Genomic DNA, 121,896 nt, shown 5'->3' on the forward strand with positions numbered 1-121,896 from the left:
TTGACCATCAGTACTGTATATCACCTCACCGTCAAAAGTGCTGACGGATAGAATGAAATGGTATCTTGCTTCTTTAATGTAAGCCTATGTATAACCTTGCTCACGTCAATGGTCTTATGGCATCTGTTAAATGAATATGAACACAGCAAAGATCACGTTCAGGTACAGGAATATCTTACTTCCAAGTTGTCATTCACATGACATGAATAAATGTGACCACATTTCGTAATGGGAGACATGAGCTGTTAAGAGTGTTTTCTAGAGCTCCTGCAGTCCTCCAGCAGGCTTAACTCACCACTGTCCTTATCAGATTCCACTCAGGGATCTTAAAATAATATATTCTGTCTAAATTAAAAAATGCCTCGTATTTACACTGAACAAAAATATAAAACGCAACATGCTACAATTTCAAAGATTTTACATAAGGAATTCAGTCAATTGAAATAAATGCATTTGGCCCTAATCTATGTATTTCACATGACTGGGAATACAGATATGCATTCAACCGGGATTCATCCGTGAAGAGCACACTTCTCCAGCGTGCCAGTGGCCATCAAAGGTGAGCATTTGCCAACTGATGTCGGTTACAACGCCGAACTGCAGTCAGGTCAAGACCCTGATGAGGATAATGAGCACACAGATGAGCTTCCCTGAGACGGTATCTGACAGTTTGTGCAGAAATTCTTCGGTTGTGCAAACCAACAGTTTCATCAGCTGTCCAGGTGGCTGGTCTCAGACGATCCCGCAGCTGAAGAAGCCGGATGTGGAGGTCCTGGGCTGGCGTGGTTACACGTGGTCTGCGGTTGTGAGGCCGGTTGGACATACTGCCAAATTCTCTAAAACGACGTTGGAGGCAGTTTATGGTAGAGATATGTCCCCAGCACAAGGTGCACCTGTGTAATAATAATAATGCTGTTTAATCAACTTCTTGATATGCCACACCTGTCAGGTGGATGGATTATCTTGGCAAAGGAGAAATGCTTACTAACAGGGATATAAACACATTTGTGCACAAAATTTGAGAGAAATCAGCTTTTTGTGTGAATGAAAAATGTCAGGGATTATTTTATTTCCGTGCATGAAACATGGGGCCAACGCTTTACATGTTTCGATTATATTTTTGTTGGGTGTATTATACACAGATCTAGTCAGCCCTACAGTCAGAGTTAGAATTCTCAATTACCTATCTGGAGGTAAAGAGATATTATTGTAGGCCTACAATACACATTTTTAAATCAGATATCATGCAGATGCTGTTTTTATAATACTGATGTATATGCCAAGGCAGATTATTTGATGTACCCTTCATAGTTCAGTTTCTCAAATGTGTAAATTGTGTAATCTGTTTACAAAAGCAACAGACAGCGTTGAGTTTGATGTTTTTGGGGTGGATTAAATCAAGCAGCCATTATGAGCCATGTAGCTCGAGTTGCATCGCAAAGTGTCTGCATGCTGCTAATAGTTGACACTGACAGTATCTTTCACAGTTTGCCCTTGTGTTGCCGTGGGAATATCCCATAAACACCAGAGCACCTGATGTGTTAAATTGTAGGCCGAGAGAGTTGACATCCAACACAGCGAATTGTGCGAATCTGTTAAATCGAATCACTCCAATGAGGACCATGACTGATGTTACCCAATCATAGGTGCTAGTGCTGGCCAGCCAATCTCCTCTGACACTTCACAGGTTTATTCTCATTCAAGATGCAACAAAAACCTCTCCATGTTCTTCAATTTTGTCAAGCAAATGACTGATGCAATAGTGATATCATTGGCCCTCCTGTAGCTCAGTTGGTAGAGCATGGCGCTTGCAAGGGTTGTGGGTTCGATTACCACGGGGGGCCAGTATGAAAATGTCAATTGGATCACTAAAAATATGAAAATGCCACAAAGGGCGAACGGTTTGCTGATATCCGGCTTCTTCACCTGCGCTGCGGGATCGTCTGAAACCAGCCACCCGGACAGCTGATGAAACTGTGGGTTTGCACAACTGAAGAATTTCTGCACAAACTGTCAGAAACCGTCTCAGGAAAGCTCATCTGTGTGCTCATCATCCTTACCAGGGTCTTGATCTGACTTCAGTTTGGCGTCGTAACCGACTTCAATGGGCAAATGCTCACCTTCTATGGCCACTGGCACGCTGGAGAAATGTGCTCTTCACGGATTAATCCCGGTTTCAACTGTATGGGACAGATGGCAGACAGTGTGTATGGCGTCGTGTGGGCGAATAGTTTACGGATGTCAACGTTGTGAACAGAGTGCCCCATGGTGGGGTTATGGTATGGGCAGGCATAAGCTACGGAAAATGTACACAATTGCAAAATGTGAATGCACAGAGATAACGTGACGAGATCCTGAGGCCCATTGTCATGCCATTCATCCGTCGTCATCACCTCATGCTTCAGCATGATAATGCACAGCCCCATGTCGCAAGGATCTCTACACAATTCCTGGAAGCTGAAAATGTCCCAGTTCTTCCATGGCCTGCATACTCACCAGACATGTCACCCATTGAGCATGTTTGGGATGCTCTGGATCGACGTGTACGACAGCATGTTCCAGTTCCCGCTAATATCCAGCAACTTCGCACAGCCATTGAAGAGGAGTGGGACAACATTCCACAGGCCGCAATCAACAGCCTGATCAACTCTATGCGAAGCGAAGGAGATGTGTCACACTGCATGAGGCATATGCTGGTGACTCATTTTCTGATCCACGCCCCTACCTTTTTTACGGTATCTGTGACCAACAGATGCATATATGCATTCCCAGTCATGTGAAATACATAGATTAGGGCCTAATTTATTTATTTAAATTGACTGAATTAATTATATGAACTGTAACTCAGTAAAATCTTTGAAATTGTTGCATGTTGAGTTAATATTTTTGTTCAGTGTATATAACCACATTTAATACCTAAAATGATCCACCTCTTACCAGACCTGCGTTCAAATACATGTGTATTTGAGTATCTGGTATTTAAAAAATATTTGTTAATGTGTATTTTAGTATTTTCTAATATATAGCCCAAAACAAGTACTTTTATTTGAGCATTTTAATGTTTTTTTTGTGTTTTTTTTATTGTCTACCAAATTGCATTTGAGAGTATTTTCACATAGGTATTTGAAAATAGTATTTTAAATAACTAAGTTAAATGCATGATTTTATGAAAACTTACTTGATAGGTCGATGTCCTCATTGTGGTTTTACAGTCTTGTTTGATATGTTTCATGTACACACTTTATTAGAATACTTATGAAATTCACATTGTTATATTTGGTAACACTTGCTTATTTTCCCTCGACTCCAACCCCATGCGATGCATTGAACGGATGTGGGTGGAGCAGTGTCTACATAGGGGTGCAGGTTGTGAACGCTCACAAAAGCTCTGACGAAGGCCTTGAGGCCGATACGTAAAGCTTAATAAAGAGCAGTGATACTAGCAAGAGCAGTGTGCGGGATCTTTATTTTTTCTCATCTAATTCAACTGTTACCATGCACCTGTAACAAAGATAGCTCAGATGTGCGAGTGGCTTTTGAATTTAGTATCTGGTATTTTCAAATACACAGCCCAAAACAAGTACTTTTATTTCAGTATTTGAATGGTTATTTGTATATATTTTAAAAAAGTATACCAAATTGCATTTGAGAGTATTTTCACATACTGATTTAAAATACTATTTTCAAATACCTAAGTTAAATGCATGGGAATGTATTTGATTCAGTGTTTTTGAGTATTTTCAAATACTTTCCAATTGTATTTCCAAATACATGTACATTAAAATACAAAACTACTTGTCTTTTCAAATCAAATATATCTGAATACTTACTTCGGAAATTAATGTGAAAGTAATTGAGATTTATTTTATAGTATTTGAACGTGTCTGCCTCTTGCAATTGGAAGACCCACACTGCCCCCACATGGCTGCCTGGTGTCCTGCATAACAGCAGTTGCGTTGCATTGTGAGCAGATTGTCCAATGGGGGCACTGTGAGCTCACGACTGGGGCTGATCCACAATTATGGGACACATTTTCAGGTTGACCGTTCAGAACCATAAATATATGTTCAGAACAGAATTTCAAGAACTCATCTGAGCCCATCATTCACGCTAGGCAAATTGGTCAGACTTGGTCAGAAGGTAACAAATCACTAGGTTTGTTGGAATACACACCAGCAGTCTACATGAGTTTATTATAATGAGGCTTAGAGAGTGTAGTTTATACAGGCTCAACTCTGTTGTTAGGAAACCTACACTGAAACATTTATACAATTCTCTACTAACAATATCTTGATTAAGATTATGCAAATGTAAGTGATTACTGTGGATGCATTCATCATATACATTTCTCTAGACGCTCTTATCCAGAGCTGACGTAAATGTAAATGTATATAGAATAATGTGCTCCATAATCTTCTAGTTTGGCTTTTATTGCACTTGGGTACAAAACATATTTTCTGTCATTGTGTAGTGGGTTGTGAGAATGCCTCTATTGAGATCTCCCTCCCACTCTGGACATTCTTCCCCATTCACTACCCACACACCCACCCTGGGTCACACAACTTGGCTTATGGACACGTGAGACTCGTTGACTGTTCCAATAGTGGTTTCACTCTGAGGTCCAGAATCTACTGACGTCATTATTTTGGTAGTTGGTTATTGGACAAAATATGAAATTCCACAATTCAGCTAAATAAGGACAATTCCATTTAGGATTGGCCTGAATTGTTAAAAACCAAGAGCCATAAAGGAATAGATACAGTTTTATATTTTCCAATGAGGCCCAAATAACTGATCAACTCATCAATGGTAATGGTAAAAGACAACCAAAGCCCTATCCATAGATTCAACATATTTCCCCCTTTCAGAAGCATTGATCTCTGAGCTCAGCCTTCTGCATAGGAAGGAATGACTCATCACAAAGTCCATCCTGAGAGGGCAATCAGCACAGGTAGCACAATCTATAAAAGTTTTTCATGTGGACTACACCGTCATATATCTCTAGGCACTGGCTGCATAGTTTTCACCCATAACTGATGAGGCCGCCGTGGCTGGCTGCTGCTGCCTGCCTTGTCTCAGTAGAGGTGTGGGCTGGGGTGGGGAGTGTACACTGGACCTTTTCCCATGGACCCACAGGAAAAGAGACAGGAAGTGTTACGAGAGGCCCAAACACACGGCAGACCGAGCCAGGAAAGGAAAGGGGAGGCAATGGAACACCTCCAGCACCCCTTCAACTCTCTGTCAGGCCCTAGCTGCAGTGGGCCAGTGGCATGCTTTTCTTTTGATTTCTCTCCAACGCTGGGGCTTGGACAAAAGCCAACACTCTGACTCACACATGTTGGATTTTGACTCTTTCTTTTGCTAGCTCCTTTTCTTTTCTTTTTTTCTTAGATGAAATCCCTCTTATAGCTGTTCCAGATACAGATCGTAGATGAAATCCCTCTTGTAGCTGTTCCAGATACAGATCATGGATGAAATCCCTCTTGTAGCTGTTCCAGATACAGATCGTAGATGAAATCCCTCTTGTAGCTGTTCCAGATACAGATAATGGATGAAATCCCTCTTGTAGCTGTTCCAGATACAGATCGTAGATTAAATCCCTCTTGTAGCTGTTCCAGATACAGATCGTAGATTAAATCCCTCTTGTAGCTGTTCCAGATACAGATCATGGATGAAATCCCTCTTGTAGCTGTTCCAGATACAGCTCGTAGATGAAATCCCTCTTGTAGCTGTTCCAGATACAGATCATGGATGAAATCCCTCTTGTAGCTGTTCCAGATACAGATTGTAGATGAAATCCCTCTTGTAGCTGTTCCAGATACAGATCATAGATTAAATCCCTCTTGTAGCTGTTCCAGATACAGATCGTAGATGAAATCCCTCTTGTAGCTGTTCCAGATACAGCTCGTAGATGAAATCTCTCTTGTAGCTGTTCCAGATACAGCTCGTAGATGAAATCTCTCTTGTAGCTGTTCCAGATACAGATCATGGATGAAATCCCTCTTGTAGCTGTTCCAGATACAAGATGGATGAAATAGCGCTGTTATTGTCTCAAAGTTTCCTGGACCTGCTCAAGGTCATTGTCTCATAAATGTTTAAATAAAAAAGGGACTTTACAGAGTGTTCTTCTTAGTTTAATATCTTCTCTGAGGCCATTGTGGATTTGAGCAACAGTGACGCAGGTAAAATCCCCAAAATAACACAAGGCTGCACTTGTTCTTATTTTTTCATCAAGCTTTTAAAAAAGTGGAATTGAAGCGAGCTAGGCCTGTGCCATCCCTACCCAGCCATGCAGGTTATAATGTTGCATGCGGAAAAGCTTGCACAACCCTGTTGTGTATATGTTTAGTCTCTGTTAAAAACAAATATTTTGCATTCCAACTAACGTCATGTGAGTACAGTACTGTTACCATCCGTTTTGCTGTTATGTCCATAGTCCTGAAAACTGTTGCTTCATACTCTGTAGAGGGAAAGATATGGAGGCCAGATGAAGGAAAAACACTGCCTAGGCTATTGCCTATATACAAGGCTTTGTAGAAATATGACCCAAATACAATTGATTACAATACCACTGCTTCAGCGAGAGTGATATGTGATTTACTACATCAGTGGCATGAACATAGAGATTCAATATAATAGTGTTGTACTTAATTCTGTGGGCATGAATATGTCACCACAAATTATCATGCGATCTGAAACTCAAACGGAAAAACTGACAGCGTACAGAAACCACACACCAGCCACCCTAACTTCCCCTATTTCCCTGTGACAACCTTTTCAAACAATGCTGAAATTATGTCACTAATTTTGTCAGTTTGCATTGTTGGGAATCTTCCACTTTCACTGTCGTCATCATCCCCCCTCTTGGGATCATTGATTCTCCTCTTGAAATATGACATCACAGAAGACTCAGTGATCTCCTCTGTCTGGCATTATGTTTTGGCCTCTCTTTCTCTGGTGGAGGGTGAGTGGGACTGCTTAGGCCAATTAATCAGTTTAAAATCAACCATAATCTATCTACGTATGAGCTTTTTGAATATGCATAATTGGATTTTGATGTGTGCTTGGGGTTATTGTCTTGCTGGAAGTTTCAGTCTCCTGGCAGAGGCCGGTTTTTGGCTAAAATGTCCTGGTACTGTCACGGCCGTCTACGGAAGGAGTGGACCAAAGCGCAGCGTTTGTAGCGAACATGACTTTATTAAAGTTAAAGTGCACGAACGAGAAAACAATAAACAATGACGGATAGTGAAGTCCTCAGTACACAGACTGAAACATGGAACAAAAACCCACAACCCTAAGGTGAACACTGACAGTATAAATATGGCTCCCAATCAGAGATAACGAGCCGACAGCTGACACTCGTTACCTCCGATTGGGAGTCACATGACGAGACAAGACACTACAACCAAAACCAAAACCAAACACAACCAAATGAACACACCCTATACCCAACACAACCAAATGAATACACCCTGGCTCAAACTACACAGTCCCGGAGCCAGAGCGTGACAGGTACTGGGTAAAGTTCATGATGATGTTTACCTTATCAAGGGCCCCAGGACCAGTAGAAGCAGAATAGCCCCATAATATCAAAGATTCACCACCATATTTTACAGTAGTTATGGGGTTCTTTTCTCCTTATGCATCCTTATTTCGATGACAACCCCACTGGTGTGCTTGGCCAAAGGGTTCTATACTGAACAAAAATATAAACACAACATGCAACAATTTCAAAGATTTTACTGAGTTACAGTTCATAGAAGGAAATCAGTCAGTTGAAATAAATACGTTAGGCCCTAATCTATGAGTTGCACATGACTGGGTGGATGGGCCTGGGAGGGCATAGGCCCACCACTTCGGAGCCAGGTCCACCCACTGGGGAGCCAGGCCAAGCCAATCAGAATGAGTTTTTCCCATTTACATTACATTTTAGTCATTTAGCAGACGCTCTTATCCAGAGCGACTTTCAGTTAGTGAATACATATTTTTTTATACTGGCCCCCCGTGGGAAATCGAACCCACAACCCTGGCGTTGCAAACACCATGCTCTATCAACTGAGCTACATCCCTGCCGGCCATTCCCTCCCCTACCCTGGACGACGCTGGGCCAATTGTGCGCCGCCCATGAGTCTCCTGGTCGCGGCCGGCTGCGACAGAGCCTGGATTCGAACCAGGATCTATAGTGGCACAGTTTGCACTGCGATGCAGTGCCTTAGACCACTGCGCCACTCAGGAGACTCTTTCCCCACAGAAGGGCTTTATTACAGACAGAAATACTCCTGAGCACCCTCCCTCTCCCTCCTCAGATGATCCCGCAGGTGAAGATGCCGGATGTGGAGGTCCTGGGCTGCCGTGGTTACACGTGGTCTGGGGTTGTGAGACCGGTTGGATGTACTGCTAAATTTTCTAAAACAGAGAAATTAACATAACATTATCTGGCAACAGCTCTGGTGGACATTCCTGCATTCAGCATGCCAATTGCACGCTCCCTGAAAAAACATCTGTGGCATTGTGTTGTCCCCAGCACAAGGTGCACCTGTGTAATAATCATGCTGTTTAATCAGCTTCTTGATATGCCACACCTGTCAGGTGGATGGATTATCTTGGCAAAGGAGAAATGCTCACTAACAGGGATGTAAACAAATTTGTGCACAAAATATGACAGAAATAAGCTTTTTGTGTGTATGGAAATGTCTGGGATCTTTTATTTCAGCTCATGAAACATGGGACCAACACTTTACATGTTGCGTTTATATTTTTGTTCAGTATATTTTCATGTCATCCAACAAATGTAACCACCTGGAGTTTGCTAAACTGCATGACACGAAAATATACAAAAATGTTGGACCTGACCGTATGTATGTGCTGTACTGTTCATTGGACACTGTGTTAACAAACCTCCAAACGAGCTTCAATGCCATACAACACTCCTTCAGTAGCCTCCAACTGCTCTTAAACACTAGTAAAACTAAATGCATGCTCTTCAACCGAACGCTGCTTGCACCCGCCCACCCGACTAGAATCACTACTCTCGACGGGTCTGACCTAGAGTATGTGGACAACTACAAATATCTAGGTGTCTGGTTAGACTGTAAACTCTCCTTCCAGACTCACATTAAGAATCTCCAATCCAAAGTTAAATCTAGAATCGGTTTCCTATTTCGCAACAAAGCCTCCTTCACTCATGCTGCCAAACATGCCCTCGTAAAACTGACTATCCTACCGATCCTTGACTTCGGCGATGTAATTTACAAAATAGCCTCCAACACTCTACTCAGCAAATTGGATGTAGTCTATCACAGTGCCATCTGTTTTGTCTCCAAAGCCCCATATAATACCCACCACTGTGACCTGTACGCTCTTGTTGGCTGGTCCTCACTACATATTCGTCGCCAAACCCACTGGCTCTAGGCCATCTATAAATCACTGCTAGGCAAATCCCCGCCTTATCTTAGCTCATTGGTCACCATAGCAACACCCACCCGTAGTCTGCGCTCCAGCAGGTATATCTCACTGGTCATCCCCAAAGCCAACACCTCCTTTGGCCGCAATTCCTTCCAGTTCTCTGCTGCCAATGACTGGAACAAATTGCAAAAATCTCTGAAGCTGGAGACACTTATCTCCCTCACTAACTTTAAGCATCAGTTATCAGAGCACCTTACCGATCACTGCACCTGTACACAGCCCATCTGAAATTAGCCCGCCCAACTACCTCATCCCTATATTGTTATTTATTTTGCTCATTTGTACCCCAGTATCTCTATTTGCACATCATCTCTTGCACATCTATCATTCCAGTGTTAATACTAATTGTAATTATTTTGCACTATAGCCTATTTATTGCCTTACCTCCATAACTTGCTACATTTGCACACACTGTATATATATATGTATTTCTGTTGTATTTTTGACTTTGTTTTGTTTTACCCCATATGTAACTCTGTGTTGTTGTTTTTATCACACTGCTTTGCTTTATCTTGGCCAGGTCGCAGTTGTAAATGAGAACTTGTTCTCAACTGGTTTACCTGGTTAAATAAAGGTGAAAAAAAAAAAAAAAAAATAAGACTGTGTTTTCCCCTCCATTTTTTTACTCCTTCAACATCCAAGAACACTGAGTTCCAGAACGGTCTGAACCCAACCACTTCCCCTCTCTCTGGAGACAGGAAATGGTTACTGTTACCACTTCCCTTCTTCTGCTTCTAACCCAGCAGAGACGTCCTCTTTGAGAAGGACTTAAGTACAGCCAGGCAGCTGTCCCCCAGATCTCCATAGGGGTCGGAGCCCCCCCTTTGTCGCTGGGTTGAGACAAGCTAGGACAAAGCATAGTGAAACTCTTAGTAACAATGCCGCAATAACTGCAATAACAATGTGTCCTTATATTGTTGAATCGCCATTGTCTTTGGATTACCATATTGGACTAATGACAAACAATACTGGCTATCTTGGATCTTAACATAATCCCCTCTGTACATTTAGGAATTTCCCAAACTTGCAGAGTGAGTCCAGCTCTGGCAAAGATCCTTGAGTAATTTCCTGCTATTGTGTGTGAGGAGAACATTCTTGCAGTGGGAGAGAGGGAAATTTGTTTGAAATGTGTCCTTTTTACATCATCACTGTCCTCACAACTGTTGGAAAAGCATTATGTAATACATCTCCCTGATTACTAATGGCCATAGAGAGCAATAGTAATGGCGTCTTTTTGTAGGCACTAATGTCGCCATGACTCGTTGGTCAAAGCCTATGGGGAAATTAATTGGTTTTGGAATGCAAGCCAAAAATAAGGTCTGCGGTAAACACAGGCTTAAGAGATCTTATACGTTTTGTTCTATGATAGAATCTTCATCAGCTATTGTGAGTGAATTGAATTGAAGTATTTATGTAATCAAAACAAGCCCATAAAGCACATAAAGGCTTCATAATTCATAAAGGTCAGGTTAACTGTGTTAACCTCAGACCTTATTTTCTGCGTTTATCCCCAAAAACCCATTATTTCCCCCTTCATTTCCCCCATTCCTGAAGGAACCAGAGGTAACTCATTTCCGGTTTTTAGGACTACAAGCTGGCGAGCTCTACAGTGCCTTGCAAAAGTATTCATCCCCTTGGCGTTTTTCCTATTTTGTTGCATTACAACCTGTAATTTAAATGGATTTTTATATGGATTTAATGTAATGGACATACACAAAATAGTCCAAATTGGTGAAGTGAAATGAAAAAAATAACTTGTTTCAAAAAATTCAAAAAATATAAATAACGGAGAAGTGGTGCGTGCATATGTATTCACCCCCTTTGCTATGAAGCCCCTAAATAAGATCTGCTGCAACCAATTACCTTCAGAAGTCACATAATTAGTTAAATAAAGTCCATCTGTGTGCAATCTAAGTGTCACATGATCTCAGTATATATACACCTGTTCTGAAAGGCCCCAGAGTCTGCAACACCACTAAGCAAGGGGCACCACCAAGCAAGCGGCACCATGAAGACCAAGGTGCTCTCCAAACAGGTCAGGGACAAAGTTGTGAAGTACAGATCAGGGTTGGGTTATAAAAAAAGATCAGACACTTTGAACATCTCACGGAGCACCATTAAAATCCATTATAAAAAAATGGAAAGAATATGGCACCACAACAAACCTGCCAAGAGAGGGCCTCCCACCAAAACTCATGGACCAGGCAAGGAGGGCATTAATCAGAGAAGCAACAAAGAGACCAAAGATAACCCTGAAGGAGCTGCAAAGCTCCACAGCGGAGATTGGAGTATCTGTCCATAGGACCACTTTAAGCCGTACACTCTATAGAGCTGGGCTTTACTGAAGAGTGGCCAGAAAAAAGCCATTGGTTAAATAAAAAAAGAAGCAAACAGGTTTGGTGTTCGCCAAAAGCCATGTGGGAGACTCCCCAAACATATGGAAGAAGGTACTCTGGTCAGATGAGACTAAAATTGAGCTTTTTGGCCATCAAGGAAAACGCTATGTCTGGCGCAAAGCCAACACCTCTCATCATCCCGAGAACACCATGTTTTTCATCGGCGGGACTGGGAAACTGGTCAGAAACTGGTCAGAATTGAAGGAATGATGGATGGCGCTAAATACAGGGAATTCTTGAGGGAAACCTGTTTCAGTCTTCCAGAGATTTGAGACTAGGACGGAGGTTCACCTTCCAGCAGGACAATGACCCTAAGAATACTGCTAAAGCAACACTTGAGTGGTTTAAGGGGAAACATTTAAATGTAGTGGAATGGCTTAGTCAAAGCCCAGACCTCAATCCAATTGAGAATCTGGTATGACTTAAAGATTACTGTACACCAGCGGAACCCATCCAACTTGAAGGAGCTGGAGCAGTTTTGCCTTGTTTGTTTCACAAAAAAAAAAAAAATTTGCATCTTCAAAGTGGTAGGCATGTTCTGTAAATCAAATGATACAAACCCCCCAAAAATCAATTTTAATTCCAGGTTGTAAGGCAACAAAATAGGAAAAATGCCAAGGGGGGTGAATACTTTCACAAGCCACTATAACGTTATGACTGCTAAATACCAACTATCAATCACTTAGATAATGTATTTTCAGGTAGAGATACAGTTGAAGTCAGAAGTTTACATACACCTTAGCCAAATACATTTCAACTCAGTTTTCACAATTCCTGACATTTAATCCTTGTAAAAATGCCCTGTCTTAGGTCAGTTAGGATCACCACTTTATTTTAAGAATGTGAAATGTCAGTATAATACTAGAGAGAATGATTTATTTCAGCTTTTATTTCTTTCATCACATTCCCAGTGGGTCAGAAGTTTACATACACTCAATTAGTATTTGGTAGCATTGCCTTTAAATTGTTTAACTTGGATCAAATGTTTCAGGTAGCCTTCCACAAGCTTCCCACAATAAGTTGGGTGAATTTTGGCCCATTCCTACTGACAGAGCTGGTGTAACTGAATCAGGTTTGTAGGCCTCCTTGCTCGCACACGCTTTTTCAGTTCTGCCCACAAATCTTCTATAGGATTGAGGTCAGGGCTTTGTAATGGCCACTCCAATACCTTGACTTTGTTGTCCTTAAGCCATTTTGCCACAACTTTGGAAGTATGCTTCGGGTCATTGTCCATTTCGAAGACCCATTTGCAACCAAGCTTTAACTTCCTGACTGATGTCTTGAGATGTTGCTTCAAAATATCCACATAATTTTCCTTCCTCATGTTACCATCTATTTTGTGAAGTACACCAGTCCCTCCTGCAGCAAAGCACCCCCACAACATGATGCTGCCACCCCCGTGCTTCACGGTTGGGATGGTGTTCTTCGGCTTGCAAGCTTTCCCCTTTTTCCTCCAAACATAACGATGGTAATCATGGCCAAACAGTTCTATTTTTGTTTCATCAGACCAGAGGACATTTCTCCAAAAAGTACGATCTTTGTCCCTATGTGCAGTTGCAAACCGTAGTCTGGCTTTTTTATGGCGGTTTTGGAGCAGTGGCTTCTTCCTTGCTGAGCGGCCTTTCAGGTTATGTCGATATCGGACTCGTTTTACTGTAGATATAGATACTTTTGTACCTGTTTCCTCCAGCATCTTCACAAGGTCCATTGCTGTTGTTCTGGGATTGATTTGCACTTTTCGCACCAAAGTACTACAGAATTTTCCAAGCTGTTTAAAGGCACAGTCAACTTAGTGTATGTAAACTTCTGACCCACTGGAATTGTGATACAGTGAATTCTAAGTCAAATAATCTGTCTGTAAACAATTGTTGGAAAAATTACTTGTGTCATGCACAAAGTAGATGTCCTAACCGACTTGCCAAAACTATAGTTTGTTAACAAGAAATTTGTGGAGTGGTTGAAAAACTAGTTTTAATGACTCCAACCTAAGTGTATGTAAACTTCCGACTTCAACTGTACCTCGCGAAGCAACAGCTGCTCTCTATATCACCTCACGATTGCACATTCTTCTGTCTCTTCCATAGCAGGCGAAAAAGAAACACAAGTAGATGCGCGATGGATTATGGTCATTGTAGTTAATTACCATGTTTTATGCACTAAACTATATAGAATATTGGCCTGTTGGAAACTACAACTCCTTACTACATCGCACAGTTCAGGCTGGATCTGATTTATCTCTAGAGAAACTATGCAATGTGTGCATTTAGCTTACATAAAAAAACGAATATAATGGAATTCAAATAATTGAACCGACTTCGACTTCGGTCAATTAGTTGTTTAAAAAACAAAAAATAGGGGTCTCCCGAGTGGCGTAGCGGTCTAAGGCACTGCATAGGGAGGCGTCACTACAGACCCGGGTTCGATCCCGGGCTGTATCACAACTGGCTGTGATCGGGAGTCCCATAGGGCGGTGCACAACTGGCCCAGCGTTGTCCGGGTTACGGGAGTATAATGGTATTATAGATGTAAACCCCAATACATGTTCATGTCGTCATCAATCAACTGCATTTCAGTTAAAAACGACTTTGACTACTACCACCGATTTTCTGTATACTAACTATGCTACCAGCTTATATGAACGGGAGTTAGCATTTAGCAGTCCATTTTCAGGTTTAGAAGAAGTGATTCTAAATGTTATGCATCGAAAACAGCCAAATATATCAACATCTGCCTTTAGTAACCACATTGTGGGCCTGTTACAATACATAAATTGTGATGGATTTGATGAATATCCACTTAGTTAGATCAGATTTGTTTAATGTGCACCAATCCAGCATCCTTTTATCTATTTTCACCTAGGTCTGATAGGGAAGGTGTTGTTAGATCCTTTTTTTTGGCTCTCTGAACACACCCAGCCCAGGCAGAACTCTAGATTTGGCTATGGAAAATATATGCACTCACTAACTGTAAGTCGCTCTGGATAAGAGCGTCTGTTAAATGACTAAAATGTAATGTAAATGTTTTATCCCCCACGCCACGTTCTGCGTTCCATTGACCTCTTTACCGCATCTATGGCTGACCTGGTATTGTGATGCAGTCATTACCATGGTGCTGTAGAATGTTAATTCAAATGATGCTAACTGATGTGGCTCATGGAATGTAGTGTCTTTTTTGAAATGTCAGTTGAGTTGACTCAACAAATCACAGCACAGATTGAAGGGTGCACTTCCTGCTTTTACTCTAGGGCCAAAATATACAGGTTAGGAAAACGCAATAATTCCATGCGGCAGCATAAAAAAAAAAAAAAAAAATCATTGGACCAGCGGCGTTGCTGATTCTACAGGATTAGCATTGAAAACGTCAATGCTGAAATTCACTACGATTGTGTTTATTTCCCAAGTGTTATGCTAACATTCACTTCCAGTTATTTTCGCTTGCATTGCTAGTCTCATTGTTTAGAATTGTTCCACATTTATGAAATGACTTATATTAGAATATTTTCAACTTAGCTTTTACTTCCTGCTCTGCTCCTATGGGTATGGCTGCCAGTCCACCCATTATGCCATCATTGACTTGAATGGGGAGGCCCATTCTATGGATTATATTTCTATGATCTTAGATGTAATGGTAAATCAAAGTAAAACATTTACTCTGACCCCATCATACAGTTTTGTCACGCCCTGGCTCTGGGGACTCTTATATGTTGAGCCAGGGTGTTAGTTTCCAAGTTTAGTGTTCTATGTTCAGGTTCTAGATCATGTATTTCTATGTTGGCCGGGGTGGTTCCCAATCAGAGGCAGCTGTGGCTTGTTGTCTCTGATTGGGAACCATACTTAGGCAGCCTGTTTTGCACTTGTCATTTGTGGGATCTTGTTCCGGAGAGGTTTGTGTTTTGTTAACCTTAGGACTTCACGTATCGTTTTGTGATTGTTATAAAGTACTCATTAAAAGATGTACGCATATCGCGCTGTGCCTTGGTCCGTTGCTTACGACGATCGTGACAAGTATGGTGTTAAAACGTGTCACATAGAACATATTAATTCAACACTAGCAGTTACCAGACACGGTCTAGTAGGTGGTTGCTACTTAAAGTCCCCAGGGCCGTTACAGAGTTAGGCAAGACTGCCTTTTCCCATTGTGCACCAGAGGCATGGAATAGTCTGCAAAGTGTGCTTCAACTAGTGCCCATTAGTGAGTTTAAAACTTTCCCAAAACTCTGTTCAGGAGGAGTGTAAATGCTTCCTGTAGGCTGGATCAACATGACATGATGTGCTGTTTGTATTGTATGTTTTAAATGTTGTGATGTTTTATTGACAGCTGCTGCTTTTTTGGCCAGGTCGAACTTGCAAAAGAGACCCTATGTCTCAATGTTTTTTTTCTCCAGGTTTAATAAAGATAAATAAAAATACAATAAAAAAAATTATCCCTCAAATCAAATGTTATTGGTCGAATACACATATTTAGCAGATGTTATTGCGGGTGTAGCGAAATGCTTGCGAAATCTCTCTATAAAGAGTGGATTCAGAGGGTTCTGCTTGCAGCTGTTGTAGTTGTTCTAGAAGTTAATCTCAGAGATCAGCAGAACACTACAGCCTGGTGAACCGTTCAGCAGTAGTATAGGGAAATAGAGGCATATTCAACTAGAGACACATTCACACCTGTCACTCCCTTGGGTGGGAAAACTATGTGTGCGTCTGTGTGTGCATGTGCATCTGCATGTGTGTGTGTATGAACTCTGTGAACTTGCATCATGTTTGAGCTCACCACTTGAGTAACAGCTACCAACCAGTTACTTACATAAATATCTTTCTGTGGGATTTGCTGAGAATTTCAGGCTTCCCTGCATGTTGTAACAAACCTAAATCCTGATATAGATTATCCACTCTTTATCACTGCACTCAAAAAGTGTTAATATCCACCATTAGTGTTATTTTTCCACTGAATATGAAACAAATATTTTACCACTTGCTTAGTACAACGAATGCCATCTCTCCGCAAAGTGCACTTTGTTTTAGGGAGCAGTCTCAAAAACTGTGAACACCAATGCCAGCCTGTGTGTGGTAAATATGACCAGCAGAGTAAGGATAGGGGTCTGTAGCAGCAGCCACAGTGAGCCTCTGTAGGGTGACAATACAATAAGCTCTCCAGTATCAGTACCTCTGGAAAACAAGATCACATGCGGTCAAAACATAATTTACCACATTAGACCTCAGCATGACATGGCACTACATCAGATCCTAAAGACTGACTGAGAAGATATTCATAATGGTGGAGAAGAATACAGTGGGGGAAAAAAGTATTTAGTCAGCCACCAATTGTGCAAGTTCTCCCACTTAAAAAGATGAGAGAGGCCTGTAATTTTCATCATAAGTACACGTCAACTATGACAGACAAAATGAGATTTTTTTTTCCTGAAAATCACATTGTAGGATTTTTAATGAATTTATTAGCAAATTATGGTGGAAAATAAGTATTTGGTCAATAACAAAAGTTTCTCAATACTTTGTTATATACCCTTTGTTGGCAATGACACAGGTCAAACGTTTTCTGTAAGTCTTCACAAGGTTTTCACACACTGTTGCTGGTATTTTGGCCCATTCCTCCATGCAGATCTCCTCTAGAGCAGTGATGTTTTGGGGCTGTCGCTGGGCAACACAGACTTTCAACTCCCTCCAAAGATTTTCTATGGGGTTGAGATCTGGAAACTGGCTAGGCCACTCCAGGACCTTGAAATGCTTCTTACGAAGCCACTCCTTCGTTGCCCGGGCGGTGTGTTTGGGATCATTGTCATGCTGAAAGACCCAGCCACGTTTCATCTTCAATGCCCTTGCTGATGGAAGGAGGTTTTCACTCAAAATATCACGATACATGGCCCCATTCATTCTTTCCTTTACACGGATCAGTCATCCTGGTCCCTTTGCAGAAAAACAGCCCCAAAGCATGATGTTTCCACCCCCATGCTCCACAGTAGGTATGGTGTTCTTTGGATGCAACTCAGCATTCTTTGTCCTCCAAACACGACGAGTTGAGTTTTAACCAAAAAGTTCTATTTTGGTTTCATCTGACCATATGACATTCTCCCAATCCTCTTCTGGATCATCCAAATGCACTCTAGCAAACTTCAGATGGGCCTGGACATGTACTGGCTTAAGCAGGGGGACACGTCTGGCACTGCAGGATTTGAGTCCCTGGCGGCGTAGTGTGTTACTGATGGTAGGCTTTGTTACTTTGGTCCCAGCTCTCTGCAGGTCATTCACTAGGTCCCCCAGTGTGGTTCTGGGATTTTTGCTCACCGTTCTTGTGATCATTTTGACCCCACGGGGTGAGATCTTGCGTGGAGCCCCAGATCGAGGGAGATTATCAGTGGTCTTGTATGTCTTCCATTTCCTAATAATTGCTCCCACAGTTGATTTCTTCAAACCAAGCTGCTTACCTATTGCAGATTCAGTCTTCCCAGCCTGGTGCAGGTCTACAATTTTGTTTCTGGTGTCCTTTGACAGCTCTTTGGTCTTGGCCATAGTGGAGTTTGGAGTGTGACTGTTTGAGGTTGTGGACAGTTGTCTTTTATACTGATAACAAGTTCAAACAGGTGCCATTAATACAGGTAACGAGTGGAGGACAGAGGAGCCTCTTAAAGAAGAAGTTACAGGTCTGTGAGAGCCAGAAATCTTGCTTGTTTGTAGGCGACCAAATAATTATTTTCCACCATAATTTGCAAATAAATTCATTAAAAATCCTATAATGTGATTTTCTGGAATTGTTTTTCTCAATTTGTCTGTCATAGTTGACGTGTACCTATGATGAAACTTACAGGCCTCTCTCATCTTTTTAAGTTGGAGAACTTGCACAATTGGTGGCTGACTAAATACTTTTTTCCCCCACTGTATACCTCAACATTGCTACACAAGAGAAGAATACTGGGTGGGTCTACTCTATAGTCACTGGGCCTCTTTGGATGTCGTTTGGCTTATCCCAAACATTCACAGTACAAACTATATTGGCAGTATAGACAATGGACTACATAAAGGTCATTACTGTATTATGACAACAACTGAAGCTTGAGGCTGGCAATTTGAGTAAAGTAGGGCAGTATTTTTGTTCCTCTGTTTGTATCCCCCAACTGTCTAGTCGTTAGGAAGAAGCACAAGTGTCCCATCTAGCCATGCACTTGTCCTCTTGCATCTGTTTGGCATTCCTGTCCTACCCCCCCCATTCCAGCCATCCCTGATACAAACACAAACACCAACCAAAACACCCATTAAATCCAGTCATGTTTTAGACCAAAATAGTGTTTATACACTATAGATCTATTTTTGCTATTGTATCAAGCAGTGATAATCTACAGTACTTGCATTTCCCTCAATTTTCTCAGATCAGTTGTTTAAAAAAAGACACCAGCAGCACAGAGAGAAAGTGAGAAAAACACTTTTTTCTTTTCTTTTTTCACAATCGTCACCCACATCCCGTCTGCGTAGACAGCCTGTACAACAGATCTCTTATCTCTTTCATCCAGAGACAACCAAAACCATAGAGCTCCAACATGCCAGAGACACCTACACTTAACCCTCTGAAACTTTCACGTTTCATGTATCAAATTTTCCTTTGAGAGTTCCAGGGACTTTTTGTCATGGCAGGAATTTCATTTGACAAATTGCAACAACAACAAAAAGCTGTCTTGTTGGCTAAACACTGCTTTTTTGGCTTGTGTCAGTGTATTTTTGTCATTCCTCAAGCCATGACATTGCAATAGTAAAGTAGACCACCCTGGGCTTTTCCTCATAGTAAACTAACCAATGGGAAGCATCTGTCAATTTGAAGTTAACAGCTCATCTCAGGATGTGATACTCTGTCACACCACACACAGGAAGGGCCTGAGAAAGAACACTTTGGTCTAAAAGTAGCACCACCACCACCACATTGGCGTTACTGTGTCACAGACTAGCTATCACTTCCTCTTCTGAGCATTACATTTTTATCAGGGCATGACAGAATCAAGTAACGACCCCACCTCCGTCTACCCTGATGGGCCCCCAAAGCGCAAATATATGTTTAAACAGTAACAGTTGGCACAGCACAACCCCAGCACACCATGTGGGTTTTGATGCTTGTAACTATTGCACTCTCTATTCAAAGCTTGGTCAGTGGATCCAGTACAGACACTAAACAGCTTTACAGTAATAATCTAAATTGGACTAGATACGAACTCATACACCAGTTGACAAAATGACCGTTGTTGTTCCACTGAAACTTGAGTTGCCAGGACAACAGAACAACAGTGAGTCAGGTAGATATGGGTAATAAGAGATCTCTGCTGCTGGTAAACAGGTTTAAAGCCTTCATATGAGAAAACAGAGGGTTACGTAAAATAAAATATGCTTGATTGCTCTCTCTCACATAGGCCTATGTACTTTTTTTTCAATGTAACTACATAGTAAGACCAATTCTTTCAGCAACTCATCCATGGAACAGATAGTTTTGTGGGTAGAATTTGATTGAAGACATTATTGTGATACAGGGACAATGGTATTGCCACTTCTCATGGTTCATGTCCTGACAGTACACCCTGGACAACCATCCATCCCCCTTCGTGCACACAACTACAGCATTCTGGCTTTAAATAAGCAGCGTGTTAACAGTGGGGCGATGTGCAAACGTTAACAGGTCACCTTCTCAGCAGCCCCCCATTCTAACCTCCCACTGTGTTAATTGCCCAGCGCCAACTGCATGCTCTTTGTTTTGGCTGCTTTTGCTTAAATGCCCTATTCATACATTCATTCCGTTTGGGTCGTCACCATCCGGTCTAATTCCCTGCTCGTTATGCATTGACTGTAGTGAAAGAAAGGTCCCATTCGCTCTCTCTAACGTGTTAGGGCCACAAACTTGCGTAATAATCCCTCACATCAGTTTTCCATTCATTCACCCCTTCCTTCGCTTCCAACAACAGAGGGCCAGGGGCTGAAGTGGTCCTGGCTCTGAATGTCTGAAATGTGTTTAAATGCCATCATCGCTCAGCATCCAGAGCCCCTCCTTGACGCAATTGTAAATGGCTGGACAGAGGACAAAGGGATTAGGATGCAAAAGGAGAGAGGACAGAAGAACCACCATGACCTCATGGGTCAGCTGCGACACTGGGATGGAAGACCCTCAACCCCCCTCGGCCTGGCCATCTGAGCACTCAGCACACCATGGGAATGTAGTGAGCGTGGAATCAAGAGCACTCAGAAGTTGCCTGCAAGAATTGAAAAGGAGGGCGGCCGGGTTTTGGAATGTCGGGTCATTCCTTTCTCCGCACATTCCGCTGCGTTCTCCCGACAACTAACTGTGTCAGACCAAATACAACTGCCTCCTTTCTGGATTCTGCCTCTCTGACAATCACAGCTTTAGAATTGGAGGAATGTTCAACCACCACAACCCCCTCCTCCACCCATCCCTCATCCCCATCCTTGAGGACATAACTATTTGGTCCTTCAAATTATTTTATGAAAGCACATGAAGGGGATAGATATTACAAGTATCACAGAATAAAGATACTATTACTGTATGACTGTGAATCATACTACGGTATATATATATACACAGTTGAAGTCGGAAGTTTACATACACCTTAGCCAAATACATTTAAACTCAGTTTTTCACAATTCCTGACATTTAATCCTAGTAAAAATGCCCTGTCTCAGGTCAGTTAGGATCAACACTTTATTTTAAGAATGTGAAATGTCAGAATAATAGTAGAGAGAATGATTTATTTCAGCTTTTATTTATTTCATCACATTCCCAGTGGGTCAGAAGTTTACATACACTCAATTAGTATTTGTTAGCAATGCCTTTAAATTGTTTAACTTGGGTCAAATGTTTCGGGTAGCCTTCCACAAGCTTCCCACAATAAGTTGGGTGAATTTTGGCCCATTCCTCCTGACAGAGCTGGTGTAACTGAGTCAGGTTTGTAGGCCTCCTTGCTCGCACACACTTTTTCAGTTCTGCCCACAAATGTTCTATAGGATTGAGGTCAGGGCTTTGTGATGGCCACTCAGATACCTTGACTTTGTTGTCCTTAAGCCATTTTGCCACAACTTTGGAAGTATGCTTCGGGTCATTGTCCATTTCGAAGACCCATTTGAGACCAAGCTTTAACTTCCTGACTGATGTCTTGAGATGTTACTTCAATATATCCACATAATTTTCCTTCCTCATGATGCCATTTATTTTGTGAAGTGCACCAGTCCCTCCTGCAGCAAAGCACCCCCACAGCATGATGCTGCCACCCCCGTGCTTCACGGATGGGATGGTGTTCTTCGACTTGCAAGCAACCCCCCTTTTCCTCCAAACATAACAATGGTCATTATGGCCAAACAGTTATATTTTTGTTTCATCAGACCAGAGGACATTTCTCCAAAAAGTATGATCTTTGTCCCCATGTGCAGTTGCAAACCGTAGTCTGGCTTTTTAATGGCGGTTTTGGAGCAGTGGCTTCTTCCTTGCTGAGCGGCCTTTCAGGTTATGTCGATATAGGACTTGTTTTACTGTGGATATAGATACTTTTGTACCTGTTTCCTTCAGCATCTTCACAAGGTCCTTTGCTGTTGTTCTGGGATTGATTTGCACTTTTCGCACCAAAGTACGTTCATCTCTAGGAGACAGAACGCATCTCCTTCCTGAGCGGTATGCCGGCTGCGTGGTCCCATGGTGTTTATACTTGCGTACTATTGTTTGTACAGATGAACGTGGTACCTTCAGGCATTTGGAAATTGCTCCCTTGGCTGATTTCTTTTGATGTTCCCATGATGTCAGGAAAAGAGGCACTGAGTTTGAAGGTAGGCCTTGAAATACATCCACAGGTACACCTCCAATTGACTCAAATGATGTCAATTAGCCTATCAGAAGCTTCTTAAGCCATGACATCATTTTCTGGAATTTTCCAAGCTGTTTACAGGCACAGTCAACTTAGTGTATGTAAACTTCTGACCAACTGGAATTGTGATACAGTGAATTATAAGTGACATAATCTATCTGTAAACAATTGTTGGAAAAATTACTTGTGTCATGCACAAAGTATATGTCCTAACCGGCTTGCCAAAACTATAGTTTGTTAACAAGAAATTTGTGGAGTGGTTGAAAAATGAGTTTTAATGACTCCAACCTAAGTGTATGTAAACTTCCGACTTCAACTGTATATTATATACTTATTTCCCTCATTAAAATGCTAATCAATTTATAACATTTTTGACATGCGTTTTTCTGGATTTTGTTGTTGTTATTCTGTCTCTCACTGTTCAAATAAACCTACCATTAAAATTATAGACTGATCATTTCTTTGTCAGTGGGCAAACGTACAAAATCAGCAGGGATCAAATACTTTTTTCCCCTCACTGTGTGTGTGTATATATATATATATATATATATATATATATATATATATATATATATATATATATATATATATATATATATAATGCCTTCACGGTTGAGAGTGATAGATCAACTGCAACTTCTTAGAACAGCTGTGGAGTAGACAGTCACAATGTACTCCAAAGAACAAAGTCTTCATTATTAAATGCCCAAAATAAAACAACAAGGAAGGCTAATCAAAATGCCACACATTTATTTTTAGATATTTTCAGCAAGAGAACACCAGATCAAACTGGTAGAAAAACAGTAACAAATGTATCTTACAAAAAGTTGTATGTGAAGATATGGGGCTATTTTCAACTGTCATGATGACAAAACTAAATTAAAACACAAAAACAAAATCCTTCATTCTGTACATAGGTCAAACTAATCAAAAATAAATAAATAACTTATGAACTATAGAAACAGTAACCAAGGTACAGTATGTACAGGTGTCTCCTCAAATTGGAGTGTGCTTCAGAACACAAAGGACCATTGGTTCCGCTGGGTCAAATGTGTAGTCATCTGAACAAGTACAAAGGTATGACTGGACAGATTGAGACCAAATGTGTCTCTCTTTTTACTCTCTGTGGCACTAGTTGAAATCTTTGGTTGTTAGGTTGAGTCAGAGGCAATGTTAAGTCTTTGGGTCAGAAAGACTCTCCAGTTCTTCGGGTGTTTAGTCCGTTTAGTTCTCAGAGCTTGCTCTCCTCCTCCTCCATTGCTCTGTTCAGTCCAGGGATGAACTTGAGGAGGTGTCGGCGGAAGCTCTTCTGTTTGGGTTTCCTCTGTAGCGAGCTGAACCCTCCCGATTGTGCTTTCTCCCCTGGTGTTGATGAAGAGTTGTTGTTGGAGGCCCTCAGGTAGCTGCGTGTGCTGGAGCTGCGGGTCAGGTGGGTCTTGGCTGAGGTGAAGAGCTCACTGGCAGGGCGGATCAGTCTCTGCTTACCCTGTGGAGGCTTCTCCTGTTCCGGTTTCTGTTTGTCTTTCTCTGTGCTGCTAGTGAGGTCACCGTTGGCATCGTTGAGGTGGTCACCCTGCCTCTGGAACAGACAGGTCTGGTAGAGTGGGTCCTCCTCCGTGGTGGCACTCAGGTGGCTGGCGCTGCTGCTGGTGCTGCCGGTGCAGCGGAGGGCACGCAGGGCGGCCGGACTCGGGGCACCCAGACTACCGTACACCCCCGCAGACTCCAGGGACTCACAGATCGCAGCATCACTCATCACTATGCCTAGAAGACACCGGGAAAGAGTGTTACAATGGACATCACTGGTTTAGCACACATCTTAAATTTACTTCAAATGAATTTACCTGAGATCATATACATCAACATAAATGAATGACTTACCATGAACCAGCCTCTGCTCTTGCATCATCAAAGATCTGTATTCATCCCATTTCTCATGTAGGGTTTGCTGATGAAAGAAAATACATCAAATTTAGAAAAGGTGACAATTTGTGTGATTTCAGTCTGTAGCACTGATGGAGGAACTTCGGGACAGCAGCCTTGAGGAAAGCCACTTATCTTCACACATTAAAAGTGTCTTTTTTACCAGCCAAGTGTAATGTAAGAATATAACTGTCTACTCTACACGGGCCCCGTGTAGCTCAGTTGGTAGAGCATGGCGCTTGCAACGCCAGGGTTGTGGGTTCGATTCCCACTGGGGGCCAGTATGAAAAAATGTATGCACTCACTAACTGTAAGTCGCTCTGGATAAGAGCATCTGCTAAATGACTAAAATGTAAATGTACTCTCATTCACTGTGCTCACACAGCATTATGTAAGTGCACTGCAGGCGCTAGTCATGAAACAGGAGGGAGATGTGGGAAAGGGATTGGTCTGGTGAGAGCACTGCACTTGCTGGCTATAGGCTTTTCACTACACTGTCAGACTGATCCCAGTGAAACACTTGCCTGGTCCCAGATCTGTTTGTGCTGTATAGTCAACTCTTATGGTCGTTGTCTCACCCCCCCCCCCGGATACCCATTTATGTTGAACTGTAGAAGCAAGCAGAACCACAGGTTTGCTACAGAGGGGAAGAGGAAGAGATATTCACCTTTAGATACTGAAGCCTGGCCTCCAGTTCTGCTTTTCGAATGGAGTCGCTGTATACCGTCTCCAGCCTAAGGAAAGACAGAGCAATGTTGTTACTTCAGACACAGGAAGGCTAGAGAGCCACAAAAAAAGGAGAGTAAGGATTCACAGCATACTCTGGACCCAATTAAGAACAGAGAGGAACTTCAGAAGTAGCTGTGAAAAAGGCTCTTATATAGGAGACCCTAACATGCAAGTCTAGGCTCAACAGTTTGCAGGTAGGGGGGAAAGCTTCAGAAGGTATCACGTTTCAAGACACCCACTCGACTGTGGCAACTGGTGCACCTCTTGTTTTTATTGGGCTGATACAAGCTCTCTGTTAATAGTTCACTAGGCCTATATGTTTTCTAGAGGCGAGAATAATTAGATGAAGTCTATAGTAAGATGAGGCCTGCACTGGGCCTTTTGTGTGGTTAACTTCACTGCTTATAGAGCTGCCTTCTGAGATTATAAATGGGGCCCGATTCTAATAGGCCTTTCATCTTTTACAAGCAGACAAAGAGAGCAAGAGTATGGTTCCAATTTAACACTGTGCAAGTTAATTCTGCATATTAAAAAAAGGGTAATGACTTGCTTCTAGGCAACTTTGGTGTGCAAACAATAATTGTTTAGAGTACATCCATGACACATTGATTGCATGGAAGCTATTTAAAAGATATTACATTTCTCCAGTATATCTCTCAGGAGTCACCACACAATATTTACAGAGTGAGTCATTAATTGGTGGTCCTCTGTAGCTCAGCTGGTAGAGCACGGCGCTTGTAACGCCAAGGTAGTGGGTTCGATCCCCGGGACCACCCATACACAAAAATGTATGCACGCATGACTGTAAGTCGCTTTGGATAAAAGCGTCTGCTAAATGGCATATTATTATTATTATTATTATTTAATTAGTATTCCCATTCTCAGTCGCAGGTTGACGTTTATTGTCATGAGTCTTGTCCTGGAGGCAGAACTGAGCAATTTCCTCTTAGATAGGCCAGCTGCAAAGTCAAAATTGGCTATATTGTAAACATTCATGGTCTTGATTTAGGGTTAGGCATTAAGGTTAGCAGTGTGTTTAAGCTTAGATTTAAAATCAGATTGTATGACTTTGTGGCTGTGCCAGCTAGTGACCACTGCAGAGCTGGCTCCACAACAAGATTCATGACAAAAAATACTAACCTGTTTCTCAGTCAATAGATAATGACTCCATTATCAATTCTGTGTGATTTTGTACTTTGGACTGCAACATTGCTCAAGCAAGAAGATCAAAGATGTATCAGTATCAAAACGACACTAAAAAGTATCAAAAAATGGTCATAGAACACAAGGAACTCTTTATAGACCGATCTGACTAAGGTCAATACAAAAAGTGGAGCAATTAAGTTCTGTTACCATCGACAACCAGTCCAGTTCTCTTTGCCATTGAACTCTGATCTGCTTACCCAATGGAGTTCCCAGAGGCCCTGATTAGCTGAACAATCTCCTTGTGTAGAAATCCGTCCACGGAGGTCTCGTTCACACTAGCGATGGTGTCCCCTGTGCACACAAACAACATGCATGTTAACAAAACAGACCCAGTTAATTCCAGTGTGGTTTTATCATAGCTGTGGTCTGCTGAGACTGGTTTGATCCCGCTAGTGTCTGTGGTTTATGGAGCAATCAAAAGCACTTTGTTGGTGGATTCTCCAGCAGCCCATGTGTGATACAGACACTGGTTCTAGTCTAAACCCTGGCTGTGTGGTCACAGCAGGCCACTTGGCACACGTGCTGTTGTTACCCACTTTTCCTAATTTCAAGACGGCCTGAAAAATATTGTTCAAGCATTTTGGTGTTACTCTATCTGTTATTGTTAAAGTATTGCAAGTTTATTAGATTGTTTGTTATTAGTTTCAGATGGGTAGAGAAGTCTGTCTAGGCCTGGTTTAATTTGGCCCTGCCTCTAGTGCTCCTTCGCTCTCTGAGACTAATAAATACTGTGGTATCAGGTTTAGAGAAATTAAATGTGAGAATATACCATTTCTTCTTTCACTTCCCCTATTGTTTCTGATATAATGGGCAGTATTATTATTTTTTTTAACAAGATTGGCAAAGGCTTCTGTCTGAGGTATTTTAGAGAAATAATGTTACAGACTAAAGAGGAAATAGAGCAATTTATGAAATACAAAAAAATATATGAAAATAGAATTGGCCAAGTCATTGTATGCATTTGAGTTATTGTATCCGGCAAGGCGGCAACAGAGACAAGGGAGTTGACCTGCATGATGTTTGCTGAAATAATCTCTTCCTATAGTGTTTGTTGACTGGAAAATGACTAGGCACATTTTCTGTTTGTATTTGTACATCCCTAAACAGCCGACTGAAACTCATTTGTGCACGTGTTTACTTAGGGACAGCTACCCACACCTGGCTGGCAAACAAGAAAGGGACTGTATCAAAACCACCTGTTCTTCATTCTTCCCCCGAGGTCTTTTTTCAGCAAAGGCAGGTCATGTATGTGTCAAATGCCCTTAAATACTGTTCAAAAGTCCCTAATGAACCGGGGTTTTCAGTTCCACTTACCAACTTTGAGTCCGGCTTGTTGGGCAGGGCTGTCGTCGTGAACCTTGCACACAAATGTGCACATCTCCACAGAGTTCTGGTCCTGGTGGTGCAGCCCATATGTCTGGAAGAAGGAAATTAGGATAATGGATAACAATTATTATTTTGGCTAGACAGCTTTTCATTCAAATAAATATATTCTTAGGAACAATTAGGTGCAAGACATGGATAAATTCTGTTAACAATTATCAGAAACATTGCATCGTGTTCAAAATCATTGGTAATTTCCCTTCAGAAACGCTGAGTAATTTCTCTTTACACACAGTATACCTGAGGTCTATACCTGAAGTGCCAGGCCTTGCTACATAACAGACAAAGGCATTTGAAACTTTGAAGACAGTCCATGGTACAGGGGAGCCTAGGGCATCTCTTCCAAAGTATTTATGAATATTTGTGATATTAAACTATGTGCTTCTGAGATTGTAGTCTGCATCTGAAGGCCTGACTGGTGAGGACTGTCAGACAAACCCAGTTCTACACAGCAGATTAGATAACATTGGCTGACAATGAAGCAGCAAGACAGACAATAACCTCGAACAGAGATGCAGACGGAAGAGGGATCAAATCAGTTAATATGCAAAAAAGAAGCCCCATTTCCCTTGCGTGGTTAATCAAAAACGAATACAGCCCTCTATCAATGTCCGTCATAAAAAGGATGTTAAAAGCAGTCTCTTCATGAGCTAGGACCTTTATCAACAAATTTGGTTAGAACAATCAGACAAATTCTCGTACAGTTTACCAGTGACATTAACCACCATTCTCTTTCCTCATACTGCAGAGAGATAAAGGTAAACCAACACTGTTAGGACCGAAACTGACACGCAAACATTTTTCACACTATCACCATTTTGTTGACGATCTTCCTTAGATTGATTGTCTTGGAGGCAAATATGACAAAACAACCACAGCCAGACTTCCCCTTAAGTTGTCTTGTCAAGTGAATCACATCATTCAACATTCCACTGCTGTCTGACTGAGTGTTATCCCGAGGTGGCGTTTAAACTCAGAGCTTTCCCTGACATGCTTGTCTGTTGAGACATTAGGTGACAGTGACAAAATGGCAATTGCACAGTCAGTAAATCAAGTCAAATGCCATCTACTCGGGTGTACAACCAGCCATCTAGAAACACGTTTCTGTATGATGCTCATCTACGTGAAATAACGTGAGCATTCTCCCTTCCTTACCAGACCCATGGGCCTTCCACAGAAACCGAACATGCAAATGACCCTAGAGATGCAAATCCCAATCCAACTATGCATTTACATAGTTGATACTGACATTATCCTCTCAGCACCCCAAGCTAAAGGAATAGGAGAACTGGTGACTGCCTGGTGAAGTCCAGCGACATGATGGAAAAAGCACAGGATCCGAAAGCCATCCATCTCTTCAGTCTCTGGGCTCTGGCCTCACTTCCTAAAGAACAAGGCCAGGCAGGAAAGGAGGGACCTCCATCCCAACACTAAATATAAGCAGTACTGATAATTTTCATGGCCCTTACATTGGCCGGTGTCCTCTCTTTAGAGATAAGGCTGTCTGACAACAAGTGGTGCATTGTGAAGAAGCGCTGCGGGGACAGAGAGGGAGCTCTGACAGATAAAGAGGGCAGAAGTCTGACTGTTAACAGTGTCCTCGAGGGATCGGAATATAGTAGCCGGTCTGACACGACACGCAGCAGCGTGAGAACATTTTACAAAACCACGCCACTTTGAAAATGGACCCGAAAGAAAACAGCTAGAAAACCGCCTTCTCTCATCTCAAGTCATGGGACACATCAAAGCCTTATATTGCGAGTATGAGGCTCACGGATACATTTCTCTCTGTGACCTTTGACGCTTTCAACACATGCACACACTCCACTCTAAATCTTATTTGATGGGGTGAAATCATCCACATGGTTGGAGGGTGCAATCTCATCAGCGTTAATGTGAACATAAGAGAGCAGGAAAATCCTGTTAAATGACGCTCAAAAATCCCCCGTACCATACCACCTCCCACGTCAATAAACCTCTTACCTGAATCTCAAAGCCAAACGTCTCCTCATTCTTCTTCTCCAGGACAACTTTCCTAAAACACAAGATAAAAATGGGGATATGATTAAATTAGTTTGATATTGGTTTTCATTTACTTACAGTTTTCAGCCACAAGTGAATTGTGACTGGCGACATCACCACCTGGTGCACATACAGTGCCTTCAGAAAGTATTCATACCCCTTGACTTATTCATTTACATTTACATTTTAGTCATTTAGCAGACGCTCTTATCCAGAGCGACTTACAGTTAGTGAGTGCATACATTTTTCATAAGGTTGTTGATGTTGTTGTTGTTGTTGTTACAACCTGAATTCAAAATGGATTACATAAAAAAGAATGGGCATCTACACACAACGATAAAGTGAAAACATTTTTGTATACATTTATGCTAATTTATTGAAACTGTAATACAGAAATACCTAATTTACATAAGTATTCACACCCCTGAGTCAATACTTTGTAGAAGTACCTTTGGCAGCGATTACAGCGGAGTCTTTCTGGGTAAGTCTCTAAGAGCTTTCCACACCTGGATTGTGCAACATTTGCCCATTATTCTTTTCAAAATTCTTCAAAATCTGTCAAATTGGTTGTTGATCATTGCTAGACTACCATTTTCAGGTCTTGCCATAGATTAAGTCAAAACTGTAACTTGGCCACTCAGGAACCTTCACTGTCTTCTTGGTAAGCAACTCCAGCGTATATTTGGCCTTGTGTTTTAGGTCATTGTCCTGCTGAAAGGTGAATTAATCTCCCAGTGTCTGGTAGAAAGCAGACTGAACCAGGTTTTCCCTGTAGGATTTTGCCTGTACTTAGCTCCATTCCGTTAATTTTTTTATCCTGAAAAGCTTCCCAGTCCTTAACGATTACAAGCATACCCATAACATGATGCAGCCACCATTATGCTTGAAAATATGGAGAGTGGTACATCACTTTGTATTCAGGACAAAAAGTTAATTGCTTTGCCACATTCTTTGCAGTATTACTTTACTGCCTTGCTGCAAACAGGATCTACGTTTTGGAATATTTTTATTCTGTAAAAGCTTTTTCTTTCTTTGCACTCTGTCAATTAAGTTAGTACTGTGGAGTAACTACAATGTTGTTGGTCCATCCTCAGTTCTATCATAGCCATTAAACTCTGTTTTAAAGTCACCATTGGCCTCATGGTGAAATCCCTAAGCGGTTTCCTTCCTCTCCGGAAACTGAGTTAGGAAGGACGCCTGTGTATCTTTGTAGTGACTGGTTGTATTGATACACCATCCAAAGTGTAATTAATAACTTCACCATGCTCAAAGGGATATTCAATGTCCATTTTTACCCATCTACCAATATGTGCCCTTCTTTGCAAGGCATTGAAAAACCTCCTTGGTCTTTGTGGGTGAATCTGTGCTTGTAATTCACTGCTCGACTAAGGGACCTTACAGATAATTGTATGTGTGGGGTACAGAGATGAGGTAGTCATTCAAAAATCAAGGTAAACACTATTATTGTACACAGAGTGAGTCCACGCAACTTATTATGTGACTCGGTAAGCACATTTACTTATTTAGGCTTGCCATAACAAAGGGGTTGAATACTTACTGACAATACATTTCAGCTTGTCATTTGAATGAATGTGTTAATTTCGAAAGATATAATTCCACTTTGACATTATGGGGTATTGTGTGTAGGCCAGTGACAAAAAAGCTAATTTGAATCCATTTTAAATTCAAGCTGTAACACAACAAAATGTGGAAAAAGTCAAGGGATGTGAATACTTTCTGAAGGCACTGTAGCTCATTCTCACAGAAAATTCTATACAATGAAATAGCAAGAGTGTAATGGAGTCCTCTCCATAGATACTATCTCCAGATAATACCTTTCTGGGTTATCTGCACTATACATTTTTTCTCTGCAAAAATCCCATGGATGATGATGGACATCATGATACCTAGCTGTGTAATACACTCACAGTTAAACTGAACTCTAAAATGTTTTGAGCAAAAACAAACCAGTATTGAAATAGTGAAAAGGTTGTTTTCATTTAGGCAGGGATGATAAAATCCCCCCCAACATAATAAAACATCTGTGTTTCAGGCTGTGCTTCTTCAGAAATCTGAAGGATTACAGGATCTTGGTTTGCGGAGGGGACGGCACTGTGGGCTGGATACTTGATGCCATAGGTGGGGTCCAGTACACAATATTGGTAGACCATGTACTATACACTCAGTGGCCAGTTTTATTAGGTACACCACCCCGTTCACGAAAATGGTTTGCTCCTACAGACAGTGGCCGTGGCTTGCTATATAAAGCAGGCAGACAGACATCGAGGCATTCAGTTACATCAAAACAGCATCTATAAATTACATACAAATGCATAATACATTAGAATGTCAAATAGTAGGATCCGTAGGTAACCGCCCCGTCCCTCTGGAAAAAAATGTAGTAGAAAAAAAACAAGTAGAGCAGAAACTGCGCGTAAAGTACAGAAGCATCGGACCTTTAGCTGTCGGGAAGAGGGGTCCAGCGAAGTCACTCCGTAAATAGTAATAACCACAAATACAAAAGGCTACTGTACTGCTGAATTTCTATAACTCACTACATTCAATTTTCCCAAAAGCTGAACGCAGAGGCCTACTCAAATTACTCTGAAAGCAGCCCACTGTAATTTTGTTAACACGTATCACTTGGGTCTGTTGTGAATGAAAGGGTTTAGTAATGCTGTTCTGGCATTCTGTGTACAACATATGCGTCCCTCCACCACAGTCAAGAGTGAGAAGTGACAGAAAGGCAGATGTGTCCTGTAACTGATGCCAGGGGGAGAGATGACTGTTTGGCTTACCTCCGTGGCTCTGGGGTCTGAGTCAGGGGCTTCCACTTCTGCAGCCCACCATTCTGTGATGACAAAACATGACAGACATGAAATAACAAACAACCAAAATTAGGCATTTAAATGTTCAAACGGAAATCACACTGCACGCAACGGGGATTTTCTTCCTACGTACGTAAGCCAGGTTTGCAGGACACACCTCAAACTCTCGCTCATGTGTCTTGTCCACCAAGTCCTCCTGAGGCATGTTGTGTGTGTATATAGTGTCTATGTTTGCGTTTAAGCTACTGAGCCTAAACATTGGTAAGAAACCATTACAGATAAAAACCAGTATGTCTGTGTCTGACTGTCTGCTCTCGGTTTACCCTATTTAGACACAGGAGACGTTTTGGACATCTACAGTGGGGGAAAAAAGTATTTAGTCAGCCACCAATTGTACATATTCTCCCACTTAAAAAGATGAGAGAGGCCTGTAATTTTCATCATAGGTACACGTCAACTATGACAGACAAAATGAGATTTTTTTTTCTCCAGAAAATCACATTGTAGGATTTTTAATGAATTTATTTGCAAATTATGGTGGAAAATAAGTATTTGGTCAATAACAAAAGTTTCTCAATACTTTGTTATATACCCTTTGTTGGCAATGACACAGGTCAAACGTTTTCTGTAAGTCTTCACAAGGTTTTCACACACTGTTGCTGGTATTTTGGCCCATTCCTCCATGCAGATCTCCTCTAGAGCAGTGATGTTTTGGGGCTGTCGCTGGGCAACACGGACTTTCAACTCCCTCCAAAGATTTTCTATGGGGTTGAGATCTGGAGACTGGCTAGGCCACTCCAGGACCTTGAAATGCTTCTTACGAAGCCACTCCTTCGTTGCCCGGGCGGTGTGTTTGGGATCATTGTCATGCTGAAAGACCCAGCCACGTTTCATCTTCAATGCCCTTGCTGATGGAAGGAGGTTTTCACTTAAAATCTCACGATACATGGCCCCATTCATTCTTTCCTTTACACGGATCAGTCGTCCTGGTCCCTTTGCAGAAAAACAGCCCCAAAGCATGATGTTTCCACCCCCATGCTTCACAGTAGGTATGGTGTTCTTTGGATGCAACTCAGCATTCTCTGTCCTCCAAACATGACGAGTTGAGTTTTTACCAAAAAGTTCTATTTTGGTTTCATCTGACCATATGACATTCTCCCAATCCTCTTCTGGATCATCCAAATGCACTCTAGCAAACTTCAGACGGGCCTGGACATGTACTGGCTTAAGCAGGGGGACACGTCTGGCACTGCAGGATTTGAGTCCCTGGCGGCATAGTGTGTTACTGATGGTAGGCTTTGTTACTTTGGTCCCAGCTCTCTGCAGGTCATTCACTAGGTCCCCCCGTGTGGTTCTGGGATTTTTGCTCACCGTTCTTGTGATCATTTTGACCCCACGGGGTGAGATCTTGCGTGGAGCCCCAGATCGAGGGAGATTATCAGTGGTCTTGTATGTCTTCCATTTCCTAATAATTGCTCCCACAGTTGATTTCTTCAAACCAAGCTGCTTACCTATTGCAGATTCAGTCTTCCCAGCCTGGTGCAGGTCTACAATTTTGTTTCTGGTGTCCTTTGACAGCTCTTTGGTCTTGGCCATAGTGGAGTTTGGAGTGTGACTGTTTGAGGTTGTGGACAGGTGTCTTTTATACTGATAACAAGTTCAAACAGGTGCCATTAATACAGGTAACGAGTGGAGGACAGAGGAGCCTCTTAAAGAAGAAGTTACAGGTCTGTGAGAGCCAGAAATCTTGCTTGTTTGTAGGTGACCAAATACTTATTTTCCACCATAATTTGCAAATAAATTCATTAAAAATCCTACAATGTGATTTTCTGGATTTTTCCCCCGCAATTTGTCTGTCATAGTTGACATGTACCTATGATGAAAATTACAGGCCTCTCTCATCTTTTTAAGTGGGAGAACATGCACAATTGGTGGCTGACTAAATACTTTTTTTCCCCACTGTATATTTAATTCTCTACATCGGAGTCCACTGACTTGTGATGCCCAGACTGCTGATCAAACCAAACTGTGTGTGTCTGTTATTTCTGATAACAGTCAAAAATATCTCCCTATTTCTACAGGTTATATTCAGACTGTAGACAAACAAGACGTGTGTATGGACTGGAGCCTTCGGCCTCTTGCCACAATCCCTGCATTGAGGGAAACCCCAAACCAAATTCGGACTTTGGGAGACCCACCCAACCTCCACTTTACTTAGTGTAAACTACAAGTATCTCTTACACTACATCCCTTACCGTATTTAGCCTACACTACAATCAATTCACCTCTGTTCTACCTCAATGATTTTAAATGTTGCCCCTATGAAAGGGCACTTTGTGTCACTGCCTCATTGGGTAGTAAAATGTTACTTTTTTTTTTTAACACTCCCAGAATTGTCCCGGGCCCCTCTCAATGACTTCATTTATTCCCAAGTACCAAGAGAGAGAGAGACCCATGGGGTTGGTAGGAGCAGAGCAGGGTCCCCTGCACAATGCCCTGTTGTGGTCCTAGGCTCCAGATGATGATGTGAGATGTACGAAGGAGACCTCCACATAACTCTGGCTGGCCTCCTATTACAGTACAGTAACACTACAGAACTGGGACAACTGATGCTGTTGTCACACACACACAAACTGCTACAGCTTCCCATGATAACCGTTTTACCAGTCTACATCACAGTACATTCTCAGATTATGATGATGCTTGGCCATGTTAATTCACTAGTAAAGACAGCACTGTTCCTTGTGAGGCCATGTTCTGCCTCAGTACATTATGTTTGCATACCTAGAAATACTAATTGAATGCCAAACTAATTTGGTCCCAAAGCATCCTCTTTGGGACCAATGCAGAGATATTATGAAATGGTTGGATTGCACTGAATCAAGAGCGAGTCTGGAGTGTGGCACTCATAAAGCATAATGTTTGTGTGGTCGGAAGGGGCAAGCATTAGTACGTGACAAGTGGACACCATTTGAGATTTTGCTTCAGTGTGTGTGTCAACTTTTATACAAAGCTTATATCAAAATGGGGAACAGACGGTTGGTGAGCACAACATGGCAACAGGCCATCCATGTGGGGCTCTGACAAAATGTCACAAATATTCACATTGCTGTTTCTAATTAAATACAATTTCGTCACCGATAGGCTAATGTCTCCACTCATAATGAACAACAGACATCAATTGATGTGTTCAATGTGTGAGAAGCCACGAGGAAACAAGAAACATCCATATTCAAATATTGAGCGTATCCCGCTGGTCTCTGTACCTTACGGGCAAGTGACACTGTATTTGCCTAACTGAAATTATGTGCTTTCATTGATGTGTCTATTATGCTAGACTACTTGATTGAAGGAGCAAGTGCAAGTTACAATGTGACAAAGTTAAACAGTATACACACCTTTCTGAAGTTCCTTGGCAACGTTCCACCAGAGTAAGCCAAAGTCTTGTAATTATACACTTCCGAGTTAGTTGGTAAATCCATAGTTTTACAACTGTCTGACTTTGAGGACGGAAAGTAAATGCCGTCCTGGCTCGAACGTCCACTAGATGGATCGCTAGAGTTGACTTTTTTAAGCCTTCGCAGCGTCATATTCTTCATATTATGAGCGCTCCGATCAAGAAAGTACAAAGATAAACAAAAAGAATCCGAGTGAAACGTCTATCGCAGCAAACTACACTGATGCCTCTGTCCGGGCAGCATGCACAATTTGGCAGCGAAAGCGGGTACCCGGGGAGGCGGGCACTGTGATGCACGCGACACAATTGGATGGCAGTCGTATAGTGTTTTTTCTTTTGTTTGTCGATCGGCATTTCATGCACGTAGGCAAAAACGAATGTGCCAAGAAATTAGCATTTTCAGATCAAACGTGGGTTCTTTCGTTTTGCTAGCCACAGCTGGTGACGATAAATCACATTGGGAAAATAAACATCTTATTCTGCTAAATGGTTCAACTGCTTGTGAAGTGTGCAAAACGTTTCACATGCCTGAGAAAAGCCATTGCCTATATAGCCTACGTTCTCAAGTCTAAACAATAAGCATACATTTCTGAAAGAGAATTGTCTCGGTTTAAGACAAAGACAGAATAACATAGACTACAGCTGTTTAAATTATGATAAATGATCAGATTAGTAGAACAAAATGGGTCAGTGGCAGGGCTGTCATGAACTAGGCCTAGATATTTAGTCATTGCAAGAAGCTCAGTGTTTGGGAGTAGTTAACTACATGTAGTTCAGCTAGTAAGTAAACTACATTTAGCAGTAGCTTGGTGGTAGTTGAACTAAATTGAAATCTAGGTACTGTTTTCTGTAGTTAATTACTTTTTTGCCATGTAGTGGTGTAGCTAACTAGTTGAACTACAAACTACTTTTTTTGCTAAAATAAAATATGGGTGAAGTAGACAATTTCCTTTATTTTCCAGCATCAGACCTGCACAATTCTCACCTGAAACATAGTTGTGTTAAATAGGCTAAATTACACATTGTTGTTACCATATTACCCCAAAGTGATCTGTTCTTGTAATTTGGAGTCATTGACATTTCAGATTTACATATAAAAAATTTTCATGAAGTAGTTTAGATGTAGTGAACTACTTTTTCAAAGTAACTTTAGTTAAGTAAACTATATTTAAGGGTAGCTTTAGTGTAGCTTAACTTATTTCAATGTAAAGTAATTGGTAGCTTGGTAAACTATCTGGTAAACAGTCTCCCAAGTGGCGCAGTGGTCTAATGCACTGCATCGTAGTGCTAGCTGTGCCACTAGAGATCCTGGTTCGTATCCAGGCTCTGTCGTAGCCGGCCGTGACCGGGAGACCCATGGGGTTGCGCACAATTGGCCCAGGGTAGGGGAGGGAATGGCCAGCAGGGATGTAGCTCAGTTGGTAGAGCATGGTGTTTTGAGGGTTGTGGGTTCGATTCCCATGGGGGCCAGTATGAAAAAATAAAATAATAATAATGTATGCATTCACTAACTGTAAGTCACTCTGGATAAGAGCGTCTGCTAAATGACTAAAATGTAAATGTAAAATGTAGCTTCCCCAACACTGAAGACGCATAATAGCAATTGCTTCTAATAATCTATCTGTGAATGTACCAAAGTATAAGGTCTGCTAAAACTGAACAAGTGGCGCCCCCTGTGATCTTGCATGTGTAATATATTTGGTGAGACTGAAGAGAGTTGGTGAGACCTCAATACAGTACCTTTATTTCTGTAGTAGGGGAGAATGGGGTAAGTTGAGAAGTGTTTTTACATTCAGCATCACTTTTTTAAGGGAAATATACACTGAACAAAAATGCAACAACTTTACTGAGTTACAGTTCATCAATGACCTTGACGCCTTGATAAGCTCCTTTCCTGAGGATGGCTCACCCCTCACAGTTCTGAGTGACTTTAACCTCCCTACGTCTGCCTTTGACTCATTTCTCTCTGCCTCCTTCTTTCCACTCCTTTCCTCTTTTGACCTCACCCTCTCACCATCCCCCCCTACTCACAAGGCAGGGAATACGCTTGACCTCATCTTTACTAGATGCTGTTCTTCTACTAATCTCATTGCAACTCCCCTCCAAGTCTCAGACCACTACTTTGTATCCTTTTCTCTCTCGCTCTCCTCCAACACTACTCACTCTGCCCCTACTCAGATGGTAATGTGCCGTCGCAACCTTCGCTCTCTCTCTCCCGCTACTCTCCTCTTCCATCCTATCATCTCTTCCCTCTGCTAAATCCTTCTCCCTCTGATCTCCTGATTCTGCCTCCTCAACCCTCCTCTCCTCCCTTTTTGCATCTTTTGACTCTCTATGTCCCCTATCCTCCCGGCCGGCTCGGTCCTCCCCTCCTGCTCCATGGCTTGACGACTCATTGCGAGCTCACAGAACAGGGCTCCGGGCAGCCGAGCGGAAATTGAGGAAAACTAGACTCCCTGCGGACCTGTCATCTTTTCACTCCCTCCTCTCTACATTCTCTTCCTCTGTTTCTGCTGCTAAAGCCACTTTCTACCACTCTAAATGTCAAGCCTCTTCCTCTAACCCTAGGAGGCTCTTTGCCACCTTCTCCACCCTGCTGAATCCTCCTCCTCCCTCTCTGTGGATGCCTTCGTCAACCATTTTGAAAAGAAGGTTGATGACATCCGATCCTCATTTATTAAGTCAAATGACACCGCTGGTCCTGCTCACACTGCCCTACCCTATGCTTTCACTTCTTTCTCCCCTCTCTCTCCAAATGAAATCTTGTGACGGCCGGCCGCCCAACAACCTGCCCGCTTGACCCTATCCCCTCCTCTCTTCTCCAGACTATTTCCGGAGACCTTCTCCCTTACCTCACCTCGTTCATCAACTCATCCTTGACCGCTGGCCATGTCCCTTCCGTCTTCAAGAGAGCGAGAGTTGCACCCCTCCTCAAAAAACCTACACTCGATCCCTCCGATGTCAACAACTACAGACCAGTTTCCCTTCTTTCTTTTCACTCCAAAACACTTGAGCGCGCCGTCTCTAGCCAACTCTCCTGCTATCTCTCTCAGAATTACCTTCTTGATCCAAACCAGTCAGGTTTCAAGACTGGTCATTCAACTGAGACTGCTCTTCTCTGTGTCACGGAGGCTCTCCGCACTGCTAAAGCTATCTCTCTCTCCTCTGCTCTTATCCTTCTAGACCTATCTGCTGCCTTTGATACTATGAACCATCAGATCCTCCTCTCCACCCTCTCCGAGTTGGGCATCTCCGGCGCTGCTCACTCTTGGATTGCGTCCTACCTGACAGGTCGCTCCTACCAGGTGGCGTGGCGAGAATCTGTCTCCGCACCACGTGCTCTCACCACTGGTGTCCCCCAGGGCTCAGTTCTAGGCCCTCTCCTATTCTCTCTATACACCAAGTCACTTGGCTCTGTCATATCCTCACATGGTCTCTCCTATCATTGCTACGCAGATGACACACAACTAATTTTCTCCTTTCCCCCTTCTGATAACCAGGTGGCAAATCGCATCTCTGCATGTCTGGCAGACATATCAGTGTGGATGTCGGATCACCACCTCAAGCTGAACCTCGGCAAGACAGAGCTGCTCTTCCTCCCGGGGAAGGACTGCCCGCTCCATGATCTCGCCATCACGGTTGACAACTCCATTGTGTCCTCCTCCCAGAGTGCAAAGAACCTTGGCGTGACCCTGGACAACACCCTGTCGTTCTCCGCTAACATCAAAGCGGTGACCCGATCCTGCAGGTTCATCAAATCAAATCAAATCACATTTTATTGGTCACATGCGCCGAATACAACAGGTGCAGACATTACAGTGAAATGCTTACTTACAGCCCTTAACCAACAGTGCATTTATTTTTAACAAAAAAAAGTAAAAATAAAACAACAACTAAAAAAGTGTTGAGAAAAAAAGAGCAGAAGTAAAATAAAATAACAGTAGGGAGGCTATATATACAGGGGGGTACCGGAGCAGAGTCAATGTGCGGGGGCACCGGCTAGTTAAGATAGTTGAAGTAATATGTACATGTGGGTAGAGTTAAAGTGACTATGCATAAATAATTAACAGAGTAGCAGCAGCGTAAAAAGGATGGGGTGGGGGGGCAGTGCAAATAGTCCGGGTAGCCATGATTAGCTGTTCAGGAGTCTTATGGCTTGGGGGTAGAAGCTGTTGAGAAGTCTTTTGGACCTAGACTTGGCACTCCGGTACCGCTTGCCGTGCGGTAGCAGGGAGAACAGTCTATGACTAGGGTGGCTGGAGTCTTTGACAATTTTGAGGGCCTTCCTCTGACACCGCCTGGTATAGAGGTCCTGGATGGCAGGAAGCTTGGCCCCAGTGATGTACTGGGCCGTACGCACTACCCTCTGTAGTGCCTTGCGGTCGGAGGCCAAGCAGTTGCCATACCAGGCGGTGATGCAACCAGTCAGGATGCTCTCGATGGTGCAGCTGTAGAATTTTTTGAGGATCTGAGGACCCATGCCAAATCTTTTCAGTCTCCTGAGGGGGAATAGGCTTTGTCGTGCCCTCTTCACGACTGTCTTGGTGTGTTTGGACCATGATAGTTCGTTGGTGATGTGGACACCAAGGAACTTGAAGCTCTCAACCTGTTCCACTACAGCCCCGTCGATGAGAATGGGGGCATGCTCAGTCCTCTTTTTTTCCCCTGTAGTCCACAATCATCTCCTTTGTCTTGGTCACGTTGAGGGAGAGGTTGTTGTCCTGGCACCACACGGCCAGGTCTCTGACCTCCCCCCTATAGGCTGTCTCATCGTTGTCGGTGATCAGGCCTACCACTGTTGTGTCGTCGGCAAACTTAATGATGGTGTTGGAGTCGTGCCTGGCCATGCAGTCATGGGTGAACAGAGAGTACAGGAGGGGACTGAGCAAGCACCCCTGAGGGGCCCGCGTGTTGAGGATCAGTGTGGCAGATGTGTTGTTACCTACCCTTACCACCTGGGGGCGGCCCGTCAGGAAGTCCAGGATCCAGTTGCAGAGGGAGGTGTTTAGTCCCAGGATTCTTAGCTTAGTGATGAGCTTAGAGGGCACTATGGTGTTGAATGCTGAGCTGTAGTCCACCATTGGGGTGCCAGGAGCTTGTTCCACCATTGGAACTATCATGCTCTACAACATTCGCAGAGTACGACCCTACCTTACACAGAAAGCAGCACAGGTCCTAATCCAGGCACTTGTCATCTCCCGTCTGGATTACTGCAACTCACTGTTGGCTGGGCTTCCTGCCTGAGCCATTAAACCCCTACAACTTATCCAGAACGCTGCAGCCCGTCTGGTGTTCCACCTTCCCAAGTTCTCTCATGTCACCCCGCTCCTCCACACACTCCACTGGCTTCCAGTTGAGGCTCGCATCTACTACAAGACCATGGTGCTTGCTTACGGAGCTATGAGGGGAACGGCACCTCCTTATCTTCAGGCTCTGATCAGACCCTACACCCAAACGAGGGCACTACGTTCATCCACCTCTGGCCTGCTAGCCCCCCTACCTCTACGGAAGCACGGTTCCCGCTCAGCCCAGTCAAAAGTTATTCGCTGCTCTGGCACCCCAATGGTGGAACAAGCTCCCCCACGACGCCAGGACAGCGGAGTCACTGACCACCTTCCGGAGACACTTGAAACCCTACCTCTTTAAGGAATACCTGGAATAGTATAAAAGTAATCCTTCTACACCCCCCCCCCCCCCCATAAAAAAAAAAGTGGTTGTCCCACTGGCTATCATAAGTTCAATGCACCAATTTGTAAGTCGCTCTGGATAAGAGTGTCTGCTAAATGACGTAAATGTAAATGTCCCAAAAAAGTGGTCTCTTGGTAAGCCGCGGGACAGTGTAAGTTTAGCCGCCTACAAATGTCTGTACTGAATGAAATATTACCACTACCTTTTTAAAACCATGTTTATCTTGTGGCTCTGTAGCTCAGCTGGTAGAGCACGGCGTTTGTATCGCCAGGGTAGTGGGTTCGATCCCCGGGACCACCCATACACAAAAATGTATGCACAAATGACTGTAAGTCGCTTTCGATAAAAGCATGTGCTAAATGGCATATTATTAGTATTTATTATCTTTATTTCCCAAACAATTCAACACATTCACTTTTTATGTTTCAATCATTTTAAGAATCTTTTAACACAAGTAGCCTACCGGTTTTTAATGACAGCCTAGCATATTTTAACAATGGCAGGTAGCCTAGTGGTTAAGAGCGTTGGACCAGTAACCGAAAGGTGGCTTTTAAATCCCCGAGCTGACTCTGTGAAAAATCTGTTGATGTGCACTTGAGCAAGGCACTTCATCCTACTTGCTCTGGATAAGAGTGTCTGCTAAATGACTAAAATGTGAAAATGCTTAACACCTAAGAAACATTTTGTACTTTAAAAAAAATACTTAACATAGGCCAGGCCCTGTTGTTACCTCATATCCCAGTGATAATGCCTTGCATTAGGCCTGGGAAGAAAACACTTCAATTTGCTCAACTTGCTATTAGCTCAACTTATCCCAATGCAAACATTTTGACTATTAGCCCACCCACACAGCTACAAGGATGCACTTTCATGCTAGGTTTAGGACCTCATGTTGAAGCTTATAGAGACCCCAACTGATGTATAGAACCATCTTAAAAGTATCTACTTTGGTTTAGATACACACATCATGAAACCTCTAACACAATACATTCATTTGACTTTTTTGGACCTAAATTGCTTACCACTTTTCCCATGTGGTTTCTTCCTTAGACTCCATGAAATAATGACCTCTTCCTAAATATTTGGTCAAATTATTAATTTTGTGTATGGTTTCCTTGAAATAAGGGTGGCTCAACTTAACCCTTTGGCTCAATTTACCCCACTTTCCCCTTGGCCTAACTAATAAAGAAACATATCATCAAATAGTTACCTATTCATTATATAATAACCACACCACATTGCACAATGTCATGACGGTTTATTGAAATATCTATAGCATAATTTACAATATTTTCAATATTCTCAGGATTTAAGTGAAATGATATGGCTAACATCCAATTAGAGATACCGAATAAGAGAAAACTGAGACCTTGCATTGAGAGGCAGAAGTAAACAATTCATTTTTGACTCCAAACTGTCACTCAATATATTAAAACTACAGGCTTTTTAAAAGGCCATTTTAGTTCTGCTATTAAAACAATTAAATTACATTTGACCACAGGACAAAGGAGCAAAGGGTTTCCTGCTAACATACACAAGCACTAAATAGTGCATAATAATTTCATATAAATCTGCACTTATGTGGGTATATTAGCACAAGCATTATGCACTGAGCTTCTAAATATTTAATAAATCCTAGAAAGTTCTAGACTTTCAATGACCAAATTATATATACATTTAAATTATCCTACTAAAATGTAATAACAATTAAGGAAAATGCAGTTCAAATAATCTTGTTGAATAAACATTTCACTCAAACTTTTGAAGCGGATACCAATATCTTAGACTGTGCAACCTAGCAGTCTTTGTCTCCTTGATAACACATAAGATGAATTTGGCAAAAATGATGGCAAAGGCACATAAAACCCACTAAAAGCTCTTAACTTCTTGTCCAGAGTCATATATAAGGATATCATACAGCTGTAGTTTGCAATGTTTTCATAATACCATCTTGTATTGAGGCAGAACGAACAAAATAATATGTGTTGAACTTTCTGAAAATGTTGGTCAACCTATTTCTCTAAAATATGCACATACCAACTGGTTTCACAAACCAAGTTGCTTCAGTCATTTCACAAATGTAAAATAATAAGCAAGTGCATACAGGTCATGTTACTGCGTGTAGCCAGGGAGCAGGCTACTACTTTGAGCTGAAGAAGCTGGACCGGCCCTGGGGAGCCATCAGCATATTGGCCTGGTTCTTGTGTGTGATGTGAATCTGAAGGGGGAATATGAGTGAAAGGTGTTACTCAAATGACCATGTTATTACCATGTTACCAACATGTTACCATGTTATATTAACAAAATGTTATTAGCATCAAGCCCCATGGTCTCTAGCAATAGAATTTGCTTTCAAACTCTTCAAACGCTCTGTTACACTGAACTCAATCTGGGTTCCTAGCACTCACCGTACAGGGTGGCTGCATCCAGGGCTCTCCGTCTATCTGCATCGGTAAAGGTTTCTTAGTCCTTAAAGATGGACAGAGACATAAGGGAGATAATTCTGTGTTCACAACATCTCTGAATTTTGTAAATACCAGCATACGACTGTGAAAAATACACTTGAACGCCCCTCCAACTGGTAATTAATAGTGGGAAACTCGTCGATCATCCCCATGCGCCGTGTTTGCCACTTGCACCTCTCTGATGTAATTTGTCAACAAAAAAAGACAGCAAGCATGGTGGCATCTTCAGCAGTTGTACAAATTATTGATATAAAATTGATTCTGTTTTATCGTCCTTCTGATTTAACCTCTTAAAGACCGGACCCTTTAAAAAAAAAATTCACCTAAAATGACATAACCAAATCTAACTGCCTGTAGTTCAGGACCTGAAGCAAGGATATGCATATTCTTGATACCATTTGAAAGGAAACACTTTGAAGTTTGTGGAAATGTGAAATTAATGTAGGAGAATATAACACATTAGATCTGGTAAAAGATAATACAAACAAAAAAACATGGTTTTCTATTTATTTTTTTGTTCCATCATCTTTGAAATGCAAGAGAAAGGCCACAATATAATATTGCAGTTTAAGCACAATTTAGATTTTGGCCACTAGTTAGCAGCACTGTGTGTGCAAAGTTTCAGATTGATCCAGTGAAGCATTGCAATACTGGACTATTTTGTATCAAGTCTGCCCAAATGTGCCGAATTGGTCAATTGATACATTTAAGTACATAACTATAGAGAACATACAAAATGTACGTTTACACACTCCCAGGAATGTCATACATGATGGATCATTAGCTTATACACTAACTTTCACACATCTAGATGGCTGTGCGGGGTGGGTGTGGAGCCAGAGACTGCAGGGGTTCAAACTGTAGAACCCAGTTCCTACATTTTAATAATTAAATGTATCTCTGAGACCCTTATGATGACAAATCAGAGCATGATTACTGAATGTAAGTACATTATTTACCTTCAGAGGTGAATGTATCAAACCAAACCAGTTGGCGTGATACGTTTTTTATTGTTGTGCACTCTCCTCAAACAACAGCATGGTATTTTTTTCACTGTAATAGCTACTGTAAATTGGACAGTGCAGTTAGATTAACAATAATTTAAGCTTTCTGCCCAAATAAGACATGTCTATGTCCTGGAAAGTTTGCTGTTACTTACAACAGTCATGCTAATCACATTAGCGCACGCTAGCTCAACTGTTCCGTATACGGGACACTGATCCCGTAGAGGTTAAAAAGTGTAAGCAGCTTTGGATATACTTTTTATGGGCAAAAAATAGCAAAATAATCACAAGCCTTCTCATGACCTCCATGTTTTATGGAAGTTTCCCAGTTCAGAACGTGAATACATCCAACTTGTATTTAAGACTTTACAACGGGTAATTACCACCTTCCCACTTGGTTATGAACGCAGCATTAGTAGTGGGGATGTTTTTTTTTTTTTAAGTTGCAAGGTGTAAAAATCATCATCCCACATCATACTGTACATGTGATATCTCAGCTAGTCTGTACACGTCTCAACATGTCACAAACACTCACCTGATTGTAATCTGTGAGGTTTTTGCTAGTCTTATAGCACTCTTAAATCCCGTATATATCTGCCCCATCTCCATGGCCCCTTCTAGGCCAACCACTTCCAAACGCCGGTCACTGAGGTCTGTCATGGAAGATGGAAACACTGAACATGCAATTGACACAGAGGTAGTACAGTTTTCAGTCAGACTAGCTGTTAAGATTCAAACCTACTTCACAACACATCCAGGGTTAAGGGCCTCTTCCAATAAAGATAACAACGTTTCTCTTTTAACAGCTGTGACATGAGAACAGACCTCTTGCAATGGATACTCTAAAACAACTGACATGATATTCTAACAATATTCTATACCAGACATGGGCACACCCTTTAACATTTTGAAATCTTGAGCCCTTGGATCAAGCCAAGAGATTTCACTGTACCTTGTCCGCTGACTTTCAGGACTTCAGGGTCGACAATAACCTCAGGCATTTCCTGAGGATTCATCAAGCACTTGCATTCACTCTTCTTGGCTTCTCCCCACAGGTTGGATCCACCGTGCATGCTGGGAATGTTGAGGACAGCGATCCCCTCCATAGAAAGGCCACTCAGGTCCAATGGGGTGCCGCAGCACTGAGGGACGTACAACATCAGGCAGACAGTGCAACTTAATGAGATGCCATAATGAGATAAACATACCACAGAACTATCAGGTCACCTATGTTAACCACAATCCCCATGTAATAAAATAATATGTGCTTGCTTGCTGACTGTGTTGAGGTGTGTGTTGGGATTCGTTGCTTGAAAAGTAATATATTACATATTACTCATTATAATATTTGTTATGCTGTCCATTCAACACCATGGAGCTCCACTATATCTACTATTATCCTGCTAAAACTGCTTAGAACACACTGTTATATCGAAATTCTAACAACGTCAGTGTGTTAAATAGACTTATTTAGGAAAATTCAAGGACAGAGTGGGGCTTGACTTTATTAGAATGCATTTTGTGGAGGATTTAAATGACAGTTTGCATTCACGATCAGCAGTTTAATACACCGGTTATTTTAATTTTGATGTCGGGATTTAAAGTCGTCCTTGTTGTAACTTCATAGCCTGTATTTAGTGGCTTTAATATGTATATTTCATTTTGTAAAGCTGCCTAAATGTTTATCGACAATAGACCTATGCCCATTCCTTTGATGCGTAGGGTAACGTGGGGTAACATACCCCCCGGGGTAACTACACTTTCCCTGGCCGCCACCACATCTAAATTTTTTAAGTCACTAACCAACCGATTCTGAGGTAAGTTGATCTAATATTTCGTCATTTACACAAAGTTAATGAATGACGTGGAAGGTTTGTTCCTCGACGTGCTAGCGGAGTGGAACTCACCTTCCACGGAGTGCCATTATTTTCCAGAGAACGCATAGAGCCCCGAGTTGATTATCCCTTTTATACCATGGCTATAATTTAACTCATTTGCCGCTAGAAATGTGTTCATTTGCAGGTAGAAATGTGTTCAACATCCACTGAAGTAGCTATCAAGTTTACTAGATAGTTACAGTAGTTGCCTTGGTAACCAAACAAACAGACTTGCTAGTTTAGCTAACCGAACCATAAGTCTTAGTTTGCTATTATGAAAATTGAATTCAACTTTTGCTTTCAAAAGCAGTTCAAACATAGAACATGTAAGAATGAACTATAGCCACTGAATTCTAATGCTGATATACTGTGTGTTATAGGGAAATAATGCATGCTCGAGAATGCCTTTCAAGCCAATCAGAAACTAGTATTCAACCATGGTATAAATATATACACATCTAATTAAATTAGATCTATAAAAAGTTTATATATATATATATATATATATATATATATATATATATATATATATATATATATATATATATATATATATATATATATATTACACCATTAGGGGAGCCTACAATAATCAATTTGTTTAGAGATACAAATTGTAATCAGTTTTTAATAAAGCAGTACAAATTTAAGGTAAGTGTGTTGGAGGCAACTGGCCCCCCCTCCAATAGGGCAACTTTAAACTGTAGCCACTTATTTCCCTAAGCATAACCATCATTAAAATACCACATTTCTACCAAACGTTGCTTTTTTGTGTCTGCAATTGGACATTGTTCTTAGGGCTGGGTAGTTACACCATGTTACCCTATCAAGATATAATTTAGTTGTGTGATGACACTTTTTGCCATTTTGAATTGTATTTATCAGACATTTTTGATTGTTTATATGGACATTTCGTAAGAACACTTGGAAATATTATTTAGGCCTATGGATCTTCGTTTATTATCATAATGTGTAGGCCTATAGATTTCTCCTCTTTCACGCATTTCTGGAACTTTGGCTACCAGCTTTGTGCACAATCTCCAGATGCTATTTCAGGTTTGATGTGGTGTTTCCAAACAAAGATATCAATACTTGCTGAGTTTGCGTTTGACTAAAATGTTGATCTCTTTCTCCTCGATTAACACAAAAAAAAGGGAGTATTTCCACGAGGAAAAGGTTAAGCGGGATAACAACACAGCTGCCATCTTTCTTTGATTTTCGGCTTCACGATAGCCTAGGAAACGAGTTAGCCTAGCTACAGCATGAATTCCAGGAAACAAAACTTAAAACATATACAACACGCTGAGAGATTCTGAAATTAATGGAAAAAGTAACTGTAATAATATAAAACAATGTTGAAGACGGCAACTTGTTATGTTACTCCGTTACTCATAAAAGTAATATTACTGTAATGCGTTACTTTTACCCGCAACACTGGTTGGGTATACGTGTTTCTGTAAAGTTACTATATGTTTCTATGTGCTGATGCAAAGCTGTGTGTTTGCGATCCTCACCTCAATTGTAAGACATTCATTCAGTTTCTTGCATGAAGCAGAGATGGTCTCAGAGGTGGCAAACTCAAAGTACCACAACTTGTTCTTCATTCTGGAATATTGAACAACAGTCTTGCAATAACGTAGGGTCGTTTACACCATGCACAAAGTTACTACCCCTAAAAGGCTAGTTCCCTCTGGATAACCAAACTCCAGCCTGGTAATTCAAGTTTGCTTACCTGCTGTTGAATTTCTGGGGGTGTTTCTCTCTCAGCGTATGAAACCGGTGGGCAATAGAGGCATCCTGTCAATACAGAGCAAGTTCTAAAAAGTTGACAAAGCATTCTGGTGTGTGCCATAAATAAGTAACATCAGTTTTTGTTGGCGTGACAATGACCATAGGAGTTGGCAAGACAGCACAAACAGATCTGGGACAATGCTAGAATTTAAGTCCTAACTCCTCTCCACTCACTCACCACTCCGATGGAGAAGTAGTTGTTGATGATCTCATAAGGCACAGGGTCTCCCATCTCCTCGGGGTCCTCTAGGATCACCTCTACATTCCAGCGGTCCATCAGCACTGGGGTGCTGCCCTCGATTTCCTTCAGGATCCGACACAGATCCGTTCCATCATAACCTATAGGGGAGAGTGGCTCAACTTACCCCATTCTTTACATTCAGCATCACTCCGTCAAGGGAAATATAGTATTCTTTCTAACAAAGATATCTACATATATTTCAGGATGTTCTGGAAATAATTAGAATTCATATATACATGACAGTTTTGAAAACATACTTGTCCAAACAAAGTGGTCTCTTTGCACAACTTACCCCAGGTTTGGGATAAGTTAAGCCGCAGGACAGTAAGTTAAGCCGCCTACAAATTTCTGTACTGAATGAAATATTACCACTACCTTTTTAAAACCATTTCTATCTTTATTTCCCAAACACAATTCAACACAATCACAATTGCTTTTTTGCCTTTTAACACAGACCTAACAAACATGCCTAACAAACACTTTGTACTTTTTAAAAACACTTATGACATAGGCCAGGCCCTGTTGTTACCGCATATCACAGTGATAATGCCTTGCATTACGCCTGGGAAGAAAACACTTCAATTTACTCAACTTGCCATTGGCTCAACTTACCCCAAGGCAAACATTTTGACTATATTAGCCCACACAGCTACATGTATGCACTCTCATGCTAGGTTTAGGACATGCTATTGAAGCTTATAGAGACCCCAACTGATGTATAGAACAATCTTACAATTATCTACTTTGGTTTAGATACAAGCATCATGAAACCTCTAACAATAAATACAAATCATGTTTTTTTTACCTAACTTGCTTACCACTTTTTCCATGTGGTTTCTTCCATCACAATGATGACCTCTTCCTAAATATTTTGTTAAATTATACATTTTGTACAAGGGTGGCTCAACTTACCCCTTTGGCTCAACTTACCCCACTCTCCCCTACAGACCATAGCGATACAATGATAATTCTGTGCTACCAACGGTCCCACACACAAGCACACAAACATAAAAGAAGAAACCAAGACGAACACCCAGAGACAGTGATTCATTCAATACACACAGTAGAATTATGCACAGAAGATACAGGAAATATGATCCGGGAACGAAAATGAAAAAAGACAACCCTGCTCACCTCCTCCCCATCTAAGACAACGTGCAAGGTCATTTCCTGTGCCCAGGGGTAACACAGCCACAGGTGGCCGCACTTGAAGATTGGCTTTTTCTGATTACACCAGAAGGGGAGAAAGAGAGATTGTCAGCATTACTCATGTCTAGGTTACTACATGGAATTCCACTTCTGTAACATGTTTGGGTGTTTGGTAAGGGAATTCATAGTTTTTACTCATACACTAAAGTTGACTTGTCTATTGGCATGTACACTCATTTATTAGGTACACCCATCTAGTACCGGGTCAGACCCCCCTTTGCCTCCAGAACAGCCTGAATTCTTCGGGGCATGAAAACATTCCCCACACCATTACACTACAGCCACCAGCCTGTATCGTTGACACCAGGCAGGATGGGGCCATGGACTCATGCTGCTTACGCCAAAACCTGACTCTGCCATCAGCATGACGAAACAGGAACCGGGATTCGTCGGACCAGGCAATGTTTTTCCACTCCTCAATTGTCCAGTGTTGGTGATGGCGTACCCACCGGAGCCGCTTCTTCTTGTTTTTAGCGGATAGGATTGGAACCCGGTGTGGTCGTCTGCTGCAATAGCCCATCCGTGACAAGGACCGATGAGTTGTGCGTTCCGAGATGCCGTTGTGGCCCGCCTGTTAGCTTGCACGATTCTTACCATTCTCCTTTGACCTCTCATCAACGAAGTGTTTTCTTCCACAGGACTGCCGCTGACTGGATGTTTTTTGTTCATCGCACCATTCTCTGCAAACTCTAGACACTGTTGTGCGTGAAAAGGCCAGGAAGCCGGCCGTTTCTGAGATACTGGAACCGACAATCATACCACATTCAAAGTCACTTAGGTCACTCATTTTGTCCATTCTAATGTTCAATCGAACAGTAACTGAATGCCTCGATGTCTGTCTGCCTGCTTTATATAGCAAGCCACAGCCACTGTCTGTAGGAGCAAACCATTTTCGTGAACGGGGTGGTGTACCTAATAAAACTGGCCACTGAGTGTATAGTACATGGTCTACCAATATTGTGTACTGGACCCCACCTATGGCATCAAGTATCCAGCCCACAGTGCCGTCCCCTCCGCAAACCAAGATCCTGTAATCCTTCAGATTTCTGAAGAAGCACAGCCTGAAACACAGATTTTGTATTATGTTGGGGGTCCAGGACAAGATCTAACAGTGACGTTCACTGATGGTTATGGCATCACAGAGAGAAATAAGCCGTTCAAGTTTACTTCAAGTACAGTGGGGAAAAAAAGTATTTAGTCAGCCACCAATTGTGCAAGTTCTCCCACTTAAAAAGATGAGAGAGGCCTGTAATGTTCATCATAGGTACACGTCAACTATGACAGACAAATTGAGATTTTTTTTTCCAGAAAATCACATTGTAGGATTTTTTTATGAATTTATTTGCAAATTATGGTGGAAAATAAGTATTTGGTCACCTACAAACAAGCAAGATTTCTGGCTCTCACAGACCTGTAACTTCTTTAAGAGGCTCCTCTGTCCTCCACTCGTTACCTGTATTAATGGCACCTGTTTGAACTTGTTATCAGTATAAAAGACACCTGTCCACAACCTCAAACAGTCACACTCCAAACTCCACTATGGCCAAGACCAAAGAGCTGTCAAAGGACACCAGAAACAAAATTGTAGACCTGCACCAGGCTGGGAAGACTGAATCTGCAATAGGTAAGCAGCTTGGTTTGAAGAAATCAACTGTGGGAGCAATTATTAGGAAATGGAAGACATACAAGACCACTGATAATCTCCCTCGATCTGGGGCTCCACGCAAGATCTCACCCCGTGGGGTCAAAATGATCACAAGAACGGTGAGCAAAAATCCCAGAACCACACGGGGGGACCTAGTGAATGACCTGCAGAGAGCTGGGACCTAAGTAACAAAGCCTACCATCAGTAACACACTACGCCGCCAGGGACTCAAATCCTGCAGTGCCAGACGTGTCCCCCTGCTTAAGCCAGTACATGTCCAGGCCCGTCTGAAGTTTGCTAGAGTGCATTTGGATGATCCAGAAGAGGATTGGGAGAATGTCATATGGTCAGATGAAACCAAAATAGAACTTTTTGGTAAAAACTCAACTCGTCGTGTTTGGAGGACAAAGAATGCTGAGTTGCATCCAAAGAAAACCATACCTACTGTGAAGCATGGGGGTGGAAACATCATGCTTTGGGGGTGTTTTTCTGCAAAGGGACCAGGACGACTGATCCGTGTAAAGGAAAGAATGAATGGGGCCATGTATTGTGAGATTTTGAGTTAAAACCTCCTTCCATCAGCAAGGGCATTGAAGATGAAACGTGGCTGGGTCTTTCAGCATGACAATGATCCCAAACACACCGCCCGGGCAACGAAGGAGTGGCTTCGTAAGAAGCATTTCAAGGTCCTGGAGTGGCCTAGCCAGTCTCCAGATCTCAACCCCATAGAAAATCTTTGGAGGGAGTTGAAAGTCTGTGTTGCCCAGCGACAGCCCCAAAACATCACTGCTCTAGAGGAGATCTGCATGGAGGAATGGGCCAAAATACCAGCAACAGTGTGTGAAAACCTTGTGAAGACTTACAGAAAACGTTTGACCTGTGTCATTGCCAACAAAGGGTATATAACAAAGTATTGAGAAATTTTTGTTATTGACCAAATACTTATTTTCCACCATAATTTGCTAATAAATTCATTAAAAATCCTACAATGTGATTTTCTGGATTTTTTTTCCTCATTTTGTCTGTCATAGTTGACGTGTACCTATGATGAAAATTACAGGCCTCTCTCATCTTTTTAAGTGGGAGAACTTGCACAATTGGTGGCTGACTAAATACTTTTTTCCCCCACTGTATCTGTAAGAGTGTACAAAGTGGTCAATCAACAATGTAAAAAAATAACAGGCGTTGTATTTGTGTGATTTCTAAACATCACTTTTAAACCAAAAGATAGGAAAATAAATCAAATATAAAAATGCTCAACAAAGTCTTCAAAACATGGAGAGAAACTATGATTAACATCATGATTGTGATGACAACAAGTTTATAACAAAAAAGTTAAACATAAAAAGATTAGTGAAGAGGGGATCTGAAAAACCACGATCAATCAATGGGAAATATCGTTAACTCATGGGTAAAATATTTATTTTTAGGGCAATATTGGTAGAAATGTTACAAATAGGGAGGTTTAGGACCCTCGTAAGACATCACAGTAAAATGGAAGGATGTATTGCAAAAGGAAATGGCATTGTACTGGGAAAGACAGGTTTACAGTGAGGGAAAAAAGTATTTGATCCCCTGCTGATTTTGTACGTTTGCCCACTGACAAAGAAATGATCAGTCTATAATTTTAATGGTAGGTTTATTTGAACAGTGAGACAGAATAACAACAACAAAATCCAGAAAAACGCATGTCAAAAATGTTATAAATTGATTTTCATTTTAATGAGGGAAATAAGTATTTAACCCCATCTCAATCAGAAATATTTCTGGCTCACAGATGTCTTTTATACAGGTAACGAGCTGAGATTAGGAGCACACTCTTAAAGGGAGTGCTCCTAATCTCAACTTGTTACATGTATAAAGGACACCTGTCCACAGAAGCAATCAATCAATCAGATTCCAAACTCTCCACCATGGCCAAGACCAAAGAGCTCTCCAAGGATGTCAGGGACAAGATTGTAGACCTACACAAGGCTGGAATGGGCTACAAGACCATCGCCAAGCAGCTTGGTGAGAAGGTGACAACAGTTGGTGAGATTATTAGCAAATGGAAGAAACACAAAATAACTGTCAATCTCCCTTGGCTTGGGGCTCCATGCAACATCTCACCTCGTGGAGTTGCAATGATCATGAGAACTGTGAGGAATCAGCCCAGAACTACACGGGAGGATCTTGTCAATGATCTCATGGCATCTGGGACCATAGTCACCAAGAAAACAATTGGTAACACACTACGCGGTGAAGGACTGAAATCCTGCAGCACCCGCAAGGTCCCCCTGCTCAAGAAAGCACATATACAGGCTCGTCTGAAGTTTGCCAATGAACATCTGAATGATTCAGAGGAGAACTGGGTGAAAGTGTTGTGGTCAGATGAGACCAAAATCGAGCTCTTTGGCATCAACTCAACTCGCCGTGTTTGGGGGAGGAGGAATGCTGCCTATGACCCCAAGAACACCATCCCCACCGTCAAACATGGAGGTGGAAACATTATGCTTTGGGGGTGTTTTTCTGCTAAGGGGACAGGACAACTTCACTGCATCAAAGGGATGATGGACGGGGCCATGTACTGTCAAATCTTGGGTGAGAACCTCCTTCCCTCAGCCAGGGCATTGAAAATGGGTTGTGGATGGGTATTCCAGCATGACCCAAAACACACGGCCAAGGCAACAAAGGAGTGGCTCAAGAAGAAGCACATTAAAAGGTCCTGGAGTGGCTTAGCCAGTCTCCAGACCTTAATCCCATAGAAGATCTGTGGAGGGAGCTGAAGATTCGAGTTGCCAAACGTCAGGCTCGAAACCTTAATGACTTGGAGAAGATCTGCAAAGAGGAGTGGGACAAAATCCCTCCTGAGATGTGTGCAAACCTGGTGGCCAACTACAAGAAACGTCTGACCTCTGTGATTGCCAACAAGGGTTTTGCCACCAAGTACTAAGTCATGTTTTGCAGAGGGGTCAAATACTTATTTCCCTCATTAAAATGCAAATCAATTTATAACATTTTTGACATGCGTTTTTCTGGATTTTTTTGTTGTTATTCTGTCTCTCACTGTTCAAATAAACCTACCATTAAAAGTATAGACTGATCATGTCTTTGTCAGTGGGCAAACGTACAAAATCAGCAGGGGATCAAATACTTTTTTCCCCTCACTGTAGCAGCGGGAAGTAGGGGTGCTGAGGGTGCTGCAGCACCCACTGATAAATTGAAATAAAATACATATATAATATTGAAAAAAATAATTTGAACTACGCCTTTATTACTCGTCGATAGCACCCCCATCCCAAAAACATCTTCCCGCAGCCATGGTCTCTTACTGTTCGTCTCGCGCCACCCACTGCATTGATTTTCTGTGTAATGTTGTCCAAAATTTGCTGCCTTACTTTCACCACTCCGTGAATTTACTATGCGCAATATATTTTCGTGGTGCATGACCTACCTGCTCAACACTTTCCCTTTCGCTGAAATTCTTTTTCCGTCTGTGTTTGTCTACTTTCTTTTGAACACAGACCTGCATTGCCTTGCATACAGTGGGGGAAAAAGTATTTAGTCAGCCACCAATTGTGCAAGTTCTCCCACTTAAAAAGATGAGAGAGGCCTGTAATTTTCATCTTAGGTACACGTCAACTATGACAGACAAAATGAGAAAATAAAATCCAGAAAATCACATTGTAGGATTTTTTATGAATTTATTTGCAAATTATGGTGGAAAATAAGTATTTGGTCAATAACAAAAGTTTCTCAATACTTTGTTATATACCCTTTGTTGGCAATGACACAGGTCAAACGTTTTCTGTAAGTCTTCACAAGGTTTTCACACACTGTTGCTGGTATTTTGGCCCATTCCTCCATGCAGATCTCCTCTAGAGCAGTGATGTTTTCAATGCCCTTGCTGATGGAAGGAGGTTTTCACTCAAAATCTCATGATACATGGCCCCATTCATTCTTTCCTTTACACGGATCAGTTGTCCTGGTCCCTTTGCAGAAAAACAGCCCCAAAGCATGATGTTTCCACCCCCATGCTTCACAGTAGGTATGGTGTTCTTTGGATGCAACTCAGCATTCTTTGTCCTCCAAACACGACGAGTTGAGTTTTTACCAAAAAGTTCTATTTTGGTTTCATCTGACCATATGACATTCTCCCAATCCTCTTCTGGATCATCCAAATGCACTCTAGCAAACTTCAGACGGGCCTGGACATGTACTGGCTTAAGCAGGGGGACACGTCTGGCACTGCAGGATTTGAGTCCCTGGCGGCGTAGTGTGTTACTGATGGTAGGCTTTGTTACTTTGGTCCCAGCTCTCTGCAGGTCATTCACTAGGTCCCCCCGTGTGGTTCTGGGATTTTTGCTCACCGTTCTTGTGATCATTTTGACCCCACGGGGTGAAATCTTGCGTGGAGCCCCAGATCGAGGGAGATTATCAGTGGTCTTGTATGTCTTCCATTTCCTAATAATTGCTCCCACAGTTGATTTCTTCAAACCAAGCTGCTTACCTATTGCAGATTCAGTCTTCCCAGCCTGGTGCAGGTCTACAATTTTGTTTCTGGTGTCCTTTGTCAGCTCTTTGGTCTTGGCCATAGTGGAGTTTGGAGTGTGACTCTTTGAGGTTGTGGACAGGTGTCTTTTATACTGATAACAAGTTCAAACAGGTGCCATTAATAAAGGTAACGAGTGGAGGACAGAGGAGCCTCTTAAAGAAGAAGTTACAGGTCTGTGAGAGCCAGAAATCTTGCTTGTTTGTAGGTGACCAAATACTTATTTTCCACCATAATTTGCAAATAAATTCATAAAAAATCCTACAATGTGATTTTCTGGATTTATTTTCTCTCAATTTGTCTGTCATAGTTGACGTGTACCTATGATGAAAATTACAGGCCTCTCTCATCTTTTTAAGTGGGAGAACTTGCACAATTGGTGGCTGACTAAATACTTTTTCCCCCCCACTGTAGTTGATGGCCTGCAACTGAGCCTAATTTGACCAGACTTATTCGTGAAACTTTAACGTGAAATACTGTAGTAACTCCTACAACTATTTACTTTTTTCACAAACGGACACCAGTTTGGTGGCGAAACATAAACAACAAAGACATTAACATAGAAAAATTAAAAAAGGTTTGTCACATTTTTTTAAACTGATATTTCATGCTGAAACCCACCAATGGTATTAACTTAGCGGATGGTTTATATTTAGGATAATGTTTTACAGCTTTGTCATTCTATTTTAAAATCTTATTTGATTATTTTATATATTTTACATGTGATAAGGCCACAGACGGCCAGAGATAATTACAGATTACTGTGATAATCTGAAGTACCAGAAAAGGCCACTAGATGTCATCTAATAAAATTCCCCTAAAAACGTGAACGTTTTCTGGTAGTTTATTGGTAAACTTTGAACGTTTCCAGTAATATACCCTCCCTTTGCAACCCTTTTATTGGCTTTGATGTTACAACTATCCCAATACAGTTGCATATTCAAGCAGCAAATAAGAGAACTGGTAATGAAATTATATTAAGGCCCAGATACATACACAATTACAATCTCAGACTCCTCAAAATGTAAAATGTCTTAAATGTAATTTTCGAGATTTAAAGCTGCTAAATACACCCGAGTTGTCCAATTAGTAATGCAGTTAGAACAGTGTAGTTTTTCATTTGATTCTGATAGCAGTCTATACTTAGATAGATCATATGCAGTTATCCATATGGGAAACTTACCCTGCTCCTGGTCCACCATTGGAGAGGTTATACACCTGCCGTGGATTCAGCAAATACTGAAATTTACGCAGAACTCTGAAATAAATAAAATAGGACTTGAAATTGTAAAATAGGAAGATTGACATGGTTTTATATTCAACCATAAATGCCCATTTGTGTAGGAGTGCTCACTTGTAGCCTTACCTTTCTCCCTGCTTCCCTCCACTTTTAGGGTTCACAAACACTAAAAGAGGATGAGTGTCTGGGACCGGATTAATCTGTTCAGAGATAAATAGTTCAAAGGTTACAGCAGTTTCACAAATGGAGACAATGATGTCTATATTGTCAGTATATTCAGATGACATATAGTCTGAATGGAATATGGCTGTGAGGCACTTCCTAGTGACAGTTCTCTAGACTCTACAGAAGGTAAAATAGTTAGACACTGCTGCTTATTTACTCACACCAAGTACTATCCAGTGGTCCTGTATTAGGGAAAGGCCTAGTCAGGGTACTAGTACGTACCTGAAGCACCTTTCCGTCAGGAGTGGTGTTGTGGTCACTGTTGTCGGCTGAGCTCGAGGAGCCGTTCTTCATGCTGTTTTGCTTCTCCTGATGGGGTCAACAGAGAGATGGACAGTCAAGTTAGCAAATCCAGAGATAAAATAAAACAAGCAATAACCGTATGATAGTCAAATACAGATGTATTGTTTCTCAAACTGGGCATTTGAAATATCCTACTATTACCATTGCATGTGAGTGAATGTTGTTTTTAAGATAATAAAAAAAGTAATTTCACACAGTTGAGGTTCCTTAAAATATGTGAGATTTACAGTATTGGACACCTGTAGGTGATCCTGTACCTTCATAACAGGGTAGATGGCCCAGGGGGGGAGGATATGGTCTCTGAGAGTTCCGCAGTTACAGTCAGAGGGCTCCTGGGAGGCACAGTCATCATGGCGCTGGAACACAGTAGCAGCCAGTGATATCTATTATCATATGATTCATTTATAAAGCCAATCACATTTTATTAATTAAGCATTTTTTCATCAACAGTAGTCACAAAGTGCTGTATTGTTCACAACTGTAGTTCCAGACATACAGTTGAAGTCGGACGTTTACACACACTTAGGTTGGAGTCCTTAAAACTTTTTTTCAACCACTCCACAAATTTCTTGTTAACAAACTAGAGTTTTGGCAAGTCGGTTAGGACATCTACTTTGTGCATGACACAAGTCCTTTTTCCAACAATAGTTTACAGACAGATGATTTCACTTATAATTCACTGTATCACAATTTCAGTGGGTCAGAAGTTTACATACACTAAATTGACTGTGCCTTTAAACAGCTTAGAAAATTCCAGAAAATGATGTCATAGCTTTAGAAGCTTCTGATAGGCTAATTGACATCATTTGAGTCAATTGGAGGTGTACCTGTGGATGTATTTCAAGGCCTACCTTCAAACTCAGTGCCTCTTTGCCTGACATCATGTGAAAATCAAAAGAAATCAGCCAAGACCTCAGAAAAAAAATTGTACCTCCACAAGTCCGGTTCATCCTTGGGCGCAATTTCCAAACGCCTGAAGGTACCACATTCATCTGTACAAACAATAGTACGCAAGTATAAACACCATGGGACCACGCAGCCGTCATACCGCTCAGGAAGGAGACGCGTTCTGTCTCCTAGAGATGAACGTACTTTGGTGCGAAAAGTGCAAATCAATCCCAGAACAACAGCAAAGTACCTTGTGAAGATGCTGGAGGAAACAGGTACAAAAGTATCTATAGCCACAGTAAAACGAGTCCTATATCGACATAACCTGAAAGGCCGCTCAGCAAGGAAGAAGCCACTGCTCCAAAACTGCCATAAAAATGCCAGACTACGGTTTGCAACTGCACATGGGGACAAAGATCGTACTTTTTGAAGAAATGTCCTCTGGTCTGATGAAACAAAAATAGAACTGTTTGGCCGTAATGACCATCATTATGTTTGGAGGGAAAAGGGTGTAGCTTGCAAGCCGAATAACACCATCCCAACCGTGAAGCATGGGGGTGGCAGCATCATGCTGTGGGGGTGCTTTGCTGCAGGAGGGACAAGTGCACTTCACAAAATAGATGGCATCATGAGGAAGGAAAATGATGTGGATATATTGAAGTAACATCTCAAGACATCAGTCAGGAAGTTAAAGCTTGGTCGCAAATGGGTCTTCCAAATGGACAATGACCCCAAGCATACTTCCAAAGTTGTGGCAAAATGGCTTAAGGACAACAAAGTCACGGTATTGGAGTGGCCATCATAAAGCCCTGACCTCAATCCTATAGAACATTTGTGGGCAGAACTGAAAAAGCGTGTGCGAGCAAAGAGGCCTACAAACCTGACTCAGTTACACCAGCTCTGTCAGGATGAATGGGCCAAAATTCACCCAACTTATTGTGGGAAGCTTGTGGAAGTCTACCAGAAACGTTTGACCCAATTTAAACAATTTAAAGGCAATGCTACCAAATACTAATTGAGTGTATGTAAACTTCTGACCCACTGGGAATGTGATGAAATAAATAAAAGCTGAAATAAATAATTCTCTCTACTATTATTCTGACATTTCACATTCTTAAAATAAAGTGGTGATCCTAACTGACCTAAGACTGACCTTAAATGTATTGTAAATGTAAATGTTGAAATGTTGAAATGTATTTGGCTAAGGTGTATGTAAACTTCCGACTTCAACTGTAGCTCTTGCAAGACCACTCCATGAACAGATTTAACAGATTGTAATATGTAAATATTCTGCGTGGAAGAAAAGACTGGCCTAATAACTTAAAGGGGCCTAACTCTCCCCACCACAGGGCTACTCAGGAGCCCTCCATCCTCACCATGGAGTGGCACCAGACACAGTGTTTGCCCGTCAGCCCGTGATAACTCTTGATCTTCTTCTGACACTTGTCACACTTCCCAGAGTCACAGTTCCCACTGACCCAGTCATGGGTTGGAACCTGAGGCAGGAGACCGTGTCAGATGCAAGACTGACAAACATACGCAGGTACAAAGAGAATGGCTCAGACATTCACATTACAACATACACTAAGAATGAAGAGGCATTGGAAATACAACTGCAAATGCCACTGTAAAATTTTATTTAAAATATTTTACAAAATCATACCCCCGTGTCTTTCTTAGACTTGACATAGGTCCTGGTACAGGGAGCTGGGTTTCTGTTGGCACAGCGTCCATGGACCGTGTATTTACAACCTTGAAAACAAAGACAAGTAAACAAGGCGTTACGCGTCTCCATAGTGTTTTCAACTATTATTGTCATTCTCTCGTTTAATCAATCATGTTAATCAAGACAAGATATACATGGCTGACAATTAAGTAAAAAATAAACAACGCCACTACAGTTTTTCCTATGGACATTCTATGGAAATATACTGCAACCAGAGTCTATATATTTACATTTACATTTTAGTCATTTAGCAGACGCTCTTATCCAGAGCGACTTACAGTTTAGTGAATACACTTTTTTTTTTTATACTGGCCCCCCGTGGGAATCGACCCCACAACCCTGGCATTGCAAACGCCATGCTCTATCAACTGAGCTACATCCCTGCCGGCCATTCCCTCCCCTACCCTGGACGACGCTGGGCCAATTGTGCGCCGCCCATGAGTCTCCCGGTCGCGGCCGGCTGCGACAGAGCCTGGATTCGACCCAGGATCTCTAGTGGCACAGTTAGCACTGCGATGCAGTGCCTTAGACCACTGCGCCACTCAGGAGCGTATATATGGCTCTGACTGCAACATGGGGGTGTCATAGGTCATTATGACTTATCTAATGGTACATGTTGACATCATCCAATTCTGAGAATGAGATTCCACTAACTTCCTTTTAATTGTAAGTTCAGGATAGGTGTCTTCCTGCAATTTTCTTGTTGCTTTGAGTGGATTGAGGAAGTTAAGTTGTATTGCCCTCTAGTGGTGAGACCAGACAATGACACTCACAGGTGCAGCAAAGACCCTGTTTCCTCAGTCCTAGCAGCATGCTCTGACACACGTTGCAGTAGACAGGTTTGTTGAAATGTTTCATCCTCCATAGGTGCTGCCCATCCTTCTGAGTCATCTGGGGGTGGATGGTGGGGGAGAAAATACATCTTATGTTATAATAAACAACATATAAAAAGGTTGTATGTGCTTTTTAAAATATTTTATGTTAAAAACTAGTTTGACAATTTTTGCACACTCCTAAAACAAACACTGAATCTTAGGGTAAATGTCTTCTCAGCCTAATCTGATCTCATATTTGGAAAACACTATGTAAGCAATGCAACATTGATACACATTTCATTCTAATATTGTCTCATGGTTGGAGATTGGGGCGTCATCTGCTATTAGTGATGCAGTTAGCAGAAAACATAAATCGCCTCTGAGTTGACAGTTGTCTTTTGAATTGCCTTTGCATGCCATGATGCCATCTATCAAAATATCAGAATTCTGCAGAAAGGAAACTATGCTGTATAATTCAATGAGGAATGGAATGTACATTTCTACGATTTTTCCATGGAATCTCCTTCGGTAAATATAAGCCCTTTCGATGCAATACTACATCACCAACACCAATCCTAACACCAATGTTTGCTGCACAAGATTATATACAGTAACAACGTCACATATTTGATATGCTCTTATCTAGATTATAGACACAAATAGACAGTAAAAAAATGCTTTTACAAACATTGGTTTAAAGCATAGCCCCTAAAATCAGCACACAACAATGTGTGAGTGAGAGTGCTGGATGCAGGCCTCCATGGCACTCTCATTGGTGGCCTGAAATAGCATGAGGGGAAGTCGCTGGGATTGTTTTAGGCGCAGGAGAAAGACCAGTTTACAGTTCAGATCTTCACAGTCAGCTAGCCAAACAGTCCACTTTGCCAGGCGGTCAGATAACAGACCCAAAAGTAAACTACATTATCAATAAGTAAGCCTACCCCCTATACCAAGACATTTTCTCAGACGCTAGTATTTCCAGATATCAGCACTTGGGAGACAAGAGTGCCAGTGGTCCTGTGTGGCTCAGTTGGTAGAGCATGGCACTTGCAATGCCAGAATTGTGAGTTCGATTCCCACAGGGGACCAGTACAAATGAAAATGGATCCACTCACTATTGTACGTCGCTCTGGATAAGAGTGTCTGCTAAATGACTCAAATGTAAGTGGCACCCCACTTAGTTTCGTTGTTTTAAACATAACCACTTTCTCTTTATACTGTAACAATCTATGTTCATATCCTTCCTTTCCATTGCAGTTGCTACTAATTGATGCAGAGGGTGAGGTTAGATGGAGCTGTGGATGAGAATAACAGATAGGCCATTTCCACTCCAACTCACTGTTGGTGAAGAGATAGATGTCTATGTGAACGAGGTGACATTAGCACACCTGCAGCACTGAGTCAGCAGAAGGGTGGTGCATAGAGGTAAGAGCGACAGACACACAGAGAGAGAGAGAGAGAGAGAGAGAGAGAGAGAGAGAGAGAGAGAGAGAGACAGAAAGAGTGAGAGTGACAGAAAGAGTGAGAGTGACAGAAAGAGTGAGAGAGAGAAAGAGTGAGAGAGTGCACTGTATGTGTGTGAGTGAGGAAGAAAGACGAAAGGAGGGACTGCAGAGACCGGCTGAGCATATTTCTAAAAGGTACAAATACAGTAGTACATTGCCAATACAAAAATGCATTGGGAAATACACTGAGTGAACAAAACATTAAGAACCCCCCCCCCCCCCCCCTTTGCCCTCAGAACAGCCTCAATATCTTTGGGTCATGGAGTCTACAAGGTATCGAAAGCATTCCACAGGGATGCTGGCCCATGTTGACTCCAATGCTTCCCACAGTTGTGCCAAGTTGGCTGGATGTCCTTGGGGTGGTGGACCAATCTTGATACACACAGGAAACTGTTGAGCGTGAAAAACCCAGCAGAGTTGCAGTTCTTGACACAAACCGGTGTACCTGGCACCTACTACCATACCCCGTTCAAAGACACTTCAATATTTTTGTCTTGCCCATTCACCCTCTGAATGGTACACATACACAATCCATGTCTCAATTGTCTCAAAGCTTAAAAATCCTTCTTTAACCCGTCTCCTCCCCTTCATCTACACTGATTGAAGTGGATTTAACGGATTTAAGTGACATCAATAAGGGCTCACAGCTTTCATCTGGATTCACCTGGTCAGTTTATATCATAGAAAGAGCAGGTGTCCTTAATGTTTTGTACACTCCGTGTATAACACAAAGAGGATGCATCATGTGTACTCCTCCAGCCTGCACAGGAAACCTTTGCTGACGCAATAAAAGGGGAAGGAATGATGGATGGTCCCTTTTCCACCTTCAGCCCCAGTGGCATTATGGTCTTATTCATTAAGGCAAACCGTAGCAAAACGTAGTAAAACATTTTTACAACAGAAACAAGCATTTCTTATTGTTAATCCAAGTAGTCCCTCCCTGTTTCAGTTAGTTTTCTACCATTTTGTCCCTAATGAACACAGCCCAGCAGGGGAACATGGTTCACCCACCTTCAGCCCCAGTAATACCAGCAGAGGGACGTTGTTCATTCCTCCCTCCACCCATTCATCCAGAGAGACTGTGTCACTGCTGTCTGCGTCGATGGCCGTCATCATGTCCTTCAGCACCTGAACAAACCAAAGTGCATTCTAGCTTAGCATCTAAATGAGTATTCTTGAAGGGGTGTTTGTTCAGCAGATATTGGCACAGGGCTTCATTAAAATAGGTATTTTCTCCTCTGATAATCAGTTATTGTAAGGGACATCCCACATTTGGCCACACTTACTGGTCTCAGCTCAGACACATCCCAGCCCAGGTAATCTGCAGCGTGCATCATCTGAGCAATGATCCGGTCCACCTCCTGTAGGAAGAAGAGTATCAGTTATTGTTACGAGAAGACCTGATATACATTGTGAAAATTAATGGGTATAAGGTGATATCTCCTGCAACAACAGCCAGTCAATACATGTTATTACATTGTTATTACATTGAAATGGGTAATGGGGAAAGTGGGACAATACCCAGGGGGGTGTAGTTAATTCTGTGTAGATCATAAAAAAATATTACAAGTTGACTTACAGAGCTGTCAAGGACTCCATTGCCATCTCTGTCATACAGTTTGAAAGCAACTGAGGGAAAGATTTGCATATAAAAATCTTGAAAAGGCAATCAAACAAAATATCTATAAAAATAGACTGCAGCATGAAGCTCCTACGCGGTGGAGAAAACAGGATCAAGACTCACACTCCAGCTTGTCTCTGGGCTGGCCATCCTCCAACAGGGAGAAGTAACAAGAAACGTCCTTCAGAAAGACCTCTTCTAAAGGAGAGGACGAGGACAAGGAGGGGGAGGAGGATGGTGAAGTGAATACACAGTATAGCTACATATTCAGGTTCAGTCTGTGGACTTTGATAAATAAACCAGCACATAGCAATAGTGAAACTGATGACTAAACTATAGACAACAAAACAGGCATACACATGGTATTTCAGAGGTATTCTACACAAGGGAAAATAAACATACTAGCGTTGTCCTGCCCGTCCAGTTGGGTTCCGCTCTGGAAGGATCGGAACAGGCGCTGGCAGAGATCCTTAGGGAAGTCCTCAACCTCCAAATAGCTCTTCAGGAAGAGACGGAAGCCTTCCTCATTGATACACTGGAACAGGAGATGGGATATTAATCAATCAGTAAATCAGTAAATTGATGGGAGATTGATAGTTTTCAAAATAGTCATCAAAACAGTCTGATTCAGAGCATTGATTTAGGTGAGAAGACCAATTCCTAGAGCAGGGATCATCAACTATATATTTTCTTGAGGGGATGGTCAGGGGGCCGGAACATATTTACAAATACAGTGCATTCGGAAAGTATTCAGACCCCTTGACTATGTGTTGAGGCACAGATCTGGGGAAAGGTACCAAAACATTTCTGCAGCATTGAAGGTCCCCAAGAATACAGTGGCCTCCACCATTCTTAAATGGAAGAAGTTTGGAACCTAGACTCTTCCTAGAGCTGGCCGCCCGGCCAAACTGAGCAATCGGGGGAGAAGGGCCTTGGTCAGGGAGGTGACCAAGAACCCAATAGTCACTCTGACATAGCTCCAGAGTTCCTCTGTGGAGATGGGAGAACCTTCTAGAAGGACAACCATCTCTGCAGGGCTCCACCAATCAGGCCTTTATGGTAGAGTGGCCAGACGGAAACCACTCCTCAGTAAAAGGCACATGACAGCCCACTTGGAGTTTGCCAAAAGGCACCTAAAGACTCTCAGATGAAACCAAGATTGAACTCTTTGGCCTGAATGCCAAGCGTCAAGTCTGGAGGAAACCTGGCACCATCCCTACGGTGAAGCATGGTGGTGGTAGCATCATGCTGCGGGGATGTTTTTCAGTGGCAGGGACTGGGAGACTAGTCAGGATCGAGGGACAGATGAACGGAGCTAAGTAGAGAGAGATCCTTGATAGAAACCTGCTCCAGAGCGCTCAGGACCTCAGACTGGGGCAAAGGTTCCCCTTCCAACAGGACAAGACCCTAAGCACACAGCCAAGACAATGCAGGAGTGGCTTCGGGACAAGTTTCTGAATGTGCTTGAGTGGCCCAGCCAGAGCCCGGACTTGAACCCAATCTAACATCTCTGGAGAGACCTAAAAATAGCCTTGCAGCGACACTCCCCATCCAACCTGACAGAGGTTGAGAGGTTCTGCAGAGAAGAATGGGAGAAACTCCCCAAATACAGGTGTGCCAAGATTGTAGCATCATACCCAAGAAGACTCAAGGCTGTAATCGCTGCCAAAGGTGCTTCAACAAAGTACTGAGTAAAGGGTCTGAATACTTATGTAAATGTGATAGTTCTGTTTTTTTATTTTATATATTTGCTAAAATTTCTAAAAACCTGTTTTTGTTTTGACATTATGGGATATTGTGTGTAGATTAATGAGAAGAAGAAAAAACAATTTTATCCATTTTAGAAAAAGGCTGTAACGTAACAAAATGTGGAGAAAGTCAAGGGGTCTGAATACTTCCCGAATGCACTGTAATTTGTAGACTGCAAATGCACCGCAAGAAGCCCAAACAGATATACAGTTGAAGTCGGAAGTTTACATACACTTAGGTTGGAGTCATTAAAACTTGTTTTTCAACCACTCCACACATTTCTTGTTAACAAACTATAGTTTGGCAAGTCGGTTAGGACATCTACTTTGTGCATGACACAAGCAATATTTCCAACAATTGTTTACAGACAGAATATTTCACTTATAATTCACTGTATCACAATTCCAGTGGGTCAGAAGTTTAAATAAACTAAGTTGACTGTGCCTTTAAACAGCTCGGAAGATTCCAGAAAATGATGTCATAGCTTTAGAAGCTTCTGATAGGCTAATTGACATCATTTGAGTCAATTGGAGGTGTACCTGTGGATGTATTTCAAGGCCTACCTTCAAACTCAGTGCCTCTTTGCTTGACATCATGGGAAAATCAAAATAAATCAGCCAAGACCTCAGACAAAATATTGTAGACCTCCACAAGTCTGGTTCATCCTTGGGAGCAATTTCCAAACGCCTGAAGGTACGACGTTCATCTGTACAAACAATAGTATGCAAGTATAAACACCATGGGACCACGCAGCCGTCATACCGCTCAGGAAGGAGACGCGTTCTGTCTCCTAGAGATTAAGGTACTTTGGTGCGAAAAGTGCAAATCAATCCCATAACAACAGCAAAGGACCTTGTGAAGATGCTGGAGGAAACAGGTACAAAAGTATCTATATCCACAGTAAAACGAGTCCTATATCGACATAACCTGAAAGGCCGCTGTCACGATCGTTCATGAACGGGTCAGACCAAGGCGCAGCGTGATATGCATACATGTTTATTTGACTATTAAACACAACGACAAAACAAGAAACGTGAAGTCCAAGGTACACACACAACATACCTCACACGGAACAAGATCCCACAACCCACTAGTGCCAATAGGCTGCCTAAGTATGGTCCCCAATCAGAGACAACGAGCGACAGCTGCCTCTGATTGGGAACCACACCGGCCAACATAGATCTAGACATACTAGAACTACAACATAGAAATACACAACATAGAAACTACACACCCTGACTCAACATATACGAGTCCCCTGAGTCAGGGCGTGACAGCCGCTCAGCAAGGAAGAAGCCACTGCTCCAAAACTGCCATAAAAATGCCAGACTACGGTTTGCAACTGCATATGGTGACAAATATCGTACTTTTTGGAGAAATTTTCCTCTGGTCTGATGAAACAAAAATAGAACTGTTTGGCCATAATGACCATCGTTATGTTTGGAGGAAAAAGGTGGTGGCTTACAAGCCGAAGAACACCATCCCAACAGTGAAGCACGGGGGTGGCAGCATCATGCTTTGGGGGTGCTTTGCTGCAGGAGGGACTGGTGCACTTCAAAATAGATGGCATCATGAGGAAGGAAGATTATGTGGATATATTGAAGCAACATCTCAAGACATCAGTCAGGAAGTTAAAGCTTGGTCGCAAACGGGTCTTCCAAATGGACAATGACCCCAAGCATACTTCCAAAGTTGTGGCAAAATGGCTTAAGGACAACAAAGTCAAGGTATTGGAGTGGCCATCACAAAGCCCTGACCTCAATCCTATAGAACATTTGTGGGCAGAACTGAAAAAGTGTGTGCGAGCAAGGATGCCTACAAACCTGACTCAGTTACACCAGCTCTGTCAGTAGGAATGGGCAAAAATCCACCCAACTTATTGTGGGAAGCTTGTGGAAGGCTACCTGAAACATTTGTCCCAATTTAAACAATTTAAAGGCAATGCTACCAAATACTAATTGAGTGTATGTAATCTTCTGACCCACTGGGAATGTGATGAAATAAATAAAAGCTGAAATAAATAATTCTCTCTACTATTATACTGACATTTCACATTCTTAAAATAAAGTGGTGATCCTAACTGACCTAAGACAGGGAATTTTTACTAGGATTAAATGTCAGGAATTGTGAAAAACTGAGTTTAAATGTATTTGGCTAAGGACGGTTTTCACTGAAGAATACTGTACCAAGTTAGCTAGCTGAATAAACTAAGCCCAAATAAATGCTTCAGAGTTCAAGTAATAGACACATCTCAACATCAACTGTTCAGAGGAGACTGCGTGAATCAGGCCCTCGTGGTCGAATTGCTGCAAAGAAACCACTACTAAAGGACACCAATAAGAAGAAGAGACTTGCTTGGGCCAAGAAACACGAGCAATGGACATTAGACCGGTGGAAATCTGTCCTTTGGTCTGATGAGTCCAAATTTGAGATTTCTGGTTCCAACCGCCGTGTCTTTGTGAGACGCAGAGTAGGTGAACGGAGGATCTCCACATGTGTGGTTCCTACCTTGAAGCATGGAGGAGGAGGTGTGATGGTGCTTTGCTGGTGACACTGTCAGTGATTTATTTAGAATTCAAGGCACACTTAACCAACATGGCTAACACAGCATTATGCAGCGATATGCCATCCCATCTGGTTTGCGCTTAGTGGGACTATAATTTGTTTTTCAACAGGACAATGACCCAAAACCCACCTCCAGGCTGTGTAAGGGCTATTTGACCAAGAAGGAGAGGGATGGAGTGCAGCATCAGATCACCTGGCCTCCACAATCACCTGACCTCAACCCATTTGAGATGGTTTGGGATGAGTTGGACTGCAGAGTAAAGGAAAAGCAGCCAACAGCATATGTGGGAACTCCTTCAAGAATGTTAGAAAAGCATTCCTCATGAAGCTGGTTGAGAGAATGCCAAGAGTGTGCAAAGCTGTCATCAAGGCAAAGGGTGGCTACTTTGAAGAATCTCAAATATATTTTGATTTGTTTAACACTTTTTTGGTTACTACATGATTCCATGTGTTATTTCATGTGATGTCTTCAGTATTATTCTACAATGTAGAAAATAGTCAAAAATAAGGAAAAACCTTTGAATGAGTAATTGTGTCCAAACTTTTCATTATGGGGTATTGTGTGTAGATGGGTGAGAACAAAATCAATGTAATCAATTTGAATTCAGGCTGTTCAAAATAAGTTTGGTGCGTAATTTTAACCTCTGACCCTTTTCCTGAATACAACAGGTTAACAGATACTCATAAAGATCACATTTCATCCATTTGTGCCACCTGATATTTCTGGAAAAATGTAGGAGGAGTAATTTGCTTAAGGGCTTCAAATCAGAACTCCCTCTGGAATACTGAACCACAAACCCATTTTTGGTTGCGGTTGCTTTTCCCTGGGTGATATGCTACATAACTGCCCCAGTAATAAATTATGACCCCACAATGCAGCCCAACCTCAATGTTAAGGAGGCTGGTGTAGAGAAGGAGAAAACAAAGGGGTTAGATAACCACGCAAAAAATGTTCTGTTCCGTTTGTCCGATTTTCCACTTCCTTGGTAATTACACAGTACTTTGAGAGGGTGCGGCTTCTCTGTCATTATCCTCATTGCAAAATGTATTTATTTCTGTAACCCATTGTTTCCCCTAAATTACTGCTAGTCTACCACTGTGCTGTTTGTATTCCTCTTGGAGAAGATGGGAATTACCCTAATTATTTGGCAAATCCAACTGCTGATATCGGCAATATTGGAAAAACTGTCCAGTTAAATCACCTAATGGCTTACTCTGCATGAGGCCAGCACACCACTCACATGGACCTTGCAGAATTGGCACAATTGAAGAGGTAATTTCCATTAGCAACTTCAGCTGCTTGAAAATTCATCAACCCCTGAAGACATGTCTTTCCTAATTGATTGGATTTATATCAGGGGTGTCAAACTCATTTTAGCTCAGGGGCCACATGGAGGAAAATCTATTCCCAAGTGGGCCGGACCGGAAAAATCATGGTATATATAACTTAAAAACAACAACTTCAGATTGTTTTCTTTGTTTTAATACGATCAACATACAACATAAAGCTGGAGCCTGAGGACAGTGTGTCCAAAATAGTACAAGCACAACATCACTATTAATCATAAAACACGTCAAGTTTATTTGAAAATTCTAAAGAAAAAGAACACACAATGCCTCAGTGATTAACAGAACTGTTTCACAGATCACAGAACTATATCAGGGTGTCATTTCTCAGGCAGAAATGTAGATAAAAATAATGAAATCCTGTTCCCCAAACAAGTGCAAGAACCACAGAGTCAAGAATAGGTTAAATATACAAATAAAATAAAATCAATTAAAAACAATAGCACATCAACATAAAAACATAAAGCTGGAGCCTGAGGACAGTGTCCAAAAGCACAACATCACTATTAATCATAAAACACCTCAAGTTATTTGAAAGTTCTGAGGACAAAGAACACACAAACACACAATGCCTCAGTGATTAACAGAACTGTTTCACAGATCACAGAACTATATCAGGGTGTCATTTCTCAGGCAGAAATGTAGATAAAAATAATGAAATCCTGTTCCCCAAACAAGTGCAAGAACCACAGAGTCAAGAATAGGTTAAATATACAAATAAAATAAAATCAATTAAAAACAATAGCACATCAACATAAAAACATATAAACATAAATCTGAAAGCGTTGCTCAAACTCCCGTAACAGTCCCGTTATTTTATCTTTGAACTGCTTCATGTCTGCCACATGTTGGGTCGCGCACACATTTTTCAGACAGGGGAAGTGAGCTGCATCACCACCGGCAAGTTGCGTCTCCCACAATGACAGCTTCAACTTGAAAGAACGTATGCTGTCATAATACTGCGTGACAACTTTGTTGCGCCCTTGCAGCTGTTTGTTCAAGTTATTCAGGTGCTCTGTAACATCCACCATAAATGCAAGGTCCTGCATCCATTCTGCGGAATGAAATTCTAACACTGGTTTGCCCTTTTCTTCCATGAACTGTTCAATTTCTTCTCGTAAATCAAAGAAACGCCTCAGCACAGCACCTCGGCTTAACCATCTTACCTCAGTGTGGTATGGCAGGCCATAGATGTGGTCTTTCTCTCTGAGAAGGCTGTCAAACTGACGGTGATTCAGGCTTCTGGATCGGATGAAATTAACAGTTTGGATGACCACCTTCATGACGTTATCCATCTTTAATGACTTGCAACACAAAGCCTCCTGGTGCAAAATACAGTGAAAAGTCAAAAAATCACGTCCTCCATTTGCAGATTGCACTTTCTCTCTGAACTTTGTCACAACGCCTGCTTTTTTCCCGATCATTGAGGGCGCACCATCTGTAGCCAGGCTGACAGCGCGGGACCAGTCCACTCCGACCCTGTCCAGCGCGCCGACGAGTGCGGTAAAAATATCAGCTGCTGTCGTTGTATCTGTCATCGGCACCAACTCCACGAACTCCTCGGTGACGGTCAATGTGTCATCAACTCCGCGGATGAAAATGGCCAGTTGTGCAACATCTGTAATGTCCGTGCTTTCATCAACTGCAACCGAAAACGCAATAAATGACTTTACTTTTTGCTTCAACTGGCTGTCCAAATCCACTGAAAGATCGGAAATCCTGTCTGCAACTGTGTTTCTTGTCAGGCTGATATTTGCAAAAGCCTGCCGCTTTTCAGGGCACACAATCTCCGCTGCCTTCATCATGCATGTTTTTACAAATTCACCCTCACTAAATGGTTTTGAAGCCACTGCGATTTCATTAGCAATGAGGTAGCTAGCTTTCACTGCAGCGTCACTGATGTCTCGGCTGTGAGTAAACACAGACTGCTGTTTCTTCAGACCCGCCAACAGTTCATTCACCTTCTCTCATCTCCGCTGTCCTTGAAAGTTGTCATATTTGTCGGCATGAAGACTCACATAGTTATATTCTTTCAGCACTGCAACATGCTCTGAACACACCAAACATACAGCTTTCCCATTCAATTCCGTGATTAAATAGGATGACCATTTTTCTTGGAACACTCTGCACTCTGCGTCCACTTTTCTCTTTTTTGACAGAGACATATTGGGGCAATGAGGGTGCCAAAGCACATAATGTTAAAAGTAGAAGCCGTAATAAATATCGCGGGCAAAACAAAGTAGCTCATTGGCTGCACGTGCTTGACCTACTTGCTCTGCCCCGGTATAAACAGTTTGCTTGCTTAACACAATTGCTATTACGCCATCCAGTGGACGCAATTGGAACAGCAGTTTATTTTATTGAAAAATTGCAGCGCATTTTTATACTTTACACAAATATATATATATTTTTTATCATCTCGCGGGCCGGATTAAACCCGTTTGCGGGCCTGATCCGGCCCGCGGGCCGTACGTTTGACACCCCTGATTTATATAGCAGTTCACTCAGGTAGTCATGTCACATTCATCAACATGATACATGTTTTAATTAAATTGGATTTACTATTAGGAAACCAATAATTGTTTTTGGGGGGTATCACATGAGCACAAGCTGTGTAGTAATGTACCCTAGACATTTATCAAGAGGGACTGAGAGCGGTTGTGGTGGGGTCAGTATCGACATGGCCATGGTTTCCTCTCACCTCTCCATGTCTGTGCTGGGCCAGCCTGCCATCCGCATCAAATTCCCTCAGCACATCTTTAACCCTCAGCCTGCAGTCTGGGATGAGAAGAAACACACACCACAAACTCTTATTTTAGAGTACTACAAACATCACACTGTCTAAGTAATGATTCTAACAGAGAATGCGTATAGAATCACAAATTATAAATCAGAAACTATACAGATGGAAAACTACAAATATGTTCTACATAGCAACATTCATACAAGACCGGTGTATTACGGCATTGAAATTCAAATGGATAACGGACCCTATGATAAGAAATCCAGTTTTCCAGTCCTTAAATGTTCCTTAACATTGATGTTCACAAAATGTCTAAATCCAGAGATCTACCAAGAAAAATTATGTGGGCGCAATGGTGCAACGTTTTGCAGATACTTAGAAATATGAGAGACACTCACCACCACTTCCAGATATGACAGCGTGTGGGTGTAAATGGAAAGGGGTGCATGGCTAAGGAGACTGCCTGCCTGCCTGTCTGTACTCACAGTCAATGTACTGCTGTAGCTGGATGAAGTCGACTGGGTTCAGCTCCTTCACCTCTGGGTCTGTGGGGGCGGACATGCTGCCTGCGTCTGCACAAACCGCTGGAGGGCGAGAGGAGGAGGAACACGAGTTGTATCAGTCTTCTGCTGTGTGAATGTGAAATGGAGGCGGCTCAGACATCAAACCAGAATTGTAAGCTGAACATAACAGTGAAAGGTGGTAACTCGCAAGGCTTTGTTTAGAAATAAAGTCGCAAGACGCTTCAGATCAGAACCCCATGCAAACCAGTTAGCAACGGCCTGTTTAAACCCACAAGATTTTAATCTGCAAATTGGCATGAACCACAGTTCAACACCAGCTCTGGCTTGCAAATACCCCTCAATGCCCTTTAGTCATCTCCAGTGATGATGTTAATAGGGTTCAGAGCAAACATTTGTCAGAAGCCCCTCTTCCCACTCCCATGTTTCAAAGGACATTCCATGTTTCAAATTACAATGAGCAAAACTATGTAGCCCCGTTCCAAGCTGCTAAGCATAAACAGCGTCAAGCTACACTTCACACCTCTGACCACTGTACTTTATTTAGAACGTCTCATGGCCCCAAAGCTCTAAATAAGCAGTATCAGGCCACAGACACACCAGAGACATTATACGTCTCAAGAGTTTCAGTCTCCCCAAAGCTTTGTTCTTTAAAATGTCTGACCCAGTTTTCCAAATCATAAAATAATTGTATTAACCATAATATCAGTTTAAAAATGGGTTACTGTTCCATTCCCTAATACCACCACAGGAGTATAGGTCAACCAGAGTCAGTATATATCTACAGCAGTCAGATGTCAAAAGTCAGTCATGGAGTAGTACTGAGAAAATCTAATTAAACTCCTAAACGCCCACTCTTTCCATGTGACGCGGAACCACAGCCTCTCTCTGCCAACAAAGGGTCACGCTGTTCCTACTAAATTCTCCTCAAAAAGGTTAGCAGCGTTGCCTAGCAGTTTTGTTCAGGCAGCCAATTAGCTGAGGGAGTAGAGAATTGACAGGAAAGTGCCACTTGTTGAGTAGGTTATTGTTTTTCGTCATGAATCTGGGAGGCAGCTCTGCAGAGAGGTCACTAGCTACCACAGCCACAAACCTAATCACACTGCTAACCCTAATGCCTAACCATAACCTTAAATTAAGACCAAAAAGCAACAATGAATTTTTACAATATAGACAATTTTGACTTTACAGCTGGCCTATCTAAGTGGAAATTACCCAGTTCTACCTCCAGGACAAAACTCATGACAATAAACGTTAACCTGCACTTGTTGATGGAAAAAGTGAAATATGGCAGGCCTTTAAATAAGAATCTTAACAACCAACTCCAACGACTTGTTTTATACTGCACATAATGCTACATTTTTGGATTCCTGTTAGGGCCTTAACCATACAGTTCAAATAATCAATCAAATAAAATCTGAATTGCTCATTTCTGCTAACTTGAACATTAAAAAAGTAATCTCTAAGAGCATAGTAAAGAAGTGCTTCTAAACAACACATGGAAAATCCAGTTTTAGGCTACTTCTAGATGCGTTCCCTTGCCTATGGCAATATGGCAGATGGCCGTTCTTCATGCCCTTCAAAGCAACACGCTGACATATGCATGCCTCTATTCCCTCATGTCGGACAGACGGTGTACAATCCTTGTCTGACATGATTTAAGCCAGAGCAACCTGGGTAAAATCTGATTCTCTACTTCCTGATCAGATATGATATTTGCATGCAGGATTTTTACATGCAGACTGGAAATCACTACCAGACAGAACAATGTGTGATATATATATATATATAAAAAAGGCACTGGAAGTCGAAAAGGGCCCCAAACTGGGCCACCTCATGAGCCCCCCATATCCCCCATCCCATCCCAACCTCACACACACGCGTCAGGATTGTGCCGATTGTGATAAACAGGTGAGTAGATTGGTAGAGCTGAAAGGGGGAGATCCAGGCAACCATCCATCCAGGCACAACAGAAACCTCAGCAGGTTCTTATCTGCCTGTGGAATGCCTCTGTGTTCTTAATACTCCCTTGTATACTGGGTGGCAGGTAGCCTAGCGGTTAGAGCATTGGGCCAGTAACTGAAATGAAGCTAGTTTGAATCCCAGAGCCGAGGTGGTGAAAAATCTGTCTGTGCCCTTGAGCAAGACACTTAACCCTAATTGCTCCAGAGTTGCCGTTGATAATGGCAGACCCTGGCCGTGACCATGTGTGTCCCCACTCTCTCTCAGGGGGAGTTGGGATATGCAAAAAAAACTTTTCCAATTCACACATGGCTATAATACACACTTATGCATGTGTTAAATAGGACAAATATAAGCACCCACCTAAATTACATCAGGTAGGTTAGCAGACGGAAGGAAGGACATGCTTGGTTGCTATGGAAAGTGTTTCCCCTACATCAGCTACGCTCCATTCGAGAATTGCCACGAGTGACTAATGGGAGGGAGGGAGGGCAGGGGAGCCCTCAGCCCAGCCAGCCGCTATGAGTGTTCCCCGGCGCCACCACCTCTCCTCCCACGCCACTCAGCTCTGCTTGGGCCTTCTAAACTAAAGGCCACACAGACTGGATTGCATTTCACATGTACAGTGGGGGAAAAAAGTATTTAGTCAGCCACCAATTGTGCAAGTTCTCCCACTTAAAAAGATGAGAGAGGCCTGTAATTTTCATCATAGGTACACGTCAACTATGACAGACAAATTGAGATTTTTTTTCTCCAGAAAATCACATTTTAGGATTTTTAATGAATTTATTTGCAAATTATGGTGGAAAATAAGTATTTGGTCACCTACAAACAAGCAAGATTTCTGGCTCTCACAGACCTGTAACTTCTTCTTTAAGAGGCTCCTCTGTCCTCCACTCGTTACCTGTATTAATGGCACCTGTTTGAACTTGTTATCAGTATAAAAGACACCTGTCCACAACCTCAAACAGTCACACTCCAAACTCCACTATGGCCAAGACCAAAGAGCTGTCAAAGGACACCAGAAACACAATTGTAGACCTGCACCAAGCTGGGAAGACTGAATCTGCAATAGGTAAGCAGCTTGGTTTGAAGAAATCAACTGTGGGAGCAATTATTAGGAAATGGAAGACATACAAGACCACTGATAATCTCCCTCGATCTGGGGCTCCACGCAAGATCTCACCCCGTGGGGTCAAAATGATCACAAGAACGGTGAGCAAAAATCCCAGAACCACACGGGGGGACCTAGTGAATGACCAGCAGAGAGCTGGGACCAAAGTAACAAAGCCTACCATCAGTAACACACTACGCCGCCAGGGATTCAAATCCTGCAGGGCCAGACGTGTCCCCCTGCTTAAGCCAGTACATGTCCAGGCCCGTCTGAAGTTTGCTAGAGTGCATTTGGATGATCCAGAAGAGGATTGGGAGAATGTCATATGGTCAGATGAAACCAAAATATAACTTTTTGGTAAAAACTCAACTCGTCGTGTTTGGAGGACAAAGAATGCTGAGTTGCATCCAAAGAACACCATACCTACTGTGAAGCATGGGGGTGGAAACATCATGCTTTGGGGCTGTTTTTCTGCAAAGGGACCAGGACGACTGATCCGTGTAAAGGAAAGAATGAATGGGGCCATGTATCGTGAGATTTTGAGTGAAAACCTCCTTCCATCAGCAAGGGCATTGAAGATGAAACGTGGCTGGGTCTTTCAGCATGACAATGATCCCAAACACACCGCCCGGGCAACGAAGGAGTGGCTTCGTAAGAAGCATTTCAAGGTCCTGGAGTGGCCTAGCCAGTCTCCAGATCTCAACCCCATAGAAAATCTTTGGAGGGAGTTGAAAGTCCGTGTTGCCCAGCGACAGCCCCAAAACATCACTGCTCTAGAGGAGATCTGCATGGAGGAATGGGCCAAAATACCAGCAACAGTGTGTGAAAACCTTGTGAAGACTTACAGAAAACGTTTGACCTGTGTCATTGCCAACAAAGTGTATATAACAAAGTATTGAGAAACTTTTGTTATTGACCAAATACTTATTTTCCACCATAATTTGCAAATATATTCATTAAAAATCCTACAATGTGATTTTCTGGAAGTTTTTTTCTCATTGTGTCTGTCATAGTTGACGTGTACCTATGATGAAAATTACAGGCCTCTCTCATCTTTTTAAGTGGGAGAACTTGCACAATTGGTGGCTGACTAAATACTTTTTTACCCCACTGTAGATGCTAGTACTGTTACTCATCCTGTGAATGGGGGAATACTCCCTCTCTCTAAATCAGGGGTGTTAAACATACAGGGTCCAATCCAGCCCACAGGTGGTTTGAGAGAAAAAAAATGACTAAAGGGGCAAAATGACTAAAACCAAATAGAAACAGTGTAGAAATGATAATGGACCTACAAATATATTGTGTCCAGCTTGCTAATAATCACCTAAATGAAAGCTAGATAGGGAGCATTGAAAATTCCAAAATCGATGGATAGAGGACTATTTTTTGCACATTTTGACGGCGAGGAAATATAACCAATTTTCAGTGCGGCCCTCCGGACCTTGGTGAAGACCGAATGCGCCCCCCGGGGCTAAATGAGTTTGACATCCCTGCTCTAAATGGACCCTTTGCTCAGAAGGTCACCTCTCAGGGTTCATCCAAAATAAAACAAAGCCTGTGACATGAGTTTTGCAAAGTTTTGTATATTTTTTATTGAGTGTTGACCACAGAGCTGGAGTGCAACTTCTTGATAACAAAGTTTGGATCACTGGAACTTCACCCTTTACTTGGTTAATGACATTTGAGACGTAAACAACAAATGTCAGATGTCAGGCAGGGTTTGTCTGAGTGGAAAAACTGACTTTGGCTCCTATGCATGAATCACACATTTCTGGCAAATGTGGGCGAGGCACAGCTTGTTGCCTCTTTTTTATACCAAACAATGAGTGTATGGCCCATCACTCTTGACATCACTAAAATACTATTAAGCAGGCTGTGTGTTGCCGAGGAACACTGTGGTGCATACAATACAGAAGAAAACACAAACCCGCCTGGACTTGTGAGGGTGCACCCCTCCCTCCTGTAACCACACCACTTTCACGTTCTGAGCGTTGGCACATGTTTGGAGGAACTTTTTACTCTTACTGTACTGCCATTATAAAACCATTTTAATGTACAATCTGTGTATAGGGCAATGGGAGTAAATGATCACTTTTTTGGATTGTTTACCATCATGCCAACACACACACACACACAATCCCTCTCTAGCTCTATTGAGCACCATTAGATTAATTTAATTAATTACATTTAATTTCTCTGCAGAAACAGTGTGACCCGCTTCCTGATGCGTCTGTAGAGATAGTCTGTTTCCTAACCAACAGGTTGACCTGACCAGGAATGCCTCTATCTGTGTTTCCCTGATTACTTACCTGTGCAGGGAGATCTGATACATATTACGAGTATGACTTTTTCAATAAGAGACTAGACAGTCTTTCCCGGAATGAGGATAACGTTTCAGTTTTTTGGCAACCAATTTTCCGGTGGGGAGGGAAACCAGTAAATGGTATAGATTTAGTAGGAACTGATGACCTCACTTGACTTGAATGGAAATGCTAAAATTACACTGGCAAGGAAAATGACCATCTGGTTTCAAATCCCTAAAATGTTCTGGGTAATCTGTTGTTCAAATAATAGTCCTGTTTATAGAATAGTTGTTAACAGGGTTAACAAGGCACCCTTTAGGCCATGTCATGCTGGCAATATGTCCAGCTAAAAATACACACTCAAAAGACACAATTAAAAGTTTCAGAACCATCCCTGTGACTGTTTGTGGTTTCATGCCCCAGAAATATTTAAAATGTTATAGGAAACCTGATGAAAGCCCAAAATGTAGTTCAGCTCAATATGACTGCTACTTACAAACATATTATAAATGCATGGCCAGAAGTGCGTGGCCAGAAGACCTAGTTTACCCATAGGTAACTTAATTAAGGAGACACATACCAAGGGAAATATAAGCACACAGCTAAGTAAATATATCAGAAGGGACAAACATAATGTCTTTAATGGTACAACTGTGGTTATTGTGTGTTGAGTAATGTGTTGCTTTGTCAGCTGTTTTAATAATTTAGGTGGCAAGTAGGTTTATTCTTCACAAAGTCAAAAGTTATTTGCAAGGATGTCACATTGTTAATGAAAATCATATAAACCAAAATTGCATTTTCCATCCAGACAGAGCTCCTTGCATCAAGAGTCCACCATAGGTCTGCAGGCAGTTACAAAAGTTGTCTCCAACCTATCATCTCCAACCTGTCTGGTCTACAAAATTGAGCCATAAGTGTGACAGTTTAACACCATGTAAACCTTATACAGTATGTTCAACTTATTTTCTTAGTAGCTTATCTATCTAGGCTATAAAACATGTCCTATGTTAAAGAGGAGCATGTCTAAAGGTTAGGCTATAGGTTTCAAAGGGGAGAAACGTACCACTTGTACCAGAAGCTGCAGATGTATCCAATGTATATAGAAACCAATCATTGGATGTATCAGTAGGCTACCACTCAAAAGTTGCCTGTTTTGCCCACCCAGGGAACCAACTGAGATCCGTTGGGCGTGGCGAGGGATACTGTCTCTCCCATGAAATATTTATCTTACCCAAACTTGGCAGTGGTGCAACGAATCATTCACAGGCAATATATGTATGCAAAGTTGTAAACAGGCATACACGATTCATTGAACTTCAGCCAGTAGTACTGAGTGAGGGCTGTTTTGAGCATGAATTAGCCTACCTATATTTCGCGATGATGAGCGTTGTCCGTCCGTCGTCCTTCAAGCGGATTGTCGTGCGGTTCGTCCAGTAAGATATTTCCTCCGCGAGGATCGAGGCACGATTCTAAGTTTTTACACGCAACAAATCGACGGAAACTGTCTCTGGACGCTGCAATAAAGGTAGTCTAGTTGTCAGCTTTCATTTACCCAGAGATAATAAGAAAGATTGGCTGACTGCCACGCCCGACTCAGCTATTTCCCCCTCCCTAGCTATAAAAAAAAGCAAAGCACCGCCTCGAACTGTCATCTGCCGGCACTTTGACCAACGCCGTGATGTAACCTACATTGGGCTTGTCCTATCTACCCCAGTCTAGTCTAGTAAATGGATGTGCGTTCTTCTCTCATCATTTATGTGCCTTGCCCTAGGCAATAGAGCAGCGATGGACAAATCCAGTTGCAATCGATAGGACTTCATTTTTTCCTATATTTGATTTTCAATGCACTGTGAGCCTATAGCGCACTACATCTTCAGCCAAGAGGTCTGGACCAGTTTCGCCTCGATCACACCGACAGTTTTATTGCATTGTGGTACACCGGAAGTACATTCATTTCCAATGGAACGCTGCCTTTGCCTTGCAGCATTGCACTGCATAGGCAGTTGCAGTACGTTATATGTAGTGCATACGTTGGATTTATCAAACTGTATGCATAGACGGCTTGACAGAAATGGTAGCAGAAGGTGAATGTCGAACTTTTGTTGCACACATATCCAGATGATGCTGTGTACCATTTTGCGCAATGACACTGTCGGTGTGATCAAGGCGTAAATTCGATAAATCCAATGTATGCACCACACAGAACTCACTGCAACTGCCTCTGCAATCAAACGCAGCGTTCAATGGAGATGAATGTAGTTCTGGTGTACCAAAATGCAATGATACTGTCGGTGTGATCGAGACGTTAGGCCTATGAGCTCCCAATTGCCTTGTTACGTTAGTAGTTTATATTATGCAACATCAAAGATAATCCAATGTGACAGATAGCAGTCCCATAACAGGGTGTGTTGAGGCAATGATGGATTGACAGTAGCCTAATTATTGATTCTGACCCTTTGAGGGCGTGAATTTATGAGGTTGAAGCACTGAACAAATTGGCATACAGGTAAAAAGGCGTCTCAATCCATTAGATAATTTAATACCAGATGATGAACCAGAGGATTTTCAGGCACAATAACAAAAAGATGCCATTTGGTAAAGCACATGACATTCCAACCATTCACAACAAAGGGAAGGATTTAAAAGGAAAATCCTCAATAGAGAGTATGGGCTGCTGGCAAGAGCTCACTAGACACTGCTGCTGTAGACACACAATGTCTGACCATGTGGGTGTTTGTGTGGGTAGACGGAGAGAGCTCTGCCAGATAGGCTGCTGCTTAGAGCGCTAATCATCAGAAATCATGATGTATAGAGGCCCTGCATGTAGGAATGACTCAATGCCGTCAGAAAAAAGCCATGCAGTACAGACAGTACCATGATGACAATCACGATCACAATTTTATTTTTTTCCTTTGTCACAGCACAAAAGATAAAAGGACACAAAATGGCAGAAAAAAAATATAGGATACAGAAAAAAATCCAAATTGATCTCTATTTAATTGAAATGTTTGTACATTCTGGTGACACTAACAAAGTAGATTTGAAGTTAGATTTCCACATGGTTGTTTTTGACTGCATGTCTTTAGATCAAGTCCCTTGTCGTTTGTTACTAAGTATCGTTCAGTAATTCAAAGCTTTTAGATAAAATAGTTTGGTAAAAATATGAATTGTCAATATCAACACAAACAAGCATCAACCATTATTAAAATGAAACAGGTAAGGCTACACAATGTTACATTCCAATGGTTTAACGTCAATTGGACCCAACTTCATGTTCACTATGTACAACAGAAGCAAAGAACAATGAGCTTCAATTGTCTAAAATGACAAATGTATTTACATAACACAAAAAACATCTTCAAGCATACTGCATCTAGCGTGGAGATGCCGCCCCAGCACGTCTTCAAAATCTATAAATAAAATGCATGGCACAAAAAAATGTCATAAAGGAGAAGAAAAACATCATGGCATATTAGCAAAAACAATGCTGAAGTCAGCAAATGTCCAGAGCAGCATTCTGAAACACATGGATGCCAACTGACAAAATTCACATTGTCTAATTACTGTATAACAAGAATAGCTAGAGAATGTGTATATTTTTTCAATATAATATTTGTATTTACATGATTTTTTAAATACTAATTCATTTACATAATTGAAGGTATAGGATGGGGGGAAGTAGAGAAGCTTAGGAGAAGATCAGACATAGCTTTTTATTATGCCACTCTTGTAAACATTCCATCTTAGAATATCCTGGGTATTATCAGTTAACTTCTCTTTTTACAGGTGTATTTTTGGAAATGTCCTTTTAAGGCAAAGATATTAAACAAGCTCATATGTAAGTAATACTCTTCTGCTCATTTTAGGAGCCATTCAGATCTTTTCATTTCCCCTACACCCTTTCACTTATCTTTAAAGAGATAAAAACTGACATATCAACTGTCATTAAGAAATAGACCCATAATTATCATTCAATTGAGAAGGGGAGTATTTTTTTTTTTAGAGAGGTGGAATAACTCACTAATCAAAACGCCCGGTTTGCACTCCTCTCTGCCATGCTAGACCCCCCTGCTCCTAGTGTTGGGTTATTATAGGATCTCCTTATAAGATCTCCTCCACCCCATGGGCAAAGATCATGACCAGGCCAGGCTCTAGGATCATGTCCTCTCCCATGTGTTGGTTCTCACAGGCCATCACCACCACCGCCTGTTTTCCAGGGATCCTCTTGGCCACATAGTTTTCATAGTAGCGCCGGTTCATCTGCCGCGTCTCTAGCGTGGCCAGGCCCTGTGGCCAGTTCCTTTCGTGGGCATTCTCGATCAGGTCGTTAACGATGGACAGAGGACAGCCGCTGTCGATGAGTGAACGCTTGATGACCGCCTGGAGAACTGCGTCTGGCGTGGAGATCATCCCGCCCCAGCGCGTCACCCGCACAGGTTGGAGGGAGTTGACCCATCTGTTGGGCAGGTGAGGAACAAGTGAGATGTGGAATAGGGACTTTAGCTCTAAAGCACTTTGTGACAACACTGCTGATGTAAAAAGGGCTTATTAAATATGATTGATTTTAAAGCGAGTTTGAGTGATTGTAGCACATTCAAACAATATCCAACATAATAGATTTTAGGCTGAAATCAAGTGCTGAAACTTCTGAAAATATCCTAGAGGAGAGGGCCAAGGGGACAGGAGAGTAAACTCACTCCAGGATCTCGTTGTACTCAATGCTCTCCTCCAGGTTCTGCATGTTGGGGTTGGCACCGCGTATTGCTCTCATGTAAGCTTTAAGCAGCTGGATGTCCCGTTTCTGACAGAGGAAGACACACATCAGATCCCTGACCATTGAGGAACAGAGCACTAATGGATTTGCATACAGGTATATCACAGGAGGTTGGTGGCGCCTTAATTGGGGAGGACGGGCTCGTTGTAATGGCTGGAGGGGAATGGTATCAAATACATCAAACACATGGTTTCCATATGTTTGATGCCATTCCATTCGCACCGTTCCAGCCATTTATATAGCCGTTCTCCCCTCAGCAGCCTCCACTGAGGTATATGTATGCAACGTGTGTGTGTGTGTGTGTGCTTACTTGTTCCCCCAGCTGGTGTTTGTGCTCTGCAGCATTCTTCTCTAGTTCAGAGATCTTGGTCTGCTGCTGCTGTACCACGCCACGTATGTGCTTGATGCAGTTGTGGTTGCACATCTCATCTTTCGGCATCTCCAGCCTGTGGAGAAATTGTGACATTTTGAAATTAAACCACTAGGTCACTCTAGAGACCACTACAATACTAAATACAAGACTAGATAATCTCACGTTCTGCAGTGGTGGTGCGGCATGCCCAGCAACTCAAAAGTCACAGCCATGTTTTTCCATTCTGGCCGGTCTGTTCTACTCTGCTGTGTAATGTGCTCTAAGGTCACTCACCCACAGCCCTCCTCACAGTTGACAGGTCTTTTGGGGTTGTGTTCACAGTCCTTCAGGTGAGACTGTAGTTGATCTAGCCGCAGTGTGGCTGTGCAGCCGAAGCCGGCATTGTCACAAGCGATTTGGAGTTTGGAGAGCATGTTGCGCATGATGCGGGGCACAGGCCGGAGGTGAGCCAGTGTCACCACGCTGCGGTCCACAGGACAGATCTGCTGCTGGTTGAACCACTGGGTGATGCAGGCGTTGCAGAAGGCATGCTCACAGTGTGGGGCCTAGACATAGGAGAAAAAGGAGCAGAGATGGAAAAAGGGAAGATGGGAGGGGGAAATAAGTATATTGTTTTAAATCGGTGAAAGGTCTATATTAAGAACTCAGTGATAACCTGTCTAAATAAAGGATTAATAAAATAAGTCCTTGCAATAGATCTGGCCGAGAGGTATAGAAGGACACTAACCTGCACTGGCTCCTCCAGTACCATACTACAGATGGGACACAGCAGGTCTTCATCCACCTCCCCTTGGAACCTGGTGACGTCGTACCCCATGGCACATCACTGATACACACCAGTTTCTGCAGAATACAAGCAGGCTAGGTGAGTCAATGCCTGGAGAAAATCAATTTCACACCAATGCAAACCTGTCCAGGAGTGTTTATGGGATATCTGCAGAAGCACTGCAGCAAAATGAACATACGCACCCTATCCTGTGCAATGAACATAACTTCAAGGTCAAGCCTTGTTACCATATTAAACAACTTCAGCTACAGTGCCTTCGGAAAGTATTCAGACACATTTTGTTACGTTACAGCCTTATTAAAATAAATCCTCAGCAATCTAAACACAATACCCCATAATGACAAAGCAAAAACAGGTTTTTAAAAATGTTTGCTAATTTATTAAATATGAAAAACAGAAACACCTTATTTACATAAGTATTCAGACCCTTTGCTATGAGACTCGAAATTGAGCTCAGGTGCATCTTGTTTCCTTTGATCATCCTTGAGATGTTTCTACAACTTGATTGGAGTCCATCTGTGGTAAATTTAATTGATTGGACATGATTTGTAAAGGCACACACCTGTCTATATAAGGTCCCACAGTTGGCAGTGCATGTCAGAGCAAAAATCAAGCCATGAGGTCGAAGGAATTGTCCTTAGAGCTCAGAGACAGGATTTTGTCAAGACACAGATCTGGGGAAGGGTACCAAAACATTTCTGCAGCATTGAAGGTCCCCAAGAACACAGTGGCCTCCATCATTCTTAAATGGAAGAGGTTTGGAACCACCAAGACTCTTCCTAGAGCTGGCCGCCTGGCCGAACTGAGCAATCGGGGGAGAAGGGCCTTGGTCAGGGAGGTGACCAAGAACCTGATGGTCACTCACAGAGCTCCAGAGTTCCTCTGTGGAGATGGGAGAACCTTCCAGAAGGACAACCATCTTTGCAGCACTCCACCAATCAGGCCTTTATGGTAGAGTGGCCAGACAGAAGCAACTCCTCAGTAAAAGGCACATGACAGCCTGCTTGGAGTTTACCAAAAGGCACCTAAAGACTCTCAGACAATGAGAAACAAGATTCTCTGGTCTGATGAAACCAAGATTGAACTCTTAGGCCTGAATGCCAAGCGTCACGTCTGGAGGAAACCTGGCACCATCCCTATGGTGAAGCATGGTGGTGGCAACATCATGCTGTGGGGATGTTTTTCAGCAGCAGGGACTGGGAGACTAGTCAGGATCGAGGGAAAGATGAATGGAAGCAAAGTACAGACAGATCCTTGATGAAAACCTGCTCCAGAGCGCTCAGGATCTCAGACTGGGGCGAAGGTTCACCTTCCAACAGGACAACGACCCTAAGCACACAGCCAAGACAACGCAAGAGTGGCTTCGGGACAAGTTTCTGAATGTGCTTGAGTGGCCCAGCCAGAGCCCGGACTTGAACCCAATCTAACATCTCTGGAGATACCTTAAAATAGCTGTGCAACAACGCTCCCCATCGAACCTGACAGAGCTTGAGAGGATCTGCAGAGAAGAATGGGAGAAACTCCCCAAATACAATTATGCCAAGCTTGTAGCGTCATACCCAAGAAGACACAAGGCTGTAATCGCTGCCAAAGGTGCTTCAACAAAGTACTGAGTAAAGGGTCTGAATACTTATGTAAATGGTTCTTCAGTTAATTATTTGTAAGAAATTAGCACAATTTTTTTTTTTTTACTGTTTTTGCTTTGTCATTATGGGGTATTGTGTGTAGATTGATGAGGGGAAAAAACAATGTAATACATTTCAGAATAAGGCTATATATAACCTAACAAAATTTGGAAAAAGTCAAGGGGTCTGAATACTTTCCGAAGGCACTGTATATCATTATACTAAACAATTTGGAGTGGCTCATTAGCTTGAGAGAATTAGTGAGAGAACAAAAGAAAAGCAGTGGTGTTACCTCGCTCACAAATGGTCCTCATTTCTCCCATTCAGCAGGACTGTCAAAGGTCACATGGAGTGGTTTGGATGACACACTGTATGGGGAGACAGACACAATCAGACCCATAGCTAAGCCTAACTGGGTAGCACATTTCCAGGCATTTACTAGGAATAGTATAGGACCTTATGGCAATTACACAGTAAGTAGGCCTACACAATATCCTTGGAATTAATCATGACATGCATCTTCATATTATGCTTCTCAGACCAGGCACAGTGCAGGTGCACAAATCGAAGTGCATAACAATGAAATAATGATTGGTAGCTTAGCTGTAAAATAAGTGGGGCACAGCGATAACATCTAGCTAGTATCTAAATTGATGGTCTTTCTGGCATACTGAAGATGATGAAACAGGGCATCAGCGTAGAGTTTGATCTGACTAGGGTTTATTTTCTCAGGTGGTGGCTGAGAGTATTCTGATTAACACAATAGTATAATCACAACTACACCATATATACAAAAGTATGTGGACACCCCTTCAAATTAGTCGATTCGGCTATTTCAGCCACACCCATTGCTGACAGGTGTATAAAATAGAGCACACAGCCATGCAATCTCCATAGACAAACATTGGCAATAGAATGGCCTTACTGAAGAGCTCAGTGACTTTCAACGTGGCACTGTCATAGGATGCCACCTTTCCAACAAGTCAGTTCGTCAAATTTCTGCCCTGCTAGTGCTGCCCCGGTCAACTGTAAGTGCTGTTATTGTGAAGTGGACATTTCTAGGAGCAACAACGGCTCAGCCGCGAAGTGGTAGGCCACACAAGCTCACAGAACTGGACCACGAGTGCTGAAGCCCGTAGCGCGTACAAATAGTCTCTCCTTGGTTGCAACACTCACTACCGAGTTCCAAACTGCCTCTGGAAGCAACGTCAGCACAAGAACTGTTCGTCGGGAGCTTAATGAAATGGGTTTCCATGGCCGAACAGCCATACACAAGCCTAAGATCACCATGCGCAATGCCAAGCATCGGCTGGAGTTGTGTAAAGCTTGCCGCCATTGGATTTTGGAGCAGTGGAAACACGTTCTCTGGAGTGATGAATCACGCTTAACCATCTGGCAGTCCGACGTACGAATCTGGGTTTGGCGGATGCCAGGAGAACGCTACTTGCCCGAATGCATAGTGCAACTGTAAAGTTTTGTGGAGGAGGAATAATGGTCTGGGGCTGTTTTTCATGGTTCGGTCTAGGCCCCTTAGTTCCAGTGAAGGGAAATCTTAACATTACAGCATATTGTACAATGACATCCTAGACAATTCTGTGCACAAAGCGAGGTCCATACAGAACTGGTTTGTCGAGATCGGTGTGGAAGAACTTGACTGGCCTGCACAGAGCCCTGACCTCAACCCCATCGAAGACTTTTGTGATGAATTGGAACGCCGACTGCGAGCCAGGCCTAATCGCCCAACCTCACTAATGCTCTTGTGGCTGAATGGAAGCAAGTCCCCGCAGCAATGTTCCAACATCTAGTGGGAAGCCTTCCCAGAAGAGCATAGGCTGTTATAGCAGCAAAGGGGGGACCAACTCCATATTAATGCCCATGATTTTGGAATGAGATGTGCAGGTGTCCACATACTTTTGGTCATATAGTGTTGCTACTATAGATGATAGACTGTAGTTTAAATCAAATTAGGCTGTTCATTAGGCTATTCTGTTTTCCTAGACACACAAGTCAAGACTGATCAAGGAATGTGGGGGAAAGCTAGAACAACAGAACCATAACATTGGATTGAAAAACAATGTCCTAATGGTAGAATAAAAGGACAATATTTCTGAAATTGAGAAAATCTCTGTTTTACACACTTGCTGTCTAATCTGTATGCCAACTGTCTAGCCTCCCATTATATGAGTGGAGGCTCGTATTGGCCAAGCTTACTGGTGACCTATTTTCAGTAACGTTATGGCAGCAGCACTACATAGCAGACTGTGGAGTGGTTAAATAAGAGATCCCTTTCTCATATCTAACTATCTGATATTACTGGGCATTTTACAGACTGTGACAATCTAACGTTAGCCCCTAGATATACAGCTTGCTAGCTATGAATGTACTGCAGCTTATAGCTAGCGAGTTGCCACCAAACATTCGTTTTTTTGTTTAGAAAATAGCTAAACCCAACTAGCTAGTTAGCTAATGCTGGCTACCTAGCTAGCACTGCAGCTGACTAGCTAACATTAGCTAGCCAACTGTTGGCTATCAGCAGGCTGTTGTTGACTTGCTAGCTATATCAGACTAACCATTTCCCCCCAAAAATAAAACAATCTGTTATCAGAATAAACACTTACGTGTTTGAGGCGCAAGCAAAATTGCTGCTACAATTTCAGACCTCTCTGCTGATTAGCTAGCTAGGTATGGTAGCTGGTTTAGCAAGCAAGCCACTCCTACACCTCCTCGCGGTGCTATGCAACCAGAGAGGGGGGTGTCCGAAATTATTTAAATCAAATTATATCATTTTTTTTAGGATACAATTATTTTCTTTCGTTTTTCTGTTGACATACTTGAAAGAATATATAACTAAATCTTGTTTGTAATTCAGCATGTGTCTTTGGATATGGGCTCTCAAGTTTGGGGCCATCCTCCAGTTTCCTGTGGAATTTTTATTTATTTTTTGTCATTTTAGCAGACGTTCTTATCCAGAGCGACTTACAGTTAGTAAGTGCATACATTTTTTCATACTGGCCCCCGTGGGAAACGAACCCACAACCCTGGCATTGTCCTCCCGAGTGGCGCAGTGGTCTAAGGCTCTGCATCGCAGTGCTAGCTGTGCCACTAGAGATCCTGGTTCGAATCCAGGCTCTGTTGTAGCCGGCTGCGACCGGGAGACCCACGGGGTGGCGCACAATTCACACAGGGTAGGGGAAGGAATGGCCGGCAGGGATGTAGCTCAGTTGGTAGAGCATGGTGTTTGCAACGCCAGGGTTGTGGGTTTGATTCCCACGGGGGGGCCAGTATGAGAAATAAAAAAAATAATGTATGCACTCACTAACTGTAAGTCGCTCTGGATAAGAGTGTCTGCTAAATGACTAAAATGCAAGTGCCATTCTCTACCAACTGAGCTACACGGGGCCTTTATTTAACTGGTGGCAGACTCCTAGAGTCCTCTGGGAGATTACACACTGGGGGACCACTCACTTTCCTCCTCTTTTTTTTCAGGGTGTCACTGCCTCTTGTGGGGTCAAGACCACCACAGATGAAGGCCATAGATGAACCAGCGAGGAGAGGGTATCTTCTTTGATGAGGTTTAACAGCAGTTGGCATCCAATAAATGCTGCATTACCGCCACCTACTAGACTGGAGTATAACCCCCTTATACTTTGCTTAAAAAAATAGAATAAAAAAATAAATATTAACATTTACCATACTCCACAATTTAAATCTATTTGGTCCTACTTCAGGCCAACAGCCTGAAAGAATGGGACACCACCACTTAACACGCCCTGTAACTCTTCTGACATCAAATCTCGCACACCCAAATACCTCTCTGCAGCTGCCACCACAACCTCTATTTTCTGCGACTTATGTTCCATCCCAGCAGTACAGTTGATAGCCATTGCTATAAATGCCAAAAATCCAATCTTACTGAAACATATATCACTTGTTGGTTTATCCCTCTGTACTGGTACAGATCTACTACTCACACCACTCCTCTCAGGATCCCTCCCCCTTGACCCATCTTCCTCTACTTTCTTCACACTTCTCACACCTAGGAACCTGACTCCTACACCCTGCTGCCACATGCCCATAAGCTTGACACCTGTAACAACGTAATGTTTTCGGCACAAAAGATCATACAGGGTAACTTTATATCCTAACATCACTTTGTCGGCCAAAGACTCAACATCAAAACGCAAAAGAACAGACAATGACTCTTCTGTTTCACCAGTCACGCCACCCTGTCTGCATCGCACCAAACGACGAGCATCACAATCACCAGGAATCTTCCTCTTCAGTTGGTCAGCTTTCACATTTACCTCTAACCCAGTAATCACTCCTTTCAATGTCACTATTTTCTTGAGAGCAAAACAATTCACATCTCTGGCCCCCATTCGTTTAACACAGAGCGCCTGCTACCTCTGACCAGCAGAAACACAAACAATTATCACAAGACCACTTCTGGTTACCCTCACCAATTACACAGCACCCAACTTTGTTTTCACCCACCCTGAAACCACAAAGATCAGCCAAAAGGCAAGGGTCCACTTTTTCCGAAAACTTCACTCCTACTGTCACAGACTCATCTTTATCCTGACCATCGGTGCAAGCCTAGCGCTCAACAGTGCATCCCACTTGTAAAGCCCAGGAGAGGGTGTGCTGGCTCTTGGGTTCAAGAGAGAGTTCTCCTCTTTGGACTTTTGACTGTTAAAGTCAGACTCATAATCTATTATCCCATTAGGCCCAGTCATCCCTCTCTTTCATGAATGATCGTGAGATATTACTACTTCCTTGTAATGTATTCTTCAACATTTAAAGGGGCAATCTGCGGTTGAAAAAATAAGAAAGAGGTCACCCCACCTCTGTTTTGGTAAAAAGCTGAGGGACGGGCCTGGAGAAATGTAACCACTCTCAAATTCATAGACAGAGCAATGGATGCAAGGACTGCCCAGCCAAGATATCAACGTTACAGTTTTAAGCATGTTTTAAGCCTATGCAGCGTTTGTTTACATGTTCAATGTTGACAGACATTGGAGTAAAACAAGGTTATATTTTGGGTTCTGATGGGGTACGACAGTTGAACTAAGCTCATGAGGCATTTATAAATTATATTCATATAATTTATACATCCAAAAATGGACGCAGCAACTGCTGCTTGCCCCTTTAAGTGATAACAATTTGCATACAGTAGCCCTTATCATCAGAGGTTGAGATAATTATTATTTTTGTGGAAATTCATTCAATTCAACCCTTGTTAGGCTACATTGTTAAATCCTCCACCTATTATTATATTGGTTTGAAGATGTTGCAGTAGCCCAGTTATTGCAGCAACTGTTCCAGGACATGGATATCATACGATTAGGAACACTTCTCACGTGCCTTGAGCAGGGCAATCCATCCTGCTGCATTGGAAAAGGTAGGTCAATTGCCGTAATCAATGCTTTGCGGCCTCCCTTATCTGTTTCATGACTCAGTTAACGAGTCGTTATAATACTACCTCAGAAAAACAAAAGACAATAACCCCAGGCTCTTCAACCCTCTGATCAGCAGGGCAAGAGAAGATGTATTTCAGGACTGGCGAAAGTAACCCGTGTGAGTAGCCTATAGGCATAATAAAATGTGTACGATTTTGTAGGTTCACGGACTGTAAGAAGTTTGGCAATTTTGTAGCGTTTGGCTGCTTGTAAGTGTTACAGTTTGGCGGACTAAATGATAAACACACTGGCAGCATTAAGAAGTTATTGAGACTGTTCACGTTACGTGACTTTTGAATAAACTTGCCTCCATATTGCTTTGTGCAGTTAATTTCTAGGATGTCACCTCTACTGACACTCGCGGTATTTGTCTGTCTGCTGGAGTTCGGGACAGGGGCGCGACCATCTCTCAGTGGCATAGTGGAAACGCCATGGAATACGACAGACAGAACATCAAATGGAAGCCGACATGAGGTATCAGCAGTCGAACATTTAGACGAGGCTTTTGAGGAGCAGGTGAGAATATGTAGAAGACGGCCTATGCCATTTTTCTAACTTGATCATTATTCATCAGAATATTTCGAGAGTGCTCTTCTCGACGTTTGATGGCCTGATAAATCCTACCCCTCAAACCTATGTGAACTTTCCTCCACGTCTAAATGTGATGAGTTTGCGGCATATTTCAGAGATAAGATAACCAACATTAGGCTGAGTATCAGTCAAGCAAGACCTGATGAGAAGTTTGATGATTTGTGCCCAATCCTACCATGCAAAAGCACTATGGATGTATTTTCCCTGGTTGACAGACTTACTTGCTCATTAAAGTTATATCACAATTTAAGCCTTCTACTTGCCTTCTCGATCCTATCCCCACCACCTTCGAAACAGTTTTTAATTGCATATCTGAAGAAGTGCAAGCTATTGTTAATCACTCCCTGTTCACAAGCACTTTCCCCACTGCACAGAAAACTGCTATGGGTGAAACGCCTTCTGAAGAAAAGTATTCTAGATTCTTAAGCTTAAAGACATTTTCAGCCAATCTCCAACCTTCCATTCTTAAGCAACACTCAGGAGGAATTGGTTTTCAAACAGCTAAATTATTTTTTAAAGTGCCAACCATATATTAAAAAAAAAATCCAATCTGGTTTCCGTGCCCAGCACAGAAACAGCCTCAGTTAAAGTGGTACATTATCTTCGAGCCAACACGGATGCCAAACAGCTTTCTGTCCTTGTACTCTTGTATTTAAGTGCTGCATTCAACACCGTTGAACATGATGCCCTTCTGGACAGACTGGAGAGGTGGGTTGGCCTCCAGTCAAGTTCTAAATTGGTTTAGGACCTATTTAACTGGTCGAGAGTTTTTTGTCACCCTTGATGAACATAACTCAGAGAAAATACATATCACATGTGGCGTTCCACAATGTTCGATTTTGGGTCCGGTACTGTTCAGTTTATACAATGCCTTCGGAAAGTATTCAGACCCCTTGACTTTTCCCACATTTTGTTACGTTACAGCCTTATTCTAAAATTGATTAAATATGATTTTTTTCTCAGCAATGTACACACAATACCCCATAATGACAAAGAGAAAACAGGTTTTTAGAAATCTCTGCACATTTATAAAAATTAAAAAAACGAATAGCTTATTTACATAACTATTCAGACCCTTTGCTATGAGACTCGAAATTGAGCTCAGGTGCATCCTGTTTCCATTGATCATCCTTGAGATGTTTCTTCCATTTGATTGGAGTCCACCTGTGGGAAATTCAATTGATTGGACATGGAAAGGCACACAACTGTCTGTATAAGGTCCCACAGTTGACAGTGCATGTAAGAGCAAAACCAAGCCATGAGGTCGAAGGAATTGTCCTTAGTGCTCCGAGACAGGATTGTGTCGAGGCACAGATCTGGGGAAGGCTACCAAAAAATGTCTGCCGCATTGAAGGTCCCCAAGAACACAGTGGCCTCCATCATTCTTAAATGGAAGGTGTTTGGAACCACCAAGACTCTTCCTAGAGCTGGCCGCCCGGCCAAACTAAGCAATCGGGGGAGAAGGGCCTTCGTCAGGGAGGTGACCAAGAACCTAATGGTCACTCTGACAGAGCTCTAGAGTTCCTCTGTGGAGATGGGAGAACCTCCAGAAGGACAGCCATCTCTGCAGCACTCCACCAATCTGGCCTTTATGGTACAGTGGCCAGACGGAAACCACTCCTCAGTAAAAGGCACATGACAGCCCGCTTGAAGTTTGCCAAAAGGCACCTAAAGACTCTCAGACAATGAGAAACAAGGTTCTCTGGTCTGATGAAACCAAGATTGAACTCTTTGGCCTGAATGCCAAGTGTCACGTCTGGAGGAAACCTGACACCATCCCTATGGTGAAGCATGGTGGTGCTAGCATCATGCTGTGGAGATGTTTTTCAGCGGCAGGGACTGGGAGACTAGTCAGGATCGAGGCAAAGATTATCTGCGCAAAGTACAGAGAGATCCTTGATGAAAACCTGCTCCAGAGCGCTCAGGATCTCAGACTGGTGCGAAGGTTCACCCTCCAACAGGACAACGACCCTAAGCACACAGCCAAGTCAACACAGGAGTGGCTTCGGGACAAGTCTATGATTGTCCTTGAGTGGCCCAGCCAGAGCCCGGACTTGAACCCGATCTAACATCTCTGGAGAGACCTGAAAATAGCTGTGCAGCAATGCTCCCCATCCAACCTGACAGAGCTTGAGAGGATCTGCAGAGAAGAATGGGAGAAACTCCCCAAATACAGGTGTGCCAAGCTTGTAGCGTCATACCCAAGAAAACTCAATGCTGTAATCGCTGCCAAAGGTGCTTCAACAAAGTACTGAGTAAAGGGTCTGAATACTTATGTAAATGTGATATTTCCGTTTTTTTAAATTTATAAATTAGCAAACATTTCTAAAAACCTGTTTTTGATTGATGAGGGAAGAAAACAATTTAATACATTTTAGAATAAGGCTATAATATAACAATGTGGAGAAAGTCAAGGGGTCTGAATACTTTCCGAAGGCACTGTATATGTTACCCCTTGGCAGCGTTATCAGAAAGCACAGCATTGATTTTCACTGCTATGCAGATGATACACAACTTTACATTTGTGTCACCAGAGGATTTTATCTCCACGGATAATTTAGACTGTAGTAGTGATTTTAAATACTTGGATGGCTCACAATTTCCTCCAGCTAAATCAAGACAAGACCGAGTGTTACGTCTCCTCCCGGTGCTCCCCTCCGGCGAATCAGATTCTGATTCGCCGGTCTACTGAGCCACCGGTCTGAGCGCACCACCTCGGCAACACCGGAATGGAAACCCAACGCACCCTAATCACCTCCAGCACACCTGCACCTCATCTCATCACCACCACTATTTAGCCCTGGACTGTTCTGGATGATGTTGTGTGTGTGATTGTTTAGCGTTGTGTCGTTTACTCTATCTTTGTTATTTCTCGTTGTCATTGTTAAGTAAACCTTGACCTTGTTAATTCCTGCGTCTGCGTCCTGCCTCTTCGTATACTCAGTACTCGTCACACCGAGGTACTTATTGTTGGAGCCAAAGCACAGAGAGAGAATCTGGCCGCACATTTTAATTCACAGGCAAAGATAAAAGACCAGGTAAAAAACCTAGGTGTTATTTTAGATTCTGAACTAATCTTCGAGTCACACATTAGGAATGTGACCAAAATAGCTTTTTACCACCTGAGGAACATTGCCAAGGTGCGGCCGTTTCTCTCTCAGGCTGATACAGAGACTCAATGCTTTTATTACATGCAGGCTTGACTACAGTATTGCTCTCCTGTCTGGTCTACCCAAGAAAGCCATTGGTCAACTGCAAAACATACAGAATGCTGCAGCACGGGTACTGACCAACACCAGACGGAGAGCACACATTACACCGTTTTTAAGGTCTCTGCACTGGCTGCCTGTGAGTTTGAGATTATTCCATTAGTTTTTAAATCAATCCACGATTGTGCACCCCAATACATGTCAGACATGCTTTTAAGTTATGTACCCAGTAGGTCCCTCAGGTCCTCTGGCACTGGCCTTTAAACTATCCCAAAGCCTAGGACCAAGATGCATGGAGAGGCAGCCTTTAGTTATTATGCCCACAGCCTCTGGAATAGCCTGCCAGAGAACCTGAGGGGGGCCGAAACTGTGGACATACTTGAGAGTGGGTGCTTTTTAGTCTTTCAGATTTTGTCATTCTTTTTTTTCTTTTTTATCTTGTGTAGTAAATATTTCAGCATTTATTTTCATTGTTTATTTGTTTTTTCCTGTGAAGCACATTGCGTTGCATTCCATGTCTGAAATAGGCTGTATAAATAAAGCTTGATTTTATTTGATTTTTATTGTCTCCAGGCATCTCATATCTGAATTTGGCCTCAATAGATCAGTGATACAACTTCATTTCACAGCAATATTATGAAGATTCTGGAAGTCATAGTTGATAAGGTCACATTTTAAAGTTTTAGGAGAGACACTGCTGTCAACAGGACACTAAACCTAAATTGCATCAGTAAAAAGGGGCTGCACTAAATTGCATCAGTAAAAATGGACTGCAGTTGAAAATTAGCCAGCTGGCTAAAACTGGCACTTTTTACAGTAATGTTAATTAATGTGCACTATCCCTGTAAAACTACATTTAATAAAGTAAAAATATAAAGTAGGCTAGCTATTATAATAGTCTCATAATGGTAGTGTTTTAACACTAATGATTATCCCTCTTGCCGATAATTTCAGCTGACAATTTACTTTTGTCAATACCTTTTTTTCCAGGTCTACTACTTGCAGCGTCTGTTCCATCAGTATGGAGACAATGGGACTCTGTCCTATAAGGGCATGCAGAAGTTACTGGGCAGCCTGGGACTAGGGCAGGTCAGTGTGTTGGAGATCAGCCACCGAGGTTTGAGGCACAACCATAACACTCTGACACCCCCTCACCCACAATTTCATGATCAGGAAACAGACACCCCCAGTCCAAGTAGGCCTATTCAACCACCCCCCTCTGCAAATGCAGCCAGGTGAGATACAGATATTGCAACTGATTTGATCCCATGATTCTTAAATATGTGAGATAAACTGTGCCTTCAGAAAGTATTCACACCACTTGACTTTTTCCACATTTATTGCATTTTTCCACATTTTAAAATGGATTAAATTGAGATTTTCTGTCACTGGCCTACATACAATACCCCATAATGTCAAAGTGGAATTATGTTTTTGATTTTATTTTAGTAATAATAAAAAATGAAAGTTGAAATGTCTTGAGTCAATAAATATTCAACTCCTGTGTTATGGCAAGCCTAAAAAAATTTGCTTAACAAGACACTTAAGCTGCATGGACTCACTCAGTGTGCAATAATATTGTTTAACATGATTTTTGAATGACTACCTCATCTCTGTACCCCACACATACAATTATCTGTGAGGTCCCTCAATCGAGCAGTGAATTTCAAACAGATTCAACCACAAAGACCAGGGTGGTTTTCCAATGCCTCACAAAGATGGGCACTTATTGGTAGATGGGTAAAAAAGAAACAGACATTGAATATCCCTTTGAGCATGGTGAAGTTATTAATTACACTGTGTCAATACACCCAGTCACTACAAAGATACAGGTGTCCTTCCTAGCTCAGTTGCCGGAGAGGAAGGAAACCGCTCAGGGATTTCACCATGAGGCAAATGGTGACTTTAAAACGGTTACAGAGTTTAATGGCTGTGATAGGAGAACTGAGGATGGATCAACCAACATTGTAGTTACTCCACAATACTAACCTAATTGACAGATTGAAAAGAAGGAAGCCTGTACAGAAAAAAAATATTCCAAAACATGCATCCTGTTTGCAACAAGGCACTAAAGTAATACTGCAGAAAATGTGGCAAAGCAATTTAATTTTTTGTCCTGAATACAAAGTGTTATGTTTGTGGAAAATTCAATACAACACATTACTACTGAGTACCTCTCTCCATATTTTCAAGCATAGAGGTAGCTGCATCATGTTATGGGTAGCTTGTAATCGTTAAGGACTGGAGAGTTTTTCAGGATAAAAAATAAACAGCATAGAGCTAGGCACAGGCAAAATCCTAGAGGAAAACCTGGTTCAGTCTGCTTTCCACCAGACTGGGAGATTAATTCGCATTTTAGCAGGACAATAACCTAAAACACAAGGCCAAATCTACACTGGAGTTGCTTACCAAGAAGACAGTGAATGTTCCTTTAGTAGCCGAGTTACAGTTTTGACTTAAATCTGCTTGAAAATCTATGGCAAGACCTGCAAATGGATGTCTAGCGATGATCAACAACCAATTTGACAGAGCTTGAAGATTTTTGAAAATAATAATGGGCAAATGTTGCACACTCCAGGTGTAGTCTGCTAAATAGACAGTACTGTGCAGCCGTCTTCATTGACCTGGCCAAGGCTTTCGACTCTGTCAACCACCGCATTCTTATTGGCAGACTAAATAGCCTTGGTTTCTCAAATGACTGCCTCGCCTGGTTCACCAACTACTTCTCAGATAGAGTTCAATGTGTCAAATCGGAGGGCCTGTTGTCTGGACCTATGGCAGTCTCTATGGGGGTGCCACAGGGTTCAATTATTGGGCCGACTCTTTTCTCTGTGTATATCAATGATGTCGCTCTTGCTGCTGGTGACTCTCAGATCCACCTCTACGCAGACGACACCATTTTGTATACATCTGGCCCTTCATTGGACACTGTGTTAACAAACCTCCAAACGAGCTTCAATGCCATACAACACTCCTTCCATAGCCTCCAACTGCTCTTAAACACTAGTAAAACTAAATGCATGCTCTTCAATTGAACGCTGCTGGCACCCTCCCACCCGACAAGAATCACTACTCTCGACAGGTCTGACCTAGAGTATGTGGACAACTACAAATACCTAGGTGTCTGGTTAGACTGTAAACTCTCCTTCCAGACTCACATTAAGCATCTCCAATCCAAAGTTAAATCTAGAATCTGCTTCCTATTTCGCAAACAAAGCCTCCTTCACTCATGCTGCCAAACATGCCCTCGTAAAACTGACAATCCTACCGATCCTTGACTTCGGCGATGTCATTTACAAAATAGACTCCAACACTCTACTCAGCAAATTGGATGTAGTCTATCACAGTGCCATCCGTTTTGTCACCAAAGCCCCATATACTACCCACCACTGTGACCTGTACGCTCTTGTTGGCTGGTCCTCACTACATATTCGTCGCCAAACCCACTGGCACCAGGCCATCTATAAATCACTGCTAGGCAAATCCCCGCCTTATCTTAGCTCATTGGTCACCATAGCAACACCCACCCGTAGTATGCGCTCCAGCAGGTATATCTCACTGGTCATCCCCAAAGCCAACACCTCCTTTGGCCGCCATTCCTTCCAGTTCTCTGCTGCCAATAACTGGAACGAACTGCAAAAATCTCTGAAGCTGGAGACTCTTATCTCCCTCACTAACTTTAAGCATCAGTTGTCAGAGCACCTTACCGATCACTGCATCTGTACACAGCCCATCTGAAATAAGCCCACCCAACTACCTCATCCCCATATTGTTATTTATTTTGCTCATTTGCACCCTAGTATCTCTATTTGCACATCATCTCTTGCCAGTGTTAATACTAATTGTAATTATTTTGCACTGTGTCCTATTTATTGCCTTACCTCCATAACTTACTACATTTGCACACACTGTATATATATTTTCTGTTGTATTTTTGACTTTATGTTTTGTTTTACCCCATATGTAACTCTGTGTTGTTGTTTTTATCACACTGCTTTGCTTTATCTTGGCCAGGTTGCAGTTGTAAATGAGAACTTGTTCTCAACTGGCTTTACCTGGTTAAATAAAGGTGAAATAAAATAAAATAAAAATAAATGACTAAAATGTAAATGTAGAAAGCTCTTCGAGACTTACCCAGAATGACTCAGAGCTGTAATCGCTGCCAAAGGTGATTCTAACATGTATTGACTCAGGGGGTTGAATACTTATCGAATCAAGATTACTGTAAATGTGTTTAATTTTTCATATTTCTTTTTATAAATGTTTGAATGTTTCTTCCACTTTGACATTAGAGTATTTAGTGTATGTGGTTGACAAAATGACAATTAAATCTATTTTAATCCCACTTTGTAAAACAACAAAATGTGGAAAAAGTCAAGGGGTGTGAATACTTTCTGAAGGCATTGTTAGTAGCCACTTTTGAAGTACTGAAGTTTTGGCATTCTAGTGCTCATCAAGCTATGAATAGTTACACAATGACACCTGAATAAACTGTGCTGCCTCTTCTTTCCAACCCCCTCTGAAAGAACCCCACAGCCTGGGATATCAGGGCCTGCTGGATCTGGGTCTAAAGAGGGCAGCACATTTTCCTCTGATCATGTGATTAAGGAAGAGGTCCTTCTGTGGTCATCCCCTATTGCACACACTATTCCTGTCCAAGGAATGTTTGACTCCCTTGTGTCAAATCACCCCACTATGAGGCATCTTCATGGGAATGTGAGTAGTCAATAAAAAACATTTGGCTAATGTTTTGTGCCAAATGCACAAAGTTCACAACTGAATTCTGCTTACTGTTTTTGGCAAAATATCATCCTCTCCGGTGATGTTTTTATTTGACATTGTAAAGATTAGGAGGAAGTTAAAGGAAAAGGGTGTTCTGTTGTACATGCCTGGCCAAGGAATGTTTTGGGTCCCTTTTGTCAAAATAAAACACTTTTAGAGTTAATGAGAAAATCAGAACATTCCCCGTACATAAACAATTTCAGTGGACAGTGATGACTTTTAACCCTTTCCTTTTCACAGTGTCTGAACGTTACTCAACTCTTGTGGAATTTCGGTCTGGAAAAGGCATCCCACATCACTCCTGCCCACTTCACCCTCCTGTGTCCAGCTCTGCTGTACCAGATTGAGAGTGGCGTGTGTCTACGCCACCCAGAGACTCATGGGGCAGAGTCAGAAAGGAGTGTGACTTTCCTCAAAGGTGCATTAATGAAACTACTTACCAGCTATGACAAGAAATTATTTATCGATATAGTATGTTTTAAAACTCAACGTATCCCTTTATAAGTTGGAGCACAGGGGCATAACTTTACATTTAGGACAAACCTAGACTTAACATAACCCTGGAAACTACAATACCCTATTGACCAAGCAGAATGAATACAGCATCTAAATGAATACAATACAATATATTGTTTGTTTTGCAGCTCTGGGATGGAGCTCCTTGGCTCTGGTTGTGATCAGCCTGCCGTCTCTGCTGGCTCTGAGCCTGGTGCCCCTCCTGCCACCCGACCGCCTCCGTTCCTTCCTCTGCCCAATGACAGCCCTGGCTGTGGGGACGCTGTGTGGAGATGCCTTGCTGCATCTCCTGCCTCACGTAAGTACCAGTCCAAACTGTCAAACACTACATAAATACCAGTGCTGCTGTCTCTGTTTAGTCATGGAGGGTGAAGTTGTAAAATCTAGTAGTAAATGTTGTAAATGTAAAACCTGTTGCTGATGTGAAAACCATGTCATGTTGTTTCTGTGTCCTGCAGGCCAAGATTGGGCCACAGTCAAGCCACTCTGAAGAACAGGACTCTATTCTGAAGGGCCTTTGCGTGCTGGGAGGTTGCTACTTCCTTTTCATCTTCGAGAGCCTTCTAGGACTGAGGACCCATTACAAGGTTAGCTGGATTAAGAGAGTAAAGGGGCGAGTTTGATGCTGATACACTGTGCATAGTATACTGAACAAAAATATAAACGCAACATGCATGAATTTCAACGATTTTGCTGAGTTACAGTTCATATAAGGAAATCAGTAAATCGAAATAAATTAATTAGGCCCTAATCTATGGATTTCACATGACTGGGCAGGGGCGCAGCCATGGGTGGGCCTGGAAGGGCATAGGTCAACCTACTTGAGAGCCAGGCCGACCCACTGGGGAGCTAGGCCCAGCCAATCAGAATGATTTTTTTCCCCCACAAAAGGGCTTTATTACAGACAGAAACAATCAGACAATCCTGCAGTCAGCATGCCAATTGCACGCTCCCTCAAAACTTGAGACATCTGTGGCATTGCAGTGTGACAAAACTGCACCTATTGTCCCCAGCACAAGGTGCACCTGTGTAATGATCAATGCCTTTTAATCAGCTTCTTGATATGCCACACCTGTCTGGCGGATGGATTATCTTGACAAAGGATAAAATGTTCACTAACAGGGATGTAAACAAATTTGTGCTCATAAGCTTTTTGTGTGTATTGAACATTTCAGAGATCTTTTATTTCAGCTCATGAAACATGGGAACAGCACTTTACATGTTGCTTATATTTTTGTTCAGTGTAGTAACGTTTCAGCACAGAGTTACTAACCCCATAGGCGCAACATCGCAAGACTTCCAGGGAACGCTTGCGAAACAGACCAGGCAGGGGTTTGAGAAGTCAATGAGAGAAGTGAAAAATCCTTCCTTAGTTAATTTTCTCAAAATCTAAAGGCACAACATAGTTGAACATGTTATTACTCCAACCTCATAAAAGTGACCAACTGACACGTTTTCATTTTTGTCAAAAACAACTTTTATATCGAGTGCCTTTGATTTGACGGCCTGCACATGCGCAGTTCGGCGTGAGACGACCGTTAGACCCGATGACGTATTTCTACGCATGAGTTTAACTAGCCAACGTCGCCATGACGTCGCCTACAAGTGTGATCAAGGATTTCTATTGGAGAAACAGTTTCTGCCTATCTTAATACTGTACGGTCTTTGGTTTCAGTCTAAAGGCTTCCGCATGCTTCGGTTCGGCTGGCGCCTAGCCGAACTCGGCTAAGTGAACTGAACGAGTGTGCTCGCATACCCCCTTAAAAGACATTAGCTTGAAAAACGAGAAAGGCGGATATAGTACTGTTTGTCTATCTTGAGATGTCGTAACCAGTATACACTTCCTCAAAATAGTCAGATTTAATCTAAGATAATTGAAGAAATCTGTCATTAATTGTAACGTTTTTGCAGAGATCTTAGTCGCGCAACTTTTCATCTAACCAAGATGTTCTGTGCAATATTTCTCAAGTACATATTTTTTTGCATTAAAATGCGCCGTCTGTCGTTGAACGACAACAAACACTTTGTTGAAGAATCCCTACTGTTGACCTATCACTGAGGAAGGGGTGTAGACTTCGGCTTCCGAACTTCGGTTTGCCTCAAGAACATTTTTGTGTGTGCACGAACAGCCGAAAAAACCCTTGCCGGAGACAAAAACAAACAAAAACGTCACAAAATGTCATAATATATGCCCAAACTGTTTCGGATGGGAAGCATGAGGACGCCTTTGGGCCCTATTCCCACTATGAGATATGAAGAAGAGTCTGAGGAGCAGGGTTGGCGAAAGATAATTCTACTTCAATTGACATTACATCCTTGCCTAACATTTTGTTGTAGCTGGCCACATGACATTCTTGGTCCGCAGCTCAAATTGACCTTAAATATTACAGTAGCCACTAGCCAGTAAGCACAAACTATTCAACAATGACAGAAACGTTTAATCTAAAACATATTATGTTGATGATCACAAGTTTACTGGAGAACGGAGACCAAGTAGAGACTTTCGGACAAGGTGGATGATTGTATAATATGAGGCAGTTTATTCAGAGGTAAAGATATCTGTAAATAGCGTGCACGGACCCGTTCGTCAACCTCGTAGGGAGATATCTGAGAGCGCGCCCCTAAACATTGTGTGCTGACATTTTATACAATAAAATAAAGTAGGTTGATTCTAGTAGTTCTGATCTTCTGATTGGTCCTGATGAGTTGGTCGAGGTCACTTCCATTGCATTGGCTCTGAGTCGGGTTCTCTGTCTTCAGATGTTCAGCCTAAGAGAAGGGGGTTTTTGTGTGTGTGTGCTTAACAATGATGATGTGTGTGTGTGTGTGTGTGCGTGTGTGTATGTGTGTGTGTGTGTGAGTGTGTGTGTGTGTGTGTGTGTGTGTGTGTGTGTGTGTGTGTATGTGTGTGTGTGTGTATGTGTGTATGTTTAACAATGATGATGTGTGTGTGTGTGTGTGTGTGTGTATGTGTGTGTGTGTGTGGGGGTGTGTGTGTGTATGTCCTCAGAGCAATAACTCGTGAGTTTGGGAGAACTGAGAGACCTATGGCGTGGGTGTTGTCCATAGCCACCTGCTGATAAGGCCGACAAGATAGAAGTCTTTGTGCATTGTATTAAATCCAAAGGCCCAACACAAGATGGGTTATGCACAAGATTTTAGTCAGACCAAGCTATAACATTATATATTTACTACGACAAATCCCTCTCTTCACGTCTCCCCAGAGACGTGACCAAGTAACAGTAAAGAAGGAAAACTTAAGACGTGACACAAGCTAACAGTGTAATTGGCAAAATAGGGAAAACTTTATCAGAAGATATAGTTTTACATTCCCCCTCTTCACGTCTCACAAGAGACGTGACAAAAAGCTTAAATGCTGCAATTGGCAAAATAGGGAAAACTTTATCAGAGGATAAAGTTTTACATTCCCCCTCTTCACGTCTCACAAGAGACGTGACAGAAAGCTTAAATGCTGCAATTGGCAAAATAGGGAAAACTTTATCAGAAGATAAAGTTTTACATTCCCCCTCTTCACGTCTCACAAGAGACGTGACAAAAAGCTTAAATGCTATTCATCATCCAGATATCCTTGGTCAGCATCGTCAATAGCAAGCAAAGGAAACATCTGACCGTTATCTGCAGGATGTGGATCAATAGCGGTGGTTATAATCCTGGTTGTCAGCGTCCGTATGCATGGAATGCAACAGCATCCACAAAGCACTAGAATTGCAGCAAAAACAGAGATGGATACAAGTATAGAAGAAACAAGCGTTTTATATTTACCAAACGCATCCATCCAAGAGTCCCACATTGAAGTATCCACCCCTGAGTGGCTCTTCATTTTGCCATTAAGAGTTCGTAACCCTTCCAGGGCGACAGTCAAGCTGCCATCTGTGGCTGTATTGTTGGGAATAAAGGTACAACATTGTTCACCAAACATAGCACATACTCCTCCTTTTTCAGCCAGGAGCATGTCGACAGCAATACGATTTTGGAAAGCCATGAGAGAGGTCGCAGCCAACTGGCCATGCACCGCCTCAAAACCTTGTTGTGTCCAATTGCCTAATTTTTGAACATTAAAATGGACATAATTGATTCTGTCAACATTTTTATTAATCGTGCACCACCAGCAAAATGAAGATTCAAAACCTGCGGCTACTTGGTCAATCAATTTATACTCATCTGGTACCCCCCTAGGGACCCCAATTGCATCAATGTAGGTTGGGTCCCCATGAGTAGGGCCCACAGCGCGCCTGGTCCTGGTAGGAATTAAGTCCGACACATGGGTCACCAGCTCCTGAACACCTGTTGGATACACAGAAATTGGTAGCAAAAGAGAGACTAGTGCACAGGTGCCTGTGGCATTTCCAGGCAGTCCATCAAACAGATGAACGCCTCCACACCACCACCAGACATCAGCCCTGGAAACAGGTTTAAACTCAGCATTAGGCGTATAGATAAACCGACACCATCCAACAGGTACCATACCCAACAATGGTAGACCTTTCGTGAGATTAACACAGGTAAAGTTAGCTTTAGCCACCTGATAGGAAAAAATTGGTTTCTTAGTTGCTTTAGTAACCAAGGGATGAACTACGTCCCATAGTGTACAATTGGCGGAAGGGTTGTCATGTTTCATGACAGACAGGAAGCATTCTGGCGTAATGGCGGCAGGGATAATGCGAAGCAATGGCCGTGCCCCCATACAAACCACACAACTCTGATGAGTCACCTTTGCCGCTTCCTCAGTCAACAAGAGCCAGTTGTTAGAAAGGCCAGAGACACCTGTAGCGGTCAGGATTGCATCATCCAAAGTAGGTGGAGTGGTAAGTAAAATAATAGAATTATTCTTATTACCATTTTCATTAATAGCCTGTGCTTTTGTGTTATTAATATGACAAATTCGAACATTCCAATGGACTGGTGCAGTGGTACAGCTTACATAAGGAGCAAGTCTAAAGTCCTGGCAGCCTAATGCAATACCAGGATAGATAGTAAATTTGAGTCCTTTAGAGTTTTTTGTCAAAGTCAAGAGTTTCCTCCATTGTTTTCCTAATGTAGTAGAGGTGCAACTGGACCAGTCATAATTAGTCTCACATACCAAGTTTGTCCAAGTCCAATCGCTATGGGTGACCCCCACTGTCATATACCAGTCCCAGTCACGGTAGTAGGTAAGTTCTCTGAAGTCTACCCACGGCACTGTCGCAGTAGTGGTAACATTAAAGGGTATACATAATGTGGTGCTTCTATACAATTGTCTGGGCCCACAGGAAAGGGTGTTAGAGACAACTTGTCGTTTATTTACGTGGTGGCTGTGGCTTACATTCTGATCTGGGCTCAATGTGTCGGAGTGCAGGTTGGTCGGACGTATGGTTGTGGCATTGAATGTGTCGTTAGGTTTACTAGTGGGTGTAATGGGTGTCTGTGTCATGTGCTGTACTGACCAGAGTATGATTCCTAGAGTAACCCCAATAGTTACAATCAGCAAAACAAGGAGTGGAGCAGAGCACCCCAGTCTCTCCCATGGTGGTCTGTCCCTCCTCTGTTTTTCCCCTCCAGTATCTGAAGATGGGAGTCTCCTCCACATATTCAGATAGTGTTGGTGTCAAGAATTTGATCCGAATTTAATGTGATTAAATCACTTCTGACTTCAGTCAGGGTTCTGGAAGGAGTTGGTGCTGGTGTACAATGTGTCAAGTGGTGCCAAGGTGCGCCTGATTTACCTTTGACCTGGACTGAGTGTGAAGTAACCTCCTTCACTTCGTACGGTCCAGTCCACCTGGGATCTTGCCACTTTCTCTTGTGAACCTTGATCCTTACCCAGTCGCCAACTTTTACCTTCAGCAGCGCCGGATCTCCCGTCAGCTCCCCCTCTTGGACCTTGTGAATCTGTTTGGAGAGAGCTGCAGAGAGTTCCGTTAGTTTTCTCACATATTCAGACATTACAATTTGTTGTACATCAAGGGCGGGCATATGACCTCCCTCCCTTGGTGGACCAGGCATGACTCTACCAGTCATAATCTCATGTGGAGAGAGATGGGTGCCTGCTCCTGGAGAGGCTCTCATGGCCATCAACGCCAGGGGCAGAGCTTCAACCCACGTCAACTTTGAACCTGCACATACCTTGGCTATCTTAGCCTTCAAAGTTTGATTGGCGCGTTCCACGAGGCCCTGAGATTGCGGCCGGTACACAGACCCAAACTTGTGCACAATGCCGAACCTCTCCTCCACCTGTCTCAGGTGTTGGTTACTGAAATGGGACCCGTTGTCGGATCGAATTTGTCTTGGAACCCCATACCTTGGTATGAGTTCAGTCTGCAGCCACTTAATAACTGACCTAGCATCCTCACGTGCTGTTGGTATTGCCTCAACCCATTTGGAGAATCGATCTACCATTACCAATAAGTACCTTTTCCCATTAGTTACATTATCAGCCCCCATGTCAGTGTAATCTATGCTAATGTCCTGAAAACATGCATTAGGTACTGGGTATGAACCCATGGGTGTTTGGAAAGGTTTCTTTGGGTTGTGGCTGCCACAAATGCTGCACTCATCACAAAACAAGTCTGTCATGTCCTTAATGTGTGGGTGCCACCAAATATGGGAAACCTTCTGTAAAGTTTTGAGTTTCCCTTCATGGGTGGGCCCATGAGCCTCACGTATCAGCTCGGGACAGAGATTAGCTGGGGCCACCAACCTGCCGTCATGGCATCTCCAAAGTTCATCAGGTCCTTTGGTGGCTCCCATCTGTCCCCATACCGAGTGCTCATACGGGCCCGCTGTGAATTGTAGTTCCTTTATGTGTTGGTCTGTGAGTTCTGTTCTAGCTGGTTGAGTCTGCAGCACCATCTGTCTTGGAGTGTAGCCCCCAGCTTTCTTGGCTGCTTTGTCAGCTGCGTCATTTCCCTCGCTGACTTTGTTCTTGAGTTGCTGATGTCCTTTGCACTTCATGATGGCCACCTGCTCAGGTAGTGAGACTGCTTTTATCAGTCTCTCCATTTGTGCCTTGTGTTTGATCGGAAGGTTTCCTGTTGTGGTGAAGTTACGTCTGACCCATTGTGGTCCATCTGTATGGACTGCTCCATGAGCATATGCTGAGTCAGTGTAGATGTTCACAGTCTTTCCTTCAGCCTTTTCCAGGGCTTGAGTCAAACCAATGATCTCGGCTAGTTGGGCTGAGGCAGGTTGTGGGATGATGTCTGATTCCAGGGTCACGTGTGACCCGTCTGGAAGCTGCTGTACCACTGCATATGCTGCTATGTTCCCTTCTTCTCCTCTATAGCAGCATCCATCGGTGTACAACCATAGATCAGGATTGGTAAGGGGTTCGTTTCCCAAGTCTGGTCGCAGTTTCAGTTCCTGTGCCGCCCTCTCTTCGCAGGAGTGTGCCAACCCTTCTTCTGCATTGAGTGCGTCTGCCATGTTTTTGTCGGTGTTGACAAAAGTAATGTGTGATTGGGTGCATTTATTCTGGATTTTGTTCTTTCTTTCAGCGCTGAACGTGAATTCCTTGCTCATCAAATATGCTGCAACCCCATGGTGCGTATGGATTTCCAATTTGTGGCACATTACCAGGTGGGCGGTTTTTTCAATAGCTTTTGCCACTGCAGCCACGTACCTGGAACATGTTGTCTGACCTGCTTCAATATGGTCCAACTTAGAGGAATGATACATCAGTACTCTTCTCTCCCCCTCTTGTTTCTGAAAAAGGATGGAAGAAGTGAACCCCTCCTTTTCAGAAACATCAAGATGAAATTTGTTTTTGTAGTCGGGTGCTGTCAGAGCTGCTGCCACCGAGAGATCGGTTTTTAGGAGAGCAAATGCTGTTGATGCTTCAGGTGTCCAGGTAAGTGAGGAGTGTAAGTTTCTTGGTCCTGCTTCTCTCACTATTTCTCTCAGTGGTTCAGTCCTGGATGTGTAGTCAGGGATGTGGGTACGGCTGTACCCTGTCAACCCCAGGAAGGACAACATGCCTGACACTGTGATGGGACGTGGATGATGGAGTATGGAATCTCGGTGGGATTTCGAGAGACCAGCACCTTCTCCTGAGATTTCTCTGCCAAGGAAAAGGACAGTTCTGCGACAGGACTGGACTTTGCTCATTTTGACCTTGTAGCCTTTGACAGCCAAGAAGTCAAGTAGGGTTTTTGTCATTTGTAGACAGAGATCAGATGTGGGAGCCCCCAGCAAAAGGTCATCTACATATTGGATGAGTATCACTCCTTCAGGGATTTTCAATTCAGCCAGGTGTGTCTTTAGGATATGATTGAAGATTCCGGGAGAACACCTGTAACCCTGTGGAAGAACCGAATACGTATACTGTTGATGTTCATATGTGAAGGCAAAGAGAGGCTGTGAAGCCTCATCCAGTGGAATGCTGAAGAAGGCATTAGCCAGATCCACAACGGTGAAGTATTGGTGTTTTGGTGAGAGATTACTCAGTGTAATGTGAGGGTCAGGGACAGGTAGGTCAATGGGTGCAGTGACGTCGTTCACTGCTCGGAAGTCTTGTACCATCCGGTATGTTTCACCTCCTGTTTTCAAGACTGGTAAGATTGGTGTGTTCCATGGAGACACAGTGCGATATATGACACGAGCTCCCAACAACCCATCTATGGTTGGTTTGATCCCCCTGGTCTGTTCAGGTTTCAGACGGTACTGTGTTCGGTAGATAGGAATTTGATCAGGGTTGAGTAAGGTGATGGTGACTGGTGCCACCTGTAGTTGTCCAACATCAAATGGGGTGTGTGTCCATATGCCTTCATCAATGGTGGAAAGCAGTGCTTGTGATGAGGGGTGGTCTGTGTAAGGTTTACCATGGTGTCTTGGGAGAGTCAAACGTTCAGGAAGGCAATGTTCCTCTGTGTCAACTGTCATAAACCTCCACATGTTCTCAGTGGTGGCTTTGGTTATTCCTGGAGTTTGGGTGGGTTCCCACTGGAGTTTGGATGCTCTTCTGATCATAGGCCCAAGGCTCCTTGCTTCAAAACCGTTTCCAACTGCCAGTGTAACATGGGGAGCAGATTCTTCGCCCAGTAGGTACCAGGATTTCAAATGGGAAGGTAGGATAACCGGAGCAGCCACTCCTTCCTGTCCACACACTATGGTACAACATCTGATTGTTGGTGTCAGGTGCATCATGTTTTCATCCCAGTCATCGGTATATGGGTCGACATCATTGTCAGTCACATTAAGTGTACAGTGGATTTCAGCTTGAGGAGTCTTGTATGGGTGAAATGTGTAAATGAGTTGTCTCAGCTGGTTGAACTTGAATTGAACCTCAGGGGTTCCTTGGCCGGATTCGATGCACTTCAACCAGTATATTTCTTGGGTCAGGGAGAGCACTGGGGTTGGGATGATGGGTAGCATCAGCACCCTAACTGGATGAACTGGTGTGGAGGTAATGGGATCAATGGAAACCTCCACACCCTTTTCGGTAAGGTAGATTGAACATTTCAGTTTGCACAATAGGTCCCTTCCTAATAGGTTGATTGGACAGTTGGGACAATATAGGAATTGATGCTTCAAATTGGAAGGGCCCCATTGGAAGAGCAATGGTATGGTCTTGTTTTGTGCTTCGGGTGTTCCTGATACCCCCACCACCTGTATTGATTCCGAAGAGAGTGGTTGACGAGATCTTATGGCAGAGTACGTACATCCTGTATCTACCAAAAATTGGTGGGTAACTCCCTCCACTTCACACATGACAGTTGGTTCAGTGTGGAGTGGAAAATGCTGACCCCCATTCCCGTTCTGTGGTGGTGGGCAGCTTCAGGGCCAGGGAGAATATTCGTCTGACATGCCCTGGAAGGTAGGAGCTGGCGGCTGGTTAGGCTGTTGGTTTGGGTCTTGTTGTGGGTGGTTATATGCTGGTAGGGCAGCATGTGGCTGGTACATCGGTCTTGGGCCTCCTCTTGATCTGAAGGCATAACCTCTACCCCTGTTTGCCAGCCAGTGTAGTTGTTGCGGACTAGGTGGTAATGGACACCATCTGACAGAGTGTCCATATTGATGACAATTGTAACAGGCCCCCCCATTACCTTGTGGCCTTGGCTGTCCCCATTGAGTCTGGTATGGTGCCACCGGTGGCTGATACGGTGGAGTTGGTGCTTGATAGTATGGCTGAGGCACCATTGCGATCGTTGGGAGTGTTGTTGGAGGCGGCTGTTGTGTTTGTATCATTTGTGAGACAGTTTTTTCAATTATTTGAGAAATGTCAGGTTGGTCTTCAGCCACCATCTGTTTCTTTGGCTTATCTCCCTTCTGTGCCTCTTTCAGTTGTAGTTTGAGCAGCTGCACCTGCAGGGATTGGACATGTGTTTCCGCCCCTCCCTTGTCTTTGTTGTATTGGGTGATGTGATGATGAACATGGGAGCTAAACTGCGCCCTAGGGAGTGCCATTAATCCCACAGTTCCCCTTAGTTTGGTTCGAACGTCACTTGGGGTCCCGCTCACCACCATCTCTTTCCACATGCTGCACGTGGTGTCGGAGTGATCATATGGTTCGTCATGGACCGTTCTCCAGGTGGTTTTGGCCCTGTCCAGGTAGGCAGCTGGCTGTTCCCCAGGGCCGATGGTAAAAGAGGTCAGTGTTGCATGGTTTCGTTCGGTAGGATATGCCCTCCTCAGAACTTCCCACAACACAGTTCTATAGACTTCCGGTGGCGTCACACCTCCGCTCTTTTCCAGACCTGCCTCTCTTGTCAGTACCATCATGGTGGTGTGATCTGTGGCCCTGGCCAAGAGTGCCTTCATGTCTGCCAGAGCAAGCCTAAATCCAGATGTAAGGGTTTGAAGTTGCAACAGCCAAGCAGACGCTCCACCATGGAGGCTGGGCATCTGATCCATCAGGGCGGTCAGGTCAGTCATCTTCCAGGGTTGGTATTCTTCATGTTGTCGATCTGCTGTTGGTCTAAGTGGCATTTGGGAGTTCAATTCCCTTTCCCTAAGTCTGGCAGATTTTCTGATGGGTTCATGCAAGTCAACAACTTCCCCCACCATCACCCCTTTCAAGGCCCAGGTCTTCCCCTTCTCTGCTTCTTCTATTATGGTTGTGTTATGCGACGCCTGTCCCTGACACGCATCCCACTCATCCTCATAGGTTTTTTCTTCCTTCCTTTGTTCTCCTTCATCATCCTCACTTGGTGGGTCCCCGATTGAGACCCCCCGTGAGCTTCTTAATGAGCCAGACCCTATCGACCCCCAAAGCTCATTGTCCCCTGCACCCCCTTCTGTCATGGATTGGGTACTTCCCCTTTCGACAAACCATTCTGAGAGTCTGGGTTTAGGCTGATTGGGTGCAGCTGCTTGTCTTAGGCCAGATGCTCCCCCTTTCCTGTATAGATCTGACGGTTGGTTTTGAGTCATCATTACCAGGGACTCTGGGTTGGAACCCCCTCTTGTGGGACTGGGTCTGGGTTGGGTTCCGCCGGCCGGGTGTGGCTCCTCTCGTCCTTGTGGCTCGCTGTTGGCTCGGACTTCTACACAGTGAAGTACTCCTTGCCCTACGCTTAGTGCCATGTTCCCCTCTAGGTGTCCTCCTTGCACCACGAACACAGGCGCTTGTACCACTGCAGGACTTAGGAATGGGTTATAAGGGTTAGTTGGAGGAGTGGGTGTGTATGCGGGTGGTGTGCTCTTCGCTTCCTGTGGCAGGGTCGGATACAGTGGTGCTGAGGGCGCTGGTATGTCACTCATGGACTGTGTCCCCACTATTGGTGTTGTCTCAGTTGTGGGTTCAATCACCACACCCATCATGTCTGGTTTCTTGTATGGGTGTGCTCGTCGTGTTTCCTCAATTGCCCACGTACCTATCCTTAGCTCAGCCTCTGCTCTCTCTCTGTGTTTAGTCCCTTCCTTCTTGAATAAGTGAGACTTATTCCTTTTCACTTCACTTTCTGTTCCTTCCCTCACTGCCTCCCCTAGCTCTTTCTCCATAGAGGTGAGTTGCCCTTTAGACGGGGCACCCCCGCTAAAGTAACCTGCCTGTGTCCATTTGAGTTTCACTCCCTCCCACACTTTCTTCACTGTCTTATACTGTTCTTTCCCTCCCGCTCTATCCTGTATTTTTTGATCTAGATATTCATTAAATTTGAGTTTTGGGACGGTAGTGGTTGCCATGGTTATACAGTTTATTAGACTATCTTGGTGCTCTTAGCCCGTTACTGGCCGAATCCAGCAATGTATTCTTGGCGCTGACTGAGATTTATCTCTGATGTCCCACCCTCGTACACAAAAAATGTTCAATGCTTTATTATTAGGAATTATTTAGCAAAAGGCATTATTGTTTTTCAATTATTCGAATTATTATATATTTTCCCAAAAGGTATCAGAACCGCCCTTTTGGAACAATATATTAACAAACCCGAGCGCTCCCAAAACAATCATCAATTTAATCCCAGGAATTATTTTGCAAAAGTTATTATTGTCTTTCAGGTACTCGAGCTATTATATACTTTCCCAAAAGGTATCAGAATCGCCCTTTTGGAAGAATACATTAACAAACCCAAGCGCTCCTAAAATAATTACCAATTTAATTTTGGGAATTATTTTGCAAAAGTTATTATTGTTTTTCAGGTATTCGAGTTATTATATATTTTCCCAAAAGGTATCAGAATCGCCCTTTTGGAAGAATATATTAGCAAACTCGAGCGCTCCTAAAATAATTATCAATTTAATTTTGGGAATTATTTTGCAAAAGTTATTATTGTTTTTCAGGTATTCGAGTTATTATATATTTTCCCAAAAGGTATCAGAATCGCCCTTTTGGAACAATATATTAGCAAACTCGAGCGCTCCCAAAATAATTATCAATCTAATTTTAGGAATTATGAAAATACCAACACCACAAGAGGGAAAAAGTTCAAGTCAGCTTTTAGCGCAGCGGCTACATAACAGGCAAAATAGGACTCAGTGGTCCTCTTAAAAGTTATCCACTAGTTAGTCTCATGAAACGGCCAATCTTACACAACATTCAGGTTATCATTTCAACAATTACATTTTCATTACATATCAGCATCAACACACGAATTCAGTTTAAGTTCCTCACAGTACATATAGTTGAGTGCCACGTCAACCAATTGCCCGACTATCTGAACTTGTATTTTTATTTTTATTTTTTTTTGATTCTCCTCAAGGAGACTCCCAGTCGTTTAAACCATTCAACTGGCGTCTAGTCGGGAGAACCTTTTCTGGACTTGGATTCTCACGGAATTAACTCAACCCGACTATCTGAATCTTTTTATCAAGTCACCAGATCCTTCTCTTGTGGATCAAATAAAAAGGGTCCATCGCTTGTGAACCAAAACCTCTGTAATAGGCTCCTCACTAGAAAGCCGCATTTCAACAGGAAATAAAACCACTGTAACTAGACTTCTTCTCTTAGAGTCACATTTCAACAGTAAAAACCTAAGATTTCAGATATCAACAGCAAAAAATAAAAGGGTCCGTCTCTCGTGAACCACAACCTCTGTAACTAGACTCCTCCCCTAGAGAGTCACATTTCAACAGTAAGAACCTAAAGAATTCAGATATCTTTACATATGTGCCTTTTGAGTCATAATAGATATGTTATAAATTTATCAGTAATCCATACTCACGCCCAGTACTACTGATCATAATTTGGGTTTATCCTACAATACAATATGCAGATTTTGTTTTAACAGGTTCTGCTTACCTTTGTATTGACGGCCGTCTAGATCAGTTTCCTGAGGCGAGCTGGATTCCCGGCTGCTCCTGCGGACAGGTCACCCGTCCTTTCAGATCCGTCTCTTACTTGTCTCCTGTCTCTATCAACTTTTATGGACCGAATTCAGAGTTAGAAAACCACCCTCTGCTACCAAGTTTGTTGATGATCACAAGTTTACTGGAGAACGGAGACCAAGTAGAGACTTTCGGACAAGGTGGATGATTGTATAATATGAGGCAGTTTATTCAGAGGTAAAGATATCTGTAAATAGCGTGCACGGACCCGTTCGTCAACCTCGTAGGGAGATATCTGAGAGCGCGCCCCTAAACATTGTGTGCTGACATTTTATACAATAAAATAAAGTAGGTTGATTCTAGTAGTTCTGATCTTCTGATTGGTCCTGATGAGTTGGTCGAGGTCACTTCCATTGCATTGGCTCTGAGTCGGGTTCTCTGTCTTCAGATGTTCAGCCTAAGAGAAGGGGGTTTTTGTGTGTGTGTGCTTAACAATGATGATGTGTGTGTGTGTGTGTGTGCGTGTGTGTATGTGTGTGTGTGTGTGAGTGTGTGTGTGTGTATGTGTGTGTATGTGTGTGTGTGTGTGTATGTGTGTATGTTTAACAATGATGATGTGTGTGTGTGTGTGTGTGTGTATGTGTGTGTGTGTGTGGGGGTGTGTGTGTGTATGTCCTCAGAGCAATAACTCGTGAGTTTGGGAGAACTGAGAGACCTATGGCGTGGGTGTTGTCCATAGCCACCTGCTGATAAGGCCGACAAGATAGAAGTCTTTGTGCATTGTATTAAATCCAAAGGCCCAACACAAGATGGGTTATGCACAAGATTTTAGTCAGACCAAGCTATAACATTATATATTTACTACGACAATTACATTATTGAATAATGCAACCAAACCATATTATACTCTTGGCTACACTCATTAAATTTTAGCTTCAAGACAAAAGCACAGAGTTGCTATAACAGCATGTCTTCATTAAGTAACATTAGCCTATCAAAAATGAACGATTTAACCCTCTCATACGAATATAAAAGTACATTAGGCCTACCTTACAACATTACAACAAAGCAGGCTTCATCATGCAAATCATATAATGTGGTAAAAGCAAATTGCGACTGAAAATGTGGGTATAAGTGAATTTACTGCAACAAGCTGTTTTATATGGAACCAAATAAATAAAATGCCTCATGATTTGTCAACTACACAATTAGTCTGTGCTTCAGTCTGATCAACAGTAGCCTACTGATAACAACCACAGCTTCAGGTAGCCTGGAGAAGCCTATGCGATCTGATCCCATCTGGTCTTGGCCAGGGGAAACATAATGTCATGTTTTTTTATAGCCTCAGCTATTTATTAATGGCCTAAAATAGGCCCATTTTATTTGTGTTCAGAGAAAATTTGAATTTGATCAAATTTAGGTTATGTTCACACTTCAGGTGGCTAGGCTACCTAGGTCTTTTTAATCTAAAATTATTGACTGGAATTAATCAATCAACACAATAGTGATGACATACTGTATGAGTGTCTTTTTAATTACAGATGCAAAGTCCTACACGATGCAACCAGACATACAGTCCAATCGTAGTTGTTGTCTGTGGAAAGGGTTTTAAAGTTTTCATCCTCCCTAGGGCCAGGAGTTATATATTTTTAAACCACATGCCATGATTAGAAAAATGATCTGGTCCCATCATAGCCCATGTAAAACTGCTTTTTACAGCTGATTTATTACTATGTCATACACTACAACTAGGGTCCGGAGTTGGTTAGGTTAGCCTACTACTAGCCAGGAAAAACTCTGGGCCCCAGGAAAACAATTCCCCCCCACCACTCTAGGACCTGTGGTGCTTATTTGTTTATTTAGATTCCCATGAGCTTTTGCAGAAGCAGCAGCTACTCTTCCTGGGGTCCACACAAAACATGACAAGTAACAAAACACTGATACACTGAGACAAGGAAAGTCACAACAATATACAAACAATACAACAACAAAAATTATACAAACAATACAACAACAAAAATGTCTGTGTGCCATCTCTGAAATCACCACACAATGCTACAAATGTAAAAACATATCCTATTTGTATGATCTACCTTTCTAAATTTGTATGATCTTCCATAGTTTTACGTAGCTCAGTGTAGCCGGCAGCTACTGCGACAATTTCAGAATGTAACATTTCTGCAATTTCAGGTGAAAATCTATAAAAACAAGTCTCAAATATTAAGAAAATGTCTATACATTTCAGCTGTTTCAAAAACATTGCTCTGCTATTACCATTTATACTGTAGGAGTATTGGTTCAACGAGACAATTGTGTTTACACTGCCCTGCTTCAAGGGGGCCAACTGTCGGGCGAGTGTTGTGCACTACCACTGGAGGTAGCGGTCGAGACGTAGCAAGTACACAAGTTTACATTTGAGTAATATGTGTAGCCGACGGTATTTTTACAAAAAGTGTTGTAAGTGTGAAGAGGTTCTATATTGTCTTTGTTTGTTGGAAAAGCAGGGTGGATTGTTTGGTCTTGTATTCAATTGTGAATGTTTCACTCATATGGTCTGTTTTAAATGCTTTTTGTCATCAGAAGGCTAAGAGGAAGAGGAAGGAGCAGAACACCAGTGTAGATCTGTATCCAGAGAGGGAGCTTACTGCTCTGCAGAGTGAGACACAACCCTCTGAGCACGGTCATGGTCACAGCCATTCACATGGCCCACCTTCCAAGGAACAAGCTGGGATAGGAAGCTTGGTGTGGATGGTGGTTATGGGAGACGGGATCCACAACCTTACTGACGGTCTGGCCATTGGTGCAGCTTTCTCTCAGAGTCTGGCTGGAGGTCTCAGCACCACTATAGCTGTGTTCTGTCATGAGCTTCCTCACGAGCTAGGTATACAAGAATACCTTCCCTTTCTACTCTGAGTGTACAAAACATTAAGAACAGCTGCTCTTTCCATGACATAACCTGGATTCACCTGGTCAGTCTAAATATTATCTGTTATTGATGTCACTTGTTAAATCCACTTCAATCAGTGTAGATCAGGGTTCTTCAATTCCGGTCCTGGAGGGCCGAAACACCTCTGTTTTTCATCCTCTCCTTCTAATCAGGGGCTAATTCAGACCTGGGACACCAGGTGAGTGCAATTAACTACCAGGTAGAAATAAAAAACAGAAGTGTTTTGGCCCTCCAGGACCGGAATTGAAGAACCCTGGTGTAGATGAAGGGGAGGAGACTGGTTAAAGAAGGATTTTTAAGCCTTGAGAGAATTGAGACATGGATTGTGAATGTGTGCCATTGAGGGTGAATGGGCATGACAAAATATTTAAATGCCTTTGAACGGGGTATGGTAGTAGGTGCCAGGCGCAGCAGTTTGAGTGTGTCAAGAACTGCAACGCTGCTGGGTTTTTCACTCAACAGTTTCCCGTGTGTATCAAGAATGGTCCACCACCCAAAGGACATCTAGCCAACTTGACACAACTGTAGGAAGCATTGGAGTCAACATGGGCCAGCATCCCTGTGGAACACTTTCGACACCTTGTAGAGTCCATGCTCCGATTAATTGAGGCTGCTCTGAAGGCGAAAGTGCAACTCAATATTAGGAAGGTGTTCTTAATGTTTTGTACACTCAGTGTATGTACTGTAGGTTACAGTACAACACATCATAAAATCCATGTCCATAAAAAGTTCAAGTTTCAGGTATAGCTCTGCTCTGTAATGTTCCATGGAGTATACGGTTCATTCATTGTGTTGTCTGTCTGTGTAGGTGACCTGGCAGTGCTGCTGGGAGCAGGGTGGCCTGTTCGCCGACTAGTTCTCTTCAGTGCTGTTTCAGCCCTGCTGGGCTTCGTGGGACTGCTGACTGGCTCTGTCCTGGGCCACCAGTCTGCTCAGATCTCCCCCTGGATCCTCACCCTCACTGCTGGGGTCTTCCTCTACGTGGCCCTTGCTGACATGGTGAGTCGCTACAGTGGATCGACTTCCACGTGTACATTTTCACACTAAACACACTGACAACTGCTGATGTAAATAGGGCTTTATAAGTACATTTGATTGATTGATACTGCCAACCCGAACCATACTGTGCTGGCTGATATCTTTTCACATTGTCCTTTCCAGCATGGTGGATGTGTAAACAGGCCAGGGCCCGGTTTCCTGATAGTGATGAAACGTAGGCTTATGAGTGTTTTAACGATGCATCTTTCCTACAATGGCCAAAGATGTAACATATTTCCCAAAACACCACGCTGAGAGAACGTTTGCTAAGTGCTGCATTTTGTCGATACTGATAGGATCGAAAGAAAGGCAGTGCTGCTCTCGGATCAGCTTTCTCCATTCAAATCTTACCTTAACATTATAATTATTCCACAATACTAATGATGTATCAACTCCTAGAGAGATATTATCACCTATGGCTGCAAATATTTAGGTGGCTTATTCTAATGCTTACCCTATAACAGGGGTGTCAAATTCATTCCATGGAGTCCTAGTGTCTGCTGGTTTTTGGTTTTTCCTTTCAATTAAGACCTAGACAACAAGGTGAGGGGAGTTCCTTACTAATTAGTTCCTTACTAATTAGTGACCTTAATTCATCAATCAAGTACAAGGGAGGAGTGAAAACCCGCAGACACTAGGACCTCTGTGAAATGAGTTTGGCACGTGCCCTATAATAATGCACAAAATCAAGATTTGGCACATTTTTACAGGCAGTAGCCAATGGCAAAATAAAACTAAATTGAATGAACATGACATTGATTTCAATATAATTTGAAATACAGTATATAGGCCTATGTAGCCTATACTGTAGGCTATTTATCTTTTAATGTGGTCATCTGTTTTCATTTGAAGCATCTTTTTATCTTCGCTTGTTTGTAACAATTGCAAATTCTTTGGCAGTTTTGTTTTTGTAATCGACTTCGTTGGGAAGTTATCAGCGGTTAGAGACCAATAAACATCTTGATTCTATGTTTAGCGGAAATCTGTGTATAAAGTGACGTTAGGGAAAAAACGCATCTAACGACACACTTAGCTGTTCTAAATAACGTAAATAACGAGCGTTTAAGTGCAACTTTAGTAACAATGATTTAACCTCCTACGAAAGGTTCTTACGATGAATTTAACCTTAAGATGCTTTTGGGAAACCGGGCCCAGCTCAGTACAGTACAACTCAGCTGGGCTCAGTGGTGTGGAAATGTCTGTCACATTCTCTCTCCTCTTGCTCAATAGTTACCTGAGATGCTTCATGGTGATCCTGGCCCAATGGGACCTTGGACTCGCTTCCTGCTACAGAACCTGGGCCTGTTGGCAGGGGGGGCCATCATGTTGTGTATCGCTCTGTTTGAGGACCGTATCGCCTTCAACCTGGGTGACGTCTGATTCAATGGGAAGGATATGAGTGGATCAAATTCTAAACCACCTGAGGTTCTGATGGTGATTCTAAACCACCGGATTGGTTACTCTTAACTTGAGTTCAAACGGACGCTATCAAATTACTTCATCATAGTAGACTTCATTTACAGTATTTTACTACTAAAGGCCTGAAAAATGTGATTTGAGATGACCTCCATAAGCACCAGCTTCACTTTTAGAGCACTCTGAGGCACAAGATTACACATTTACATTTTAGTAATTTAGCAGACATTCTTATCCAGAGCAATTTACAGGACCAATTAGGATTAAGTGCCTTGCTCGAGGGCACAGACAGATTTTTTTCACCTAGCCTTTCGGTTACTGGCCCAACGCTCTTAATCGCTAGCCTACCTGCTGCCCTACTGACACAGTTTGATGGTTAATGTGAACAACCCGTGAGTGTCACTAGTCCTGCTGGACCAGATGATGATCACATAACACACCATCAAGATAATGGCACTGTACTGCACACAATTTATTGCTTTCTTGTTACAATGTTATATGAAACTACATTATCTTAAATGTACTGTGCAACTAGTTTTTTCCTGTTTCTATATAAACATGAATGTATTTTTAGGGGAATGGAATAAAAATCTAATGGGAGTGAGATTATTTCAGAATGTTTTGCATTGGTTGAACCACACTGGCAGGAAGAGTGTAAAATATATGAAGACTTTCAGTATCCAATGACATGTCCTTAGTTATTCAGTATTCAAGATTTTAAAAAACAATGTCAGAAATTCACCAATAAAGGTGTCCCTTTTATATCTGACCATGACTCCAGAGCACTTCACTGGTTATACATCTAGGAATCAAATCATAACATGATGCAGTGAATATTTAGCAATAGCACTTTATTTAAACACATAACCAACCCTAAGCCACAATACTGAATGACAAGACCAATTGGCTGCAGCAAACATTGTATAAAATAGACTTAGGTCCAACGTTTAAATCATTTTATTATTTTAACGTCAGAAAGATTGATGCAGATTATTCTGAAATTGTGAATGAATAATCTTACACATATCCGTAACATTTTGTAACAAATTACCATTTACATATTGTTCACACAATGGAAAAACAAGGCAAAGTGCTTTCAGGATCGATTGCATTGTCAAATAAAGAAATGGCTTGAGGTTTTGGAGGGATAGTGGATGATGGGGAGTGAGAGGGGGTGTTCCTCTCCTTGTGTGGGAATGATGGGCATGGCGTGGGTGTCTGTCTGGTCAGAAACCGGACCTCTCACCCTATCCTCTATTCCCATGGAATTAAAGCTAGAATCTTTAGTTGCTACATCCATTTTTGGACTTATAAATTAATGCTATTTAGCCATTTATTCTTG

At 42.5% G+C, this 121,896-nt stretch overlaps 4 protein-coding genes across 5 annotated transcripts; 1 reads left to right on the forward strand and 3 right to left on the reverse strand.

The window, feature by feature from the left end:
• Window positions 1–23,443: 23,443 nt before the first annotated feature.
• Window positions 23,444–36,495, reverse strand: LOC311148060 (general receptor for phosphoinositides 1-associated scaffold protein-like). Its single transcript, XM_084184954.1, has 8 exons — window positions 36,200–36,495; window positions 32,772–32,824; window positions 29,935–29,986; window positions 27,883–27,985; window positions 26,766–26,859; window positions 25,301–25,367; window positions 24,592–24,658; window positions 23,444–24,474 (listed from the first exon to the last, which is right to left on the reverse strand). Exons 1-8 carry the CDS (start codon window positions 36,398–36,400, stop codon window positions 23,942–23,944), a joined length of 1,170 nt encoding a protein of 389 aa, XP_084041080.1. The 5' UTR covers window positions 36,401–36,495; the 3' UTR covers window positions 23,444–23,941.
• Window positions 36,496–43,186: 6,691 nt separating this feature from the next.
• On the reverse strand, window positions 43,187–80,896 carry LOC311147514 (diacylglycerol kinase alpha-like). Its single transcript, XM_084184265.1, has 24 exons — window positions 80,702–80,896; window positions 73,922–74,020; window positions 73,395–73,471; window positions 65,435–65,567; window positions 65,156–65,230; window positions 64,991–65,040; window positions 64,698–64,772; window positions 64,423–64,539; window positions 61,865–61,982; window positions 61,029–61,117; window positions 60,742–60,861; window positions 58,735–58,833; window positions 58,397–58,483; window positions 58,076–58,149; window positions 57,893–57,967; window positions 51,509–51,594; window positions 50,459–50,548; window positions 49,262–49,422; window positions 49,025–49,089; window positions 48,807–48,897; window positions 46,368–46,557; window positions 45,951–46,068; window positions 44,355–44,415; window positions 43,187–44,164 (listed from the first exon to the last, which is right to left on the reverse strand). The coding sequence occupies exons 2-24, from the start codon at window positions 73,995–73,997 to the stop codon at window positions 44,087–44,089; spliced, it is 2,205 nt and encodes a 734-aa protein (XP_084040391.1). The 5' UTR covers window positions 73,998–74,020; window positions 80,702–80,896; the 3' UTR covers window positions 43,187–44,086.
• A 1,304-nt stretch (window positions 80,897–82,200) lies between these two features.
• Window positions 82,201–89,633, reverse strand: LOC311147537 (E3 ubiquitin-protein ligase NRDP1). 2 transcript variants are annotated; one of them, XR_014614800.1, is made up of 8 exons: window positions 89,514–89,633; window positions 87,188–87,263; window positions 85,211–85,326; window positions 84,757–85,028; window positions 84,421–84,556; window positions 84,034–84,137; window positions 83,358–83,792; window positions 82,211–82,746 (listed from the first exon to the last, which is right to left on the reverse strand). XR_014614800.1 is itself a non-coding variant. In XM_084184288.1 (7 exons), the coding sequence occupies exons 3-7, from the start codon at window positions 85,298–85,300 to the stop codon at window positions 83,438–83,440; spliced, it is 957 nt and encodes a 318-aa protein (XP_084040414.1). In that variant the 5' UTR covers window positions 85,301–85,326; window positions 87,188–87,263; window positions 89,514–89,631; the 3' UTR covers window positions 82,201–83,437. The 2 variants fall into 2 exon arrangements, 1 of the variants encoding a protein (XP_084040414.1); XM_084184288.1 differs by having other exon boundaries at window positions 82,201–83,792; window positions 89,514–89,631.
• Window positions 89,634–92,687: 3,054 nt separating this feature from the next.
• LOC311148089 (zinc transporter ZIP5-like) lies at window positions 92,688–121,320 on the forward strand. Its single transcript, XM_084185001.1, has 9 exons — window positions 92,688–92,870; window positions 97,145–97,389; window positions 100,681–100,870; window positions 101,177–101,354; window positions 101,581–101,750; window positions 101,911–102,039; window positions 117,734–118,034; window positions 118,909–119,099; window positions 120,369–121,320. The coding sequence occupies exons 1-9, from the start codon at window positions 92,694–92,696 to the stop codon at window positions 120,516–120,518; spliced, it is 1,731 nt and encodes a 576-aa protein (XP_084041127.1). The 5' UTR covers window positions 92,688–92,693; the 3' UTR covers window positions 120,519–121,320.
• Window positions 121,321–121,896: the final 576 nt, after the last annotated feature.

Source organism: Coregonus lavaretus (genome assembly GCF_964263955.1).
Source record: "Coregonus lavaretus genome assembly, chromosome: 20".
NCBI classification, from domain to species: Eukaryota; Metazoa; Chordata; class Actinopteri; order Salmoniformes; family Salmonidae; genus Coregonus; species Coregonus lavaretus.

Coding starts and splice junctions, on each gene's coding strand:
- LOC311148060 (XM_084184954.1), bottom strand. CDS start 36,400: ATGAAGAATATGACGCTGCGAAGGCTTAAAAAAGTCAACTCTAGCGAT. Junction 24,659..25,300: donor CCAGGCTTCAGTATCTAAAG/GTGAATATCTCT, acceptor TTCTTTCATCAG/CAAACCCTACATGAGAAATG. Junction 24,475..24,591: donor AGAGCAGAGGCTGGTTCATG/GTAAGTCATTCA, acceptor GGTGTCTTCTAG/GCATAGTGATGAGTGATGCT.
- LOC311147537 (XM_084184288.1), bottom strand. CDS start 85,300: ATGGGGTACGACGTCACCAGGTTCCAAGGGGAGGTGGATGAAGACCTG. Junction 85,029..85,210: donor TACTGGAGGAGCCAGTGCAG/GTTAGTGTCCTT, acceptor TCCTATGTCTAG/GCCCCACACTGTGAGCATGC. Junction 84,557..84,756: donor AACTGTGAGGAGGGCTGTGG/GTGAGTGACCTT, acceptor ATTTCTCCACAG/GCTGGAGATGCCGAAAGATG.
- LOC311148089 (XM_084185001.1), top strand. CDS start 92,694: ATGTCACCTCTACTGACACTCGCGGTATTTGTCTGTCTGCTGGAGTTC. Junction 101,355..101,580: donor GAGTGTGACTTTCCTCAAAG/GTGCATTAATGA, acceptor TTTGTTTTGCAG/CTCTGGGATGGAGCTCCTTG. Junction 102,040..117,733: donor GACTGAGGACCCATTACAAG/GTTAGCTGGATT, acceptor TTTTGTCATCAG/AAGGCTAAGAGGAAGAGGAA.
- LOC311147514 (XM_084184265.1), bottom strand. CDS start 73,997: ATGTCCGCCCCCACAGACCCAGAGGTGAAGGAGCTGAACCCAGTCGAC. Junction 61,983..64,422: donor TGGTATTACTGGGGCTGAAG/GTGGGTGAACCA, acceptor ATCCACCCCCAG/ATGACTCAGAAGGATGGGCA. Junction 46,558..48,806: donor ATGAATGTCTTACAATTGAG/GTGAGGATCGCA, acceptor TACGTCCCTCAG/TGCTGCGGCACCCCATTGGA.